The sequence below is a fragment of the Lycium barbarum genome, chromosome 12 (assembly GCF_019175385.1).
Source record: "Lycium barbarum isolate Lr01 chromosome 12, ASM1917538v2, whole genome shotgun sequence".
Lineage (NCBI taxonomy): Eukaryota > Viridiplantae > Streptophyta > Magnoliopsida > Solanales > Solanaceae > Lycium > Lycium barbarum.
In genome coordinates, this window is record NC_083348.1 from 76,023,216 (window position 1) to 76,142,016 (window position 118,801).

General features: G+C 36.7%; 8 protein-coding genes and 1 pseudogene across 10 annotated transcripts; 4 read left to right on the forward strand and 5 right to left on the reverse strand.

Annotated features, from left to right (window-relative positions):
- The first annotated feature begins 15,607 nt into the window (after window positions 1-15,607).
- On the forward strand, window positions 15,608-17,246 carry LOC132624061 (probable aspartyl protease At4g16563). The gene has a single exon (XM_060338897.1). The coding sequence runs from the start codon at window positions 15,608-15,610 to the stop codon at window positions 17,063-17,065; it is 1,458 nt and encodes a 485-aa protein (XP_060194880.1). The 3' UTR covers window positions 17,066-17,246.
- Window positions 17,247-18,363: 1,117 nt separating this feature from the next.
- Window positions 18,364-25,705, reverse strand: LOC132621348 (ras-related protein RABF2a). Its single transcript, XM_060335577.1, has 7 exons — window positions 25,478-25,705; window positions 24,526-24,603; window positions 24,247-24,414; window positions 24,092-24,140; window positions 23,621-23,694; window positions 19,378-19,471; window positions 18,364-18,674 (listed from the first exon to the last, which is right to left on the reverse strand). The coding sequence occupies exons 1-7, from the start codon at window positions 25,514-25,516 to the stop codon at window positions 18,574-18,576; spliced, it is 603 nt and encodes a 200-aa protein (XP_060191560.1). The 5' UTR covers window positions 25,517-25,705; the 3' UTR covers window positions 18,364-18,573.
- Window positions 25,706-26,851: 1,146 nt separating this feature from the next.
- On the reverse strand, window positions 26,852-39,684 carry LOC132621567 (uncharacterized). 2 transcript variants are annotated; one of them, XM_060335891.1, is made up of 8 exons: window positions 39,355-39,684; window positions 33,626-33,729; window positions 30,817-30,884; window positions 29,962-30,034; window positions 29,439-29,548; window positions 29,240-29,344; window positions 27,671-27,770; window positions 26,852-27,284 (listed from the first exon to the last, which is right to left on the reverse strand). In XM_060335891.1, exons 2-8 carry the CDS (start codon window positions 33,707-33,709, stop codon window positions 27,108-27,110), a joined length of 717 nt encoding a protein of 238 aa, XP_060191874.1. In that variant the 5' UTR covers window positions 33,710-33,729; window positions 39,355-39,684; the 3' UTR covers window positions 26,852-27,107. The 2 variants fall into 2 exon arrangements, with proteins under 2 accessions (XP_060191874.1, XP_060191873.1); XM_060335890.1 differs by having other exon boundaries at window positions 39,475-39,683.
- A 1,314-nt stretch (window positions 39,685-40,998) lies between these two features.
- LOC132624462 (uncharacterized) lies at window positions 40,999-49,205 on the reverse strand (annotated as a pseudogene).
- Window positions 49,206-49,722: 517 nt separating this feature from the next.
- LOC132622566 (uncharacterized) lies at window positions 49,723-52,121 on the reverse strand. The gene is made up of 2 exons (XM_060337187.1): window positions 51,143-52,121; window positions 49,723-50,400 (listed from the first exon to the last, which is right to left on the reverse strand). The coding sequence occupies exons 1-2, from the start codon at window positions 51,710-51,712 to the stop codon at window positions 50,020-50,022; spliced, it is 951 nt and encodes a 316-aa protein (XP_060193170.1). The 5' UTR covers window positions 51,713-52,121; the 3' UTR covers window positions 49,723-50,019.
- Window positions 52,122-54,670: 2,549 nt separating this feature from the next.
- On the forward strand, window positions 54,671-57,563 carry LOC132623493 (senescence-associated carboxylesterase 101-like). Its single transcript, XM_060338257.1, has 4 exons — window positions 54,671-54,827; window positions 54,910-55,267; window positions 55,842-56,405; window positions 56,712-57,563. Exons 1-4 carry the CDS (start codon window positions 54,817-54,819, stop codon window positions 57,504-57,506), a joined length of 1,728 nt encoding a protein of 575 aa, XP_060194240.1. The 5' UTR covers window positions 54,671-54,816; the 3' UTR covers window positions 57,507-57,563.
- Window positions 57,564-58,256: 693 nt separating this feature from the next.
- LOC132623494 (CBBY-like protein) lies at window positions 58,257-68,041 on the reverse strand. 2 transcript variants are annotated; one of them, XM_060338258.1, is made up of 11 exons: window positions 67,681-68,041; window positions 66,765-66,814; window positions 66,289-66,352; window positions 66,026-66,074; window positions 65,857-65,925; window positions 65,187-65,248; window positions 63,314-63,394; window positions 62,405-62,559; window positions 62,184-62,268; window positions 60,661-60,804; window positions 58,257-58,528 (listed from the first exon to the last, which is right to left on the reverse strand). In XM_060338258.1, the coding sequence occupies exons 1-11, from the start codon at window positions 67,917-67,919 to the stop codon at window positions 58,417-58,419; spliced, it is 1,110 nt and encodes a 369-aa protein (XP_060194241.1). In that variant the 5' UTR covers window positions 67,920-68,041; the 3' UTR covers window positions 58,257-58,416. The 2 variants fall into 2 exon arrangements, with proteins under 2 accessions (XP_060194241.1, XP_060194242.1); XM_060338259.1 differs by having other exon boundaries at window positions 58,257-58,519; window positions 67,681-68,035.
- Window positions 68,042-68,798: 757 nt separating this feature from the next.
- Window positions 68,799-71,999, forward strand: LOC132624463 (uncharacterized). The gene is made up of 2 exons (XM_060339240.1): window positions 68,799-69,100; window positions 69,726-71,999. Exon 2 carries the CDS (start codon window positions 70,383-70,385, stop codon window positions 71,997-71,999), a length of 1,617 nt encoding a protein of 538 aa, XP_060195223.1. The 5' UTR covers window positions 68,799-69,100; window positions 69,726-70,382.
- A 6,929-nt stretch (window positions 72,000-78,928) lies between these two features.
- LOC132624226 (probable phospholipid-transporting ATPase 4) lies at window positions 78,929-84,377 on the forward strand. The gene is made up of 11 exons (XM_060339036.1): window positions 78,929-79,430; window positions 79,525-80,984; window positions 81,079-81,189; window positions 81,272-81,548; window positions 81,665-81,753; window positions 81,888-81,972; window positions 82,082-82,291; window positions 82,523-82,648; window positions 82,772-82,870; window positions 82,999-83,190; window positions 83,391-84,377. Exons 1-11 carry the CDS (start codon window positions 78,999-79,001, stop codon window positions 84,036-84,038), a joined length of 3,729 nt encoding a protein of 1,242 aa, XP_060195019.1. The 5' UTR covers window positions 78,929-78,998; the 3' UTR covers window positions 84,039-84,377.
- The last annotated feature ends 34,424 nt before the right edge of the window (window positions 84,378-118,801 follow it).

A 118,801-nucleotide genomic window follows, 5' to 3' on the forward strand; every position in this document is an offset into this window, starting at 1 on the left:
TAATTTTTTATTTCTATTATTTTAATTTATTTTTAATTTTTACTTTTTAATTATTTTTATTTTTTAAAATATATTTTTCTTTTTATTATTTATTTTTCATTTCCTTTCTTTTCATTCCTAACCTTTACTTCTTGTTCCATGTAATTGCTCGTATTTTTTTATTTTTTATTTTATTCATTTAGCATAACCGTGTTATTATTCTATTTTTTAAAACTACACCTCTTAATATTGGAAAGAATGAGTCATTAACAAACTTATCATATAACAAGTGACGTTATAAAGTAGAATTTCGTTGCGAATGAGGTTAAGGACTTATATTTTCCCTTTCTTTTGAATTATTTACTTAAATTAACTTGGAACTTACTTCTGTAATGTTGGAATTTGACATAAGATTATTATGTTAAACTTTTTCTTTTGGATTTTGAATTTAGGTTATATTTTCAATTTTAAGTTATTTGCTTTCACGTTGCATGTTGTTTATTTTCCACTTACATTTGATGATTTTTTTGCGTCAAACATTTGAATAATATTATGGCATTATATTTATAAATTTTATTTTTTGTCAAACATTCAATCCATTATGTTCTCACAAAAAAAGTCTTCTTTTAAGTTTTATAATTAATTAAAATTAAATACTATTAATTTGAAATATATATATATATCAATTATTTTTTACAATATTAGTTACAAATATATGATTATTAATTAATATATTTTCAAGAAATAATGTGTTATTAAATAACTAATTTAATATCATTTATAAAGGTAAATATTTTTTAAATATTAATTTTTTATAATTAAATTTTATTTTTAAATTAAACTAATTGTGTAATTACACTTGTGCAACCAAATAGCAAGCTTGTAATTACATTGTAATTACCTTATGACAAACAAACAAGTCGTTGTAATTACACTACTGTGTAATTAGTTAATTACTAGGCTGTGTAATTACTACCCTGGTAATTACACCAATTCCAATTACCAAGGTGGCTTTCCAAACAGGCCCTAAATGTTGGAAAAATTCACATGTCATTATTTGCTTTTTCATTGATGATTTGTTAATGGTTTGCTCTAAGAGCCTCTAATGAAGTGCACGTTATTAAAGAAGATCTAGACTGAGATTACGCTTAGCAGGCTTTTAATTGACATGAAGTTAGACATCTTGTTGAGGAGAATTTCATGATTTTAGAATGATGATTACCTAAACATTGAAGGAATTTGAGAAAAAATGTTATGAGAAAATTTCTTGTGTTTTTCTTTCATCATCTATCCTCGGGTATATATACAAAATCAGAATAAAAAAGATGCTTCTATTCTAACTAACTATCCAGCTGTCTTATACATCACTATCACTAATTATTCCTCTACAATGTATAAAAGGGCATAATAGGAAAATTAGGTACCATATTTACTAGGTATATAGTCTGAATAGAATAAAGGACTGCTTTGTGAAATTGGGTTGTTGTGAGCTGAGTAGTTGGGCCTTCTGAACACTGTGTTGTCTGTTGTGGGAAAAGGCCCAATACCTGCCAAAGACCCAATGCCTTTTCAAAGCCCAATCGGTGAAAGAGGGTCAAAGCCTAAAGGCTTCATTTGTGTTGGTGTTAAACCACAAACAGCCAAACACGACTTCTTCTTCTTTTCCAGAACTTTCTTCTCTTCTAAAACGTTAATGGAGTCATTATCTTCAACACCCCCCCCCCCCTCAAGTTGGAGGGGTGTAATAGAACCCCCAACTTGTTAATCAAGGTACGATGCGGAAGACCAGGCAACGATTTGGTGAAAACATCGGCCAATTGAGAAGAGGAAGGAACAAAATGGAGAGAAATCAACCCAACTAAGAATTACTGACGAACAAAGTGGCAATCGAGTTCCACGTGCTTCGTCTTTTCATGGAAGACGGGATTCTTGGTGATATGCAAGACAGCTTGACTGTCGGAGTGCAGTGGTATTGGAAACGATGAGGTAATAGTGAGATCTGACAAAAGGCGAACCAACCAAGTTAACTCCGCAACTACACGACACATAGAACGATATTCAGCCTCTGCACTGGAGAGGTAAATCAAAGATTGCTTCTTTGATTTCCAAGAAACCAGAGAACCACCGAGACTGATGAAAAACCCACTAACAGACCGTCTTGAGTAGAGGCAAGATCCCCAATCGGAGTCGCAGAAGGCGACAATGTCGAAACAAGTTCCTGATTGAAAGAAAAGCCCCAAACTAGGAGTGCCAACAAGGTAACGTAAACAATGTATCGCAGCTTGATAATGTGGTGCTCTTAGTGTCTGCATATACTAACTTAAGTGTTGCACATCAAAACTTAAGTCAGGACGAGTGTGAGTAAGAAAATTTAGTTTTCCTATTAATCTGCGATAAATTGTAGGATCTGGTAGGAGCTTTCCAATATCTGAACGAAGCTTGGTTGAAGGCTCAAGAGGTGAAGGTGCTGACTTTTTATCAAGGTAGTCAAATTCATAAAGTAATTCCAAGGTAAACTTTCTTTGTGTGACGATTAGGCCTTGTTTTTCTCTGATTAATTCCATACCCAAGAAAAAACTGGCCAGACCTAGATCTTTGATTTGAAACTCAGAGTTAAGAAAAACTTTGACAGAATCAATCTCATCTTGATCATCACCTGTTATGAGAATATCATCAACATAAACTGCAATGAGGCATACGCCATTAGGAGTCCTTTTGTAGAAAAGGGAATAATCATTAAAAGAATGAGAGAATCCCTTGAAAGTTAAGGCACCAGTGAGCCTTTCATACCATTGTCTCGAGGCTTGTTTAAGCCCATATAAAGATCTTTTTAGTCGACAAACCTTGTTAGGATCAGAAACAGGCAAACCTGCTGGTAATTGCATATACACCTCCTCTTGTAAATCCCCGTGAAGAAAAGCGTTGTTAACGTCTAATTGGAAGATAGACCAATTTCTCTTCACAACAACAGCCAGGAGACATCTCACAGTAGTCATTTTTACGACAGGTGAGAATGTCTCGTTATAATCAATTCCCTCTCTTTGCACATCACCCCTGATTACCAAACGAGCCTTATACCTCTCAATTGTGCCATCTGCTTTGTATTTTATTTTATAAACCCATATAGAGGGCAAAGCCTTTTTTCCTTGTGGGAGATCAACAATGTCCCAGGTTTGATTAGCTGCCAAAGCCTCAAACTCCTTTGCCATAGCTTCTTGCCAACAGGGGTATAAGGATCCTTTAGAGAAACTAGTGGGTTCAGGTGGTATAAGGCAAACAGAATTGATGAGGGATTTGTTTGATTGAGATAGAGCAGAGAAAGGCAAACCAGTAGGGGTAATGGGGGTTGTAAAAGAAGAAGTCAGATCAGTTAAAAAAACAGCATTACATGTATAGTCAGCCAAATACTTAGGTTGTTTAGTCACTTTAGAAGATGTTCTGGTCTCAGAAATAGGGTGCAAAGGAGGATCAGGATGAGTAATGGGAATAGCATCATTAGGGGACTGAGTAGACGAAAGGAGAGGAGAGGAAGATGGACTAGGATCAGACTGTGGTGCAGGTGAAGTAGGTGTTGACAAGTGAATAGGAATAATCAAAAAGAGTAGAAGTAGAAAAAATAGAAGGTGAATCAGGTGGGGAATCTGCAAAAGGGAAAATACCTTCATAAAATTTCACATCCCTTGAAACAAAAACCTTATTTGTAGAGAGATTTAAAAGCTTGTATCCTTTTTGGTTAAAAGGATAGCCAAGAAAAATGCATTTCACTGCCCTAGGGTCAAGCTTGGTTCGGAATTGAGATGGTGTGCTAGCAAAACATAGACATCCAAAAGCCCTTAGAGAGTTATAATTTGGTTTTCTGGAAAATAAAATCTCATGAGGTGTTTTGAAGGCAAGAATTCTAGAAGGCAGCATGTTGATTAGATATGTAGCAGTCAAAAGACACTCCCCCCAATACACTATAGGCAAATTTGACTGAAAGAGAAGGGCCCTACAAGTTTCTAATAAGTGCTTGTGCTTTCTCTCAACAATTCCATTTTGTTGAGGGGTTGCTACACAACTAGTTTGGTGAATAATACCTTGAGAGGATAGGAATTCTGAATTAACCAAACTGGATCCTAGTTTTTTGGCATTGTCTGTTCTAAGGATCTTAACCTTTTTATTAAACTGTCTTTCAACAAAAACTAAGAATTTCTGTAAAGTAGGAAAGGCATTACACTTAGTTTTTAGAAGGAAAGTCCATGCTTCCCTACTAAAGTCATCAACAATTGTCAAAAAAATACCTATTCCCATCATAAGTATCCACTTTATAGGGTCCCCAAGTGTCCACATGGATTAGGTCAAATATAGCTTTGGTGGAAATAGTGTTGTCTGGGAAAGGAAGTCTTGCTTGTCTTGGTTTTGCACACACATCACAAGGAATCAAAGTATGTAGAGAAGATAAATAAAATTTAGACATATTTTTCATACTAGAAATGGGCAAATGTCCCAACCTCTGATGCCATAGGCTTACATTGGGAATGGAAAAACTAGAAACAGGATCAAACTGAGTATCACTATTGCAAGAAAAAGAAACAGAACTAGACTTAATACTATCACTGGAAAACTGTTCACAAATTGACTTAGAAACTAATGTGCTAACAGGCACTTGATTATGTTGGCTTGACTTGACTGGATGGACTGATTTAGGCTTGACTGGATTGGACTTGAGTAGATAAAGCCCATCTCTAACCTCCCCAAGAACCACTGGCCTCTTCATTGAAGAGGCCTGGAAAATTGCACCACAAGAAAAGAAAAATAAGAAACAGTCAAATTGTGTGGTAAACTTGTGAACAGAAATAAGTTAAATCTGAAATCTGGTATAAAGAGTACTGATTTGTATGCTGAGAGTACTGATTGTTACCAGAGTACTGATTGTTATGCTGAGTAGGATATTGATTTTTCTTTGATTTTGTGAATTTGAAATCTGCTGGATACCCTATTAGCTTATAACAATTTCCCTCAACATGATTTGTCATTTTACAATTAGTACAAAACAATCCTCCCTTCTGTTGATCATAGTTCCTGTCAAAATTTTGTTTGAATTTTCCAGCTGTTCCAAACCTCTGCGTCATTGAAGATTTCTGATTGTTGTTGTTGAACTTCTGGTGATTTGTGACCAAGAAGGCAGCCTCAGAAGTATGAGCTGCAACATGTACCTCTCTCTGCTTCTCATCTTGCATGAGTAGAGAATAGACATATCCAATTGAGGGAAGTGGATCTAGCATGAGAATGCTACTCTTAATCCCTGAATATGCATCATTAAGACCCATCAGAAACTGTATTAACCTCCCATGTTGATGAGATTTAACAGTTTTTATCTTTCCACCACAAGTACAGTTACAGGATCAGTGATAAAAAGTATTTAGTGCATATAACTCATCCCATATTTTCTTTACTTTAGTGAAATAACCAGCTATGTCATTAGAACCTTGGATAGCATCATTAAGTTCTTTTTGTAACTGGTATAATTTAGCACCATTACACTGTCCAAACCTAGTTGATAAATCTTTCCATATTTCTCTTGCAGTTTTGGAATAAAGGACAGAATGTGCAATGTCTTTTGAAAGTGAGTTAAGGATCCATGATATGACCATATCATTGCACCTACACCAAGATTGATGTTGTGCAGATGATGAATCGGGTTCAATGAGATTACCATCTATCATTCCAAGTTTATTCTTGGCTGATAAAGCTATGATGATAGCCCTACTCCAACATGCATACCCCTTACCATCAAAAATTGAATTCACCAATTGCATTCCTGGTGAATCAGATGGATGTAGGTAATAGGGGTTTGAAATATCAGCAGCTGTATTAGTCACAAACTTCTCTGAAGTGTTACCTTCATTTGTTTGATTTGCATTCCCAGTCATGGTAAAGGCTGAGAATTACAAGTGATAAAATAGTGAAGCAAAAAACAAAAAAAACAAAGGAAAATGTTCCTTAATGCTCTGATACCATGAAGGAATTTGAGATAAAATGTTGTGAGAAAATTTCTTGTGTCTTTCTTTCATCATCTATCCTCGGGTATATATACAAAATCAGAATGAAAAAGAATAAAAAAGATGCCTCTGTTCTAACTAACTATCCAGTTGTCCTATACATCACTATCACTAATTATTCCTCTACAATGTATAAAAGGGCATAATAGGAAAATTAGGTACCGTATTTACTACGTATATAATCTGAATAGAATAAAGGACTGCTTTGTGAAATTGGGCTATTGTGAGCTGAGTAGTTGGGCCTTCTGAACACTGTGCTGTCTGTTGTGGGAAAAGGCCCAATACCTGCCAAAGACCCAATGCCTTTTAAAAGCCCAATCGGTGAAAGAGGGTCAAAGCCTAAAGGCTTCATTTGTGTTGGTGTTGAACCACAAAAAGCCAAACACGACTTCTTCTTCTTTTCCAGAACTTTCTTCTCTTCTAAAACGTTAATGGAGTCATTATCTTCAACAAACATATGATGTAGTAAAGCAATTTTATGGATGATAACCATGTCGTTAATCATTTTGATTCGATCGTTCACTCATTTCCTATTAAAAATGATGATAATCATCATATCATAGTATATTAAAAGTGGGAAGCTTCAAAGTGCAAAGTTGGATTACCAAAATGCCCATAAAATATTGAATGGCATTTTTACCCTCCAAAACTAAATTGCTCCTTCAATATTAATTACATATTTAACATGTAAAAGTATTTCATAATAAATTGAGTCTCTTTCACTACTTTCATTAAATTGTGAATACATCATTAAATTAATATGATGTATCTGATATACGTTGAAATTTTTGATATCTTTTTATAGTACTCTCAACCTATTAATTCTTCCCGAGGGTCTTTCGGAAACAGCCGCCCTACCTTTCAAGGTGAGGGTTAGGTCTGCGTACACTCTACCCTCCCCAGATCCCACATGGTGGGATTATACTGGGCCTGTTGGTGTTGGTGTTGGTGTTGGTGTTGGTGTAACCTATTAATTCTTCCAGCAGTCATTGAAGGCTGCAGTTATGAAAATTTGGTAAAGAATTGTTTCATCTGCCAATGGTAGTCGATTTACATTTAATCTTTATTTGTTTTGTCCTTTGAGCTTCCTCTGATAATAATAATTACGTATAGTTTTATCACACGTTTGTTGCACCGTATAAAGTGGAGCTGCAGTATGAAAAGCAGACTTATTTTTTCCCATTTTTCATCCTAAAAGATGTTAGGATTGGAAAAGTCTTCTATTCATAACCGGAACAGAATTACAATAGGAGGAGAAACTCTCACACTCAACTATTACAAAAAACCAATCCTAAACTGAATACATATATCTCACTCAAGTGTTTTCCTTACTGTTTTTCTCTCTTGCTCTTGGTGATTCTAAAAATGATAGAAGGCTTCCCTATTTATAGGGATGAAATGAACCTATTGATGTCATTTGTGACTCAAGCAAGCACTTGACAATTTGTCAAATACAAGGAAGATGTTTTCTTCCTTAAAACAAGGAAGATGTTTTCTTCCTCAAAACAAGGGAAATGTTTTCTTCCTTGTTTTCTTTCTTAAAATGAGGGAGATGTTTCCTTCCTCAAATTATGGGATGGACCCAACAAATCTCCCCCTCCAGTCCCATACACCTGAGGGAGGGTACACTGGCTTTTAGTTTGAGTGTATGCCGACAAGTTCTTTGCACAATTCGAACTTGTCTCTCGGTACCACCTTGGTCAGCATGTCTGCAGGATTGTCGTTTGTGTTGATCTTGGAGAGCTTCAGTTCATGTTGGTCGACTGCTTCTCTGAGCCAGTGATATCGAACGTCAATATGTTTTGTGCGTGAGTGGTACCTCGAGTTTTTGCTGAGATCCATAGCGCTTTGACTATCACAATGAACTGTGTATTCTTCTTGTTGGAAACCCAGTTCTTGAAGGAAACGTTTCAGCCACATAAGCTCCTTCCCAGCTTCAACTGCGGCAATGTATTCGGCTTCTGTGGTTGATAGTGATACACACTTTTGTAACTTGGATTGCCATGACACAACTCCCCCTGCAAATTTGAATATATAACTCGAAGTTGATTTCCTGCTATCATAATCTCCTGCTATGTCAGCATCAGTGTAACCTTCCAAAATCGGCTTAGCTCCCCCATAGCACAAACAAAGTCTGGATGTACCCTTCAGGTACCGTAGTATCCACTTGACAGCTTCCCAATGTTTTCTTCCTGGATTTGATAAGTATCTTCTCACAACACCGACAGCATGAGCAATGTCTGGCCTTGTGCACACCATTGCATACATTAAACTTCCAACTGTTGAAGAGTAGGGCACTGCTTTCATCTTCTTCTTTTCTTCTTCGGAAGAAGGACAACTTTCCTTGCTCAACTTGAAGTGATTTGCTAATGGAGTACCAACAGGCTTGGTATTTTTCATGTTGAACCTTTTGATCACGCGTTCAACGTATTCCTCTTGTGACAAGAACAACTTCTTTGCCTTTCGATCACGAATGATTTTCATGCCCAAGATATGTTGTGCAGGGCCTAAGTCTTTCATATCAAAGAACTTAGACAAATCTTTCTTCAAGTTGTTGATCATAGTTGCATCCTGGCCTACTATCAGCATATCATCCACATAGAGCAGAAGGATGATAAATTTTCCATCATGGAACTTCTTCAAATACACACAATGATCTGTAGTTGTTCTTTTGTATTGATGTTTCAGCATGAATGAGTCGAACTTTTTGTACCATTGCCTTGGGGCTTGTTTGAGACCGTAGAGACTCTTCCTTAACTTGCAAACGAGATGCTCTTTCTTTGGGATTCGGAAACCATCGGGCTGCTCCATGTATATTTCTTCCTCCAAATCACCATGCAGAAAACCTGTTTTCACGTCCATCTGCTCAAGTTCAAGATCCATACTTGCCACCAATCCGAGAACCACTCGGATAGACATCATCTTCACAACCGGCGAAAAAATCTCATCAAAGTCGATTCCTTCCTTCTGTTGGAAACCTTTGACTATGAGCCTTGCCTTGTACTTCACGATATTTCCGCTAGCATCTTTCTTGAGCTTGAATACCCATTTGTTCTTCAAGGCCTTCTTTCCCGGAGGAAGTTTCACCAACTCATATGTTTGATTCTTTTGTAAAAAATTCATTTCTTCCTCCATGGCCTGTCGCCAATTGGATTTTTCACGATGAGATTGAGCTTCTTGAAAGCTCTCTGGCTCCCCCTCGCTGGTAAGAAGGATCCATTCTGTTGGCGAGTATGACCTTTGTGGGATTAACCCTCGTGCAGAACGTCGAACTTGATTATTTCCAGCTGCGTCTTGGGGTGAAGGCTCCCCCTGCTCAAGAATTTCTTCGTTTTGATCATCATCAACATCTGCCGGATCAATGTTTTCTTGTTCATCATGGACATTATCATGAAGTTCCTCGTTGTTGAGAGGAATGTGTGGTGATTCAGGGACATCATCTGGAGCATGATAACTTCGTTGCTTGTTGACTGTTAGAGCACACTCATGAAATTGGTTTTCATGGAACACGACGTCTCTACTTAGAATCACTTTCTTCATTTTGGGATCCCACAGCCTGTATCCTAACTCTTGATCTCCATAGCCGATAAAGATACACGGAGTTGATCTGAGATCAAGCTTCTGCCTCAACTCCTTCGATACATGCACAAATGCCTTGCACCCGAACACTTTCAAGTGAGAATATGAAATATCTTTCCCAGACCATATCTTTTCTGGAACTTCAAAGTTCAATGGGACTGAAGGTGACCTGTTTATAAGATAACAAGTTGTCAGAACAGCTTCGCCCCAGAATGGCTTTGGCAGTTTAGCCATACTGAGCATGCATCGTACTTTCTCAACAATAGTGAGGTTCATTCTTTCAGCTACACCGTTATGTTGTGGTGTTCAAGGCACCGTTTTCTCATGTCTGATCCCATGTTCAGCACAATATGCAAAAAACTCCCGGGAAGTGTACTCGCCTCCATTGTCGGATCGGAGGCATTTCAGCTTCTTTCCAGTCTCCCTTTCTACCATAGCATGGAATGTCTTAAAACGATCGAATACTTCATCCTTAGATTTGAGACAATAAGCCCAAACCTTCCGTGATGCGTCGTCGATGAATGTCACGAAGTATTTGCTACCACCAAGAGATTCTTCTTTAATGGGTCCACACATGTCAGAGTGGACAAGGCTCAGCAACTCGGAACGATTCTTTCTGGTGGAACTGAAAGAAACTCTATGTTGTTTCCCGAATAAACAGTGATCACAGGGATCCAAAATTACGTCTTTATCTATTGAGATGGCTTCTTTCTTTGCAAGAGTTGTCAATCCCTTCAGACTCATGTGGCCCAATCGTCTATGCCAGAAGTTTGGCGATGTCTCTTCTTCAACTGCATTGAGACTCGGTCGATACAACTTTACATTGGTTTTGTAAAGAGTACCACAAATATGTCCTCTAGCAATAACCATAGAGCTTTGGACAACTTCCACGTACCATCCTTGAACAAATTTCCATACCCTTGTCGATCCAGAGCTACTCCTGAGATCAGATTCAATCTCATATCCGGAACATGACGAACCTCTTTTAACACAAGTGAGCTTCCATTGCTGGTTTTTATGTGCACATCACCAATGCCAACAATGCTCGATAAACTGGTGTTGCCCATCTTCACAACGCCGTGGTCTCCAGATTTATAAGTACTGAACAAATCCCGGTGTGGAGTGGCATGGAATGATGCAGCAGTATCAATCACCCACTCAATATCATTTGTGCCCACGTGTAAGCATGCTTCCTCTCCGCATGTAACAAGTTCAATGTCTGGTGACACGGTGACCATGGTCTCACCATCTTCCTTGCTCGAACTCTGGTTAGTTTGAGGCTGCTCTCGTTTAAGCTTTCGACACTCCACCTTCTTGTGGCCATAGTTGCCACAATAGTTACAATAGCCCTCGAACCAAGTGTTGGTATCGATGGACTTTCCCCGCTCTCGTGATCTCCCTCGAACTTGAGATCTTCCTCTACTTTGACCTCGACCTCTACCTTTGCCTCGGTCTCTTCCTCTACCTCCGCTTCTACCTCCGTTGCGTCCACTATTTTCATAAACAAGGGCATATGATTGATCTACCCCGGCTTCTTTTCTTCGCGATTCCTCGTTTATTAAGGCATCTGTGACCATCTGCATGGTCACCTTACCATTGGGGGCGGAATTACTGAGAGTGACGACAAGAGTCTCCCAGCTATCAGGTAGAGAACTTATGAGCAAGATTGCTTGCTCCTCATCTTTGAGAACCCATTCGGCTGCACTTTGCTGGTTCACGAGATCTTGGAACTGACTTGTGTGTTCTGTGACAGAGGTACCGCTACGTAGCTTGTGATTTACCAATCGCCTCATTAACAATGTTTTATTTCGAGCCGTTTTTGCTTGGTACATGCTCCCAAGCTTTTCCCAAAGTTTGTAAGCACTCGTTTCCTGCGCGACATGATGGAATACACTATGGTCAATCCACTGTCGAATTTGTGCGACCATTTTCCTATTCATTCTTGCCCATTCTTCGTCTGTCTTCTTGTCGGGTTTGGCACCTTTATTTTCGAGCGGCTCGGCTAAATCCTTCAAATTTAACAAGTCCTCCATACGAGGTTTCCACATGTTATAATTTGAGGATATTAGCGGAATCATGGTATCCGATGATGATTTCTCCATGATAAAGTGCACCTAATCTGCTTGTATTGGACTGTGGAAGCAGAATCAGGCAAAACGGGACTCACGGTTGAATCCGGAATGGTCGAAAACTTAGGGAAGCAGTCTGACCAATCTGAAAATCGGACAAAAACAGAGTGAACCGGGCTGCACTAATTCAAACTGAATCGGGCCGGTTTAACCACTGGCTGGTTGAAAGAGTCAGCAAAAGGATGATGTGGCAATTGGACTTTGACCAGATCTGGTTCTGGTCAAACGGGTTGGTCTGGACAAAACGGGTTGGTCGGATCGGGTTTCTCCGGTCGTCTTCTCTGGCGAGCTGGTGGCCGGAAGGTGGCGGAGCGGCGGCAGCGATGGTGGACAGAGAAGAGAAACTTTGACTGGACTTTTGGAGGCCTTCCGGTGGTCGAAAAATTCCGAAAAATATATATTCGGAATCCTCGGAACGAGATCTTTCTAATGGTATACTCAGAGCACAATTTGGGACAAAAAAATTTTGACTGAAAATTTTACGAAACTTTAAAAGATTGGCCTGGAAGATTAACCAAGCTCTTGATACCACTTATTAGGATTGGAAAAGTCTTCTATTCATAACCGGAACAGAATTATAATAGGAGGAGCAACTCTCACACTCAACTATTACAAAAAACCAATCCTAAACTGAATACATATATCTCACTCAAGTGTTTTCCTTACTGTTTTTCTCTCTTGCTCTTGGTGATTCTAAAAATGATAGAAGGCTTCCCTATTTATAGGGATGAAATGAACCTATTGATGTCATTTGTGACTCAAGCAAGCACTTGACAATTTGTCAAATACAAGGAAGATGTTTTCTTCCTTAAAACAAGGAATATGTTTTCTTCCTCAAAACAAGGGAAATGTTTTCTTCCTTGTTTTCTTCCTTAAAATGAGGAAGATGTTTCCTTCCTCAAATTATGGGATGGACCCAACAAAAGATGAGCAAGGAAGCAATGGCTTTTTGAGGTAACTACTTTCTTTTTCCTTTTACAGATATTCATAGAGATGTCGTTCTGGTCTTTGGGTTATAATTATAGTTGCTTCATTTTTTATCCTGAAAGTTCAATTTTGGTTGAAACATCTGGGTAACTTCATATTAGTAGAATTATTTTGATTTAATTGCTACTTTATATTTATCCTTTTGTTACTCTTTTACGAAGGCATTGAAGTTGCATCAATAGCTATATATATGCTTTAATATTATTGTCCATCAATGTTTCAGGAAATGTCAACGACAGAGATGCATTGCTGAATTGCAAATAGATCGACAGATTGAACGCTGGTAATTGTGGAAAGTCGTCAATGTCAGATTGGACTATTTTCTTGAAGATCAGAAAGGGTGTCTATGAATGTACAAAATACATATGTAATACGTGTATTTAGATGCATTTATGTGATATGTATATTTAAGTTATATACTAGATGTTGTAACGATTTCTATACAATCGGTGATGCTTAACTAATGATAGCTTATTAGTTACTTGTAAATTCATTATAAAGATTTATTTACAATTACTTTATAATTAACCTGATTGTATAAACAACTTAAACTCGATCTCGTGCTAACGTATGAAGAAAGAATGACAAATTGGTTAAAGAGACTTGGTAAAATATAGGCTTAATACCCAGATGGACCCTTAAACTTGACATGTTTTGTAAGATAAGCATATAAACTTATAAGGTGACCAGATAGACACTTAAACTTACTCAAAGTGTATTTTCAAGTTTTTCAGTTGTTTTGAAAACAAAAACTATATTTTTCAAACACTCACAATTTTCATGGCCAAACAAGCCCTAAATATATCACAAAATATTTTTTTTAAAATGCAAAAATAAGGCAAACGCATATACATGAGACTATAAATGTGCACTTAAACCAATAAATACTCGCTAATCGCAATTTTGCAGCTTTCAATTAACTCGGTTTTTTTTACACTTGAATAATTAAAAAACAATAACTTTAACCAATAAAAATCCTTAAAAAAAGAAATTTCAAATTAAGAAATTTCTTTTTTTTAAGGATTTTCTTCTCGGCTTTACAGTTTTCTTAATTTGAAATTTCTTTTACACTTGAAATGCTGAACTTAGAAATTTCTTAATTTGAAATTTCTTTTTTTAAGGATTTTTATTGGTTAAAGTTATTGTTTTTTAATTATTCAAGTGTAAAAAAAAAATCGAGTTAATTGAAAGCTGCAAAATTGCGATTAGCGAGTATTTATTGGTTTAAGTGCACATTTATAGTCTCATGTATATGCGTTTGCCTTATTTTTGCATTTTAAAAAAAATATTTTGTGATATATTTAGGGCTTGTTTGGCCATGAAAATTGTGAATGTTTGAAAAATATAGTTTTTGTTTTCAAAACAACTGAAAAACTTGAAAAATACACTTTGAGTAAGTTTAAGTGTCTATCTGGTCACCTTATAAGTTTATATGCCTATCTTACAAAACATGTCAAGTTTAAGGGTCCATCTAGGTATTAAGCCTAAAATATATTCTTAAAGCCCTTCACAGTCGTGACCAACATTAGCTATCTTACGAACGATTCAAGTAGTATAAGATAGAGAGATGTGCAATAGAAAAATATACTAAGTTTTAGTTTCCTTTTTTTATTGAAGATGCGTAAACGTTCTTGAAGTTGAAAGCCTTTTTTTTTTTTACGACACATTTTCAAATCATTTCTCGATAGAACAAGTTTGTTGAAAAGGCTACTTGAAATTTGTTTCTAAACACACTTGCAACAAACGTGCATGTTTCCTAAAAATGCTTTTTCAAAACTGAAAAACCTTCTCAGAAACAAATGTCACCCAAGTTACAGAATAGACTAACTTCTATAATATAAAAAGTCAAAAACGATGAAGACAATAATTGATTAACTGTGTAAATATGATTCCTCGATAACAGATTAAAAAGATGATTGATGGAATTATTGTTCAAAAAAGGGACAAAAATGGTTTATAATTTTTTAATATTTTTTCAATTACTTAAGAATATGATTTTTTTTTAAAATTGGTATCTTCATATATGGGTACACGCGAAACGCGCGACGACGACTACTACTAAATAATAATAATAATAATAATAATAATATGATAGGTTAAAAGAAATTAATATGCCGAGCGAACCCATAATCCTCTCTCATAGTGACAAACATATATAAACAGTGGTCCAACTCTCATGATGTTAATCTGTGTCAGGTTCACTGCTTCTCATGTCATCATCTAATTAATATGGATTAGCAAAACGATTAGTTCATAAGTAGCATATTTTGTGTGCATTTCCACGTGCACTGTTCGTGCCAACCACTCATCCATCTCATTTTCTTCCACAAGGCAGCCTCTCTGCTTTATTAATAATAACATAATGACAGTTAACATCCCTTAATTATAATGATAATAACTAATATATATTAATATAAACATAATTGATAGAAATAACAGCACGCCTAGCAATTTTTCATTTGATTGGTACGTTCGGAATCTATCTATTCAGGTAATGCCACCTATTGTGCCTTTCTAGAATGAGTATAAGCCATGCAAACTCATTTTTTTACTGCCGCAAACATCTGAAGAAAAAACAATATAAAACAAAGTTGTCATCATATTGCACTTAAAATAACTGTGCAGTAAGATTCCTCTGTGGTCTGTACAGTTTTCTTATTTTATTTCCTATACCAAAAAAAAAATATTGAAATACCAATTAACCAAGAAACAACAAATAAAAGGAAAACTTAATTAATCATTCTTCACCATAATGCATGCAACATCTGTAAGCACAGAAAAGTCTAAGTAAAAATTCAAGAAACCCTAATTTCCACCATTGATACTAGAAATTGCTATAAATACCAGCTTCCCCTCACCTTATTTCATGTGAAAAATTGAACATTGAGAAAAATGACAGCATTTTTCAGCTTCTCAACTTACCTCTTTATCTCCTTCTTTCTTTCTAGTGTATTGTTTCAGTTCAGCCAATGCTATGCTAAGGAAAAAAAACCTTCTTCCTCCGTGGTGTTAGGTTTAACTCGTACGAAAACCAGCCTTTCAATACCTAAATCTTCGTATAATTTAGTGAAAAAAACCTCGGAAACATTGGACATAAGGGAGCCATTGAGAGAAGTGACAGACGGTTATTTGATATCTTTGAATGTAGGGACACCCCCACAAATTATACAAGTGTATATGGACACAGGGAGTGACCTTACTTGGGTACCTTGTGGTAACCTATCATTTGATTGTATAGATTGTGATGACTATAAGAATCATAAGCTAATGTCAAACTTTTCTCCTTCATCTTCATCTTCTGCCTATAGAGATTTTTGTGCCAGTCCCTCTTGTATTAATATCCACAGCTCCGATAACCCTTTCGATCAATGCACCATTGCTGGATGCTCATTGAATAGCCAACTTAAGGGCACTTGCTCAAGGCCATGTCCTTCTTTTGCTTACACATATGGTGAAGGTATCGTATCGGGAACCCTAACTAGGGATACCCTGAGAGTCCATGGGATCAGTACAAGCCCTAATTCTATTAGGGAAGTCCCAAAGTTTGTATTTGGATGTGTTGGAACAACTTATAGAGAGCCTATTGGGATTGTAGGGTTCGGGAAAGGTCCACTTTCTTTACCTGCTCAATTAGGGTTCCTTCAAAAGGGTTTTTCACATTGCTTCTTGCCTTTCAAGTTTGCAAATGACCCTAATATATCTAGCCCTCTAGTTGTAGGTGACCAAGCCATTTCTTCCAAAGAAAATTTCCAATTTACTCCTATGTTGAAAAGCCTTATGTACCCTAATTTCTATTACATTGGCCTAGAGGGTATAACTGTGGGGAATGGTGCTATTACAAAAGTGCCCTTAACCTTGAGAGAATTTGATTCTTTAGGCAATGGAGGAATGTTGATTGATTCCGGAACCACATACACTCACCTACCTGAACCATTCTACTCGAATCTTCTCACCACCCTTCGATCATCCATAAATTACCCACGTGCTGAGGAAATCGAGGCACGGACAGTGTTTGACCTATGTTATAGGCTCCCATGCCCTAATAACAACATTAATAGTCTAGGTACCGATGATTTCCCCTCAATTACATTCCATTTCTTGAACAATGTGAGCCTTGTTTTGCCCAATGGGAATAACTTCTATGCCATGGGTGCTCCAAGAAACTCAACAGTAGTGAAATGCTTGTTGTTCCAAAGCATGGAAGATTCTGAAAAGGGGCCAGCTGGGATTTTCGGAAACTTCCAACAACAAAATGTGGAAGTTGTGTATGACTTGGAGAAGGAAAGAATTGGATTTCAAACTACTGATTGTGCCTCAGCTGCAGCTTCTCAGGGGCTTCACAAGACATAGCTAAATAAATATTAACGGAAGTTGGTGGATTCTGCTGCTTTTGTGTCCAATGAAAATGACTAGATATGGACCTCAGCTTGAAGTTGTGATTTTGAATTTAGTGTTTCTTTTGTTTTATGATGCGTTTGTGTATTGATGAAGTTTCTAATTTTGAAAAAAGTACAAGCAAAGATGAATTTCGTTCAGCCCGAAGGATTGAGCTGAAATGTATTCTAGTTGCTGGGAAATAAAGAATCATTTTGAATATGACATCTATCCTCTCTTCTTTTTTTCCCTTTTGTTGCTCTTTTTTCAAAAGGAAAACATCGAGAAACTGCATGCATGTGCATTACATAATAAGGTTTATTGATAAACAAAAACATGATCTAATTTTTCTGCTATTGAGGAACAGATTGTTAAGATTTTACTTTGAATTGATGTAACTACTCAGGATAATCTTCTATCGCTAATGCCAGAAAGAAGGGATGGAATTCTTACAATCTTATCACTGTAGTATTTGCTTTAGTTTTTTTAGCATAGAAATGATAGTGAATAAGAATATTTATGATGCTCGCATATTGGAAAAAAGATTATATATAGTCCTCTTAGACTAATGAAATAAGTTTTCGCTACATATATATTAATATATAGCTCTTGTAACTTCAAAAAAAATTGTTTTAGCTTTGAACGGGTATTGAAAATAAAATCATAAAATATGGATATCAGTCGATCTCTCAGTGGAGAGTGGAGAACAAATATGTTTTTGCTAAGGGATACAATAGATAGAGAGATGCAATGAAGAGTAATAAAAAGCGAGCTCAGTGTAATATTTTTGTATCATCACATGTTATTATTGAAACTTTCTCTGGGTCGGTTTTGAGGTCTTGCTCTGATATCATCCTCCTAGAATTTCGAGTGTTTCTCCTCATACTATACGGTGTTGTATTAATCTTTGATTAGTTCCGTTTCTCTATGATAGTTGGCATCTTATCATTTTAACTTAAATAAATTTCCAAACAGATGAAGATATATCCCAATATAATGAAAGGGATTGTTCTTTAGTTAACCGTGAACTAAGATCATACATGTATACAATTAGAAAGCATAGACATAATCTAAAACAAGTATATTGCTCGTCTATTCTATAATTCAGATTGATTAGGTCAACTACATGCTTAGCTGATTGCTGACTGATGCTCACTCCGATACAACAACTATTACACCTCAATCTCATACTGATGGCCCCAATAGCTGATTGCTGACTGATGCTCACTCCGATACAACTATTACACCTCAACCTCATACTGATGGCCCCAATGAATACTAAATAGTGATAGCATATATTGTTTAATAGCGTGTCATATAATCTCATTACATTAGGAGGACCCATAAAAAAGAGTAAATCACATTGAAGAATTTGTCATGAAATATCTGTACAATGATGGCAAAATGGCACAACAAACTTGAACAATCAGCACAAACACATTAAAGAAAAACAGCATTGAGACGACAAGCACCAGTAAAGACATTTAAGAGCAACAAGAAGCAGTAGCCGGTGTTTGGGCAGGCCTATCCATAAGAACCATCCCGGAAGGATTTTGTGCTGGCTGAAGCCGAGGCAGTCTCTTAGCTGCAAGTGAATAAACAGTTTTAAGAATATTCAGATATAAAAATGCCAGGTGGCCAGTTACATACATGTAGTAATTAGTTGAACAAATCCAACTTGGAGACTTTATTGCAGAAAAAATTTAATAGGTAAGTTCAACTACCACAACAATTGGAAGTTCCAAAGAAAACAGTTATTTCCACTATACGATGAGAAGCTTACTCTTGAGAATGATAGTAGAATTTAAGAGCGTTTGCACAATCAAACATGTTTAAATATGAACCCAAAGGCATGGCCAGTTGACTTCTAACTCTTATCATTTCTTGTCATACTACATATAAATCACTTAATTCACTCTAGAATTTTTTTATTATCATATCTGAAATATAATTAGCTAATAAAAGTTAAATAAAATTTGTGCAAAGACCTGATAGAATAGTCGAGTGCTGCGCTGACTGGTGACTTTCTCATCAAAAACAATCTCCCATAACTAGTTTAATAATTTCTTGTTCCTCTACTTTAATAGTAATACGTATCAAAGTAATTCTTTGTTCCCAGTAATTGATTTTGTTATACAAAATACATATAAGCAGTGGTTTAAAACTGCTAACGCAATGATAGTAATGTGTAGCCAATAAGAGCAGAAATGAGACTTCATATGCAAAAGACATACAACAAAAGCAGTTGGCAGCTAATAAAACAACACAAAATGAATGCAAGTGTTTACCTATTTCAGAGAAAACGTCATTAACATTAGATGCAGTTTTTGCAGATGTTTCCATGAAGAAAAGACCATTCTCCTGCGCATATGTTTCTGCTTCCTGAAAAATCAGTAATAACATATCAGTAATGATGTATCTCAGTGGAAAAAGTTGTTATTCAGAAGATCAATTCTGACATAATGCTAATTGAGTAAGAAATTTTTGAGATCTTATGGATGCATATTGCTTTCAGATCTGTGGATGCATACCTAAGTAATTGAATAGATAACACCAAATCACCAAATCTCGTAGACACAAATCTATATTTGTAAAATGGGTCACAGGCATCAAGAATTGACATTCACTAGGCAACTGAATCTCAGACCATGATGTTAACTCTAACTACCCAACCCAGTTATAAGAAAAAATACAATGATTGTTTAATGTTTTCTTCTACAGATATGTCTAAAACGCAGGTTTAACAAACTAGTTTTCTGTCCTGTACGACGACTCTTTACATAGCTAGGTTAGAGGAACTGCATATGAGTTTAGGGGATGGCCTAATCCCAGTAGAAAGAACACTATGTGAGTTCTTCCCATCTACCTAAACTTTAGTTTCTGTAGTTCCCCGGTACCTATACTGGTGGTACCAATTAATTAGTTGAGGTGCGCAGTTCGTCCGTCCCAGACTACCGTTATCAACAACAGCTACTCCTCAATCCCAATTTAGTTGAGGTTGACTATTTGAATCCTCATTATGTATATTGTTCCATTTGAACCCATTTCATTCCAATAATCAAAATGAAGGTTCTCTAACAGTAAAAATTCTCTATTCCGACATACAAATCTCACCATTTTTATCAGAATTCAATAGAAAAAGAAACTTATATGAGTGTATGTTATGTCCTAACACAACAATAGGGAATGAAGTGAGCTAACTAGTTTGACATTATAGGAAAACCAGAGCAGGGACAGTCGAAACCCAACCACCCCAAGGTCCTCTTTCCACCACAAAGATGAAATGGTACAAAACTAAAACTTACATTTCTACGCAATTAAGTATATCCAGAACCATCATTTTCCATGATACAAATTAAAGATATCACAAATACAGATCGTCAATGTTAAACATGGAAAACCTTCAACTAAAGCAAAACCAAGCTAGAATAATGAGCAGGCAGAAATATTTCAGTCACGAATCTGGAACAACGCCAAACTACAGTAAAAGAAATGAAACAACAGGAAAATTCTAATGGAACTACAGTATTAAACATATAATGCAGAATCGGATGCTTTAAGCTCAACTCTAACAAACATATGCGCCTAGATTTACCCACTTTATAGTTGTTTTTCTTTTTTGATAATTGAGAAACCTCCGAGAGTTAGCGATCACACGGTTCGAAACTCGGTGAATAATGGGTCTTGTGATTATTGGCCTTGTATACTTCCGGCCAATATGAGCCTTGTTTTTTTCTTGTGAATTGGAGAGAGAAGTCAGAAAAGTACCCACAGAGAAGTTGGAAAAGTATCTGCATAAATGAATAACCTATTCCTCAACAACAACAGCCCCCTCCACTGTTACTAAACGCCCTATCTCCCAACAAAAGGCAGCCCAATATGCCCTTCCCTTCCCCTTTGCTGTCCACATATGACTACAATTGCAACTCTCCTCTTTTTATTTACTGCTTATGGATCTTTCCACTTTTTATTCCCTTTATATTCAACCAACACCACTTTCTCCCTGCCCTCAATATTTTCCACTTTTTCCTCTTCGCTTCTTACTGGTCGTTGAAGATTATTGCAAAGGGTGCCCCTAATCCCTTTTACCTATATATTACATGGATCCTTCATTTACTTAAACATATCTCTATCAAAGAGGTATGATATGATTATGGTACTTACAGAGGATTCTTTAAAAGACACTAAAAACTTGCCCTGTTCCCTTCCTGTAGACTTACAGAGTTCCATACCTGATTACCAGTAGCTGAATCCGCGTAACGTCGGTCTACCCTCCTTCCCTGAGTTTTTTCTTCTTTATTTTATCTTTCCTTTGGTTTGCGTGGTTGTTATTTCTTATCGTTTCTTTTCCTTTCTATACTTCAATTTCAGCTTGCGTTTCCAAAAACATTTTCCCACTCATTCATATGGAATATAGTATTTTTTTGGTGAGACTTCTGACATTAGGTGGTTGAATCTACGAAAAACGCACAGTTCAATACAAGATGGAAATAAATTAGCACAAGGAAACTTGCAAGGATATTTTGTGTTTACTTAATAATTAGAAATTAAGAATCAACAATCAAAAAATACTGACATTTTAATTTGAGACTAACAAAAGAATTATCTTCATCAACCTGAGAGGCATTAGATGGGTGATGCCACTAGGTTAAACTGATGTTCTAGGTAGGTGGAATAGAGAAGGAAGGTTATCCAGTCAGAAAGAGAGATAAAGGATTGCCCCAGCATGTATTTGGAGGACATTATAGAAGGAAAGAAAACAAAGATGCTTTGAAGACAAAGGAAGCCCTCTCAGAAGTTAAAGATGAATTCTTTAGTCCTTTACTATTTTTGGTGTAAACAAGAATGTCTAGAAAACATAAAATCTATTTTTTGATGTCCTAGATTACATATAGAAAGCTTTTTTGATCTTCCTATTGTAATCCCTTTTAATTTGGGTGACTACAGTACTACACAGCTTGTGCAAGTATCCTTCATATATGACATGGTTTACCATCTTCGAAAAGAAAAAATTACCTTCATTTCAGACTAGGATCTGAGGATAGGAATTAATTTGCTCCCCTTGAATCCAGATCAAGAGAATTTTCATTGAGGCACATATGCATAATTAAAATTCTTATTCAACCACTTAGGCATAATTTTTTTTGGTTTCACACCCGGTGTTCCGTACCCGCATTGGAGCCCGACTATATCCGGATTCGCGCCGCGTAGGGCCCCATTCGGGGGGAAGCGCTCCTACCAAGAATTGTTCCATACCCAGGGCTCGAACCCGAGACCTCTGGTTAAGGGAGGAGCAGCCCCATCCGCTGCACCACATCCTTTGGTAGCATAATTAGCATGCTTAAACTGCATTTGTATCTAGTATCCAAGCCGATTGGACAGACGAGACTATGTAGCACTCTATTTTCATGCTCAGTGAAGGAGCTTCAGATCATTGCTACACGACATCTCTGCCACTACAATGAAAAACCACAAAAAAGCTAAGCTATTATAGCCTTAAAAATCAAGTACTCCCTCCGTCCCATAGTAAGTGTCACCTTAGCCAAAAATCAATAATGCAATGTAAAGTTTACTAAATTACCCCTATATAATAAAAACAAATTACTTTTACCTCTTGATTAGAGCATGCACAAGAAGTAAACCTTTTGACATTGGGAATCCAACAATACCAAGTTACTTTTTCCAATCATCATTTAGATGTTACTTTATTGTCTAAGGGTAGAACTGGAAAAAATTAACCAATTTATGTCTTGGTTTCCTAAGGTGACACTTATTATGGGACGGAGGGAGTATGAATTATGACATTCATCCTCGAAAATGAAGTTACTCTATACAGCTTTAAAACAAACAATCAATTAATCCAGGAAAATGAAAAGGCACTATTTTGGGATATAGTACACTTCTACCTTCAAAAGTTATCAAATCAATTAGAATATTCGGAACTGCAATTAAAGATTGCACATCAAGTTTTATTCAACAACTCCAACTGACAGAGAGAGTGAATCGGGGCCCAGGACCCAATTTTTTTCCGAAAAGCAACCCAAACAATTAAAAGGGAAATAAAAAGGGCAGCGCGGTGCACAAAGCATCCCGCATTAGACAGCCTATCCTAATGCAAGCATTAGTGGCTGCTTCCACGGCTCGAACTTACCATTGCTCCAAGGCTCCACTTCAAAAAGAAAAAGGGGAAGTGGGAAAGGAAAAAAAAGGAACACAAAAGAGCAGACCAACAATGAAGCTTTAAGCACATGCGTCTTGTTAATTTCAATGACTGGTTTACTTTCAGTAACATGAGAAGGAGACAATAGCACGGCCAGAAACCTCAACCCCTTAGGGTACACCTTCTAAACCCTGAATATTATTAGATTCAACTGGTCATCTCGGGCTTGTAGTTGAAACTACCACTCACCCAACTCTTAGATACTTGTCTAAATTGACAGCGCCTCCGACTAAGCTTTTAGTGGTGCTTCCGCACATCACTATCTATAGTATGGAAAGCTGTGATTAGTTAGAGGAATAAAATACACTAACCTCAGCAGCCACTTTTCTTGCATCTAACAAATCTGCCTTATTTCCGGCAAGTGCCATCACCATATTTGGATTACCTGAGGCCAGCATGAAATACAAAAAAGTAAGACATGTGAACAGACAATACTTTTCATTGAAAGAGCACTGTTGTATGCACCACATGCGAAAAGGAAACAGTGCTTAGTTCTTTTGATCTGGCCAAGCATCATTCTATGCCAACATTCAAGTTCGGACTCACCCATGGGTAAAGCACTATTGCCAACCCATCCCTCAAATAAGCCACCAATGAGAGCCAAAATTTAAGAGTTTTTCAGCATTTTTTGGCTACCAAAATTTATCGTAATTCTAGACACCTGAACCTCCCTAATCATACATCGCCAAATATTTCTGACATTAGTTGAAGTTAGGAACATTTAGATACAGCCTTACAGGACAGAAGACAGAAAAGGATGGAACTTAAGATCCCAAAGGTACCTTGTGCTTGAAGCTCCTGAACCCACTTTTTTGCTCTATCAAATGATGCCTATCAATAACGAATTGAGAAACTCAATTAGCAAGCTAACATGCTAGCAGATATTCAGTATAGAGTGAATTATAAGGATTTGATTAGAAACCGGTACGAAAATTACTTGATTTGTTATATCATAAACAATTATAGCAGCTGCAGCTCCTCTGTAATACATCGGAGCTAGACTGTGGTATCTCTCTTGGCCTGCTGTATCCCATATTTCAAATTTTACAGTTGCATCATTTACTGCTACTGTTTGGGAGAAAAATGCAGCACCTATTGTTGATTCCTACATAATATAACATAAGCGAGTTAAGCCAAATCCCAAGGCCCCAATGGAAAATGTAAGTGCAGAAACCATTCGGCTTCACATTTCAAATTGTAAACTAAGCAAGCCTACCTGAAATTCAATAAATTGTCCTTTAACAAAACGAAGAACTAGACTAGATTTTCCGGCTCCAACATCTCCAAGTAGCACCTAAAACCAAAATACACCTCATTAGCTTATCAATGTCAGGATAAACAGCATCAAGTTCAGAAAAACCTACATCATTAGAATAATTTTTTTATCAGGAACTACATCATAGAATAATTGAAATAATGGTCTACTAGTGTAAAGTGTACTTATTGAAACAGAATACCAAACACTAAAAGAATGGAAGCAGTAAAGGCGGAAAGAAGAAGAAAAAAAAATAGAAACTCAAGATTGGAAATACTAATCATGTACGCATATTATTATTAACATGAACAATAAGTACTTGAAGGAATAAAAAAGGATGGCAAAATTAAGTGTACTATACTCCAACAAGCAACACATTTATACACCACAAAAAGCATCAAAATAAAATATATATATATATATATATATATATATATATATATATATATATGTACAGTATAGCAAGTTAGCAACCAGAGGAAAAAAACAATAACCAATTTTACTTTGATAACATAGCATTAGCAAATAATAACCAAGTGAAAGATCAAGTTTGGCATATTAGGGTACAAACTAATCCAAACCATAACCAATTTTACTTTGACAACATAGCACCAGCAAATTAATAACCAAGTTAAAGATCAAATTTAGCATATATAAGAGTAAAAAAGAACAAAATCACTGAAAAAAGCCATATCTAATTTTTTTAAACATAAAAAAAAAAAAAACAAAGAGCAATAAATCAATCAAATTGAGGAACTTTTGGTGATCAAACCCAAAAGCAAAAAATAATACAGGTGATGATTGTGAAGAATTAAAGAGGACCCAGATGAGAGATAGCAAAAAGAAAGAATCTTGATTGAAATTAAGCTCAAAAACATAAGCAAAATTGTTAAATCAAAGATGAGAAGCATACCAATTTAGCGTTCATATTCTTGTTTCCACTGGTTGCCATAGCTGTAATTGATCTAAATTGGGAAAGGGGAAGTGATTATTTGGCTGTGATTAGAATTTGAGAGTTGAGAAAGAAGAGGGGTTGACGTCAAGCAATTGCAAAACAAAGGACACTCAACCAAACTTTGTTCAAGATGAAAATATTCCTTTTTTATTGTATCTCGAAATTTCCTCTTTTTTTCTTTTTTCTATTGGTTTGAATCTTCTATAATTAAATAAGAAAATAATGCAAATTGTGTAGAGTTATTTTTCCACCGTCCGTCCCACCTTCCTCTTTTCTCATCTTCTATATTCTATGTAATAATGTCGGTAAAAATAATAATACTAGTAATATAATATTATTCCCTCCGTCTATTTTTACTTATCTTGTATATTAAAAATAATTATCTAGTTTGGAAAATTAAGCCATAATTTATCATTTCATATTTATTTAATTATTAATTAGTGGATTAAAGTTCAGAGAATTCTTAGTGGCTAAACAACTTTTAATCAATTATTAGATAACCTAGTAATAATAATTAGAGGTGATTTAGTAAAAGAGTCATTTTATTTATGGCATTTTAAGAGTGTGTCAAGTTAATTAAAACCAAACGGAGGGATTAATTAAAAAAAAAAAAAAAAAATTGTTCCAGCCTATCATTTAACCTGAACTTTATAATTTGGTCCCTAACGTTTGATTATGTTCCATTCTTCAACGTTTCGGTTTCACATTGAACTGACATTCCAATATCAGTATGTTCACATAGTTTTGTTGAGAAAATTTCTGTTTTTTTATTTTTTTTTATTTTTAAACTCTATTTCGTATGTACAAATTTATTTTAAAACCTTGAGTTGGATAAATAATAAAACAATGAAGACGTAAATCTCTCGCTTTCACATATTCAACCGTCAAGTACAAATGAATATATAATTTATAAACGATAACTACTAAAAAAAATATTAGTTACACCAATCTGATATTCAAACGAGAGTTTGCTTTATATAATCCTTGGTCATACATAAAACTCGACACATGGGATGGAGTTAAAATTACAAACTTGAGGTTGAGAGAGCTTCATATAATTTACCCAATTTCCTTCTGTGGGCTCCTTTTTTTTTTTTTTGGGAGTTAATAAGACGCAACGCGTTATCTACCAGTTTTGACTTCTGTTAGAACCTTCCCGGCTTAGTGTTGACTCTTGACCAATAATTACTCAAGGCTTCAAGCAGCAAATATAAGAAAAGAAACTAAAACATGTACAAAAACAATCAATAACATATCCAACATAAAGCATATCGAATTAAACTTATATAAAGGTAATTAAAACTTATATAAAGGTAATTAAAAAAAAAAGTATAGTAATGCAAGTGTTTTGCACATCAGCATCGAAAGAAATGTTTAACTTCTGAACATGTGTCCCCTCCACCCAACCCCCTAATAACTTTGTTACACTTTTTTTTTTTTTTTTTTTTTTATCAAGGCTTTAACTTTGTTACCCTAAAATTAAAGAAAATATTTTAGTGATGAGGTATCATCTGATACTATACAAAGATAGCAAAAAGGCAAGAGTTTAGTCATATCTCCACTCCACTAACAAAGGGGACGTCGACTGCTAAGTCACTCGAATAAGTAATACAACCATGACAAAGACTAAAGTCATAACAAAGATCAAAAGCCATTGGAAGCATGTTGTCTTGAAACTCCGCGAATACACGTCCATGGCTCTGGAAGTTGCATGCCCCGTACTTGCCAGGCTATGCTCAACTGCTTTCTCAGTTGAATCAAGTATCTGCATCCACATTATATGTCACAACTACGAGGCCAATATACAAAAAGTGACCTCGTAAAACGAGACACTAAAGTAAAAATGCGTAACTGGACAAGATAAATCAGAAATCAAGTGAACCCGAACAAATTGAATGATACAGTGTTTAATTACAAGTAAAGAATCCTCAAACATGTAGTAATGCCAGAGTTGAGAGTAATAAAATCTTGTTCTGTGTCAGAAATGATGGTATGAACTAGAATGGTCTCAACTTCCTTCTACAGGGAATAGTTTAAATGATTTGGACACAGCAAATTCATTCTCCAAGAGAAAATTGTTAGAGCTCCTGACAATTTAAACAAACAGTAGGAGTAGGAAAGCCTCAAAGTGAAAAGAGACAGGGAACTTACTTTCTCTGTATTTTGGATAGATTGATTCATCATGAGACTACTCTCTTTGAGCTGCCGCGCCAAAACAACCATTTCATCAGTCAAGTCCTCCTGAAGTCTCCTGCAAAAGATGAAACTATCTGAGAATTGATCGAGGAGACTCCACCCAACTACCCTCACCTCTCCAAGAAAAAAAAAAAAAAAGTGCACAAGTGATTAATTTCTCTTTTTTACTTTTCTCCTACAAAAGAGAAAGACTAGACAAACATAAACATAGTAGCAAAATGCAGGTATAAGTATCACAATTGCAGATGAAAAACACCATCTTAAACTACAATTAAGACGACAAACCTAGTCTGAGTATAAAACTAACCAGTTTTTTTATTTTATTTGATAAAGGTAGGTTATAAAACTGACCAGTTCATGGTCATCTGCTTTCTCTACATCTAATTTACAGCGCATACCTTCTTTTCCTTGTCTCGTTCTTAGCAACTAAGTTGCATCAATTATTGGCATCCGTTCACAAAAGCATTTCAAGAATTGGACTAGTTTAGTAAATGCTAACTTCAACCTTCAGCTAGCTTTGTTAGTATGCTATCCATACAGCATAAAAAAGTTGTGGATTTATAATCTTTCAACTGCATGGGCCCTTTCTTTTTCGCATTAATTCTATGAAAGAAACATTAAAGCTCCTTCCTATGATGTTGATCAAACCAATTTTCGCAGTGGCTCCCACCTTTAACAAAAGGCAATTGTCGATCAGTATGAAGACTCCACTTCTAGTTTAAGCAAAAGGTATTGGAGACTGATGGGCTCTATTACATTGACCATTCATTAATTTTGATGTACACGTGTCAAACAGAGTGTGCCATGTGCATGGGTATTTCTTGTGGATTCTTCAAACTACACCAAAAATTAGCCCAAACAAAAGCATGTAATCGTAGTCAAGTTCATCAAACATAGAATGGGCAGTGGGGTACAAAAAACATCGGAGCTAAGAGTCAGTGTAGTATGTATAATTTATGCAATTTCAGAGCACTCAAAACACAAAAAATTCTAAAGATACTACACAAACAAAGATGAACAGTGAAGTAAAAGATGCTTCTCTTCAGCTCAATCAATTTCAAAATGCCAACTTAACTATAATACACCACCTACCATTAAGAGACTTCATAAAGGCAAATATTTGTAATAATATCCCCTTATTTTCATTTAAGATGTTAGCTGTACAGCATATAACTGATAACCCAACAAAAAGACAGAAGTGGACAGAGCTCATAAAGGATTCCTCGCTCTTCTCCTCCTCTTATGCTTAGTAAAGAACACAAAAAAGAAAGATATGGGGTATCTCAAAAGAAAAAGATTATCATGCTTCCTTTCTACAGGCCCTGTTCTGCTTAAATTTAATAGATTTACTACATTTTAAGAGTGCAAATCCACTGTCTCTTTTAATTACACATGGAAAGCTGTTTCTTTTTTCTTTTTCTTTTTTGGAAAAGATATACATTGTGAAAAACCCTAGGTGAAATAAAAGTCAACAGGCAAAAACTGTCGAAATATTAGTATGGAAAGTATTTATAGATAGAACACCTGTGCTTATCAATATGTGTTCGTGCTGCATCATCCAGTTTGACTGCAGTTGATTGATCAGAATCGACGGTATCTCGAGATCTCTCCTCATTGTTAGAATGGACCCTGTTTCACTCAAAGAACATCATGTTCAAACGAGCTAATGATAAAATGGCATATTATAATGGCTATAAATGACAGAAAAAAAACATGCAGTTACCCAAATCTTCTTCTCAATCCTTCAGAAGCAGAATTCGCACTTTCTGCTTCTTTAGGAGTTCCACAGCTGGAAGTCTCAGCCAAAGGTTCCTCAGGTGTAAGCACATCAGGCTGGATTTGGTTAAGCAAAGATAACAGATCATTGACATGTTAATCATATCAATAGAAGCCAAAAAAAAAAAAAACAACTGAATACTTGCATATATCTATAGTAAGTTGATGTAATATAAGATCAAATGAGGACACCAGGAGAGAAGATCGAACCATGTTCAAAAACATCGAAAGAATGAAGCATTATCACAAAAAAATTAGCAGCAAGGCCTAGTGAAGTCTGAAAAGCTGAGCGCTACTAACACCACAAAATAAGGCACTAAACTTCAAGGACAGTCAATTGATAGAAAAATGTGAGCTCTTTCATATTCCATCAAAATCAGTAAATTACCTCAATATGATATGTTTTCTTATATGAAAGCAAGGTGTATCTGAATGGTAAATCACAAGAAATGAACCTATCTCGGGCATACCATGGGCACAGCTAACTTGGCAGCAACGGCTTCAATGTTCTCTGCATATTCGTTCACCTTGGCTTTTGAAACTCTATTTTGGGGAGGAAATGAAAATTGAACACACATCAGGAAAAAAGCATCTCGTAAATAAAGAAAAGACCCATTAAGAACATACACCCTCAAGCAAAGTGTTTCAAGAACTTTAAGTCATTCTAAATTAGCCTTTAATTTACAGGAAACACTCTCATGAATAGTTAAGAAAAGTTTAAAACGTTCTCCTCGTACAGTAGATAAAGGAAAAAAAAAAGATAAGAGTTATTAAAAGCATATAGCTGAAGTTCTAGTTTAAAAATAGAAAGACAATAATCCTTTCATGTCATCCCTGGTCATTACATAGATAACAAAAGCATCAAAAGTGCAGAAATGTACTGTTTCCACACACCAGCAAACGGTTTGAACAGAGATTACTAATACCAGCTTCATGATTTCCTCCACAAAAGGAGAGAAAGTAGTGTCAACATACTAGCCATACTGTCAGGATGCAGATTTTTATAGAAAGGATATTTTCCCACTAAGTAAAAAACATAACTAAAATATGTCCAAATTTGGAGGGTATGGGGAGTAGAGATTGAAAGAGAGTGATTTTCCTTTTAATTGACCATGGGGGGTTTTCCAGCTTATTACTTAGGAAGAGTAAAATTGCTAGGACGCGTGCATTTAAATTTATACGATAATTCCAACTAAAGAAACAGAAGGCAGGGACTTTATTTAAAAAGTCACAGAAGGTAAGGAAGAGAACAGTTTCTGAAATTTTTGTAGCAGCATGTAATTTTCTTCAAATTATCTAATTGGAAAAGAATAAAGCATATATACCTTGGTAATCCATCTGGATTCCTCTCTTCAGCCAACTGCTCCAGTAGTTCACGCAAAGTGGCAACATACTGTGGGAGATGTAACAAAAGGAAATAATAAATGTGTATGCCCATTGAAAGAAAAATTCAGATGACAAAAATTGTACGATTCCCTACATAAGCAATTGCATATGCCATGAATTTCTGAAAAGCTTTTCACAGAAATAACCTATGCCACAATTTGCAGCTGTGTGCACGCACAATTATCAACTTTCACAAATAACAACTACGTCACAAAGCATACAGCGGAAAGGGAAAAGATCAGTTTCCCAAAGTAAATAGAGCTCTACCAGAGACTCCAAAAACCAGTTGATGCCTGTCTGTTCAAAAGATTAGGGAAGACAAGGAGGTATTGCTATGACTCTCTGTCTCCCATCTTACATCTGATTAAAAAAATTCAGTGGGTGGATGAGCCATCCTGAGCCCTGTTATCCTAGATATGGTGATATTGCAATACTTCTTTTTTTTTTTTGATTAAGTAATAGATTTTATAGAAAGGGCATCAAGAAGATGCAATTAGTACAAAAGAGGGCATAGAGTCAGCTATAATACAAAAAGAGGCCTAAGCTAGAGCAAATGAGCTGACAAAATCCAGGAATGTAATAGGACAGTCTACAGGGGTTAATTTAAGCCAACATATAACCAAAAAAAAACATCTAGCTTTAAGAGTGAAGGTGGGAGTTGATAACCCATCAAAACATCTACGATTCCTTTCCGTCCAAACACACCAAAATATACAGGCAGGTATCATTTGCCAGACTTTCTTGATGGCTTTATCAACTTTCCATCCAGACCAGCATTCATAAGCTTCTTTAGTACTTTGAGGCATAAACCAACTTAGACCAAAAATACTGAGGAACATGGACCATATGTCTGCTGCAACTGGGCAATGTAGCAAAAAGTGTATGTTGGACTCTAGTTGTTGTTGACACATGGGGCATCTATTGACAATATGTATTCTTCTTCTGTTGAGGTTGTCCTGGGTCAAACAAACTTCATTGAGGGCTAACCAACTGAAACAAATGATCTTTAGGGGGAGCCTTGTTTCCAGATGTACTTCCAGGGCTATTTGTCTATGATTTCATTAGTGGAGCACAATTGAGAGTACCCTGCTTCGACTGAATAGAGGCCATCCTTCCCAATCTTGAAAATTTCTTCTAAACTGAATATCCCAGATATTGTTTTGCCAGTTTTGAGAGATTGTGGAGTATTTAGCAGTGGCTAGTTGATACAGAACTGGAAACTCATTCACTAGGACCGTCCCCTCTAACCATTTATCCTTCAGAATTTGATGCTGTTTCCATTTCCCAACTTAAAGGATGTATTCATGTTGTGGTCAGAAAAAGTAGTTTTTCTCCGAACAATAATTGGACAGGTAAATGTGTTGAAGGCATGCTAGTGGGTGCAACGTTGTATACAAATTTGCATGTGAAGTCCAAAAAGATGTATCCTTAGAGAACGGAAATACTATATACCAGTGAACTAAAGTCCCAATACTAAACCGGTAGAACACTATCATTCCATTACAGTTTTACCCAACAATAAACTAAACTAGGAGAGTATATTTAGAGTTGGCCATGAGCCTCTTTCTACGTCAAAGATACACTGGTTCACCTATTTGCAAACAGTCCATATAAAATTACATTAGGAAAGACCCACTTAATCTCAGAGGCTTTGCCTGATATTAACCCCCAAAAGTAGGACGGAGATACACGGCCTTCTTTAAGGATGAAACCATACGGAGATCAGACAATGGAAATCCTCGTTACCCTTCAGTCTGTTGGTGAATCAACAGAGCTACTAGTTCACTTGAAGCTGCACAAATAGTCAGAGCTTCCAAAACACAAAGAACGTGTTCTTTTAAATGCTCACCTCCACACAGATTATATGAGCTCCATTAAATAGCACAATTTAGAAGTTATTCAAAACCTCTAGCAAAATAACCAGCAAGAGGAAGAGAGAGAAAATCCAAACACATATAGCCATCGAACCACTGTTAGTCAAAGAAACTTGTTAGGTACATCTATACAGGCCTCGAGCTTCAAAGTTAGTTTCTCAAAGCATATCATCAAAGTCACAGAAATAAGCCTCTTAATAGTTCAAAACGTCTTGTTTTGTGTAACTATAACATGTGATATAGGTCGAACACAACCTTTCCAAATTAGATAACCAGATTTACCACTCGAAGACTGAAAAATGAAATTAAATTACAAAAACCAATCACGTTACAGTGAACAGAAAGTGTAAGCCTTCTTTATTTGAACAGTTACCATACAGACAGTTTAAGCCTTTAAGGACTAGAATCATCTGTTCAAGAATATAATATCTTAATTTATTTTTTTTGATGACATGGGAATCCGCAGCCGCTACCATTCAGGTGAGCACAGGGTAAATCCAGCTCCCGTGCAATAGCTCGCAAACTACACAAGAGATATAACCCGCACTAGGCAAGCCCCGTGCAACGAGCTCGACCCAGAAGGCAAATCCCCTGCTGTCATAGGCAGGAGATTTCGAACCTGAGACCCCCATTATGAAAGCCCCACGCTCAACCAACTGAGCCACCCTTGCGGGTATATAATATCTTAATTTATATCTATAAAAGAAACAGCACAATCGAATCAGTGAGCTGATAAACTCACCATGTTCACAACAAGTCTCACACAAATGCAACAAAAAACAGCCAAGCCATAGGGAAGAATGAAAAGAAAAATAAGCAAACGCAACCATCAATTCTCTGTAAAGAGTTGAACTTGAATGACCTATGCACTTACATGTATAAGCTTTGCTTGATTTTGCTGTTGTGGTGCAGTTACAAGTAACCTCTTCAAGTTCACTTCAGTTTTGCTCAACCCCATCACACCCTCTAGCTAGCTTTCTGCCAAAAGCAGATCGACAAAATCAAATCTTTATCTAGCAAAAAAAAAAAAGTACAATAATATGCAAATTTTCTACTCAGTGTAGCAGATCATGTTTATCGTGCATTTCTAGCATATTCCTCACATTATAAAATTGCGAACTAACAAGTGTACACGGTCCTTTTTCCAAAATGGCTCAATAATCACATATTCATAATTAAAACAAACTAGTAATTAAAGCAGATTAATAGACTAATCAACTTCACTACATAGTAAATGCACCATGCTCCAATCACATATAGAGAAACAGAAACCTAACGTTAAAAAAAATACATAAAACCCAGTACGAATCTAAAAGATGTTGTTCGCCAACAATGTTTCGGATTTCCTAAAACAAATTTTTCCTTGTTTTTGCCAAATCCAAGGTTTTGAAGGAGAAAGAAATAGAAAACTTACGAATCAAAACATTCGAAGCTTCAAAATATTTGTAATTCGGTTGTGTCGCCAAGGGAATTCGCTGGAAATAACTATTTTACTCTATGTTTCTTGTAAGATTTAACTAAAAGTCAACTATGAAATTAGTATAGGTGACTTGTGGGATCACATCAAATCAAAGCCCAATTAAATTTGGGATTAAAAAGATTGGGCTTAAATTGTATTTTTTTAAACTTCTTAATCTTTTATAAAATACAAAAAGATTCCAATTTAATCCAAAAAAAACCCCACCAGATCTCGAAAAAATACACAAGTTCAAAAAAAAAAACGTGTAAAACGGACATCCGAGCGCAAAGTTATGACCATCTAAAGTTTGACCACTTTACAACTAGTTTTTCTCCCTATATTTGGGGTGGGTGGGGGAAGTAAGAAACCAAAAAAAAAAATTCAAAACTTCTTTTCATACATATAATATATATATATTATCCCTCATTTTGCATCAAACTGTGGGAGCTTTGATTACGAAGGGCTCAGATTCACGGTTCCGAATATGGTAAAGGAGCTCGAAGCATGTGTGGCTGCGAACTAGTGGTCATTCTAGTCGCCTCACCAGGCGCATGTCGATTCCTACCTCGCGACACCAATGAGCAATCATCCTGCCCCCCGAAGGATAATTACCTTTCCCAACTAAATATTATCGAGTTAAGTATCTATTCAAATCAGTAGAATATCTAATAGCAGTATCTATTCTTTTCAATGAAATATCTGAAGTGTATCATTTGTTCTTTTCAGTAAAATATTTGTTCCTTTCTATAAAATCAAGTATAGGAATCTGTTCTTTTAAAAGCGAGGCCTCAAGTTAAACAACTCTTCATCGGCCCAAGTGTAGTATCATGTTCGAATCAATGATCTTTGACCAAGTACAGGATCTGTTCATTTTTTCTAAGTACAGTGATCTGTTCATTTTTCAGCAAGAAATAGCACCAGCAAGTAGCAGCCTTAGGTAGCAGCAGCAACTATGGTACTAAAACTTTGGAAAGGCAGCCACTATTTCCATCAATAGGAGGCCATGGAGTAAGCCAAAATGCCACAGAGATGGGTGTAGGTAACAGCAAGGTAGCAGCAATGAACAACAGCAAAGTAGCACAAGGTGCAACAGGGAAGTGCCACAAAGTGAGTTTCAACAGCCACAAGAGTAACTGAGCAGCAGCCCATAACAATTGAGCAACAGTCAAACAATGTCTAGCCAAAGTAATGGCCCCAGATGCAGGTTTGGTTTCAAACAATAAGTCTCTTTTGCCTTCAAAGTGATATATGGCAATGGTAATTCAGCCAGATAAACAGCAAACCATCGGTGGTATGTTGCAGTAAACAACGATAGTAACAGGCAGCCACATATAGGAACAGCCATATTCCTTTATCAAGTGTGATATATGTTCATTTTTTCAAGCAACTTAAGCCACAAACATGGCTGCAGCTCAATCTCATAATGTGAGAGTCAGCTCAAGGTGACAATCTGTTTGTTCTTTTTAAGGGTAAAGCAATGATGACTAATGATCAAACACAACAAATAATTCTAATAACAGCCCGGGGGGGGGGGGGGGGGGGGGGGGGGAGCAGCAGTAGACAATATACAGCAACCACTAGTATAACTCCAAGTGCAGCCAATGTTTTCTTTAAAGGACAACAACATGTACCAAACATGGTGGCCATTTAAACCAGTGTTATCAAAGGCGCGCTTAAGCCCTAAAGCGAGGCTCAAAACATGTTGAGCGCTTCGCCTCGCTTTATGTGCGCTTCAATGTCGTCATCAAGGCTCTAAGACATACTTTTCCTTGCCAAAGAGCCTCTCTTGATGAGGTGACACTAGATGATTGATATTTCACTTTATCGTAATATTTTTACAATTTCTTTGTCCATATATTTGCATGCTTATTATTATTAATCTTGGACTAAACATATATATATTTGTATTATTGTACCATTGCGCCTTTTTTCATTAAAGCGCACGCTTTATTTGCGCTTAAAGCCCCAGCTGACCTTAGAGCTTTTTTGCGCTTTTCGCTTTTGATAACACTGATTTAAACCACAGGTATGGCAAGCCTATCGAATGTAGTATCTATTCTTTTTACAGAACAAAATCAGCAGGCAGCTAATTCCCCCTCAAAGTGTAGCATAAGTTTTATCAAAGTAGCAATAGTTCATAGCAAACAACAAAGAGCCACAGTTCATAGTAGACTAGCTGCACCTTTCAAAAATGCACAAGTTATTATGCTCAAATGGTAATTAAAATGCAGCAAGAATCTCCAGGTTCAGCAGTTCACAACAGTAGCAGCAAGGCAAAAGCTATGCAAGTGACAATCTTATCCCAAATGAGTGTCAACAATAGAGGACTTGCCCAGCCTGCTTCTAACAAAAAACATGGCAGCAGCTAGAATCTCAGAGGGCAGCACCTGTTTAATAACAGTTTCAAGATCCTAGGTGCAACCATCTAGTTGCAGCAGTTCAGAGCAACATGACAGCAAGCAGGGTGATGGAAAAAGTTTTTGAGTAAGAAAGACAATGCAGAACTACTTTGATCAGGACTTGGATATCATCACAAGTAAACACACAAAGAGGCAGTTTCTTAGAGAAAAAACAAACTTTCAAACGAGATACATGTTTTATCTTTTCAAGCCTCATGCCAACAGTATCTACCAGTATTCAAAGTGAAATTATGCAAACACAGTTGGTCTTCTACAACTAGGAGGGCTTTTAAATTTGTTCACTAAATGCAAAAGAAAAATGCTTATACCAAATCTTATTACCTCCAAGGAAATGACCAAATCAGATTCTTAACTCTATAAGCCTATAACCTTGAAGGAATTCTCAGAGGACCCCCAAACAATCAAACTCACAACACTTGCACCTATTGTCCCAACCATGTAGACTCAAATCACCCTTTATTTTTTCACTATTTTTTATAAGACAGTTCAGAGACAAGGAAAATGATAATCTTTCTACATGTTTTCAGAAACCAAGGTTAGACCGTGAAGGACTACATATTCCCCATTTCAAGGATCCCTATCTTGATCAAACACTTAGGGAATAGGCAGACTTTAATACACCAGCAGTTTTGCCATTTATTTAGCACAATCAGTTCTTAAAAATGTAGCAGTAAATCAGCAAACTCAACAGCAAGGTAGCAACCCCTTTTTCTTATTTCAGAAGTTTGCACACTTAAAAGGAATAACACTAATCACTGAAGCAAATTCCACACTTAGGTAAGGATCGTGGACCTCAATGGTCCAGTACAATTCAGTTAAAAACATCAGTTCAACATGTCAAACAAAATAAAACTCCATACACGATCTAGGAATTCTTAACAGAGGCATGAAGGTGACAGAAAAGAGAAGAGGAAAGTAGTAGTATCTTTATTATTTAAAGCTTATGAAAGGCTGACTGGGTTCTAAACTTTGATCATCATGAGAAAACTGTTTAGTCTTTCCCTTTATGACATATTGAGTAAACAAAAATAGAGGAGAAGAATACAAGAGAAAAGAAAAACTTGTCACTTGGTTCAATTCAGAAAATGGTGAAAGGCAGGGGAAGATAGCTTATACAGATTTAAGGAGTTGAAAAGATGTGATCATGCAAAGTTCAAAGTTAAAATCCTTTCTCTCATTCTCTCTTAAACGGGGTTGGTTCACATTTATAGTTTTATACCTTTTATTATTATTTATTTATTTTTAAGAAAAGTTCTCTTTTGCAGACAGAAACTGCAAACAGATGGGACTTTAACATCTAGATTTCAGACACACATAGAGCAAACTTATCAAATGCACAGCAGGGTTTTAGTTCAGAGCAACAGCTCTCCCTATGCAGTGCACCAAAATTTAAACAAAAGAGTTCTACTTTATCAATTTGCGTCATACATAAGCATAGTTGTAACTGCAAAAATATCCAAGATGCATCTTACAGGATGTTTAAGAACTACTGAAGCCTAAAACAACACATAATCCCCTTGACACAGCTTGATCCAAACATAACTTATGTGTTCATTCCAATCCAGAGGTTACATAAAGGAGAAACTGTCTGGAGGTTTCAGAAAATATTTCAACTTCCTATTAGAAAAATACTTTAAAGAACTTCAAGACCACTGAAGAGAAACTGAGAATGAGACTTGATCATTTAAAACTTTTGAAGCTCTTTTCTGGGAACTGGTTTTAAGGGAAAAGGTCACTGCTAGTCTCTTGTCAACTATCCAAACCAAGTTAAAGAGAACCTATTCAAATCATATATTTTTTTTTACTACCAAAACAGTGGCCATACATGATTCTCTGAATTTTTCCTTTTCTTTAAACAAGAACCTTACTCATTTGAAACCAAACTGTTGCTAAAAAGGTTTAGGTAAGGAAATTGAGTCTTGACACACATACCTGATCTATTGATTGCTTTCAGTTGGGCAAAAAATTCCAAATTCAGGTATAGGCTGCTTTTTACTAAAATAGAGTCTCAATATTTACCAGTTACTGACTTAGTATTAGAATAGATGCATTACAGAGGTAATAAAATTTGAATGAAATGGATAAGTCTTTGTCCCCCAAATGGATGCAGCTCTAGGAAACAAGTGAAAGAGTATTCAATTCATGCTTCAACTCGACATTGCAAAAAGAACAGACACAATTACATACACAAGAATAAACAGAAAAGGTTGAATAGTTGATCCTCTATTCCAAACCCAAAGCATCAGGCCCTTCTTACTAATTTATGACTAAGTTAATTCTCCCGAACACACAGCTACTCATACAAAATACATACAGTTTTGAGAGGTTCGCAAAAGATTTTCATCATCAGAGGAAAGGTAAAGCTCAACTCACAGATTTACTACACTCCTAAGCATGACAACAACTATAGGAGAAAGCACTTACATATTCAGACAAGGAACTGAGAGCAGACTATTACACCTAAAACTTAAAATTATCTATAATAACATGAGAGATTGAATCTTGCTAAGAAAGGAAGTGCTGAAAGTGATCTCTTAACAACAACACAGAAACTAAATAGCAATCCTACTACCAACCTCAAGCACACAGGACATCAATTAAAAATAGCCGAATAATGGAGGACAAATTACTTTGCCTAATTCTAACAACACTAAGAACTAATCTACGTAAAATCGAAAACACAGAGAACTAAAAACATACCAAGACGATAAACAAAAAAATTACCTTTTCTCGACGATAATCAACGAACAATATTTCCACCTGAATCTATTCCGACAAGCGGAAACGAAAAATGAAGAAAAAAAAAAATACCATTTGAAGAACAGAAATGGGTCAGCATATTACCGTTCTGTGAGATGATGACACGAAACAATCCAAAAAAAAAGGGCAAATGCAGCTGGGGTCCCGTGAATTTGGAGCGTGGGATTATGCTTAGGGCTCGTTTGTTGTACGAAGAAGATGATGAACAGTCGTTTTTGTGCTGTTTGTTCTTCAAGACGGTCGTTTGGTGTTAAGGGCCTGTTTGCCTATATTTTTATTGTTAAGATGAAAGGTTTCGGTGAAAACTTGGACTCCCCTTTTTAAAAATAACTAATTTAGTGTACGCGCTTTCCGCGTGACCAAAGCGCGTAACAAATAAATTTTCACTTTTACTTGTCACTTTTAGCATATCAAGATAAGGCAATTTTTTTTTTCTGTTTTACCCATAGGCTCACTTCAAATCCAACAAAAATATGCATCAATTAATTTGGGTACATTGATAAATTATATACTCCATTTATTATTTCTTAAACAGCGTGAAAAGTCCAAAGTGAACAAATAAAAGTGAATCGATGGAGTATTAATTATTGGATTGAAAAGCTCAAAGAATTCTTAGTGGTTGCACAACTTTTAAAGTATGTTTTATTGATTTCAATCATTAGATAACTTAGTAATAATAAGGGGCGATTTAATAAAATTGTCATTCTATTTACGGCGTTTAAGAGTGTGTCACGTTAATACACGACAAGTAAACTAAATGGAGGGATTAATTAAAAAAAAAAAGATTTTTTGTTCCGGCCTATCATTTAACCTCAACTTTAATTTGGTCCCTAACGTTTGATTATGTTTCATTCTTCAACGTTTCGGTTTCACATTGAACTGACATTCCAATATCAGTATGTTCACATAGTTTTATTGAGAAAATTTCTGTTTTTTTATTTTATTTTATTTTTATTTTTAAACTCTATTTCGTATTTACAAATTTATTTTAAGACCTTGCGTTGGATAAATAATAAAACAATGAAGACGTAAATCTCTCGCTTTCACATATTCAACCGTCAAGTAAAAGTGAATATATAATTTATAAACGACAACTGCTAAAAAAAACTATTAGTTACAACAATCTGATATTCAAATGAGATTTTGTTTTATATAATCCTTGGTCATACATAAAACTCGACACATGGGGTGGAATTAAAATTACAAACTTGAGGTTGAGGGAGCTTCATATAATTTACCCAATTTCATTCCCTGGGCTCCGTTTTTTTTTTTTTTTTGGAGTTAATAAGACGCAACGCGTTACCTACCAGTTTTGAGTTCTATTAGAACCTTCCCGGCTTAGTGTCAACTCTTAACCAATAATTACTCAAGGCTTCAAGCAGAAAATATGAGAAAAGAAACTAAAACATGTACAAAAACAATCAATAATATATCCAACATAAAGCATATCGAATTAAACTTATATAAGGGTAATTAAAAAAAAAGTATAGTAATGTAGGTGTTTTGCACATCAGCATCAAAAGAAATGTTTAACTTCTGAACATGTGTCCCCTCCACCCAGCCCCCTAATAACTATGCTACATTTTTTTTTTTTATCAAGGCTGATGAGGTATCTTCTAATACTATACAAAGATAGCAAAAAGGCAAGAGTTTAGTCATATCTCCACTCCACTAACAAAGGGGACGTCGGCTGCTAAGTCACTCGAATAAGTAATACAACCATGACAAAGAGACTAAAGTCATAACAAAGATCAAAAGCCATTGGAAGCATGTTGTCTTGAAACTCCGCGAATACACGTCCATGGCGCTGGAAGTTGCATGCCCCGTACTTGCCAGGCTATGCTCAACTGCTTTCTCAGTTGAATCAAGTATCTGCATCCACATTATATGTCACAACTACGAGGCCAATATACAAAAAGTGACCTCGTAAAACGAGACACTAAAGTAAAAATTCGTAACTGGACAAGATAAATCAGAAATCAAGTGAACCCGAACAAATTGAATGATACAGTGTTTAATTACAAGTAAAGAATCCTCAAACATGTAGTAATGCCAGAGTTGAGAGTAATAAAATCTTGTTCTGTGTCAGAAATGATGGTATGAACTAGAATGGTCTCAACTTCCTTCTACAGGGAATAGTTTAAATGATTTGGACACAGCAAATTCATTCTCCAAGAGAAAATTGTTAGAGCTCCTGACAATTTAAACAAACAGTAGGAGTAGGAAAGCCTCAAAGTGAAAAGAGACAGGGAACTTACTTTCTCTGTGTTTTGGATAGATTGATTCATCATGAGACTACTCTCTTTGAGCTGCCGCGCCAAAACAACCATTTCATCAGTCAAGTCCTCCTGAAGTCTCCTGCAAAAGATGAAACTATCTGAGAATTGATCGAGGAGACTCCACCCAACTACCCTCACCTCTCCTAGAAAAAAAAAAAGTGCACAAGTGATTAATTTCTCTTTTTTACTTTTCTCCTACAAAAGAGAAAGACTAGACAAACATAAACATAGTAGCAAAATGCAGGTATAAGTATCACAATTGCAGATGAAAAACACCATCTTAAACTACAATTAAGACGACAAACCTAGTCTGAACATAAAACTAACCAGTTTTTTTATTTTATTGGATAAAGGTAGGTTATAAAGCTGACCAGTTCACATGGTCATCTGCTTTCTCTACATCTAATTTACAGCGCATACCTTCTTTTCCTTGTCTCGTTCTTAGCAACTAAGTTGCGTCAATTATTGGCATCCGTTCACAAAAGCATTTCAAGAATTGGACTAGTTTAGTAAATGCTAACTTCAACCTTCAGCTAGCTTTGTTAGTATGTTATCCATACGGCATAAAAAAGTTGTGGATTTATAATCTTTCAACTGCATGGGCCCTTTCTTTTTCGCATTAATTCTATGAAAGAAACATTAAAGCTCCTTCCTATGATGTTGATCAAACCAATTTTCACAGTGGCTCCCACCTTTAACAAAAGGCAATTGTCGATCAGTATGAAGACTCCACTTCTAGTTTAAGCAAAAGGTATTGGAGACTGATGGGCTCTATTACATTGACCATTCATTAATTTTGATGTACACGTGTCAAACGGAGTGTGCCATGTGCGTGGGTATTTCTTGTGGATTCTTCAAACTACACCAAAAATTAGCCCAAAAAAATGCATGTAATCGTAGTCAAGTTCATCAAACATAGAATGGGCAGTGGGGTACAAAAAACATCGGAGCTAAGAGTCAGTGTAGTATGTATAATTTATGCAATTTCAGAGCACTCAAAACACAAAAAATTCTAAAGATACTACACAAACAAAGATGAACAGTGAAGTAAAAGATGCTTCTCTTCAGCTCAATCAATTTCAAAATGCCAACTTAACTATAATACACCACCTACCATTAAGAGACTTCATAAAGGCAAATATTTGTAATAATAGCCCCTTATTTTCATTTAAGATGTTAGCTGTACAGCATATAACTGATAACCCAACAAAAAGACAGAAGTGGACAGAGCTCATAAAGGATTCCTCGCTCTTCTCCTCCTCTTATGCTTAGTAAAGAACACAAAAAAGAAAGATATGGGGTATCTCAAAAGAAAAAGATTATCATGCTTCCTTTCTACAGGCCCTGTTCTGCTTAAATTTAATAGATTTACTACATTTTAAGAGTGCAAATCCACTGTCTCTTTTAATTACACATGGAAAGCTGTTTCTTTTTCTTTTTTCTTTTTTTTTTTTTGGTGAAAACCCCTTGGTGAAATAAAAGTCAACAGGCAAAAACTGTCTATATATTAGTATGGAAAGTATTTATAGATAGAACACATGTGCTTATCAATATGTGTTCGTGCAGCATCATCCAGTTTGACTGCAGTTGATTGATCAGAATCGACGGTATCTCGAGATCTCTCCTCATTGTTAGAATGGACCCCGCTTCACTCAAAGAACATCATGTTCAAACGAGCTACTGATAAAATGGCATATTATAATGGCTATAAATGACAGAAAAAAAACATGCAGGTACCCAAGTCTTCTTCTCAATCCTTCAGAAGCAGAATTCGCACTTTCTGCTTCTTTAGGAGTTCCACAGCTGGAAGTCTCAGCCAAAGGTTCCTCAGGTGTAAGCACATTAGGCTAGATTTGGTTAAGCAAAGATAACAGATCATTGACATGTTAATCATATCAATAGAAGCCAAAAAAAAAAAAAAACAACTGAATACTTGCATATATCTATAGTAAGTTGATGTAATATAAGATCAAATGAGGACACCAGGAGAGAAGATCGAACCATGTTCAAAAACATCGAAAGAATGAAGCATTATGACAAAAAAATTAGCAGCAACGCCTAGTGAAGTCTGAAAAGTTGAGCGCTACTAACACCACAAAATAAGGCACTAAACTTCAAGGACAGTCAATTGATAAAAAAAATGTGAGTGTGTGTATAAGAATTGAAAATAACTAATGAAAGAAGAAGGAAAAAATAACTCACATGTAAAACGTTTCCTCCCTTTTTAATTAACGGAAAGTAAAAGGAAAAGTGATTAGCGAAAGTAATTTTTTATCCAAATCAACTGCAGTTAAATGAAGTTTTGTATTGCCGAATAAAAGCTAATATAGTGGTAATATTAATTAGATGTGGTGCATCTAATTAAACTTGAAGAGGAAGTACATTGGCACCAAGAAGAGTAACATGCCAAAAACACTTCATGTTCAGAGAAAAGCAGATAAAGGCATTAAAAAGATCTATAATAACCAACAAAGAAAATTAATTAAAATAAACACATGATAGTTGGAAAATGAAATTAAAGTCCTACAAAAATACCGAAGGTCGTTGTATGTAGTATTTTCTCATATTCACGAGAGTCTAGACTACTTACACTGTTACACAATTTACTTATGAAATGCTTTTAGCAGAATATACATATCCTTTTTCTAGGTCCTCAACTCTGTTTTGTATTTGCTTTATGATAACCTAATGACTTCTTATAAAATTCAGTTCTTGGACTTGAAAATTTTATATCTTCTGTTTTATCTAACACGATATGGTCAAGCTATTCGAAAATAATTGAAACCAGAGCATTCACAATTATGTCACGAATTGAAGATGTCCCACAAGCAGCTATTCATGCCCAAAATTCTTCCAATGGAGAAGTAAAGAGGTTCAACGCGAAAATTAGTGAGGATCATATCACCATCTGGAACGTTTCCGAATTTGCATTAAAAAATAAACATGCTACAATCGTTTGTAATAACTCTGAATGGAGTTAACTTTTAAAGTATGGTTAGGTTTGAACTTAAACTGAAAAATAAAAAATTTAAGTTGAGTGTGATTAAATTTTGAATTTGAATTGAAAAATAAACATATCCTTCCACAAATAAAATATTAATGAGTTATAATTAGCATAAAGGATAAGGAAAAATAACTAACTGAAGCAATCTTTGGTCCCAATCCATTATAGTTCAAATGAACTTTTACATCGTCAAATAGCAGATTAAAGAGCTAAAAATATCAAAAAGAATCATGTAGGTAACTTTCATAGTTGTAATTAAAACTCAAAAATTTTAAATTGAAAATACATGAGAAAGAAACGTGATCATGTAATCCAAATATTACAGTTATTAAAAATATTGGTAGTGTTTATAACATATAATCAAAGAAACTATTTTAGACAACATAAAATTACAATTTAGAAGAAAATGTGACATTATTTGAATTACAAGTATAACGTGCATGAAATATCATATTTAATAGTCTTTGACTATTTAAGCACTTGAATATATTAACTGTACTACAAAAGAGAACAAAACTTACGTGAATTTCAGAGGGCTGGGGGGGGGGGGGGGGGGTGACGTGACTTTTGAAAATTCTACAGGAATAATTTGTTTCAATATTCCACTTAATATTTGACCTATTTGCTCTTCAAATTAGTTGCAAGGTGGCTTCTATTTTTGAACTTTTATGTTAAACGGTAGTTTTTATAATCTACTATTTATTTAAATTTTATTTTTCATTTATATGCACAAGCATAGATTTAAAGGGAAATTTCAGAAATGTACAATTCACTAACTTACATTGCAAAAATATAGCTCAAAACCTATATTGTAAAAATATAACCCAAAAACACTTTTATACAATGCATACACTTATATACTTTTCAGGTACATTATGTATATAGGTGTATGAAAGTGTATAATGTGTAGATATATTTCCTAAAGATATAATTATACTTTATACACGAAAATACACACTTATACACATTTATACACAATCATGCAATATTGTATAAGTGCATACATCTGGACTGGTTTTAATAAGAATTGCACTTTTTACACAAGACAGATACATTATGTATATAGGTGTATAAAAATATATAATAGTGTATAAGAGGTGTGTATACGAGTGTATACATACCTCTTATACACTATTATACACTGTTATATAGAAAAGCGGAGGCGTTGAAATCTCGACGGCCAATGAGTAACATCTCGGAGACACCGAAAGCGGTGGCGCTAAGAGCTAGGATTCCGACGTTGTGTCTCTTTGCTTATGTACAAGCACGAAGCTCTCTAATTTCTTCTCATTTTCCATCTTTGTCGCCGGAAAACACTAACAAGTGAGGTGGTTGCTGCCCGTCGCCACCGTTGTGCGGTTGAATTGGGAAGTTTTTTTACGGCGGCAGGGGTTTTCTCGAGAAGTGAATTGGGCCGATGGAGGATCCTGGAGCAAATTTGATAATTTAATGGACAGGGAGAGAGAGAGAGAGAGAGAGAGAGAGAGAGAGAGAGAGAGTCATTTTTTGTAAGATTTAAAAGGGCGGGTCAATTTTAATAGCATTGTTACCCTAATTAACATATAGTGTAGATTATTCTTAGATTTAATGTATCTTTTCAAACCAATATATCAACTACAGTAATAAATGAGTGATGTTCTTAAAAACATTAATTAATGCAAAAACGTGGCGCTTCTTATAGATTCTAGGTAAAAATGTTAAATGGAGAAAATTAATAAAAATACTTAAGGAAAAAAATGTACAACGAGAGTTTGGAGTGTTGGGGCGTTGGGGGGGGGGGGGGTGTTGTAGATATAGATGAGGTTATTTATCTTTTTAAATTGATTTTAAGAATATAATAAAATAATTAAGCAATACACAAAATATTATTTATAAATTTGAAAAATTGAATAGTTGTAAACAATAGAATAAAAATTCAAAAATTAAAAATGACGAGTAAGAAAAATTATATTAATAAAGAGAACACTGGGTAAGTATATTAAGCCAATTGATAAGCTAATACAAACTCATATTAATAATTTTAAATAGTGAACAATGTAATAATGAAATATATAAAGCATAAAAATGATTTGATAATTATATAATTCATTGTCTTTAGTTTCATGTAGGTTTGGTTATTGGTAGTGTGTGTGGGGTGTGGGGTATTGCATACGTTTTATTGAGAACTAATATAATCATTGAACTTTTTTAAGACATTATGATTCAATATTCTCAAACAAGACATATCAAATCATGATATGATTAGGAATAAAAAATTTAATATTGTCCGTGCATCGCGCGGGTACGAATACTAGTACAACAAAACTGGTGATGAATTTTTCAGTTGCTACTTATCTTATATGACAGATGGGATTTAGCCTCTTTCTATCTAATAAATGGTAAAAGACAATTGAATCCAGTACTAAAAAGAATAAAGAGGAAACAGACTTATATTAAGGAGAGAAAGTTAACTTTATTCACTCCGCTTTACTTTTCTTTTCATTCTTAACAGGATATTGAATTTTTTTTCCATGATTTTACAGCATATCCTCATAAAATAGGAAATGCCGGGAGAAGAAAAAGCTAAGCCATAAATTCAGATGCTAGGAAATCAATAAAAAAGCAGTAAAATTGAATTGAATTCCTGAGTGTAAAATAAAAAAAAAACACTTACGGGGAAGCTGAGTCTGAAGCCCTATGGAGCAGCGTAAAAAGGAAAAAAAGGTGGGGGAATAAACTTTGAAGTCAATCGAAAGTTAGGGAAGAAGGTGAAGAAGTAGGGAAACAGAGAGATGGATGAGAGTGCGAGGCGAATACACACGGCAAAACTATAAAATCTTAAGGCCAGCCACCTAAGCGTTCATTGAAGAAGTATATTATGTATATAATCCTACTCCGTTCGATAGGAAGGCCTGAGCATTTTGCTCAAGACTATCTACTGGGATTACAAATGGTGGAGGATCCAACTTATCGCCATTTGTGGAATGTCATAAATCAAACAAAATTCTCTCTACCTTCAGTCCACAAAGCTTCTGAAACAGTGCCACTGGGCAGTCAATCTATCAACCACTGAAGGTATCTTTTACATCCACCATATATGTCCAAAATGAAGGAAGAAAGGGGAGTAGATATTAAACCTGATTATTTCACATTAGCATATCATATACGGAGAAACAGGAAAATCTAATGAATATTCATTAAACCGTTATTCTGTCAACATGATGTAACAACGCATCTGAGTTAATAAGGGCAATGACTATAATGAATGGAAAACATATGCGTAAAAGTTACCTTTCATTGGCTGAGGACCTTCAGTAGGAAAATCTGTTTCTGGCCGCCAAAAGGAAAAGAACAAAGCAAGTAAAGTAAGATATTCGATCTAACAATACCTTGCCACACTTTAAGTCAAGACGTTTACATAAAACTTCACTCTGCCATTGATTAGAAATGAATATTCATACGAAACTACAAGAAGCTCCTTTTCAAAGTTAACAAACATCGACAGTTCGTAGATCTAAGAAAGCTTACAAGTTCCCATTGCAATTTTCAATTCGCTTCTTTTCGGTCATAAGTGTGCACTTTAGAAGGTAGAACTGTAAAATTGTGTACTCTAGTGCCGCTAGTGTAACTAGTCCAGTTAGTTAGCAACATATTGGTAGTTAAGTTAGTTAAAATAGTGTCATTAACATACTAGATATATACTTATTAACTCTATTGTATCAAGTAACGAAATCAGATTTTACTCGTCTCTATGTTATAATATGTCTCTCTCTAAGAATCATCTTCTACACTCTAGGTTCCAAAAGCCTTCAAAGGCTTCCTAAGAGTTCTGCAATTTTGCCACAATATCTGCGTGTGAGTTTCACGCACTATATTTTTTGGGCTTGCGGTTATTTCATGTTTAATAGGAACATGTTTGTTAAGGTGGAAGTGTCTAATAGGAAACACGATGTATATTAAAATGGAACTAGTGGGTAACTTTAGGGGATTATCTATGAATTAAACCTAATTAAATGGTGATACTATAGAGGAATATACTTTTCCTATTTCATTTGATGTGATATTATTTTCCTTTTCAACTGCTTTATAAAAAATAACACCTTTTTATTTTTAAAAATAATTTAATTTTAAACTTTAAATTTTGTAACTACATAAATATTACGATATAATTAAGATAGCAAATTTTAAAACTTCTTTTTTCTTTCTGAAACCTCAGGATCGATCAAACAAGTTCCCATAGAACACGGGAAAGAAAGCTGAATACCCATTGCAGCTCATTCCATATCTCCCTAAGGGAAAGAAAAAAAGAAGAAAAGAAAAAATGAAGTGTACCCAATTTGTGTCAGAAAAGTTCAAGAAAGCTTACACATCCAGCCAATAACAACTGTTTCAATCCTGTGATTGGGAAAGGGCAAGCCCAACCTTTCCATCACTACAGCCTTCCACAAAACTGACACCAATAATAGCACATAAATGGGCATTTTGCAATGCTAGTCAAGGCCATCACAGAGATCATTGACTGGGAAGGTACCTTTGAACAGTCCTTTTGCCATGCCCTACACATGTTGCTCACAACTTTTTATAGTCAGTTGCCAGTGCTCTATTTTTTCCGTGCTCTTCTCACATTTATGAAGTCCCAAAGCAACTACTCAATTAAATTGAAAATTATCTATGCAGATGTAGAAAATAACACAACATGTTTACAAAACCAGTGAACACAATAGCTCTTGGGCCAATTCATCTTGACTGCTGCTTTGTCATGTCTTGCCTTCAATGAGCCAATTTCTTTTGGATTCAGTCCGAATATCCAATAGGTATTTGCTACCTCCTGTCCAAATAAATATTGGATAACTATGTCTAATAGTAAGACTTAAGCAGATGTGAAGATATCGTGTAGTAACAATTTTTGCCTCTATTGATTTGCTACTTGAAGTATTACTCCATCTCTTATGATTTTCATACCACTTTATTGATAGCTAAGCCACATTCTTGCGTGCTTAGATAGCCAAATTTCAACTATACTTCAAACGAAAAAAAAATACTCCTACTCTGTGTTGCCAAAAGTTTGAGAATGTGAGAATTTCAATTTAACCAAAGGAATAAGTACAAAGACAATGAGTTAAATTGCATTCAATGAATCAATAAAGTTACAATCAGCTCATCAACTAGGTATTATATGAGCGGATAGTATGAAAACACAACATAACTATACTATCCAAGATTGACAGAGACACATGATGATGATGATATTCAAATATTCATCTACACTGTACAAGCAATTGGAAATTAATAATGACTGTCTCCAATTATACCTTTAAACTATTTTCTACTCCTTTACCAAATGAGTAATAAGAAATTAAAGACTAGCTATTTAGGATCAGTTGATTGATTCTTGTTACCAGCCAAAGCAAGGATAGAACTAGCAAGATTATTGATAGAATCAACAAGTCCATTGATGCCTTCTCTATTAATCTCAGCCTTTGATTCCTCAATTTGTAGCCTTCTTTGATGCAAGTTTAGGAGTTCTCTGTGCCTTTTTTCTTCTCTCTCTTCACAAGACTGAATTGTTTCTGCTATAATGGCAGCACTCTTTGAGATGGCAGAGCCAAATTCTTGTGATGAGTTGTTAATGTTATCATCTTTTGCTGTGCCAGTACTGGTTCCTTCACCTCCTCCACTCATTCTTCTTTTCTTTGCTGGTGAATCTGAACGCTCACTGCTATGATCAGGATCTGAGCTATCACTCATCTCCAAATCATAAATAAATATATCAAAAAAGAAATTCCATTAATGCTAAATGGTCATAAAAATGTCACTAGCTATTATGACAAAGTTGAGTGAATGAAACAGTTCAAAACTGTCAATGTCTTCCTAGATTATTGATGTGTTAGATATTCAAATAAATTCAAATAAGATCCATTTCCATTAGGCATTAAAACCCTATTCTCCCCCATTCCTAGCTACCAAAACATGGGTAACATACAACGAATAAAATAGAGAGAGAAGAAGAAATAAAAAAAGTGACATTCAAGAATGCTTTACAGGCAGTGAAAGAAAGCATAAAGAGATGATTGAATATTGAAAGTTGATCACTTGATTATTAAGTAAGTATATTATTTCAAGAAACAAAATAAAAAAACTTGTTTTTTTAAAAGCATTAAGAATGCAGTAGCTGCCAATGTAGGAAGAAAGGAGAAAAAAAAAAAAAGGTCCAACTAATTATGGAAAACCTAAAAAGATTTCAAGCAAATTAAATCAAGAATTTTCAAAATACAACACAGGCAGGGCAAAAGAACTTTCTCTCAACCAATTGTGTCAAGTATTATACTTTTTCCAAAATAGACTTTTTATCCAAGTGGGGTTCTCTAAAAGCAAATACTATATGAGAGTAGACTTCAAAATAGTACTAGCTACTAGTTAAATAGTACTTAGTGACCATTCACAGTGTTTTTAATGATTAAAAAAATGGTTGGAGATAAAGAGTACCTACTGTGGGAAAAGGAACGTTAGTAGTGTAATAATCTGTTTGTGCTACTGTTGTTGGTGGTGGCAATGGTGGAGGTGGCAAAGGTATAATTTGAGGTTGAGTAGCTTGTTGTTGCAATGTGGGAGGCAAAGAAGGCAACACCATTCTTTGACTTTTTCTGTCCACAACATCAACCAATGCCTCATAAATCTCAGGCAACATATTTGTAGGCAAGTTCTTTTCTTTCCTTTCATTCTTTTCAATACTCCAATATGATCTTTTTTCCTCCCCAGTCTCTGCTTTATCAGTCTCTCTTCTTTCATATTCCCTAACTTTCTTGAAATCTCTCATGAGATTATCCCATTTGTCATTACACTGATTTTGGCTCCTTAAACAACCATTTCTCCAACAATAGTCCTCCACCCATTTCCATCTTAGCTCTGTTGGTTTTCCCTCTTGCCTTCTCATTCTCCTTTCATCATCCATTTTCTTTGCTTCTAAGAGTACCATTGTTTCTTGAACCGTCCAATTTCCTTTTCTATAGTCCCTAAACATGTTACTCGTCCCACCTTGATCACCCACCATTCTATCCATGCAAAAATAGCAACAAAGAAATTAACTTTATGCCAAAAGAAGAAAAAAAAAAAAAAGAAGGTGTTCTTTTCTTGGCTTGTTTTGCAAAGTTGAGGCAAAAATGGCAAGAAAAAAAATGGTTTTTGAGGTTTATGTGTGGTTTTGAAATTTGGAAATGGAAAATATGAGAAGTAGTGAAGAGGAAACAACAGAAATAATCACCATATGGTCTTTTAGCTATGTAGCTCCCCTCAAAATCTTCAAAAAGAAATCTTGCAAAGTTTAAAGTTCAAATGAAAGACTAATGAGTCAATATTCAGCTATATACCCAAAAAGTTGCACAATTTAGAGAAAAAAGGTGATAGGGAGAAAGAGAGAGAGCAGAAGAGAAGTATAAGCAATAAAGAAAGAGTTCCATTATAAGAAAAGGCCAAATAGAAATCCATTCAAACTGACATATCCACTACACCCAAAAAAATTCACGCAGAGAGTGAGGGGTGTACTGTGGAGTGGGGTAAAGGGAAGAGGGGGGGTGGGGGGACAGGGTTTCAGGGGCTAAATAGTCATTTGCTGCATGTAATTTGATGAGCATTAACATACGTGGTGAGCCAGCAGCCATAGTTATAATACCAAAAATTCTTTGCACCTTCTTGATCATTTGTACTACTGTACTCCTTTTATTCATTTTATAAAACATTGCACTAGTTTGGTTAAGGTCAGAGAAATGTTTTCTTGACCATCATTTTCTTAGGTATATCTTACATATTTTGAATTACAAGTAAGCTATATTTTATTTTAAAATACCTGAAAACTGTGTTCAAATTCACACCAAAACTTAAGTAATTTGATGCTTGTGCTCCAAATCCGCGGTATAAAATGAAATAAATGGAGTGTCCTCATGGAAGAGGTTGAATGTATGAATAATTTTAGTAAACCTATATGTTGAAAAGATAAAATATAGAGAAGTTTCAAATCATTTTTAGTTATATCAGTTTGTGTGGTTGGAAATATACTCTAGAGCCAATTACACGAGATATGAATAATTAAGTGTATTTTTTAAACGTTCATATTTGTAGTTTATAAAATCAACTAAGGCATTCTACATCCAGTTGTTTCCATTAGAAATTCCTGCTTTCTGTCTCTTTTTTTCGTCTCTTGAGCAAAAAAGTGCAATAAGAACAGGAAAGAGTTCTCTCCAAGTAGGGATCTAGTAGTTCAGTTAGCTGACTACTTGAATTTTCACCTTGTTGATGAGGGTCCGAATCAGACCTATCGCCAATACTAAGTAGCAGTCAAAAATTTGTATCCATTTTTCCTCATAGTATGCATGGATCGGGTATATCATGGCGAATTCTTCAAAAAAAAAAAAAATTGTGTCTTCCACAATTGATTGTCCATCTTTTTGATATATATCAAGCATTGTATTTCAAATCGAAGCAGTTGGATGTCCAACTCAGCCCTATATGACATGACAGATCAATAGATCCATGTGGCTGAGAGCCCTCACAGTTTCTTTCCTTTATTGTCTTTCTAGACTTCTTTTGGATCAACCAACTGGATCATGGCAGAGTCGGCCTAAAAGTTCCTGGAGGCCCATACATGCTCGTTGGGCCCCTAAAACAGTCTTGCAATAGCCAGCAACAACAGAAGAAATGTGGCAATTTTCAGGATTACCCTTCGCTGGGGGTGGTCTTTAATTTTTACCCCTCAAAATAGTAGTCTTTAAATTTTGTCCTTCAGGCAGAATTTCTGCCTGTGCGGCCCAAATTCTGCCTTGTGAAATTCTGCCTAGCGATTTTTATTTTTTTTTACCTGAACTGGGGTTCGAACCCACAACCTCGGGGTGTTACGCGAGGGGTGTAAATTAAAGATTACCAATTTGAAGGGAAAAAATTAAAGACCCCCACAAATGAAGGGCAATCCGCGCAAAAAAAAAAAAAAAAGAAGAAGCTCAGGCTGAACAAATTTAAACATGGTATTAAGGTAAGTTCAATAACAGTAACAATAAGCTTAAGCAGCAACACTGCATGGTCAATACTATCACAATTTGAATTAATTATATTGAAAATGACTTACCAAGAGCATAAAACATCACATAAACTAACTACCAAAAAATCCGCCAGGTCCAGGCATCGAAGGTCCTCCGGGACCTAGAGGAGGACCCCGTCCAGGTCCTGGTCCTGATCCAGGCCACGGTCCTCCTGATACCATGGTTCATTTAGCCTAGATTAACCAACCAAGTTTATACTGGCAACCAGAATTTTGGAGTAGCTAGCTTTTGTTTACTTTCAATCTTGAGTTGGAACTATATAGGAACTAAGTTGCTAAATATATACTGCTATTATACTGCTCTAATCTAACATTCTCCATTCTACTAGCCAAAAGGTAAAGCCTGACCTGATCTTCCTTTCTTTTGACAATGCAACACTTATTTAGTGCAAGCAAATATCTGAACCTCAACGAGATTTCGTTTATTTTTTTCAAAAGAATTATAGATTATGTCAATAAAATGAAACAAGCAAGTAAGCACTTGAAGTAAAGAGAGGGTAAAAACTTACCTAAAGAGAGAGCTATGAAGTTGATCCGATTAAGCACGCACGATAATTTGGGGAACCTATAAAGGGGGTGTAATGAAATGTTTTCGTAACACAATCAATACTGAGATGAGAACTTCATTAGAAAAATAAATTAACCAAAAAAAAAAAAAAGTTTCATACTCTTTTCACCTCATTTTATGCGATGGTTTTGAATGATCACATAGTTTACGATTTGAATTTGACTTACATATTACTTATATTTTCTACATTTGAAGTAAATTTTAAAGTAATTTGTAAAAGATCCAAACTGAAAATTCTGTGAAAAAATAAACATAATTATTAGGATTCATATAATCAATCTAAACTTATTTGGAACTAAGGCATAATTGTTATTGTTATAACATAAAAATACAACAGTATTAAATATTTGAGATGTCCCAAAAGAAAAGTATGGTATAAATTGGCACGTACCCCCATACACTTGCACGTAGGAATTGGAAAATGGAACTTATATCCCACGCGTAGTTGACAAAGGTTGAAACTAGAAACCAAGTTTACCTCTTCTTAACTTCGGTCTGAAGCTCTCCAATGGTGTCCTTGTAAGCAATCAACACTATCACGTCTTAATTTATAGTCTTAAATCAATGATTCTAATGGTTAAATTTTCATCTACTATTCCAGGTACAGCACTGGACTTGAATTGGGCAATTTATTGCTAGGATCAGACTTATTGGATCATTCATGGGATGCAATTTCAAAGCTTCAAAAAGAGACCTTTTTAGAGGACCCATCACTTCCTTTTTCTGTTAAATACCAAGTTTATGAATACCCAACAAAGTTTTCTATTATTGCTTTTGTATGCTCACCTAATTATGCTGTGAATCATTTGCAAGAAGAGTTTAAAGAACTGGTTTCTTTAGATGAAATTACATCCTTTGACTTTCTTTGCACGAAAAGTAGTAGTTCCATTTCACTTCATAAGGCTGCTTTTACCCTTTTTGCTTCTCTTGAGAATGATCTCCCTCTTCTCAAACAACAGGTACAGTGCCTTAAATTGTTAAATTTTTTGCATTCTTGGAATTTTGAAATTATATTATGTGTTTCAAGAAATGAACTTTTTTAGTCAATTGGATTCAAAGATCCTTAACTTTGAGATGTAATCTTGAGTTGATCATTTTAATTTGTGTTGATGTAGAGAATATACAGGTTTTAAATTATTAAGGAATCATTTAAAAGGTATGATTTTTATAATGTTTGATTTTGTATGAGAAGGTTATGAGGAGGCAGTTTAATAAGACTATAGTTGGGATTACATTTTTGAGCTTAAGAATCCTACCTGTATCCTTTAATTAGTAGGAATACTAGATTAGTAATAAAAACACAACAGTGAAGAAATGATAGTTGGGGCCGGATTATTAACTAAAGTTTAATTATGCCTTCTTTAGCTGGGAGGACAACAATAGTAGTAACTAAACACCAGATTAAGGGAGGAAAGATACTAATGATTGCTCTCCAGCTTATAATTTGCAAATGAAGTGTCAAACTGTCAGCTTGGATTACCTCTTATATGTGTAACTGATTCTGGCGTTGTTGCTTTATCTGCTTTGATGTAGTTCACCAGCAGCCAACCTCTAATTGTAACTGGACATTCTCTGGGAGGATCTGTTGCATCTCTGTTCACCTTATGGCTGCTTAATAGCCTTCCCAGATATGGTGTGCAGCGTCTCCTCTGCATCACTTTTGGGTCTCCACTTCTTGGTAACAATGGCTTCCAAAAAGCCATTTCAGAGTCTCAGACATGGAGCTCGTGCTTCTTGCACGTGGTCTCAAACACAGATCCAATTCCAGGATTTCTGATCTCGGACCTTAATGCTAACTTGACTAACCCGAGCTGTTACATGCCATTCGGTACCTATCTCTTCTGCTCAGGATCAGGTTTCTCTTGCTTTGAGGAACCACAATCTATTCTGGAGTTGTTGATGATAATGAGCTCAACATGTGCTGAAAGTGAAAATCTAAATAACTGCTCTCAGGTTATTGATTATGGACATAGCTTGGAACAGCTAAAGAGCAAAGCTGTTTGCAGGGGTATCTCAGAGCTGCCCGACTCAATAAGTAATCCACTTCAAGCAGGAACCTATCTACTGCTAGAAGCAACCAGATTTGGAAAGTTACAGGTAAATACACTTCATTGCTACTTGATCAAATTGTGTTGTTCCCACTTTGACAGTTCATCTATTGAAGCACAACGTGAATGATGAAAGATAAAGAACTTGAGTCGTTCAGGTGCATATACAAGTTGTAAAGTAAGAATTATGTTGAAGTATTGAAGATCGTACAAGGCTTGAAATTAACCTGAGGCAAAAGTTCTTGGTTAAATGGGCTATAACACGCCAGAATACTTTTTTCTTTTTCTCTATTAGTGTTCTTTTTTTCCCTTTTCTGTCAACAAATTTTAGATGTTTGCCTCTTAACTGCAACAGGAAAATGTTAACTTGAGCGATCTCGCAATGAATATTGCAATAAGGGCAAAGATTCAGGCCAAACACAAGCAAAAGGTTTTTGATCCCGTCAAAAGACTAAGTATAACAAAAACGTCCATGAGTTACCTAGAATGGTACATGAAAAACTCTTTGGAAGAGGCAGGGTATTATGACAAATATAAGACCAGACGTTCCAGAAGCAGAGACGAGATTGAAAGCACAGAAAGCCTAATCAAGCATCACAGAACTCTGAAGCTGTTCTGGAAAAGAATAGTAACTGAAGTAGAAAATTTGCCCTGGAAAGAGGGGAGAAAGCTTCGAATGCGTTACCTATATGCAGCAACAAGCTATCGAAGGATGGTTGAACCACTCGACATAGCTGAGTATTACGGTAGGGGAAAGAAAGATTATGTAAGTCACGGAAGATCTGAACACTATAAACTATTGGAGAAATGGTCAACTGATGAAGATATTCATACATACCAGAGAAGCCAAGCCTCTAGTCTTACGGTTGATTCTTGCTTCTGGGCTTATGTTGAGGAAGCTCTGATCTCTTGTGAAGTGTTGAAGGATGGAAAAAGTAGCCTAGAAGACCAAGAATCGGCTAGAGGAAACCTGATCAAATTCGAGGATTATGTAATGGACATGATTAATAACTTCTTGGTGTCTCCTGAGATTTTCTTGCCTCAAAGCAGCTTCATGCTATGGTGGAAAGAATATTGCATAGTTGTAGGAAATTCATCTGCTTCACCTTTGAGTAATTTTATGAAGGATGAGTTTCATAGATATGTTTAACAAAATTATACCTGTAAAGGAGATTTGATCATAAAACATATCCTAGTTGTAAGATCATCCTTTTGTTTTCCTCATAAGTTGCCCAATAGTTGAGTAACAAGCAATAACTCACATGCCCAACTTAAAACTACTTTCCATTGGTTTTCTTTAATGTAACCTGTAACTTTATAATTTGAGTTGCCAAACATGATTAGTTTCAGAATACAGTAAAATTATGGGGGGTTTTGGTTTTCCTTCCTTTTGATTATTGACCAAGCATTCTTATAGTTGTAGATTGATATGAGCTAAGAATTCACCCAAACCTTTTATGCAACGTTTTGAACGTGATTTACCTAGTCGAATGCCTTTTTAGTGAGTACTTCACAAGCATTTTGGAGTTCCACCTTATAAACGAGCTCATCTATGAAATTCAATTTCTATATAAAGGGACAAAGAGATAAGTATGGTACTTAATATTAACATGTCTTAGACTCATCAGATACACAGTTGACAGCATAGCCAATTGGAGTAGTGGTTCTTCATCCTTATTAGAGGTTTCAGGTTTGAGCTCAGAACATGACTGCATTTGGTAGGGAGTTACCCACAAAGTGGAATTTTCTGGCGCAAATCCAGATTACTCGAGCCATCCCCTTTCTGGCGCGAATCCGGATTACTTGAGTCCCACAGCAGGTACTGGATACCAGGTGAGAGACCTCCAAAAAAAGAGAGAATGAGGCAGCAGAATGTTCGAAAATTTTACAAGAGGTGAAATGAAGTCCCAAATTGAGAACTAATTCCACAAATGGTCAATGGCCGCTAGATGATACTGCAACTTATGCTGCATATTTCATAGGAAATAATTTTACAGCATCGTAATTACACTCGCTTTAAAGTTTGAAAATTATACAGGAATTGGGTTTTGTATCAAATATCAGGACTCCTGTATGTGTCGTAGCCTAGAAATTGATAGATCTCCACCACCAAATCCATCCATTATTGCTTTAGCTCCAGGAAACTCAGCTCTGGCTGTCGAACTTTTACACCTCAACAAAAAGATATTATTATTCAGAAAAGATATCCATCAATATTTATGCTAACAACATATTTAGTAACGAAATTATCTGAAAGTGAATTAGCAAACACCAGTTTACCAGGATGGATGTGGTACTAGTGTTATCATGGAATCCAGCGACATTTATTCTCACCCACATATACCATGGGGGACAGAGGCGGATGCTGGATTTGAAGTTTATTGGTTCGTACAGCGGTTTTAAGTTAATACACAATAATAACTAGGTGTATTCAAATATTTATAGATATTTAGTAGATTTCTTATGATACATATATAGGGTTTGGATAAAAGTAATTGTATTCAAGGGAACTATAACTTATATGCTTCTAGGTCTGCCCCTGATACAGGGTGAGTCGTTGTAGCACCTAATCAAAATCTAGCCAATGATATTACATTTCACGGCTTCAAGAGCAAATTGCAGATAAGGAGAAAGAAGAAGCCAATGCCACCAACTATTCTAACTCCCCCCCCCCCAAAAAAAAAAAGAAGAAGGAGAAGAAAAAGAAACCCTGTACAAGTTTAAGGCAAATAAACTTCATATTTCTAAAAGATGTTGGAAAAATCAACCAACATCAAGTGAATGATAGGTGACAAAATCTAATTTAGAATGATCTAAGCATAATTCAAAAATTACAAAATGTATATAAAAATAGAAGTGCATCTAAAAATTTAAACCTCTATTTACCCTGATTTATCTTATTCTACTAGTAAATTTCTACTGAGCCTATCTCCTCGATCTCCCCTGCTGTTGACTTGAAGGAACAAGAGAAGCTAAACTAGTATCTCTCTTTAAGAGCAAAGCATGCCAAATTAGCAGCCATAGCAATGGTTGGTGTGTGTGGAATTGCACATTACCTCTAAGCTAAATGATGGGCGCTGATGCTTATAATGTCCTAACAAGTTGATTAAAGCTGTGAGGTGGCCTACTAAGCTTAGACTCAGAGTGAACTTATTCTAAAACTTATATGTTAATTCAGCAAACTTGGCTTATAAGAGCAGAAGGTTCACGGCCATTTGCTGTCCATGTGAATATAGGTACATAATTCTGAGGTTTGGGTGGTTATCCAACCAAGTGTCAGATAACCTGGCAAAAGCACACCTGCTTCCCTGGTCGAAAGTAGGGGTACAAAAGCAGCCTATAAATGTACTCAAGTTGATTAAAGCTGTGAGGTGGCCTACTAAGCTTAGACTCAGAGTGAACTTATTCTAAAACTTATATGTTAATTCAGCAAACTTGGCTTATAAGAGCAGAAGGTTCACGGCCATTTGCTGTCCATGTGAATATAGGTACATAATTCTGAGGTTTGGGTGGTTATCCAACCAAGTGTCAGATAACCTGGCAAAAGCACACCTGCTTCCCTGGTCGAAAGTAGGGGTACAAAAGCAGCCTATAAATGTACTCAAGTTGCTATAGAAGTTCAAGAAGGGGCTGTGTTCTAGCTTATGGGCCATCGTGCCATGTATGTGACCAAGCTCCTAGCATAGCTGTATAATAAAGAAAAACATTCTTTTTCCCTTTCCTTAGCACCTATACAGTACTTTCTACCAAATGTCAACTGTGTGCATACGATTAAGTACCCTTCATATGATTTCTTATATACATTTGTCGTTTGATCTGATAGTGATAGTCTGAGAATGCACTCAACCCGAAAACTTGCTTGAGTGTGATGAATAAGTTCAGAAATTATTCTTTATCTGAGGTGTACAGGAGGTTCAGAATATTACACAAGAAGAAGTCGAACTCCCCAAAAAGAGTAAGTTAACAAATCGAGTAAAAGGCCCACATCTTTACAACCAATATATTGCACCAAGGAAGCAGAAAAACTACAAACATCCATATTTCAATCTATGCATCCGTTCTTCTTTACTAGGAACCCCTAAATTTCCTTAAATGACAAATTATTTAGTATTGGTATGAAATGAACCTGCACCGAGCATAATGGTTACATAGGATTTATATATGCCCACTGTTAAAGATAGAAAAGTACTTCTGTGCGCACCCGAACGGTAGCGGCTGCGGGTCCCCTTGTCATAAAAAAGATAGAAAAGTACTCTTATTGCATTCAAGATTTTGGTATTTAGAACTTTGATTGAAAAATCTACCTGCTCCGGACCACAACACAAGGCATGCCAATTCGCTCTGCTCCAGCGACCCCAGATTGACCTCCGGAAACAAGCACACAATTGTGCACAGGTACATTGGCATATTCTGCCCCCGCCCTCAAAGCAGCCACAACAATCTTCAATCTATATTAGAAGAAAATAAAGTATTAGACTTGACCACATTTACAGCCACTAGTAGTCGAACTGTTGCAGACCTACTATGTGCCAAATTGCACTGCACTCAATACAAATAGGGTTATAGTTTAGCTAGAGCCCGTAGTTAGTTTCAGCCGAAGGGCCAACAATGAAAAAAGCCCATACAAATATGCATGAATTTGCAGATAGCCCCCATATGCTTCTGAAGATTGTCTTCAAATACAAATCAAAGCTCCAAAAGTGAGAGCTATATGATCCAGTATGTTGCGTGGATTCTTCCTGCTGCTTTGACATACCGCTGTCCAGCATGTACGACATTGGTATATGGCTATTTCACAACAGATTCTTCAAAATACACTGAACATTCAAGGTCACTGTATGAATCCATAATAATATCTAGTATTTGCACACATTCCGTATAGCACCAATGATACTGATTCGGTAGTTGTTCCTAAGAGATTCAAAGATGCACAGTAACAAATAGAAAGGTCACCTACTAGTTTGATCTATGTGATTTCGAGAACCAAGGAATTCATTCAAACATGGTCATGCCAAATAAGTGTAATGAGTGCATGGATTTTCAATGGATCCTTGCATAAGTTGATCTTACTTCTACCAGATAAAAACCTTCAGCCAATATTTATACCTTTGTTCATGTAACATGGTCTGAAATAGCACAAATGAGATTGATAAGAAAGCTAATGTGTTTATGTGTTTTTTCTGATCCACCCGAAATGGAGAAGTATTCTCTTTGGACCAGAGTTCCTCTTTTTTTTTTTTTTTTTTTGTGGGGGACAAGTCTCATTGGACCAGAATTAATTCACAGCAACTAATTTCCTTTTTCCCTTGGGCACATCTCAAAGTACCACTGAATACATGAAATCTCCAGCTTCAAAACATGCCTTTCCATCCTCTCTCTCCTTTTCGTAGTAGTATTATTTTAGTATTGCATAGATCACTATCCTTATGTGTGTATTACTATGTGTTGCTCCATTTGTTCTGTATCTTGATATTTTGCTGTCTTATTTCTCTTACAATCCTGCATTGACTATGTTTCTTTTGAGCTGAGGGTCTATCAGAAACAGCCTCTCTACCCCATAAAGGTAGAGGTAGGATCTGCGTACATCTTACCCTCCCCAGACCCCACTTGTGGGATTACACTGGGTTGTTGTTGTTGTTCTATAAGCTCCCCAACCATGTCGGGATTGAAGTGTAGTTGATTATTGATTTTGGAAAGTTTAATGACTTAATCAAGCATCTTCATCCTGGTAACATAATTTCATGTGGTGTAAAACTGAAGATAAACCATCAAAACAACAAAAATAAAAATAAAGAAAAACAATAACGAATAGAACGATAGAACTAACCCTTCACTTGAAGTAGTATCAATGTCGACAGTCAACTTTAGTATGGAAGCAACCTCCTTAGCAATTTTTTGCTCCTCGGCGGAAACTGGGTCAAAACAATATAGATGAGGTCTGCAGTTTCTGATGTTGAGATATGGTACAAAGAGAGGCAACCAGCTTGTGCCATGAAATTTTAGCAGATTGTGCAACGAAACTGAACCAGATTGTCTGAGGCAATTCACCTGCTTTTCTTGCTTCTTTAGCCAGTTGCTCGCCTAGATCAGATGCCACCGCTTCGCCAAATACAAGTTGGCCATAGGAACTTCGCCTTACCTCCTCAATTCCAATTATTTTTATCTTTGCCAGTTTATCATTTCCAAGCTTCTCAATGATAGATCTATAGTGAATAAAAGAACAGGTTACCTTTCCATTGATTGGCAGAAAGTATTATTTCAACATCAAAACCCAATTTCATATGGGTGGAAACCAAAACGAGTTTTTTGACAGACAAGTATAGAAGTATCATTAATGTTGGATAAAACGGGAATTACTACACACGCCAACTAACAGTCCTTTCAATAACTAATGTTGCTACTTACTTTAGAGATTTTAATTATTTCCTGATATGAATTAACATGCAGAATCATTTAGTTTATATGACGATGTTCAAGCAACGAAAACCATAAAAAAAAGCGCAAAGAATATAATCTAGATCCAAGAAACAGAATTTTTTTTATAACAATGGTGTTCGGGCCAGTTTGGGCAATACCCTGACTATTCTACTGGCTACCCACTACCCCCAACAGAATAGGTACGGGTAACTCGTTCCACCAAGGCATAGGCAGATGGAAAGATCACCTAGTGTTTTTTGTCTAAGCTGAGTTTCACATTGTTTTCTACCACTTCATTAACCACTATGTCACACCCTTGGGTGCTTGAAGAAACAGCAATTTAACACTGGCAGATTCCCAAATGCAACAGTTTTAAGTGTTCGGCATCAGCAATAACAGTCTTTAATATTAGACTAACTTATTCATCAGTTTCATGCAAACTGTACGTCACCCTAAAGCAATATAAAAGAACTTAATGTTCGGGGAAAAAAAAATCTTATATATTCATATTTGAAATGCAAAGAATAATTAGCAGTAAACCTGACTTGCTTTTCTCCACTTTTACAGTAGGCTGTCAGCATCACCACTTGGACACCTTCTTCACATGCTTCATCAATAAATCTGCAAATAGCAGAGTAAAATTTATTAAGAGAAATATAACAAAATTAAGAAAGATCAACCAACTAAATTAATATATACAAAGACCACAGAATCAAACCAACTTTACACCGGTAATCGAGACGCTAAAAAGTTAGTCTAACAAATGTAAAATACTCTAACCTAACCTGTAACTCCTTCTAATGAAAATTATGAGAATTATCGTTGAAAAGTAAACTTTATGGCATTTGAAAATGTTAAAACTAAATCTATGATTCAGTGATGTGATAAGTTGCTCAACACGTCAAAATCTAGATGCTTAAACCATTGAGCTTAACAATGGGAGTGAATATTGGGCCTGCTAAAATCCAATACATCCACAAGATGAGTGTTACAGAGAAGCGGATGCTAGAGGGATATGTGGTCATACAAGACTAAATAAGATTAGAAATGACTGCATCCGCAAGAATGTTCATATAGCAAATATCGAGGATAAAATAAGAGGTCGCTTGAGATGGTATGATCATGCCCTGTGTCGACTGCAAGATGCACCAGTCCGTAGATGTGAGATCACGGTGGGTGAAGGTGTTAAGGGAGCGAAGTAGACCTAAAATCACTTATAAGAAAGTTGCTCGAAGGATCTATAATTTCTTGGAATCCATGCAAAACTTGGCAAAAGATTGGGCAAAATGAAAGAAAAATATCTATATATCTGATACTTATTAGTTGAGAATATGTTTCATCATGTTAGCACTTTTACTTTAAGTCCTATGATTTTTTTGCAAACAACAACAACATACCCAGTGAAATCCCACAAAGTGGGGTCTGGGGAGGGTAGAGTGTATGCAAACCTTACCCCTACCTTGGATTTATATGTCAGCAGAAAATACAAAGAGCTTCATATAATTTTTATTTTCACTTTGCTTATATTAGCATGATACGAATTTAAACAGAGTAACATGGAGGATTCATATAGCCGATCCCAACTTATTTGGGATTAAGGTAGTTGTTGTTGTAAGCAATTGAGCTTAGTACACAAACTAAACACCCAAAAGTGTCAATGATCCGAAGACTGTTACATGGCAAAAGTCACAATATCTGAACTACAAAGGGGTCTCAGAAGTGGTGGGTATGGAAAAATATAGCTCGATGAAACTGACAAGGAACCATTACTTCTAGACATAAAGCACAAAGTTGTAGATTTCCTCTATCGAGTTTGTCCCCGAATTACTATAGAAAGGGAAAAGAGTGGTCATATGGTAAAGCAAACAAGGATTAATCCCAGAGGAACCTATGGCTCAACTATTTCATGAACCTATTGCATAATTAACTCCACTCTGATATGGACCATCACCAAACAATGAGGATTGTAACTTGGATCTCAAGATGAGTAAGACACCACCTCAAATTGGAAAACATCAAATAGCCTAGGGTTTTGAAGGGGTTCCCTCTAAAATTTGCCGAAAATAATAGGAGAAAAACCCGAGGAGCCTCAATTTTTAATGAAAATAAACTTAGAACCTGACAGCAGCCTATAACATTAAAAAGTAAAATCAACACATAAATCTTTAAACAAATAATGGAAACATTATGCAGGGCTTCGACCATGTGAAAGGAAATCTTTCTCCTCTTTTTTACACTTAGCGCGCAGCATTCCCCAAATAAAAGAATGGAGTAACCATAAGAAACCTAGCTCTGACTCAGGGTAAAAGGAGAAATCATCTGCATGGCTCATATATCACTGAAGTTCAGAAAGGAGAAAACTAAATACATATAGAACATGAACAAATGACTTTAAGCAAGAAAGACTACTTACTCTTCAACACCAGGTCTTAAAGGTAAAGTTTTTGACATGACAAGTTCATCCAATGCAATTTTCTGCAAGCAATGAACCCATTATTCAGATTATTAATTCAACCAAGATCATTTAAGCTCTATTATCTTTAGTTAGAAAACGAATATGAAACCATTCTAAAACAAGTGTAGAAAAGGAACAGGAAAACAACAATTATCACACTGGATATAACAGTGAGTAAAAGTACGAGAAAACACATTAGCAAATTGATTTTAGTAAAAGCTCAAATATTAAACCAGTGCAAACGAAAACAAAAGAAAGGCGCAGGAAACAAGAACTATCAGATTGGATAAAACAGTCCATACGTGTACTTGAAGACAAAATTGGAATTTGATTTTAGTCAATGAAGCACAGCTAAGCAAGTCAACAACTCTACGAGATTACCTTATCAGAAATGTTATTTTGAGTTCTTATTTCGATAAAAGCCCTACTGTCTTTGTGTTTGACTTACATCAATTTGAGAGACTGTTAGCCGTTAACAACTAGAGACGTGGGGGCATGACTATATTCTGGAGATACAATATTGACAGCTATAGAAGGTGTTACTACTGATATTTAGAAAATACTGAACAAAGTGCAAGAATCTATCACCATATGTTCGACCTATTAAGCTTTAGTTTTGAATACATACCTTCTCTCGCAAAACACTTTTCATAAATGTCTCTTTCTCACTCGTGGGCAGTGATGTGGGCCAACCAATCTGAATAAAGAACAAGCTTATTCAAATTGGAAGGGTACTTCAAAGACTTTTAGAATGAATACAAGGACACACATCTATGAACTTTTCCATGTGAGCTTACTCTGTTGAAAAACAAGACCAACATCCTTTCTTCATCACCCATGCTCTTCCTGGGGAAAGCAAGTACTATATGCTTATGTAATAAGTCAGAAAGACATTTTAAGATGCCGTATACTGAGGTCAAATATGAAACTAAGAAAGTTACGAAATCAGGAAAAGATAGAATTTATTTAAGAGAAATAAAATCAACAATGCAATTCTCTCTGATTCAAAAAGAATATATGCATGCCACAACAGAATCACAAAACCTCCTGAACATCATACTTTACAAGATCCTGATAAACTGGTTGGCTCCAATTTGCACAGTCCAATCCAAGCTTCCGGAACGCTGACATTAGTAGAAGACAAAAAGACATGTACATTATCCCAGGTAGGCAGGAGCGGATCTAGGAATTCTAGAACTTGGGTGTACTACTAAAGAAATAAGGAAAAAAATGCATTGCCAGCAGGTTATATTAGATTATAGAAAATATGTACATCAAATATCTAGTTTAGTGGAAAGACCATGGGTTCACGTGCCCAAAAAATTATACATAATTCGCCCCTGCAGGTAGGCTTGAATCACAAAACCTCCTGAACGTCATACTTTTTTGTTTTTGTTATAAATTAGTTTGTGCACCATATTGGTGCATTCAGTCATTAAGAATGACTTCGGTAATCATCACGAAAAGGAGGTCATTTCAGAAAAACTTCCCTTAAAGCATAGAATTTACTTGATAAAAGTAAGAAAGAAATCTCACCTGCATTGAAGGCTTGACGATTTCCCTGTCGGTCCACATCCATTAAAACCCTAACAAATAAAAGTTGTCAAGGAAAACAAGGGTAAAAAAAAGAAGTACTAACTACCAGTGGAAAATGTAAAGCAGAAAATGTTGCTGAAAATATAATACGGAGAAAATAAGCAGACAAAAACCCTGAACATAAAAATAGATTATATTAACCCTCCAGGTTAGCATAAGTTCAATATAATATATTTCATTCAGCTAATTTATTTAATTCAAATACTGAATTATGCTAGGACATAAAAAATCATGCCTACTTGATTGAAAACTTAACTATCCAGTGCCACCATTTCCATACATTAACTCTGTCCCAAACTTTCCTTCTGGCATTTGACTGACAAATGTCAAAGTATCAGTTTTTCCACAGTTAAACCTCACAACTTCACATGACAGTAATTACCTCAAATTACGAGAAAATGTGCTCAAGTCGAAGTTCAATTTGATTTTTGAGAAGTTACTCCCTCCGTCCCAGAATAAGTGTCGCTTTAGCTCATAACAAGCCCATTAAGAAAACCAATAAATACAAGGCATAGCTTACTAAGTTATCCCTATTTATCAGATGCTTCTTGAAAATTGAGTAACATTAAGAAGAAGCCGCTCTTTAATATAAGGGTATAGTTAGAAATAACTACTTTTTTTTTTTGTCTTGAATTGCTAAAGCACACTTATTTTAGGACAAATTTCTTTTGCTAAAGTGACACTTATTTTGGGACGGAGGAAATAATACGAACAAAAATATCAGGGGAGGTAACACCAATACGGATACATTGCAGTCCGCAAAAAAGTGAAAAACCAAAATTGAACAGTAAAAGCTCAAGACTATAAGCACGTGCATAAAAGTAAGACAAAACAAGAAAGGGGTTAAAATTTGTACCCTTCAACTTCGAGAAGAAGAGCAAGTTGGTGAGATGGGGTTTCTTGGGTGTTGCTGCTATTAGATGAATTGACAAACCACCCATGAGTGTACAATTTGGGAATGTTAGAATTGAAGTTTCTTGGAGGAAAAAGGGGGAAATGAAGGTGGTGTTTTCTGTAGAGTTTGGAAGAGAAGCTGTTGTTGGTGCTGAAACGGAAAGTGTTGAGGGTGGAACATGAAGCTCTTTCCATAGCCATTCACTGGAATCGCATGTGCATTCTTTCCGCCCAACACTCCAACTAGATTTTTTTTTCTCTTCCTATAACTTTTTTTTCTCTTCCTATAACTTTATAACTTTTTTTTCTCTTCCTATAACTTTTTTTTCTCTTCCTATACTTTTATTTTCCCCTTTCGAACTAAAAAATTGTTTTTGAGTGCGTTAATCCAAAGTACACAACACTTGAAAGTTCTAAGTAAATGTGTTAATGATATCATATTCATTTTTTGATTATTTTATTTTGTATAATCAAAATTAAATTTTTCGATACTGTTTAATTATATTGGTTCATTTCGGTATCGGTTTCGATTAATTTTCAAGTGTTTTTTTTTTTTTAGAAAACGTTATGTAAGAGTCATGAGTGAAAGTTAGAAAACGATATTACGCAAACTTCTTTAGGGCTTTGACGAAAACTCTCTAGACAATTTTACTGTTTAAAAAGTGATGAATTAAAGGACACGTGAAATATGATCAAAATAGAGATCCATTAACTACTTTACTGTAGTCAGGGGCGGAGCTACAGGGGTGCGAGGGGTGGCAACCGAACCCCCTTCGTCGAAAAATTGCACTATATATATACTGCCAATTTTTTTATTCATGTACAAATATTATTTTTGCATCCCCTTAACAAATGGAGATTGTGGATCAGTGGATAAGGCGCCTGAGATTGAGCCCGCGGTCGCGGGTTCGAATCTCGACAATGACACATTTTTTTACTTTTTTCATCCAGTCGGCAGTCCCTAAAAAAAAATGACATCACTTTATTTATTATTATTAAAAAAAACGTGGGCCATTTGGCTTCTTTTTTTTTTTAAGTAACTTTCCACTAAGAAGACTTAGTGGGGTTTTTATTTATTAAATAAAGAAAACAAATTAGTGTCAGACAACAAAACGGGAAAAGGGGACATGAAAAGCAAAACAACTTCTCTCTCCAATAATCCCAAATCTTGTTTCTTCATTGATTATCTGTCTCCATAGTCCATATGAGTCGTCTCCTTTGTAAAACTTGGTCCTCTTTGCAGTTGATTTGGTGTTGATTTGGCTGGGATATAGAATCCCTAATTTCAGAAGTGTTAACATTGCTCATTTGTTACTACTGCGCTGCGCCTCCTACTCTGTGTCTCTGTCATTTCTTCTTGGCCCATGGCTTCCAATTCTAAGGTATTTCTTTTTTTTCCCTCTTTTTATTTTAACCATACTCAAAATCACAATAAATCCATTATTGTTTCTTGTTAGTTGTTAATCAACCCATTTTGTGAAATGGGTAGCTGATCCATTTTCCATCCATGAACCCCAAGTCTTGATTGTTTTAATTTTTAAATGTTGTTTGTTTGCAAAATTGATCTTCTAGATATTTGTTTTTAGCTAATAAAAGAATCAAAGTGTATATTTTTATTTAGTAATCAATTCCCTTTTATGTGTGTTGGATTGTGGTTAAATTGTTTTCTTGCTTATTGAGACATTTGCTAGAGTTTTTGAAATGGGATATGCTTAACAGCTTAAGGAGTTAAGGTTACTAATTGTTTTTTGCTGTATTGCTATTTGCTATATACAAGATTGAGTTTTTATTCTCACATTTAGATGTTCTTAAATAGGCTTTATTTTATTGGCTTTTAAGATTGACATTGTGTCTTTAATTCTAACTAATTTTTTTATTATAATTCAGTCTCAAAAGTCAGTGAAGAATTATTTTACCAAAGTTCCAAAATCAAGTTTGGACTCTCATGATCAACCTAATCTAGAAAAAAATGTCAACCACTCAGAAGTACCATTGCTTTCTTCTCAGGAATTTGATTTGAATTCTTTAAAGCATGATCCGGGTGAAAGAACTCAAATCTTGGACTTTCATCCAAATCATCGTGATGTCATTCGAAGAGAATACCTTAGGAGAGGTCCTTGTCAACCTCGGCTTAAAGAGTATCCTAAAACAAAATTTTCTAGAGACATGCGTCATTTTAATCCTCAGTGGTTTAGTGAGTATTCTAATTGGTTAGAGTATAGTGAAAGTAAAGATGCAGTCTTTTGTTTGAATTGCTATCTATTTGCAAACGATAATATTCATCAAGGAGGGGGTGATGTATTTTCGGCCATAGGGTTTAGGAGTTGGCAAAAAAAGAAGAGTCTTAAAAAACATGTTGGTGGCGGAAATAGCATTCATAATCATGCAAGAAAGAATTGTGAAGATCTAGTGCGATAAGAACAATCTATTCAATCTGCACTTGTGAGGCAAGATTCTCAATTTAAGCATGAGTATTGGCTCCGCTTAACTGCTTCAGTTGATGTTGTAAGACTTCTTTTGAATCAAGGATTGGCATTTCGGGGTCATGATGAATCTAAATCATCACTTAGCAGAGGTAATTTTCTTGAAATTCTTTCATGGTATTCTGAAAGGTGTGATAACATTAAAGATTTTGTATTGAAACATGCTCCACAAAATGATCTGATGACTTCTCCAATGATTCAAAAAGAAATTGTGACTGCATGCAAAATTGAAACAATTAAGGCTATCATAGAAGAATTAAATGGTGATTACTTTGCCTTGTTGGTTGATGAATCTTTTGATGTATCGCGCAAGGAGCAAATGGCCATTGTTTTACGATATGTTGATAGAATGGGATTTGTGATGGAGCGACTTATCGACATTATTCATGTTCAAGATACTTGCGCATCATCTCTAAAAGAAGCAATTGTTAATTTACTTGCTCAACATTCCTTGAGTCTTTCTTATGTACGTGGACAATGTTATGATGGGGCAAGTAATATGCAAGGTAGAATCAATGGCCTTAAAATGTTGATTAAGCAAGAAAGTAGATCGGCTCATTCTGTTCATTGCTTTGCTCATCAACTTCAACTAAGTCTTGTTGCGGTTTCTAAAAGGTGTGTTGAAGTGGGGGAGCTTGTACTATTGGTTTCAAGTATTTTGAATATGTTGGGAGCTTCTTTTAAACGCATGGATGAATATCGAGAATCTCAAAAGAAAAGAGTTCAAGAGGCATTAGATATGGGTGAACTTGAAACTGGTAGAGGCTTGCATCAAGAATTTGGTCTTACTAGAGCTTGTGATACTCGTTGGGGATCCCACTACAAATCTTTTAGTAACTTTATTCTTATGTTTGGTTCAATTGTTGATGTACTTAATGATATTGTTGTTGATTCACATTGTCCAGATGAAAGTGCCAAGGCAATGGGATTTCTCAGAGCATGTCAAACATTTGATGTTGCATTCACATTGCATTTGATGAGAGATATTTTAGCAATCACAGATGAGCTTAACAAATGCTTACAGAAAAAAGAGCAAGATATCGTAAATGCCATGCTACTTGTTCAAGTAGCAAAGAAAAGGTTGCAAAAGTTAAGGGAGGAAGAATGGGGTTCACTTATTGATAAAGTATCTAAATTTTGTATCAAGTATCAAATTTTGATACCTAAGTTAGATGAGCCGTACTTTACCTCTTTGAGATCACGACGTAAACTTGCTGGTTGTACTATCTCACACCATTATTACGTTGAAGTGTTTTGCAAAGTTATTGATTGGCAAATTCAAGAGCTTTCTTATCGTTTTGATGAAGTAACTACTGATTTGCTTCATGGAATTGCTTGTTTAAATCCAATTGACTCATTTTCTAGTTTTGATCTCAGGAAAATAATGAGAATGGCTGAACATTATCCTGATGACTTTGATGAATTTAGTATGGGGGTTCTTGAGAATCAACTTGCAAGTTACATTATTGATGTTCGTGATCTTGATGAAAGGTTCTCCGATCTAAAAGGACTTTGTGATCTTTCAAAAAGATTAGTTCAGACAAAGAAGCATTCAAACTACCCTCTTGTATTCCTCTTAGTGAAACTTGCCTTGCTCTTGCCAGTTGCCACTGCATCCGTTGAAAGAACTTTTTCAGCAATGAAGTTTATCAAGAATGACTTGCGGAGTCGAATGAATGAGAGTTATTTTAGTGGTTGCTTGGTGCCTTATGTAGAAAAAGATGTGTTTAATAGGATATCTAATGATGTTATTATAAAAACATTTCAAGGAATGAAACGTCGTCGTGTACAGTTGTAGTAATATACTTGCACTTTCAATAGAGAATTATGTTTGTTTTGATTTCTTCGCGTGTTTATTTTTTAATTTTCTTGAACCCCCTTATCAAATATTCTGGTTCCGCCCCTGACTGTAGTGTCAAACAAAGTTAAACAAAAACATGCGAGTAGAGAGAAGTTAATCAAGGTGAGACTCAAGAACTACTACTATTAAGTATCCAATAAGAAAAACTTAAATCATACGAGAGGAAAGATATCTAATACCTTGTAACTTTCTGCTTAAGTCGTTGGAACACCTTGTAGCTTACTATTCAAGATGTTAGAACTAATTAGCTTCAATAGAAGTAGCATAATAGGTTTCAAAGTCGGGACTTCGGTTGCTAATTACTTGTTGGCTTGTAGTCGTTTTCATCGTGATAGGGCCAAGGCATTTTTTTTAAAACTTAAATTTATTTGGTATGGCTCTATATTTTTTCTGTTTATTTTCATAAAATGAAAAAACCTACCTAATTATTCGGTACAGTTATAAATTTAATTAAAAATCTACAATTTTATTAAAAGAAATATAATAATCAATTCGAACGGTTCTGTTCGATCTATTACGAACCTGTTTGGATGGGCTTATTTTAAGCAGCTTATAAGTTGCAAACAACTTATGAGCTAAAAAAAAATAAAAAAAAAATTGGAGTAGCTCAACTTATTTTTTTGCCTTATAAGCTGAAACTTTAGATAAGCTAAGTCAAACGGCCTCAATTATATTTTTAAGCTTATTTTAAGCACAAAATGATTTTAAGATGGACAGCCAAACACTAAAAAAAACTGAAAACAACTTATAAGCCAATCCAAACGGGCTCTAAGTCGTTTTTTAAATACCATTGATACTTGTAAGAAAGAGATATAATACTAGTATCAGCATCTTTCCTTTTTAGTGCATCTTGAACTAATCTTTTCTTATTTTTGAGCATTAAGCAATAATCACTCCTCTAGCTTGTTACGCTCGATCTACATCTTATCTAATTTAATCTTGCTTTTTCTTTTTAGATAGAGAAAAATTTTGCTCTCATATTACAGATTCCGCTTCGTTCAGTTACATTAGAATTTTATACAACTTAGTAATTAAGTTTCGCTTTAATTGGTATAAAATAAACCAATTCTAGAATATGATGTTTTGTCTATATGAAACCTACCCTTCTGTTCATATTTCTCCCCCCCCCAAAAAAAAAAGGGCAATTTGTCTTTTCGTAGTTATTCCCAATCAAAAAAAAATATTTATGGTACGCTTGGAATGACGAACATGAGAAAATAACTTTGATAATCAATTAGGATCGACCGGTAAAGCTTGTGTTCCAGCTTTTCAGGTCAATAAAAGAAGCAATTGCAAAATTTGTCCTTCAAATGGACTGGTCTTTAATTTTTTACCGTCAAATGGGTTGATCTTTATTTTTTATCCTTCAAAATCGAATTTATACCTAGCGGGCATAAGTTCTTTAATGACGTTGACATAACTTTTAGATATTATAATGCGTAACTTATGCCCCTCTAGGCTTATATAAGTGCGATTTTGAAGGACAAAATTTAAAGACCAGCCCATTTGAAGGACCAAAATTAAAGACCAGAACAAAATAGGAACAAAACAGCAAATGACCTAGCCCAGCCCCTTCATTGAAAGGGTCTCTGCATTTGCACGATTGTCCTTCAAAGGCATTGGTCTTTAATTTTTGTCCCTCAAATTGGTGGTCTTTAATTTTTGACCTTCGTTAAAAATTTCTTAGTTTCAGGTTTGAACTCCCACTCAGTTATAAACTTTTTTAAAAAAAAATCGCAAGTTAGAGTTTGGATTCACAAGGCAGAGTTTTGGATGATGCAGAGTTTCAAATCTTTACCCGGGCAGAGTTCAAAACACTGCCTTAAAGTAGAGTTTTGCATGCAAAACTCTACCTTACGAATTCAAACCTCTGTCTTGCCAATTTTTTTCTTTTTCACTGAGCTAGGGTTCGAACCCAGAACCTTGAGGTATTAGGCGAAGGACAAAACTTAAAGACCACCAATTTGCGGGACAAAAATTAAAGGCCGTTATCCTTTGAGACCAAATATACCCCTCATCCGTTAAAGTTGTCCAAGTTGGACCTCCGATCCTACGTGGCATCCACCTCAACACCCCTAATCCATTTTACCCTTCTCTCTATTTGTTCTTGCATACAGCCACCGAAAACTCGATCAGAGTGATCCTCAAAATAAAGGACAATACAACAAAGTGAACTACAGTGAAATTTACTAAAATCAAGAAAATGTAACCATACTAGCACACTGAATATAAGTTGCAGACTCCGGAGCAACAGTGAACCGAAAACTAAGAGGAACAACGACCAATTCATGAAGTGTGACCTAGAACTCCAACAGTATCGCAAATTGAAAGCTAAGGATCCAAATTATAAAGAAAGAAAAAAAGAAAAAAATATAAATAATATTAAATAACACCAAGAAACTTGCTTTGATCAGCAAAATCTTGATATTCTTGAGAGTGAGGAATTGTTGGAGTAACAATCATGAGCACTATGAAGCAGACGACTGCAACTCAAATTATCGAAGTCAGTGCATAGCAATAACAATTACTACTGAGTACTTCATTTGAAATAAATAAATCTTCATTTCTGAACATAAACTAGATTGGATTGACATAATTTTGTGGAATCCTTATAAGTTTGTTTCCAATTTTCTCGTGGGTAGTGACGATGAGGGGAAAATCAAGCATGGGAAGTAGTAAATTGGAGGAAGGAGTAATAATCCCAGTGGGCGTGGTCGCGGTGGCAGTAATGGTGTGACGGAGGAGAAGGAAATTTTTGTGGTGGAAGAACAAATACAGGGAAGGAGTAAAATGGGTTAGGAGTGTTGGAGGTGGCATGCCACATGACATCCACCTTGTCAAATGTGTGGCAGCCACATAGGATCGGATGTTCAACTTCGACAACTTTGACGGATGAGGGGTATATTTGATCCCAAAGTATAACGAGGGGTATATTTAGCCCCTTTCTCATAGTACAGGGGTATATTTGACCCTTTTCCGTTAATTTTTGTCCTTCGCCCAATACCACGAGGTTTGGGGTTCGAACCCCGGCTCAGTAAAAAAAAAAATCGCAAGGCAGAGTTTTGTAGCAAAATTAGGCCTATTCGGGCCAAAGTTAGGTCTCAGGCAGAATTTTAAATGCAAAACTCTACCTGCGGGGAGAGTTTTGCATTCAAAACTCTGCCTTGCGAATCCAAACCTCTGCCTTGCAATTTTTTTTTTTACTGAGTTGGGGTTCGAACCTATAACCGTGATGTATTTGGCGAAAGACAAAAATTAAAGACCACCAATTTGAGGGACAAAAATTAAAGACCAGTGCCTTTGAAGGACAATCCGCACACCCAGCTCTACGTGGGCAGCCCCGTAAACCAGCCCAACGGATTTTATTTTTTAAATAATTATGAAATAGTTTTTTATATTAAGGAAAAAAAACTTTTAAATGTGAATAAGATATGTTATTTTTAATTGTTAAAGAATAAAAATAAAATTTATAAAACTGATATTCTTACTTGTTCATTTCATTTGAAGAGCTAAAACTGTCACATTTTCCTGTAAAAAATTCTAATTATATTATACTGCAACATTAAAAATATTGATGTTGTTCATCAACTTTAGTATTTTTAGTGTATATACACTTACAACATTTACCACAAGAGTTTGAGGTTAGTACAAGATCTTTGTACAAGGAAAAAACGTAACTATACGTAACTATCTTAAATCGTCATAATATTGATTAATGCATGTGATTTTCATGTCGATATATATTGCATGCATAACCTATTTTAAGACTGAGCCCGTTTGGATTGGCTTATAAGTTAGTGAAAATAACTTATAAGTCGTTTTCAGCTTTTTTGAGTGTTTGACTGGCCAGCTTAAAGTCATTTTGTGCTTAAAATAAGTCTAAAAAAAATAATTGAGCCCGTTTGACTTAGCTTATCTAAAACAGCTTATAAGCTAAAAAAATAAGTTGGGCTACTCTAACTTATTTTTTTTTTACTTATATAAGCTGCTTTTTTTAAGCCCATACAAACAGGGCAAAGGTAGAAATTTCCAAATTTTATCCATGTGAAATTCTGCCTGAGGGCCAAAGGTTAAAGACCACCAATTTGAGGGGCAAAAATTAAAGACCACCCCCAGCGAAGGGCAATCCTGCAAATTGCCCAAAATCAGATTCTATTCCTAAATAAAAGCTCAAAATCGTGGGTATTCCATTAAGCCCAAATCTGATATATTTTGTAATTTTGTTGGTATGTTTTATAAATAAGGAAAAAGATTCTTATGTTTTGTAATATACAATCTTAAGTAGTATTATTATGTCATTTTCCCAATTTTTTTTTTTTTTTTTTTTTTTTTTTTTTTTTTTTTTTTGCAAAAACTAACCTGTTTAGCCTCAAGAATTATGTGCTTTTTTTTTTTTAGAATAATTTTCACTTTATTTCAAAATTAATGTTTGGTTATAAATTTTTCAAATTCAATTTAGAGTTGGATTTCAAATATGGAAGAGCGCTCCAAACCTGCTTTTCAACTCTATCTTCATAAATTTCAAATAACGTGCTCTTTTTTCTTCTTTGCAAAAAGTATAACCAAACACAACTCCAACTTCATAAATTCCAAATTGAGTGAAAAATATTTAGAATTTATGGCCAAACGCCTGCTAATTATTACATGATCATGTACAATGATATTTGTTATGGTGATATTTTCTTAAAATGTTTTCTCTTATTTCCTTCTCTCATTTCTTTGTTCTTCTTTTTTTGTTTAGATCATTGAATCTAAAACTACAACCTAAACGAAATAAATTACAACCAGGTTTGTTACTTATCAGACCGAAAAAATGGATTCCAAAAATGTGTGAGTTAAAAGAGAAATAAATTATATACTTAAAATAATATCACCCATGATTAAAATTTAAAACTGTGGTTACATTGGAAGAAATGGAATTCTGGCCAAGCTTCTTACATATCTGGTGGGATAAGTAGGAACCTTACAGAGTATTAGTAATCGCTTAGTATTAAGTTGCCAACAGATAATTGAGGACAAGGAAATTATCAAGCGTGGGGGAAGTAGTTCACTAGATTAAATGTTTGTTTGTCTAATTGTCTTCTAGACCTTGTACTAATAATAATCTCATGACTTAAAAGCATCAATATTCACTTTTTAATTCTAGTTGCATTGACAATCGAGTTAAAAGGTTAAACATTTCTTTAATTTGCAGATCCGTGAATTATGGCTTCTGCAATGCATAACGACTCCAAGTGGCTGTTTCAATTTTGAAATCCGAATAATGTATTGCAGATTCAGTTTTTCTCCTTTAAGAAATAAATGTCGTCCAACTCCTCTAATATAATTTAATTCTTTTCAGTTCTTGAATATAATTAATCACTAGAGTTTGAAGTGAAATATCTCTTTAAAAGAAAATTGACTCTGATCAAACTAAACTTTCATTAGAAGAAGTTTCAAAAGTCATAGGTGTGACTATTTCATCTAAACATTTTAAACTGTTATGGAGATAACACATTTTTTAATCTATAAAATCCGTAACAAAATGTCTTGTTCTAGTTAGAAAGACAACTTTTTACATTTCTAACCAAAACATAGAGCCCGTTTGAATTGGCTTATAAGTTGCTTATAAGTTGTTTTCAGTTTTTTTGAGTGTTTAGCTAGCCAACTTAAAGTCATTTTGTGCTTAAAATAAGCTCAAAAAAATAATTGGGCCCATTTGACTTAGCTTATCTAAAGCAGCTTATAAGCTGAAAACAGCTTATAAGCCAAAAAAAAAAAATAAGTTAGACTACCCCAATTTATTTATTTTTAGCTTATAAGCTGTTTGCAGCTTATAGGCATAAGCCCATCCAAACAGGCTCATAGAGTGAAGAACACATAAAACCAATGCTCATGCTAACAATGGGAATCTGTCTACTTCTAAGATAAGCTTTAAAACCAAACAGTAAAGAAAAATAAGAAGATTTGCTTAGGAAATATCAACCAGAGTCCAAAGCTGCAAATGCAGTGGAAATTGTTGTTTATTAAAGGCCTGCTTCTGCTTGATCCCAAGTATAAAGACTTTACTATAATTTTTAGTCAATTGGCAGTTGCAAATTGTCTTTTCCTAAGTGAGAAGCCGGTGAATGCTCAAGCAACAACGTGGTCTTTGCAAAATACCTTAAGTAACAGACAAGTTAAAGAAACTTCCTTTCTTGAGATTGTCGTCTATAATATATCAAAACCTTTTACCAAGTCTTAAGAAAAAACAACCTAAAAGAAGATAGAAAAAAGTTAAAAAGATAAGATAAGACCTTTTTGTTTGTTGCCCTGCACTTTGAAGTAATCGCTAAACATAGTCCTTGGAGCATTGTGCCAAAATGGATTATACTTTGATTTTAGAATAAGCTTTTGTCAATTAGTATGAGTTTAGCTGACGTACATTGACAGTATTTTTACACTATCATATATTCATATTACATCAAGATAAATACAAAGTGTCTGTAATAATTGAGATTAATGACTTGAAAAATAAGACATTACTCTTCTAAAACATGTTGAAAATAGGGGCGGTCTAGAGCTTCCCTTACAGGCTCGATAGCTTTGATCAAACCCCTATATTTATTTTTTAAAAATTCACTTAATATGTATAAATAAATTATTAAGAACCTAATGAGTTGCGGTTTTTAAATTTCAGAATCCATAAACTCAAAATCCTAGCTCTCTCTCCGGTTGAAAAGACCGAAGAAAATTAGCTACATAGTATAGCATGGAAAGGGAATATATAGGAAAAATAGAGGACTAAAGTTGTAATTAAGTTATATTTCGAGGATCAAGGAGGAAAATTTCCAAAATATTTCAAGGATCAACAAGGCAATTTTCCTATAAGGATTTTAGTTAAAGTTCATGTGTTTTAGTTGAATATCAAACATTGGAGTAACAAATTTCTTAGCACATTTTTCTTCATTTCCTAAAATGGCAGGAGGAAGAAAGAAACAGAAAGTAAAATGGAGCAAACTCTACACATTCTCATGGTTGCATCCTCAAACTAATGAAGGTGATCCCACTTCTTTTGCTGTTACTGCACCATCAGCTCAAAGTTTCATTGGTCAGCCAGGTTATTCCAGGGTAGTTTTCTGCAATGAGCCTCATATCCACAAGCTTAAACCATACAAGTATCCTAACAACTATGTATCCACAACAAAATACAACATAGTCACCTTCTTTCCTATAGCACTTTTCGAGCAGTTTCGTCGTGTTGCCAATCTGTATTTCTTGTTGGCTGCAATACTTTCTGTCACTCCCTTGGCTCCCTTTACCCCTGTGACTGTCATTTCACCCCTTGTTTTCGTCGTTGGGATTAGTATGCTCAAGGAGGCCATGGAGGATTGGAATAGATTCTTGCAGGTACCTTAAATTTTTGGTTTCTTGACAGTATCATAGTGTCAAACAGAGTGTTCTGTTTTTACTAAACATTTTCATTTTGTTTTTTTCATTGCAGGACTTGAAGGTGAATGCAAGGAAAATTGAGGTTCACATAGGAAATGGGGAATTTGTAGAGAGATCCTGGAAAGGAATATATGTGGGAGATGTAATTAAAGTTAACAAGAATGAGTATTTTCCAAGTGATCTTCTGTTGCTTTCTTCAAGCTATGAAGATGGTCTTTGTTATGTTGAGACTATGAATCTAGATGGTGAGACTAATCTGAAAGTTAAAAGAAGCTTGGAAGCCACACTTAGCCTAGATGGGGATGAACAATTCAGCAAGTTTTTAGCGACAGTTCGTTGTGAGGATCCAAATCCAAACCTTTATACATTTGTAGGAAATTTGGAGTTAGAAAATGATTATCATCCTTTATCTCCATCTCAAATTCTTCTAAGGGATTCAAAGCTCCGAAACACTGATTATATCTATGGGGTTGTGGTGTTTAGTGGACCGGATACAAAGGCTGTGAGGAACTCTACAAGGTCACCATCTAAACGTAGTAGAGTAGAAAGAAAGATGGATCATGTAATTTATGTCCTTTTTGCCATGCTCATTTTGATATCGATGGTATCCTCTATCGGTTCAACTATATTCACGAAAACTGAAGCTGTAAAATGGTATTACCTTGAGTTGGAAAGGAGTGCTGATTCATCTTTTGATCCATCAAAGCTGATTGTATCATGCTTGTCGCAATTCATAAGGGCTTTAGTGTTGTATGGATACTTGATACCAATTTCTCTATATGTTTCAATTGAAGTTGTTAAAGTTATACAAGCTATGCTCATCAACAAGGACCAGAACATGTATGACGAAGTAACAGATAAATCAGTTGTGGCAAGAACTTCGAATTTGAACGAGGAGCTTGGACAGGTGGAAATGATTCTGACTGATAAAACAGGCACATTGACTTGCAACCAGATGGAATTTAGGAAATGTTCAATTGAAGGGATTTCATATGGTGGTGAAATCACAGAAATTGATCTTGCAGCATCGAGGAGAATGAACATCGAGGTGGAGAGATATCGGTTCAGTGTAGGCGGATATGATCCCACTGGTAGAAGCCTAGAGATGTTTGAGTTCTCAATGGCTGAACCAGCTACAGAGAAAATGGTCCTTGGTTTGGAACAAGGTGTGGAAACACCAAATGCAACAACTCCAAGAAATTCCATTACAAGAAGAGACTCGTCGGTTATTAAGGGATTCAATTTCAGGGATGATCGACTAATGGACAAAATGTGGATTAATCGATCTAACGTATCAGATATGATGATGTTCTTTCGCGTAATGGCTCTATGTCACACCGGTATTCCCATTGAAGATGGAAAAAATGATAAACTAAAATATGAGGCAGAATCACCGGAGGAAGTATCCTTTCTGTTAGCTGCACAAGAGTTTGGATTCAAGTTCTGTCATAGAACTCAATCTATGATGGTTGTTGAAGAACTTGACCCCTCTTCTGGAATGGATATTAAAAGGTGACTTCCGCCTATTTTAATTCAATTTCACCCTCTCTTCTTTCAATTCTCCATTTTTTTCTCATTATTTAGCTCGTTATACTATTGCTTATAGGGAGTACAAGCTTCTGAATCTGTTAGAATTCAACAGCACTAGGAAGAGGATGTCTGTGATAGTGAGAAATGAAAATGGAGACCTCTTTCTCCTTTGTAAAGGGGCTGATAAGTAAGATATAATTGCTTACATTAGTGATCAAACTATTATCAGATTTTCTAGTGTAGTTCTAAGTCTCTTCGTTGTTCTGCAGTGTTATTCTTGATAGACTTGCAGATAATGGTAGGACATACCAGCAAGCGACAACTGCACATCTCTCAAACTATGCAGAAGATGGATTGAGAACCATGCTTTTTGCATATAAGAAAATTAAGACAGATGAGTATGAGAAGTGGAACTCACAATTTACAAAAGCGAAGGCCACTATAGGTCCAGAAAGAGAAGACCTACTAGAAAATGCCTCTGAAATGATTGAGAAAGATTTGCTCCTGCTAGGTGCAGTAGCAATAGAAGATAAGTTACAAGGAGGAGTGAGTTTTCTGTTCCTTCATTTATCTTCCAGAATAACTTTCTGAGCTATAATTCATTGTTACATCCCTTGCAAAGTAAACTTAAGCTTGAAAAAGATTTTGTTCGACTTTTTCAGGTTCCCGAGTGCATAGATAAACTAGCACAGGCTGGATTCAAGATCTGGCTGCTAACTGGAGATAAGAAAGAAACTGCAGTTAACATTGGGTGAGAACTTACTTTCTTCTTCAGATAGCATAAGTATGCAGCTTTTGAAATATTATCTATTGTTCAAAGATTCTGAAGACAGCACAAAGAAAGGTCACTCAGTAGCTAACTCTACTTCCTCTCAATTCTTGCAGATATTCTTGCAGTTTACTCAGGCATGACATGAAGCAAGTTCATTTGACTCTAAGCAAAGAAGCCGAGTCGAAAAATCTCATGAAGGTGAAAACAAATATCTTTTGCTTCAAACAGAAAAAGAGAATGATGCATTAAATAAGGAGTAAAATAGAATTGGAATTAAGGTAGTCAACTTTTTTTTCTAGTTTTTCAGGTCATGAGAGAGGATATATTGGGTCAGATTGAAAGATACTATCAAATGGTCATTCAAGAAGATGCAAAGAATCGACCTTTCGCGTTGATAGTGGATGGAAGAGCTCTTGAAATCGCCTTGAGCAATGACATAAAGGACCAGCTTCTAAGACTGGCCGTTAGATGTGATTCTGTCATATGCTGCAGAGTTTCTCCCAAACAAAAAGCTCTTGTATGTCATCATTTTTAATGCTTGAGGCTGCCTAATGTTCTTTTACATTTTAAGAACAAATTCCTTTTTCATCCGCTTGAGATTAGATAAACAAAATGAATCTTCTCAAATTCCTACAAAACTTAAATCTTTATAAAGAAGCAATCCTACAAACTTAATACCTTTTTTTTTCTCGTATTCATGCTTTAGTAAACAAATTTGTATGAGTAAGTTTCTGACTAGAATTTCTAGATTACGAGGTTGGTTAAGCAACACACTGGCAAGACAACATTGGCTATAGGCGATGGTGCAAATGATGTAGGCATGATTCAAGAAGCAGATATCGGTGTTGGAATCAGTGGCATGGAAGGAATGCAGGTAATTGCTTTCTATCCTTAAATTTGTGATTGGCTTCTCATTTTTGGTTAATTTTTTTTGTACAGCTATTGAAGCCTAATATTCAAACTAACTTCTAATTCTGTTGATTACTGAGATTTACAGGCTGTTATGGCAAGTGACTTCTCAATGCCTCAATTCCGTTTCCTAGAACGCCTACTTATAGTCCATGGTCACTGGTGCTACAAGAGGATCTCCAAGCTGGTGAGAAAATATTCTTTCTTTCACATCAAAAAATAAAAAATAAAAATAAAAATAAAAATAAAAATAAAAAATCCATCCTTTGATATATGTGCACTAATAAGAATTTGTTCTTCATTTTGATGCTGCAGATTCTATATTTTGTCTACAAGAACGCCACTTTTGGCCTCACACTGTTCTTCTATGACATCCTCACCACTTCCTCAGGACAGGTTTTATTTGATGATTGGTACATTGTCATCTTCAATGTCCTTTTGACATCCTTGCCTGTGATCTCCCTTGGTGTGCTAGAACAGGATGTTTCATCTGCAGTCTGTCTTAAGGTAAAGATTCAATAACTTACCATTAATGCATTGTGAAAGTCTTGTATTAGAATAATTCTCACCGCCAAGAAAAATAAAGACCAAAAACAAAGACTTCATATGCAACAAAGGGCTGCTGATAATCTAGGAACTACAATTCCTTACAATGGCTTTTCATCAAAATTCTAATCATTCTCTTTTGATATTTGTCATTGGAGAAGTTTCCAACCCTTTATCAGCAAGGACCCAAGAATATCTGTTTCAGCTGGAAACGAATCATTGGATGGATACTAAATGCGTCATTTACATCATTAGCAATCTTTGCAATCAACATTAGTGCACTTTCCCCAGCTGCATTCACACAAGGGGGAGAAGTGGCAGATATTGGACACATTGGTGCAATTACTTATACTTGCATAATCTGGACTGTAAACTGCCAAATCGCGCTTATAATAAACCACTTCACTTGGATAAGCCATTTACTCATCTGGGGTAGCATCATTTGCTGGTATATTTTCTTGTTCTTGTATGGTGTGATCCCACCAGACCACTCTAAAACAGGATTTCACCTCTTAACAGAAGCCATAGGGCCAACAGCAATGTTCTGGATTGTTACATTGCTAGCTGTTGTAACTTCATTAGTTCCATACTTCATTCATATTGCTATTCAGAGATCATTCTTCCCTATGGATGATCATTTGATCCAAGAAATGGAGCATTTTAGAATGGATATTGTCGATGGACCGATGTGGTTGAAGGAGCAGCAGAAATCCAAGGAGAAGATTAAAATTGGATTTTCTGCTAGGGTTGATGCCAAGATTAGGCAGTTGAAGGAACAGTTGCACAGGAAGAAAAAAACCAATCTTTAAGTCTGTTGCATATAATAATTATAAATCAGGGGAAAATAGAAATCAAATTTGAGTACTCATAAATATAGGCTTTTAGGTACTTCATATTATTTAGCTAGCTCTAAACTGATAGATAGGGATTTAGTGTTTACCAATAATTTAGAGATTTGATTTGCTATATATAACATGTAATGTTTGTATTCAAAATATTTTGTTTATGTGAATGGAATTTGAATGAAATGGTGGGATTAGCAGCATTCTTAGTGGGCCTCATAACCGTATCTCTTAGACAAATTGGGCAATTTGGAGGATTGCCCTTCGCTGGAGGTGGTCTTTAAATTCTGCCTGTGCCCATGCAAATTCTACCTTAAGGCCCAAATAGGCAGAATTTGACAGATTTACAAAATTCTGCCTTGCGATTTTTTTTTTCACTGAGCTGGGGTTCGAACCCACGACCTCAGGGTGTTAGGTAAGGGGCAATGCTTAAAGACCACCAATTTGAAGGGCAAAAATTAAAGACCACCCAAAATGAAGGGCAATCCGCGCAAAAAAAAAAAAGAACCTTTGCAAGATGGGCGAACAAATATGGCTGAATCTGAGCCGGGCTAAATAAGATGAAACCTCAAGTACCAAGATATTAGCCCAAGATCATCCTTCATATTAGTCCACTATTAAAATTAAGTAACATAACTTTCCGAAGAAAAATCAGTTTTTTGCGCGGATTGCCTTCAAAGGCACCGGTCTTTAATTTTTGCCCCTCAAATTGTTAGTCTTTAATTTTTTTTCCTTCGGCTAAAAACCCATGAGTTCCGGGTTTGAACCCCCGCTCAATCAAAAATTAAAAAGAAATTCGCAAGACAGAGTTTTGGATTCGAACTCCACCTTAGAGTTTGCAGGTAGAGTTTGCTACTTTAAGGCAAACTCTGCCTTACGGTAGAGTTTTGCTTACTTTAAGGTAAAGTTTTGCAAGCAAATTCTGCCTTGACATTTTTTTTAAAAAATTTTTGACCGAGGGGGGTCCGAACTCGGAACCCATGGGTTTTTAGGTGAAGGACAAAAATTAAAGACTAGCAATTTGAGGGACAAAAAAATAAATATCACCCCCGAATAAGGGCAATCGTGCAAATTTCCCAGAAAAATTGGTCATTATAATTAAATGTTATTATAAGGATAATTGTTATAAAGAGGTCTAATTGAACTAATTTGAAGAGAGAAGCGAATAAAATGCATGCAAGTTATGTTGGGATTAAGAATGTTCAGCTTTAATATTTGAGAAGGAAAAATGAAGTATTGAACTCGACAAAGAAGATACAGAGTAGTTTTGGCAAAAACGTTTCCTAAGGGTGCAGAGTAAACACAAGAACCGAGTTAGTGTCTCAAAATAGACCCTAATAAGTTCAGATGAAACATGGGACACGTACACAGATAATACAACTCACAAATATAGTTGTTACCATGCAAATACACATAAAGGAAACTAGTTTGTTACAAGATTAGACACTAGGACAATTTCTATTGGTAGAATTGTAGATTTTTCTTTTCTTTTACAGTTTCTTTTAGTCAGCAAATACTTGTATAAATACATAGGACCTTGTACACCTTGATCATAAAAAAAATATAGAAAATTCTCTCAAATTTGTCTAAGTTTTCTAACATGGTATCAGAGCAATAATGTCTTCTTCTCAATAATCTTTATTTTCTTGCTTGATAATCTTTATTTCTTGCTTCAAATATCTTCTTTCACAACTTTAAGACGAGTGACAACTCTTCTTCTTCACAAGAAACTCCCACTGATGGACAAACAGTCACTTATGATGTTTCTCACCCATACTTTCTCCATGCTTCTGATTCACCTGGTGTGGTTCTTGTGAACACTCAATTTAATGGAAGAAGCTATCCAGGTTGGAGAAGGTCTTTTCTCATCTCACTTACAGCAAAGAACAAGTTGGGATTATTGATGAAGCCTGTCCAGCAGCAGCAGAAACAGATCCATCCTTTAAGGTTTGGAACAGATGTAACAACATGGTAACTTCTTGGCTTTTGAATTCCCTTTCTAAGGACATTGCAAATAGTGTCCTTTACTAAAAAACATCCAAAGATTTGTGGTTTGATCTTGAATATAGATTTGGTTAACCACATGGGGAAAAACTTTATTACCTACAAAAGGAATTGGCTGATTTAGTTCAAGGAACTAATCATATTACAGGATATTTCACTAAAATGAAGAGGTTATAGGATGAACAAGACATTCTGAATACTAATGTGTTATGCTCTTGTGTGTGCACATGTGAAGGGAAAAAGAAAATGATTCAGTTTAAGGAAGATGAGAGGGCCATTCAATTCCTTATGGGATTGAATGATACTTATGCACCATCAAGAAGTAACATACTAATGATTAACCCTCTCCAAACTGTGAACCATGCTTATTCACTCTTAATGCAAGATGAAAATCAGAGAGAGATGCATATTTCAGGAAATAGATCCTCTTTTATGGTGGGAGGATAATCTTTTCCCAAGAATCACCTTCAAACCAATGTGCAGCAGAAATCTGGAGTATCTAGGGCCAGTACTAGCTATAGAGGAAAGAAGAGTAGCAACCAGTTCCGTACCTACTGCAAAATGACTAACCATACTATTGAGAATTATTACAGGCTCATAGGTTCCCATCAGACTTCAAATTCACCAAGTCTAAGAAGTTTCAGGTTACAGCTAGAAGTAACTCTGCTGGTATTACTGAAGAACAAGAAGGAATTTAAAGTATTGTGCAAAAAGTTCCTCAAATTGCTCAATAACTTTCACCTACTCAATTCAACCAACTTGTGGAATTGCTGAAACATATGTCAACAAGTCAAAGCAATAGTTCTGAAGTTACTGCTAAGTCAGCTGATGGTATATATTCCTATAATCAATCTTCCTATTATTCAACACAAAATTCTAACTCTAGTTCTTGGATAATTGATTCAGGATCTTCTCATAATATGTGTTTCACCCCTAAGTTATTTTTGATACTGTTTTCTTTTCCTAAACCTATTCTTGTCAAACTTCTTAACTCTATCATAGTAAGAGTCACTCATGCAGGAAATGTGTGTATTTTTTTAGGTGTTACATTTAGGGGTGATTTTCATATTCCAAGTTTTAAATACAGTTTATTCTCTGTTCACAAACTCTGTGTCATATTCATATGTATTGCTTTATTTATATCTACTGGATGTATTTTGTAGGGCCCTCTCATGAAGAGCCCTCAAGTTTTTAGTGAAGCTAAAGATGGAGTATATCTATTGGAATCTGTTGAACCGGAGTCTAGAAGTCAAAATACAACTTCATTCCCTAAGAGATCTCAATCTCATTCAACTTTAGATGTATTTTCTTCACCTAAGAGATCTCAATCATTCAATTTATATGTAGTTTCTTTACGTAAGAAGTCTGTTTCTCATCCTACTTTTGTTTCAGTTTCTTTAACTATTCCAACAAAATCACAATCTGATGTAATGTTATAGCATGTAAGATTGGGGCATTTACCCTTTAATGTAATGAAATATATCAGTTCCATTTCTGTTAAATTCAATTTAATCTACCTTATTCTGTTTGTCCTTTAGCTAGACAATCTAGATTATCCTTTCCAATAAGTCATGTCAAAATCAAAGCAATATTTGAAATAATACCTATTGATACTTGGGGACCTTATAAAGTTCCCACATACAATGGTTATAAATACTTCCTAACTGCTATGGATGATTCCAATAGGGGAACCTGGACTTACTTATTAAGCACTAAGTCTAATGCTTTTCCAGTTTTAAAGTAATTTTTTAGCATGACAGAAAGACAATTCAATACTAAATTGAAAATGATTAGATCAGATAATGCATTAAAATTGGGTAAGAGTGCAGAAGCTACACTTTTTCTACAATCACAAGAAATTCTGCACCAATCTTCTTGCATAGCTATACCACAACAAAATGGAATTGTGGAAAGAAAACACAGACACTTATTAGAAATTGCAAGAGCTTGAATGTTCCATTCTAAGGTCCTAGTTTGTTATTAAGGAGAATGCATTTGAACTGCAATATTTTTTTTTATCAACAAGCTCCCTTCTAAGGTATTGAAAGGTAGAACTCCTTATGAACTACTCTATAACACAGTTCTTGATTATCATATATTAAGAAGTTTTGGAAGCTTGTGTTATGCTTCTACACTTGCTCAAAACAGGGGAAAATTTGAGCCAAGAGTACAAGCTTGTATATTTCTAGGTTATCCTATAGGGCAAAAGGGATAGAAGCTGCTGAATTTTATTTCCAAGAAAGTATTTACCTCAAGAGATGTTCATTTCTGTGAACATATCTTTCCATTTGTAACATTTTCCAAAACCAACTTGTTTAATGCATTTCCTCCCATTTCTAATATCTTTTGTGATCAATCTACACAAGATGCATCCACCTTTCTAGACCAATCTGAGTCATCACATATTCATCATTCACCTATCAATATACCTCCTGAACCAAAACGTATTCCTACTGATACACCTCCTACTGACACACCTCTGGAAACCTCATAAATATCTGATATACCTCCTAATGTTGATGCAGTTCCTAGTACTAATGATACTTTGATAAGTTGGTATTTTACCAACTTATTTCTTCTTTAATCTTAGATTGTTGCTATGTTTTGATTGAGAAAATAATGCATTTAATGTCGTTTACTTCCATTTTATAGGTTTATATGATTTAGAAGTGATCGGAAGAAATCAAGCGAAAATAAAGTCAAAAGGAGGCCAAATTGGACAAAAACTGCACAGTTTTGCAAAACTGTCAAAAGTGGACAGTTTTGCAAAAACGGGACAGATTTGCAAATCTGAAAACTTGGGGCTTCTTTTGTTATTTTTGGACTTGGAAAAAGTGGGGAACTACAAAAGGAAGACAAGGGAGCAATTATATTCATCTTTGGCCATTTTCATTCAAGCTTGGAGGCTAGGGTTTCATCTACACCATTGGAGGAGAAGATTGGAGCACCTTAATGAGATATTTCTTAAACCTTTCTTCAATTCCTTGTTTTGTATTGAATATTTAAGTGTTTAGTATTTTCTTCTTTCACTTGAATCTTGTTTATGATATTATTCATTATCAAGTGTTGGATGAAACTCTTGTTATGCTTATGTATTGAATGATTTTTATTTCCAATGAAGTGGGTTTATTGTTTCTCTATTAACTCTTCAAGCTTTAATGTCCTTTAATGGTGTACAACATTATTTGTGCCTAAATACCCATACTTTGCTTGGAAAAGAAAGTAAAGGTTAGTAAAAGAGTTAATAGCAAGAATTTGGGTCATTAAACCCATCTAATAACTTGAGCTCGGAAGAGGATAGTTACTTGAGGTTAAATTGATTGTGCCTAATATCACACTCTAAGGCTTGGAAAAGCTTAGAGTGAAATTCATTGATTTGGTTGGAAGACTTTCAATGAGATTTTAGAAATCATTATCTATTAACATAAACCCGTTCTTAGTTGTAAAATCGTGAAATACATTGGATCGTTACTTGAGTGTAATTTCCTTTGTATCCAAACTTGTGGCCATTGATCATTTTACTCGCTTTCTAGGTTAGTTTATATTTTTGTATTAGTTATAATTTTAATCAAAAACTAAATATTATTATCAAGTGTTTGGCTCAGCGTAGAAAGTGATAATTCCTTACTTGTTTAAATCGCCTAGCATATTGTTCCCTGTGGGATCGACCCCGACTCATAGTTGGGTAAATTATATTGCATACGACCATGTACACTTTCTTTTTGAGGAGTGGATTTGGACGTTATCAACTTTGGATTACTATCATACTTCATCATTGGGCAACATGCAAAGACTCTAGGCAAACTTTTATACATTGGGCAACATGCAAAGACTCACGAAGGTCGATGAGTGGGTTTTACATCAGTTTAGGTGGATCTCCAATAAGTTGGAAATTAAAGATATAAGCTTTGATTTCTTTGTCTTCAACAGACACCGAATGCAGATCTATGCGAAAATTGATTGCTGAGCTCACATGGTTGCTTCGTCTTCTCTTAGATTTATCAGTTCAGCCTTCAATTCTAGTTCCGATCTACTCAGATAGTCAAGCAGCTATTCATATAGCCCGAAATTTTGTATTTCACGAATGGACAAAGCATATTGAACTAGATTGCCACTTCGTCCGTCAAAATTTCTATCTGGGTTGATTTCCCTCTCATTTGTGCGTTCAAAATCTCAACTTGCGGATTTATTTACCAAGGATTTATCTGGAGATCAACTTCACTTCATTCTCATCAAGTTGGGTCTCTTTGCTCTCCCCTCCAATTTGAGGGGGGATGTTGGGATTAAGGATGTTTAGCTTCAACGTTTGAGAAGGAAAAATGAAGCATTGAACTCAACAAAGAAGATGCAGAGGAGTTTTGGCAAAACATTTCGTAAGGGTGCAAAGTAAACACAAGAATTCAGTTAGTGTCTCAAAATAGACCCTAATTGTCACGCCCCGAACCATGGCCTGGGCAAAACACGACACTCAGTGCCTTACTGCATGTGACCGAGCGAACCACATGGCTTGCTGAATCATCATGAGGCATAACATGAGCGGAGTATAACGTGAATGCATAACAAGCCTTTATAAAACGTAGTAAGTCATAATACTTAATAAAAATACTTGTTTAAACATGAGTGCGGAAATAACATGAATGAGACAAAATGTCTATACAACTCCGAATGTCTGACATAACATAACTGACTTGTCTAGTCTATGAAACCTCTATCATGAGTCTGACTGGAAAACATACTTACTGGCACAAGGCCCCCAGCATACCTTAGATGCATAACTAATTGTAAAACAAAAGTTGACTAGACCCCGAATGAGATAGGGCTCACCAATAAGTTGATACGAATGCTGTCCTACTGAGCAAATGTGTCATCCTGTATATCAGTACCTGCATCGTGAAATGCAGTTCCCCTGGGCAATAGAAAGGGGACGTCAACACTTAGAATGTACTGGTATGTAAAGCAACTGAATGAAATAACATGCGACATGAAATAATAATGATAGGAACTGAAACCTGGTCATGAACATGAATACATACATATATATAAAACATGGTAAAAATATCATAAGTAGGGAGAGCAATAACTTATAACCGATCCATGGTCTGGTGCTTGCGTCCCGCCAGCAGAACACTCAGTCCTTGCCAGGGAACATGAGATTTAATAAAATATGAAAGGATCCAGTCATTCTAGAGATCGTCCGGGACATGGGTGGAGCGATCCTCATCCTACGGTGGCTACGTAGTTTCAGGCTATCTGAAGCATTCATCGGTAATTAAAGCAACTTCCAAAAACTTGAACATGTAAAATAAGTGACACTTGCTGCCCATGGTTTTCATGAATATAACTTGCTTGTACATGAATATCATAAATTATAACTTGCTTGCATGAACTAGTAAAACATGTATAGTATTTTCTTGAAAATAGCATAATATATCATAAACTAACATGCATGAACCCATGGAATGAAATATATGGATTTTTCATAGATTACGGACAGATTCTTAATAATCATAAAGAAATATTAAGAACTCATTGATGGAATTATAACAATTCATACATAATATAATCATGGACGTGGACCTAGGGTTATCATGAGCATGGTATAGAAACCCTAGTTTTCGTAAAGAGTCATAATTTATGGATTATGAGGTGTGGGAAAGAACAATGATGTTCCCACACGTAGATAGTAACTCTATATACCTTAGTCGCTCCAAAACTTGAATTAAAGACTTGAGATTTGAAGAATATTTCCAAAATCTTGAATTCTTGAACCTTGAGATGAGTTTTCAAGAAAACCCTAGTTTAGGAATGATGATTTCTTGTCAAAATTATTAGAGCATATGTTAGAATTGAGTTGAAATAATTAGAGTAGGCTTACCTTGGTGTTCTTGATGACGGAGGAGGGTAGGAGGTCGTTCTAGGGCTTGAAGGAATGAAAAATAATTATTTCAATTGATATGGACGAATATATACTGTTTTGGAAAATTGAATTTTACGTCCAGCAAAATACTGGCCGTATTTTGAAATACAGGCCGTATTTTGAAATACGGTCCGTATTCCGTATGGACTGTACTGCGTCTCTTCAAGTAAAATGGCCATAAATCTTTGCACAGATGTCCGTTTGACCCTATAATATACCGTTGGAAAGGTATTTCAAAGGTCTACAACTTTCATCAAGGAAGTTTTTCCAAATTCCAAATACGTATTGAAATACGGGCCATATTTTGAAATACGATCCGTTTTTAACAATGTAGCCTCCAAATGTCAAATTCCAGAATGCTCAGAAATCTTTGGTACCAGTTTACAACTTGAAATACGGGCCATATACTGAAATACGATCACTGTTCATGGGCGTAAACCGCCATCTTACAACTGAAGAGGAAATTCCAATTGCCACATTCTTTATCTGGTTTTCTAAGTCTAGGATCATGGTCAAAGCTTAGGTTAAAGGTACGAGGTGTTACAATATCTCCCCCTTGGGACCATTCGTCCTCGAATGATGGGTCATGGTTAAGAATATGGCTGGACATGGCTTGAATACGTGAACATGAAAGAAACATGACATAAAACATAAGAGCCTAACATGGTTACGTGGGAACATGGTCATCGATCATGATAACTGAATACGTGATTACATGGAAACATGTACATGGGGAACATGAAACTGAGTAGCACCTACATGAATGAGAATCATGAAACATTTGTCCTCAATTTATGACTAGTGGTTAAGAATCGCTGCTAACTCTGGAATCTACAAAATTTATGGTAGGACTTCCTTCATAATTCGGACCCTCACGATATTTCTCAAACGCCTGCCAGCTAACTAAAGTACCAACACAGAACCCACAGGGTATCTTAATAGGCATGATGTGACATAACATGATTACTGAATCTTGAATGTAGCTAACATAAATACTGAGCTGGCTTGAACACATGAATATTGGCTGAATGATTACATGATTACTACACATGGGGTTTGGAAGAAAATCCGTAGGCACGAATGACATGAGTATTGGAATAGGCACGAACATGACATGATTACCTGGGCGTGATACACATGACGTGGGACATAAATGCATGAAGACTGGATGACATGGATACATGAGTGCTAAACTGTCATGAGATGCGAATACGTGTAAACATGGATATCGTAACATGGGATCTGAATGTCGAAAACATGATTGTTACAACAGGAGGGTTGAATACTAAGCGCGGGTAGGATTTGGATACTTAGAGACTTGATCATAGACGTTCGTATTTCGCCATGGTAATATGAAATAGGAGTATGACTTAGGCTTTGAATGTAAACGCAACGGACTTGAGTCGTATAACAAAAATATGGTCCTAACATAGGTATTAAAAAATCTCTAGCATAGGCATGATATGAACACATCGAATCTGAGTAGAATACTCCTGGGATAAGTATCACAGGGTACATGAAAAGATGTCTATTTGAATATAGGAATGCACCTTACTTCTGATTATCTTGTTAGCTGTTAATCATGATTATGAATACCTTAGCTCATCTTGCTCATTCTCGTGAGCGAATTATAGAGGACTGAGAGAAAATGAATTATTAGTACTATTCACATGAGATACTTTGCTTTAGAGAACAGACATGACATGGTGTATTGTCCATGGAGGACGTAACGTGGAACATGCGTACATGGGAACGTGATTCATATGGAATGAAACGTGAATAACATGACATGGGGCATGGGACCATGAAAAATATGGCGTTTATATGAGTACCTACATACCATGGCATATGGACTTGAGTTCATGAGTATTGAAGTAAGACTAAGGCATTAGTCTGACTTGTATAGAGGATAAGTTGCAGGCTAACTCTTAGGTACTCAGAGACGTAAGGCATGGATAAAACATTACCTTTAGAATTTAGATATACCGAAAGAATAGGACATGGTTCAACATAGCTTACTCTTATCACCGTGAGTAAACACCCTTGTTATAAATAAGGCACATAAAAGAATATAGGCATGTATAACTCATTCCTCGAGCATCTAAGACATGGGTAGAAAGTCACCTTGAACATAACGAGACCTAGATACTTAGCGAAAGGAAAAATGAATCATGTCATCATGATCGTAAAACATTAGCTAAAGGAACATAAGCACAAATTACATAGAATCATGGGTAGGACATCCATCTTGGTTCACCTTCATTATTATCTCACAAAATCATTGTTACGATACCGCTATAAGTGGAATGCATAGCGAAATGAATTGGGGCACGAGTATGTGGTAACATGGATAACATAATCATAGGGGTCAAGATCGTCATCAGATTTGAAAAGCACTTAGATGCTAGAACATGGACATGAGTATAAAAGCATGATAGATACGTGAGACCTAAATGCGATTTTTAACTTTAGACATGAGCTCACCAGAAGTGCCAGACATGAAAGGACATTCCTTTTCATAACTTACTATCGTATGAATTCTTAATTCTTGTATCTTAAACGCGGAGTATCAATCTCTAACATGGGCATGAAATGGGTACGAAAGGCATGAGTAAAGTGCGTCTGGGTATTAGTACCACATAGTACATGAATTACTCTGGAATTGGAACCGTTATACCCTTAAAACCCGCTATTTGCTCTAGAACTTTATCTTATAACATAATTACCTAGTACTTGATCTCAACAGCATGACAAAGATCATATTCTACGCATCTTATCTTGGCTACATGAATCTGTGACCCTCTGACATAATCTCCTTAACACCTATCAACTTACAAAACACATAGTTTATATCGGCACCTTATCGCACGATCTCCCCCTTAGTTCAAAATCTGACGTTTAAAGCCTGTGGATCCCTTGAGTTAGCGATAAGTGGTCATCTAGTGGTTCTGCTAATTTCCTTTAAAATACTGAAGACTCATTTCTTCTGCTTACTTAAAGAAAGTCTTACTTACTGGGAAAACTGGATTACTTAAATGAACGGGTTTTTAATGTACATAACTGGCATATTAGCCTTGTCAGTCTTGGGGAAAACTCTTTTCTGATAACTCTTAAAGGCTCTTCTTCTGTAGCTTGCTCTCTTACTGCTTATATGGTTTTCTTCTTTCACCAATTTCTATACCTCAAATTTAACTTAAACCCTTTGGGTTCTAACACGCCTTCGGTGTATTCAGACAGTTATCCACTTAGTAGTGCTAACTTGACTAAGTAACTCAAATCGTACTTCTATTAACTCTGCTGAAAATTTCTAATTCATTGTATCTATTCAAACTTACTCACTATGATTTTGTTAACCACTTGCTAGCATCATATTCTCTAATTCTTCTCTGAGTACTAATGTGAAGCATAAGGTTATTTCTAACTTTTTCTCCTTATCTGACTCTATTTTGGGGTTGTATACTATCTTTCTGAACCATAGACATGGATCACACTTAGGAAAATTTCATCTGTCTCAAACAAGGAATTGGAATAACTAACCCCAAACTCCCTATACACTTTCAAAATTATATCATCCTATACACATCAGGGATAAATACTTAATCACATAACCTAAGAGGGAATTGTCATATCTTTTATCTCATAGTAATATCTGCTCCTTGTAGTAACTTACTAACGTCATACTCTCAAGGTCTGATCTGAATAAGCTTAAATAATTTAAAACTAACCCTACAAAAAAAATTCAATGTCGTCTGCTCGTGATTTTCTTATCGCATCAGTCCCTTCCTAGTCATGTACATAGATCATATGGAATATATATATATATATATATATATATATATATATATATATATATATATATATCCTTGAAAAAGTCGAGACTTTCTAGTATTACAGGTGGTTGGCTCTTAGGCTATTTCCTGCTCAAAACTACCATGGACAATTTATGATTGCTGCAGCTAATTTCATAACATGTTACTCTGTAGGGTCCTAAATATGAACTATCATCCTTATACTGTAGCTCCATGGTCAGATAATCCAAATAAACTTATTTTGTAAGGTATATAACCTACGTGTACTACCATGCCGAAACTTGTTTTTAAAAGGGTATTATCACCTGATAAACACACCATGCACTATTTAGTAAGTCTTGGGTCTCGAATTTTCCTTCTTGCCGCTTACTCATTCGATACGTTTAGAATTCGATGGAAAGAGAAATGTTACTTACTGCTCTAAGCTTCATGGCACGAATTAGAATAATTCTTGATGTCTCCATCGGAAAGCAACACATCAATAACAACTAGCATTACATCTTCCTCATCCATTGAGAGTAGGCGTATTCGGTAGAATGGGAAACAACACATGGGTTCGAGTGATTTCTGAGAACACAACTCTATTGCACGATCTAGAGTTGAAAGAAGTGAGACAATCTTAAATGTCTTGGTGATCAACTGTTTATATGTGTGGCGCGCGCACACATATAAAAGTGACCCCACTCGACATGGTTTCATAGACTCCCTAAGACACTTGAACCTAAGCTCTAATACCAAGATTTGTCACGCCCCGAACCATGGCCTGGGAGAAACACGACACTCGATACCTTACTGCATGTGACCGAGCGAACCACATGGCTTGCTGAATCATCATAAGGCATAACATGAGCAGAATATTAACGTGAATGCATGATGAGCCTTTATAAAACGAAGTAAGTCATAATACTTAATAAAAATACTTGTTTAAACATGAGTGCGAAAATAACATGAATGAGACAAAATGACTATACTACTCTGAATGTCTGACATAACATAACTGACTTGTCTAGTCTATGAAACCTCTATCATGAGTCTGACTGGAAAACATACTTACTGGGACAAGGCCCCCAGCATACCTTAAATGCATAACTAATTATAAAACAAAAGTTGACTAAACCCCGAATGAGATGGGGCTCACCAATAAGCTGATACGAATGCTGTCCTACTGAGCAGATGTGTCGCCCTGTATATCAGTACCTGCATCGTGAAATGCAGGCCCCCCGGGCAATAGAAAGGGGACGTCAACACTTAGAATGTACTGGTATGTAAAGCAACTGAATGAAATAACATGCGACATGAAATAATAATGATAGGAACTGAAACCTGGTCATGAACATGAATACATACATATATATAAAACATGGTAAAAATATCATAAGTAGGGAGAGCAATAACTTATAACCGATCCATGGTCTGGTGCTTGCGTCCCGCTAGCTGAACACTCAGTCCTTGCCAGGGAACATGAGATTTAATAAAATATGAAAGGATCCAGTCATTCTAGAGATCGTTCGGGACATGGGTGGAGCGATCCTCATCCTACAGTGGCTACGTAGTTTCAGGCTATCTGAAGCCTTCCTCGGTAATTAAAGCAACTCCCAAAAACTTGAACATGTAAAATAAGTGGCACTTGCTGCCCATGGTTTTCATGAATATAACTTGCTTGTACATGAATATCATAAATTATAACTTGCTTGCATGAACTAGTAAAACATGTATAGTATTTTCTTGAAAATAGCATAATATATCATAAACTAACATGCATGAACCCATGGAATGAAATATATGGATTTTTCATAGATTACGGACAGATTCTTAATAATCATAAAGAAATATTAAGAACTCATTGATGGAATTATAACAATTCATACATAATATAATCATGGACTTGGACCTAGGGTTATCATGAGCATGGTATAGAAACCCTAGTTTTCGTAAAGAGTCATAATTTATGGATTATGAGGTGTGGGAAAGAACAATGATGTTCCCACACGTAGATAGTAACTCTATATACCTTAGTCGCTCCAAAACTTGAATTAAAGACTTGAGATTTGAAGAATATTTCCAAAATCTTGAATTCTTGAACCTTGAGATGAGTTTTCAAGAAAACCCTAGTTTAGGAATGATGATTTCTTGTCAAAATTATTAGAGCATATGTTAGAATTGAGTTGAAATAATTAGAGTAGGCTTACCTTGGTGTTCTTGATGACGGAGGAGGGTAGGAGGTCGTTCTAGGGCTTGAAGGAATGAAAAATAATGATTTGAACTGATATGGACGAATATATACTGTTCTGGAAAATTGAATTTTACGTCCAGCAAAATACTGGCCATATTTTGAAATACGGTCCGTATTCCGTATGGACTGCACTGCGTCTCTTCAGTAAAATGGCCATAACTCTTTGCATAGATGTCCATTTGACCCCCATAATATACCGTTGGAAAGGTATTTCAAAGATCTACAACTTTCATCAAGAACGTTTTCCCAAATTCCAAATACATTTTGAAATACGGGCCGTATTTTGAAATACAGTCCGTTTTTAATAATGTAGCCTCCAAATGTCAAATTCCAGAATGCTCAGAAATATTTGGTACCAGTTTACGACTTGAAATACGGGCTGTATATTGAAATACGGTCACTGTTCATGGGCGTAAACCGCCATCTTACAAACTAAGAGGAAATTCCAATTGCCACATTTTTTATCTGGTTTTCTAAGTCTAGGATCATGGTCAAAGCTTAGGCTAAAGGTACGAGGTGTTACACTAATACAGTTCATAAATATAGCTGTTACCGTGTAAATACATAGAAAGGAATCTAGTTTGTGACCAGATTTGACACTAGGACAATTTCTATTGGTAGAATTGTATACATTTCTTTTTCTTTTAATGTTTCTTTTATTCAGCAAATACTTGTATAAGTACATAGGACCTTGTACACCTTGATCATCAAGAAATACAGAAAGCACTAAAGACAGTTATGATGTGACAGAAATATAAGTGAAGTTACAGAACAATGAGAACATAGCTTTACCATATCACTACATCTGTAAACATGGTTTAATCAAAGTACTAAATTTTCGTAAACATACTAAGTCATTTTGATAAAGTGTAGAGTATCATCACTTCTTCCTGTAAACAAAATGAGTACACAAGGCTTACCGTAATAATTTTGTTACAAAAATGTACACAACTTAAGAGACAAAAAAGAAATTGAATGTCCCCCTCCTAATGTTTTCAAATTTATTAAAGATCAAACATTATGAGCCCCAATAGGCAGTAGTCTACTTTGTTAGAGTGCTGACAATAAAATCATCTTTTTGTGTGCTTTTGTTACAAAAATACTTCAAGAAAGAGTACTACGGACCCCTCATGGACTCAAAAGATTTGGTTCGACATACTCCCACTTTTCTGGTTCGACAAATCCACTTTTTTGAAAAATAGATGGATAGACAAAAGCGTACGTACACCTAGAAACTCAGAGATAGTTCACTTGTTAACTTGGGTTAGGCCAAGAGAATTGCTTGCTCTCAACATCCAAGAGTATTAAGTTTTGTAAAAGAAATCATGTAGTGGTGAGTCCCGAAATCTTGAAAAGCTCAAATAGCATACTGATAAGAAAATGGATATTAGGTCTAATTTATTGAGATGAAAATTATTCAAGACTATACAAGAAGTTCAATTGTCCGTCCCACAAATGATTTGGGACAACTAACACACCTGTACTCCCAAGCCTTCTAGCTGAAGCGTGAACAATATCAATATGGGTGCCCAAAATTAGGTAAATCAAGATTCGGATGAACTTGACTCTGATATCATGAGAAGAAATGAAGCTGGATTTGACACAACCCAAAAATCTAGCTCATGAAATGAGATTATTGCTAATGACGTGAGATTGTTAAAGAAAACACATTTTAGTTTGTTTAATTATATTTTTTGTATCAATACGACTCCTCCCGTGCGACTTGCTTCTTTTTCATGGGTCAAACACATAGAAATTCTTTTTTATAATGAGTAGCGGTGAGACTCAAATCTAAGACCTCTGTTTGGTATCATTTTGAAATGTGTGACCATCTCATCGAAAAGATTAAACTGATAGAGAGACATACTTTTACTTCCTTAATTATCTCCTCAATAGATACATATATTAATTTTTTTTCCGTATAATTCTAAAATTTTGAAGCTTGCTCTGGGTGACCGCCGGTTAGTTAAGCTATTCGTGTTAAACGTAACATCGACGCCCTTTGATTAAAGAAACACGAAAAAAACTGTACTAATAAAGTGTAAGTTTGAAGATCTGCTGTCGTGACGGCAAATTTAATTGGATTAACAAATTAAACGGGCGAGATGCATATTTAAAGGGGGAGAGGTTATTTTATACTCTCCCTCCATTCACTTTTACTTATCCACTATTTTAAAAATAAATTTTTACTTTTACTTGTCTATTTTATCATATCAAGAAAAGACAAACCATTTTTTCTTGTTTTTTTACCCTTAACATTAATTACTCATTTCCAAATCTTTCTCCAAGTCCAATGAGATTATACACTAATTAATATGAGTATTATAGTAAAATATATACTTCATTTATTAATTTTTAAGGGCATGCAAAGTTAAAAGTGGACAAATAAAAGTGAACGAAGGGAGTATAAACAATTTAGTCAAACGACATGCGTGCATCAGGAATATTTGTTATAGCTCTCGGAAATAATTTGGTATGCATGTTTAAAGGGGACATTTTGCACCATCATTAGTTATTTCATAACTTCAAAGTCTTCTACAATTTTGTTCTTAGAAAATCACTTGAGCATAATTCTTTTTGATTTTTCTTTTTAATCTTTAGGGAATAATTGTTAATAAGTTAAATATAGTTTTTGAATAAATTCATGGGCTCCTTAAAAAGCAAATGTTTCTCACATTATTATACTTTGCTTAAGGACAAATCAACACGAGAAACAAGATGGGGAAGAGTGGAAACCCTTTTCTGGAGAAAATGAGGAGAGCACTAACTAAAAGAATGTTTTTCCCCAAAAGTCAAAGTCATTATGCCATTGTCAAAGATAATTCCTCCACCTTTTTGACTTCCAAATATGGGGTACAAAAAAAGAAAAATTTGGAGTTCACGAGATGTATTTCTGTCCCCATTATAAGTTAAAATAATGTTTTATTTAAGATAATTTGCATCTCCTTTTTTTTCAACCATTAGTTACGAGACGTGCAAAGGAGACACAAAATAAAGTAATGGTACAAACAAAAAGAGGAAAAAGAGGAAGTTACAGGAGTCCTGATGATGCAAATACTATAAATCTATCGATAGCCAACAAAAATAGTTAGATATGATACTTTTCTCCTTCTCTTAATATAAAATGATATTTACACAATTAATGCATAAAATAGTTAGATATGATAATTTTCTCCTTCTCTTAACCTATGATATTTGTATACGGTAAAAACCGGGTATATGTTAAACCGGTGAGACCGAAGGTCGAGGGAAGAAAGGAGCAAGGACATGCATGAAGGCTCCCATTCTGAACCGGGGAAACGCTTGAACCGGAGCAAAAGAAGGGCGTCATTTGGTCCGGTTCTTCCATGACCGGTTGTTCGAGGCCGTATGTCCGTTTGATCGTGACCAGTGGTCCGGGAGATCCGTTGCGCGATTGCCACACGTCGATGACGTCCTGCTGTGTTCAACTGCTAATCGTACGGGTGTCAAACCGTACGGTCTACCTAATCCAACTCAGAACTTTTTCTTTATTATATTATTTTTTATGTTGAATGAAGCCCATGGGGCAACACTATAAATAAGGGGCATTGTCCCCCTTTTAGAGGGTTGACTTTTTCATATCAAGAACACTTTGTAATAGTAATATATATACAAAATTTCCCTCTCAATACCTGATTTTCGGTCAACATTTGTGGTGTTTATCTCTTACATTGCTTCAATTAAGTAACACTCATATATTAGAAAACATACAAGTATATAGTAAACCATCGATTGTTGGCCGCTTCTTTATACTATATTCATATATTTCTTTTCTCCATAATAAATTCAAGATATAACCACATAACCTATACCTCACCAACAAATTTAATTGATTATCCAAATTCGAGGTAAACAGTTTGGCGTCCACCGTGGGGCTAGGGTAATAGTGGTCTTTTATCTTGATCTCCGCCTTACCCATCTAAATAAAAAACACCTTCTGTTTGTGTCTGAAGAAACAGACTAAATGGCTGACACCGGGCAATCTGGTCATATCAACAACAACGAAATCGCGGCCGAAAACGAAGGAAGCGGTCCACGAGGACCACCAAACCCCGCTGATCCTAACCCCGTTAATTCAAGGGAGGGCCTCAACCGTCAAAACACCGTGGACCAGGAGAATGCCACCTTACCGGCCACTGATCCTCTAAATACCCACAATTCTGTTACTTTGTCCCGGGCACAGGACCGGAAAGAACCGGGTACACCTAATAATAATATTGACTTACGTTTAATTTTTGAAATGTTGCAGGAGCAGAGAGCGACGATTGCCGAACAGGGAATCGCTATAGCCCGGTTGCAAAACGGAGGGGATACCACGACCCCGGAAAAAACGAGCGGTGTTGCTGAACCCAAAAGGGAGGGGGCACGCGTTATTGAGAGCAACGGATTCGGAGCTGGATCCTCCACCGAGGTTCTAAAAATGCTCGAAACTTTGGCAAAACGGGTAGACTCGACCGAGAAGAGGGTCGAAACATACAACTCTCGGGTGGATCAAATCCCTGGGGCTCCGTCTTTACTGAAAGGGCCGAATTCTAAGAGGTACATCCAAAGGCCTTTTCCTCCGAGTGCAGCCCCGAAATTAATCCCGAAGAGGTTTAAAATGCCGGATATCCAGAAATATGACGGCACAACGGACCCGCACGAGCACGTGACCTCATACACATGCGCCATAAAGGGCAATGATATGGAGGAGGACGAAATTGAATCGGTTTTGCTGAAAAAGTTCGGGGAAACTTTGTCAAAAGGAGCGTTGACATGGTACGACCATCTACCCGAGCATTCGATCACCTCCTTCGAAATGCTCGCCGATGCCTTCATCAAAGTACACGTCGGTGCCAAACAGGTGCAGGCCCGTAAGGCCGACATTTTCCGTATAACCCAAAGAGACGACGAGTTACTACGCGAATTCGTCAACCGATTCCAAGGGAACGAATGGAACTCCCCCCGGTTCCGGAAGAATGGGCTGCACAAGCTTTCACAAAGGGACTCAATGTTCAGAGTTGAGAAAATACTCAAAATACCCCCCAACGTTTGACCAAAATCCCAACTACACACCTAACCTTTTCGGGGGTCCTATTACCCTCCTGGACAAATTTTTTCAGTATCAAAATGACCCTTTTTTGCTGATGTGGCAGTCCAATATGACAACCCCCAATTTAGGACAGGCGCTTGTCTACACGCGCCTGGCCCACCTGCCACGTCATCATCGTCTTCAGTAGGAGTTGAAAAAAAAATCACACCAAATCAACTCAAAAAAAAAATCTCTCAATTTTCCATACTCCATTTTTAGTAAGGATCCGAAAACCCATACCCAATTCTCCTTCATCTTCATCAACATTATCATCATCATCATCATCATCATCATCTTCATTAGGAGTTGAAAAAACAAAATCACACCAACTTCCTCAAAACTAATCCAATCAAACCCAAATGTGAAAGGAAGCTTCCTAACACCAAATAGAACAAAGTTCATCAATTAATTTGATCAAACAATCAAGAATTTAAAGAAACCCATTTGGTGTTCTTCATAGCTTTCTCCAAATTCCTAGCAATGGAGTTTAATTTTCTCCCCAAATCAACTCAAAGAATTAGTGCTTAAACAACTCCAACCAAGCAACAAGTAGCAACTCCAAACAAGTAACTTCCAAACATATTTTCTTTAACAAGATTAGATTTTTCAACCATATTTTTTTCCAGATTTTTCTTTTTTTTTTTCTTCAGATTTTTTGTTTTTTTTTTCTTTTTTTTTTTTTTTCTTTTTTTTTTTTTTTCAGATTTTTCTTTTTTTGTTTAACAAGATTAGATTTTCGTGGGGGGGTATTATTTTTTATGTTTTATGAATTTATAATGGATATTATTTTGACAAAAAAATAAAAATGGAGGTGGGTATTAAATAGGGTGAAGAAGAAGATGAAGGTGAAGAAGAAGATGAAGTAGCCTAAAAATGGAGGGAGTTAAATTAATCCATGTGGCAGCTGAGTTGGCGCTCAAAAACACCTCAGATGCTGTTTTTTAAAGGCTATCACGCGCCACTGGGCGGTGCAGTCACGCTCTCTGCCACATCAGCAAAAAAGGGCCATTTTGATACTGAAAATTTTTGTCCAGGGGGATAATAGGACCCTCGCAAAGGTTAGGTGTGCAGTTGGGATTTTGGTCAAACGTTGGGGGGTATTTTGAGTATTTACTCTTCAAAGTTCAACAACCTCGTTCAAATTAAAGGAAAGCTTGCTGGAGTACGAGGCTGTGACATGGGCTGATGTCCATAACCGATACGAGTCGAAGATTCGGGTGGAGGATGATCAATTCGAGCTTCCCTCGGGGCCGATAAATGTGAATAAAAGTTTTGAGAGATCAAGGAAGGGTTACGAAACGAAGGCCGAATCGTCGAGGGAAAGGTACCGGCCATACCCCCACTCGGAGAAGCGAAGCTTTAGGTCGGAGAAATCAAGGGTGAACCGAAGCCGCTTCTCCGGTCGGGGTCTCTCATTCAGGAGCGATGCCGGAAGCTCTGCCGGCAACAAGGACTTACCAAAGATATCGGAGTACAACTTCAACGTCAGTACCTCGGGCCTAATTTCGGCTATCGGTCGTGTTCCGGATGTAAGATGGCCAAGACCCCTAAGGTCGGATCCGGGCCAACGGGACCCGAGCATGGTGTGTGAATACCATGGAACCCATAGTCACAGAACCAAGGATTGTCGCCAGCTGAGAGAGGAGGTAGCCCAGTTACTGAAGAATGGTCATCTCCGAGAGCTGCTGAGTGAACGAGCCAAAATTCACTACAAGGAAAGGGAGGCTCATCGAAGGATCGAGCCAGAAGAACCCCAGCATACAATCAACATGATAGTTGGGGGCACCGATGCCCCTCAAGGGCCGGTAATGAAACGGGCCAAGGTCTCTGTTGTTAGCGAGAAGCGCAGCCGGGACTATTTACCCGAGGGCTCTATGTCTTTCAGCAACGAGGATGCGGAGGGCATCATTCAACCGCACAATGATGCATTGGTAATTTATGTACTTATCTTTAAAACTAAGGTTAAACGTGTTTTGATTGACCCAGGTAGCTCGGCCAATATCATTCGGTGGAGAGTGGTCGAACAACTAGGGCTGCTCGATCAGATTGTACCGGTAGCCCGGGTACTCAGCGGGTTCAACATGGCGAGCAAAACCACAAAGGGGGAGATCTCATTGCCTGTGAACATCGATGGCACTATCCAGCAAACGGTGTTCTATGTAATTGAGGGGGACATGAAGTATAATGCATTGCTGGACAGACCTTGGATACATAGCATGAGGGCCGTGCCCTCAACATTGCATCAGCTGCTGAAATTCCCAACCCTGGAAGGAATAAAAACCATCCGAGGTGAACAACCCGCTGCAAGGGAGATGTTCGCAGTTGAGGAAGCAACACCTCGGCCCAAAGAATCAGTTCAGAAGGAAGAAGATCTAACCGGAGAGGAGGACACCAAATAGAAATTAAAGCGCACCCGGTCGGATCCGGGGTATGAAGAGGATGATTTTGACGTACCTAGGTCATTTGTCATGTCGGATGACTCGGATGCAACCAAGTCGACTGTAGAGGAGCTGGAGCAGATCATCTTGTTCGATTACCTACTAGACAGAAAGGTATACCTGGGCACGGGGTTAACCTCGGAGCTCAGGAACAAATTAATTGAATTTCTTCGAGCTAACGCAGATTGCTTCGCATGGTTCCATATAGATATGACAGGTGTATCACCGGAGATAGCAACTCACAAGCTCAGTTTAGACGGGAAGTTTCCCCCGGTGAAGCAGAAGAGAAGGCCCATGGCAGAAGCAAAACACGCCTTCGTAAAAGATGAGGTAACAAAGCTTTTAAAAATAGGCTCTATCCGGGAGGTAAAATACCCGGACTGGTTAGCTAACGTGGTAGTGGTGCCCAAAAAAGGTAATAAATTTTGAATGTGTGTTGATTACAAGGATTTAAATAAAGCATGCCCGAAGGATTCATTTCTGTTGCCTCACATTGATAGAATGATCGATGCGACGGCGGGGCATGAGATGTTAAGTTTTCTCGATGCCTACTCCGGGTATAACCAAATTTGGATGCACCCGGAGGATCAAGATAAAACATCCTTCATTACCCGATATGGGACTTACTGTTATAATGTCATGCCTTTTGGATTAAAAAACGCCGGTGCGACGTACCAACGCCTAGTTAATGGGATGTTCGAGGAACAAATAGGAAAAACAATAGAAGCTTATATTGATGACATGGTTGTTAAGTCCCTGGAAACGGAGGACCATTTAAAGCATTTGCAGGAAACCTTCAATGTGCTCCGCAAGTATAACATGAAGCTCAACCCGGAAAAATGTGCCTTCGGAGTAAGGTCCAGCAAATTTTTGGGCTTCATGGTGTCAAACCGGAGGATTGAAATCAACCCGGACAAGATCAAGGCCATCGAGGATATCGAGGTGGTGAATAACATCAAAAGAGTACAGAGGCTCACCGGAAGGATAGAGACATTGAGTCGCTTCATATCGAGGTCCTCAGACAAGAGTCATCGCTTCTTCTCCTTATTAAGGAAGAAGAACGACTTCGTCTGGACACCGGAGTGCCAAAGAGCTTTACAGGAACTGAAGAGATACTTGTCTAGCCCCCCGCTGTTGCACACACTAAAGGCAGACGAGCCGCTTTTTCTCTACCTTGTTGTCTCCGAGGTAGCGGTAAGTGGCGTTTTCGTCCGAGAAGAATCAGGTATGCAATTCCCTATCTATTATGTTAGTAGAACTTTGGGGGATGCGGAGACCCGTTATCCCCACTTGAAAAAATTGGCATTGGCACTACTAAGCGCTTCTAGAAAGCTCAAGCCCTATTTTCAATGCCATCCAATATGCGTAGTAACTACTTACCCCCTGAAAAACATCATGCATAAACCGGAATTATCGGGTAGGCTAACTAAGTGGGCCGTCGAAATTAGCGGGTATGATATTGAGTACAAACCTCAAACGGCCATCAAGTCCCAGATTTTCGCCGACTTCGTGGCAGATTTCACCCCGGCTATGGTCCCCGAGGTCGAGAAAGAACTTCTGCTGACCTCGGGAAAAGACTCGGGTATTTGGTCGCTACATACGGACGGAGCCTCGAACCTCAAAGGTTCCGGGCTAGGAATCGTCCTTCGGACTCCGTCCGGGGATGCCGTTCGACAGTCTATTAGAACCGTTAAATTGACTAACAATGAAGCTGAGTATGAGGCTATGATTGCAGGTTTGGAGTTGGCCTGAAATATGGGGGCCGAAATAATCGAGGCAAAATGCGATTCACTCTTGGTCTTGAACCAGGTGAACGGCGTCTTGGAGGTCAAAGACGAACGGATGCAGAAGTGTCTTGAAAAAATCCAAGTGATATTACATCGGTTTAAAGAATGGACCATGCAGCATATACCGAGAGAACAGAACAGCGAAGCCGACGTATTAGCAAATTTGGGATCCTCAGTCGAAGGGGAGGAAATCAACCCCGGGACAACGTTGCACTTGTTAAACACGGCGATAGAAAACGGGCACGCCGAAATAAACACAATGGGTTTAACTTGGGATTGGCGCAACAAGTACATCAACTACTTGCGTGATGGGAAGCTCCCGAATGACCCAAAGGAATCACGGTCGTTAAGGACCAAAGCTGCGCGTTTTTGCTTGGTAGACGGCCAATTGTATCGGCGGTCTTTCTTCGGACCCCTGGCCAAGTGTTTGGGTCCCGGAGAGACGGAGTATGTGATGAGAGAGGTGCACGAAGGAACCTGCAGCAATCACTCCAGTGCTGATGCTCTGGTCCGAAAGATTATCAGGGTCGGTTATTATTGGAACCGGATGGAGGAAGACTAAAAGAATTTTGTCCGTAAATGCGACGGGTGCCAGAGGCATGCTCCGATGATTCATCAGCCCGGAGAGTTGCTGCATTCGGTGGTGTCACCCTGGCCTTTCATGAAGTGGGGTATGGACATCGTCGGTCCATTACCATGGGCACCAGGTAAAGCCCGTTTTATTTTGTTTATGACTGATCACTTCTCCAAATGGGTTGAAGCGCAGGCCTTTGAAAAAATCAGAGAAAAGGAGGTCATTGACTTCATATGGGATCACATCATCTATCGCTTCGGCATCCCCGCCGAGATAACTTGTGATAACAGGCCCCAGTTCGTGGGTGGCAAAGTCAACAAATTCCTCGAAGGGCTGAAGATCAAGAAAAGTGTATCAACTCCGTATCACCCGTGTGCGAACGGACAAGCGGAATCCACGAACAAGACGATAATCCAAAATCTGAGAAAAAGACTTGAAGCGTCAAAGAATCACTGGAGGGAAATATTACCGGAGGTATTATGGGCATACAGAACCACATCAAAATCAAGCACGGGAGAAACTCCCTTCTCGTTGGTCTACAGGGCTGAAACCCTTATTCCCGTGGAAGTTGGTGAACCGACCCTCCGATTCCGATATACAACCGAGGAGTCAAACGAGGAGGCCATGGCTATAAGACTGGACCTCACGGATGAACTTCGCGAAAACGCGTTGGTCCGTATTGCGGCCCAGAAACAGAGGGTGGAAAGGTACTACAATCGGAGAACCAATTTTCGGCATTTCCAAGTTGGGGATTTGGTGCTTCGAAAAGTTACCTTGCACACCAAAAATCCCAACGAAGGAAAACTGGGTCCGAATTGGGAAAGACCGTATAAGATAATCGGGATAACGGGCAAAGGATCGTACTAGTTGGAGTACATGGACGGGCAACGGTTGCGTAATAACTGGAATGTGGCTCATCTAAAAAGATACTACTGCTAAGGTACGGACTCCCCATGTTCTCCTATTAACCTTTCTCTTTTGCAGGAAATCGAGAACTGGATAAAGTTAGAATTTTAGGCCTGAGTTGCACTCTTTTCCTTAGTACGGTTTTGTCCCAAAATGGGTTTTCCGACAAGGTTTTTAATAAGGCAACAAGTACAACGTGTTACTTGACAGAGATAAGGGACCAGTGCCCGGAGACTCGAGGTCGCACCCTCTGAGTGGGGACTTAATAGCACTCACCCGACCTCACAGCTCGGATAAGTGCTAGGGGAATATTATGCCCACATCGAAGTTTACACCGATCAAGGAAGACGGAGAAACACAATATTTGCTACGGCAAAACAAAGAACCGGACCTCCTGCACTAGGTTCCGATGTAAGGACCAAACGATCAGAATGAATCGTGTCCATTTAATACTTGCTACGGCAAAGGCAGGAGGAAAAAGTTCGTTCTCATGTATATAAATACTTGCAATGCAAAAACTATCGAAAGGTTGAATAATATTCTCGAAATGTCTTTCTGGTAAAACATCTTACCCCGAGGGTTACTGCCACATTTCGGCACTACTTCATTCGTATATACCCGATACCGGGCGCTACAGTCGAAATTCGGCAAAGGCAACAAGGTCATAGTGAACCGAGCCAAAATTGGTAGCCCCACAGACGGGGACTTCTACGTCAAATCCAGCTAAGGCTGAGATTCAAATAGACGAACAATATCGGCCCTAAAAGGCAAAATGGCCGAAAAATACCGGCCCTAAAAGGCAAAATAGCCGAAAAATTTCGGCCCTAAAAAGGCCCGTTGTGAATCGGAGACGTCCTTATTCACAAAGCACAAGATAAGTCCCACGGGCAAAAACTCAATAAAATTCTCGAACAAAATGTACCGGATGAGGCAAAATGCCGATATATAGGCACAGTCAGAAATAATGATTCCTTAAATACGAAACCGACAATTCAGGCGGAAACCATAACAAAACATTCAAGCGAAGTGAAGAGTCAAGGAAAATACATGTTCCATTTATAACGAAGGATTTTTACATTGAGAATTTCTACAAAGGCAAAAAATAACAAAAGGCTAAGTACAGGCCCTAATCTATCCGGAATGGCTGGAGCCGGAGTGATCGGACACTGTCCGCTAGGAGTCATCAGAGTCGGTCCCGAGGGCACCCTTTTCCTCTTCCTCGATCCTTTTAGCCTCGAGAATAAGGGCCGGCAGATCCGTAAAACCATGCTCGGCTTGCTCAAGGGTGATCCTCCGAGACTTCCATTTTTCGTATTCAGCGGCAATGGTAGCATGAGCCTCGGCGGCCTCGACGCTTTTAAAAGATTCGTCCAAATCAGCCTCGGCGGCCTCGACGCTCTTCAAAGATTCGTCCAAATCAGCCTCGGCCTGGGCTAACTTCACCGCTAGAGCATCCCGAGCCTCTCCAAGAACATTCTGCACTTGATGGCCGATTGAAGCTCGTCCTGGAGAGTGTCATTTGCATCAGCCGTTCCCTTAAGCTCGTTTTTCAGATCTTCACACATCTGGGCCCTCATCTCCGCTTTCTCTTCGAACACCCTTGCACGCTCTTGATATCGGGCGCTCTCAGATTAGAGCAGCCGATTCCTCTCGGCCAAGCTCGCAGCATCCGACTTCACCAAATCCAGCTCCTCCCGGAGTTGGGAGAAGGTGGTTTCAAGCTCGCCAAGCCTCGAGGAAATTTGAGCGTTGTCTCGGCTAAGGCCGATCTTGTCAGCTTCGAGGCTCCGATTGTATTCGGCCATCGCGGCCAGCTCACTCCTCAGCTGACGGTTTTCGGCCTTCGCTGTGTCAAGCTTGGGTCGGAGATTGGAAAGAGCGACTGCTCGGTGCAACTCCTCCTCCTTCTCCTGAAGAAGGTGCAGATATTTCTCCGTTTCCCGGCCCTGGGCATCCAGTTGGCCCTTAAGATCGTCCATCTCTTGCTGGGCTCGGATGAAGGCTTCGTTGATGAGCACCACACTCTGCAAATGAAACAAGTTGAGAACTTGAACAAAACAAGGCTAAAATTCTCAGCAAAGTTATGCAAGGACGACTAAAAATCTTACCCGGTTGCCCGCATGCATACCCTCGTTAATGAGGCATTGCCAAGAGACCCCAGTCGTCTTCCGCTTGTCCGAATCTGAGACAAGAGGCCTCAGATAGCTCGCCACACCCACCGGGCGAGTAAGGAAGCTGCAGTCTTCGGGGACGGTGACCATAACCGATTTTGTTCTCCTCGGCTCCACGCTTGGGGCTGGAAAAATATGCACCAAGCTGTCCCTGGCCCTAGATTCGGAGGTCCGGCTGGCCGACCTCGTGGCCCGAGGGATAGGAAGATGCCCGAATCCCGCTGCTTCGCCAGTAGCGGTGGGAGTGCCCGAGAACATGTCCTCAAACTCAACAGGCCTCGGAGCCGGAGTAGAGGAACTTGGAGCAGCCTCAGTATCTTCAGCAAAGCTCGGGGGCTCCGTAGTTGCAGCAGGCTCATGTTCGGGCGTCGGGTGAACGTTAATGGGGACTTCGATCTCCGGGACCGGCTCAGTCCTTTGACCGACTTCAGCAGCGGCCGCCTCCCCGGGCCTTCTTGTCCTTTGCAGGGGAGTTTCCTCGGAAGAAGTTTCACCTGAAATGTTGACGAAATCAATCGACCTTAGAGGAGCCGGGGAAAGACTTTCCTCCGCACCTGTGTGTGAAACCTGCACCAAAAGTCCTTCGCCAGCAGAAGGAAGGGGTGGAACGGCGACAACCTCCTCCGGGATCGGAGCCACGGGAGCATCGGTATCGACTCTCCGAACAATAATGTCGGGCTCTGTTTCATCCCGTAAGGTCCGAGTGACGCTCCTCGCCCTCTTCTTCGACTTTTGCCCTTTATCCGAGGGCCTCTTTCTTTTGGCAGCAGTAGCAGCAGCAAGGATACGAGATGCACCCACTGAATCGAACTCGGGTGCCGAAGCTGTGGGTTCGGCTGCCGACTCCGGCCTGGGATCCACCTAGCGCTTGGGCAAACCTGAAACTCGAAGGCGCAATTAGTGCGGGTAGTGGAAGATGCAATAAACACGGATAAAAGAAAAGTATTACCATGGTTCTGGGCGACCCATCGGCCACGTGACAGGTGGCCCCATATCCGATTATCGTGGGGTGCTGGCTAAGGAGTGCAGTAACCCATTCGTTCAGGTTACGGACGATCGGAGGAATGTATCTATTGGCTGATAAAAATAAGAAAAGCAGTGAGAAAGTAGAACCGAAGAGTGACAGAACATACGAAGGCAATTGAAATTCAGGCTTACGCTTGTCGTTCCACTTTTCCGGAAAGGGCATGTGATTATCCGGAATGATATCCGAAATCCGCACCCGGACGAATCGCTTTAACCAGTCCCGATCTCTATCTTCGTCCATTTTCGAGAAAAAGGGATTCCAGCTACATTTTGCTAGTTTTATTACGCCATCCCGGAACAACCTCGGGGAATATAGGCGTATCAAGTGAGCCAGCGTGAGCTCCTTCCCGGCGTTATTGGCTAAAAGCCGGAGGCATGCCACGACCCTCCAAACGATCGGACCAATCTGTGCCACGGTTACGTCATAAGTCTGGCACATGTCTAAGATGACCGGGTCGATTGGAGGGTCGAGCTTGAGGATGAAGGGGTAAGTGTAGACATACAGAAAGCCCTCCCGATGATCGGTGACTGACTCATCGGGCCTGGGGGCGAAAACTCAGACCGGGCGATTGTCCCATCCACAGTCAGACCGGACAAGGTCAAGTCTATCCTCGGTAATGGATGAGGGGTATCGTCTCACATCATACCCTCTGTCGGATACGGAGGAAGGTTTTTCGACCTCTAAGTCTTTGTTGAAATTGGTTTTGGCCGGTATAATGTCCAAGGCTTTAGGCTCGAAGGAGCTCTTTGCTTTAGTCGGAGATGCAGGCTCGATTCCTTGGGATAAAACCGAGGGAATGTCATGGGAAGTGGTCTCAGACATTTTTAAAGTATGGAAAGAAGAGGCTGAGTGGATTCAGAAAGGGAGTTAAAAAAGGAATAGGGGAACAGACGATATAGGAAGTATCAGAAGATGAGAAGCAGCAATAAACAATAACAGATTAGTGTAAGAGAGGGACAAAGTTGCTTCCTTTCGCGTAGAGTAAATGATGAATCAACAACGAATTTGGAATAGAGGATGAACAGCTGTGATGAAGATGAAGAATTGCAGCAAAGAGTGAAAATGAAGAAGGAATGGGTCGCGAAAGTGTTAGAATGAAGAGGTAAAAGGGCCTTATATAGGTAAGGGTTGTGACGGTTACGATTCCCCAGCCAACTGGGGAGCGCCAAGTGCCCCATAATTAATGAGGAATGACTTGAAACGATGTGCGTGCAGCAGTTGTCAGAGCAGACCATCCGGGATGAGACACATGGCCGATGGCAGAAGAACGTAGCGCAACCGTTCCCGCCAAAAACGAAATGATAACGACGGACAAAGGGAGTCACCGGTTTAGTGATTCATCCACTCCTTGTCACTCTGACAAGTCTACGATCCAGGAAGTGTGGGGACTATCTGTATACGGTAAAAACCGGGTATATGTTAAACATGTAAGACCGAAGGCTGAGGGAAGAAAGGAGCAAGGACATGCATGAAGGTTCTCATTCTGAACCGGGGAAACGCTTGAACCGGAGCAAAGGAAGGGCGTCATTTGGTCCGGTTCTTCCATGACCGGTTGTTCGAGGCCTTATGTCCGTTTGATCGTGGCCGATGGTCCGGGAGATCCGTTGCGCGGTTGCCACGCGTCGATGACGTCCTGCTATGTTCAACTGCCAATCGTACGGGTGTCAGACCGTACGGTCTACCTAATCTAACCTAACTCAACTCAGAACTTTTTCTTTATTATATTATTTTTTATGTTGAATGAAGCCCATGAGGCAACACTATAAATAAGGGGCATTGTCCCCCTTTTAGAACACTTTGTAATAGCAATATATATACAAAATTTCCCTCTCAATACCTGATTTTCGGTCAACATTTGTGGTGTTCATCTCTTACATTGCTTCAATTAAGTAACACTCATATATTAGAAAACATACAAGTATATAGTAAACCATCGATTGTTGGCCGCTTCTTTATACTATATTCATATATTTCTTTTCTCCATCGAATAAATTCAAGATATAACCACATACCCTATACCTTACCAACAAATTTAATTGATTATCCAAATTCGGGGTAAACAATATTAGATAATGTTTATTATAAATATTTATTTTAAAGACCTTATAAATTACATGATTATACAAAAATTTTACATCGTCGTCAATTATATTCATAGATCTTAAACTTAAGAATTTCTCTTAACATAATATTAAATCCATGACCACTACGTAGTAATTATACCGTAATTTTCAAAGAGTCCCTTAAAGTTGCATAGTGTGTCATAAATCATACTCACAATTCAAGCCAGAGCAGCATATAGTAGTCAGTACACAATGTTAGGTAGTGGACGGATAAATATTGAAAGACTCAGAATACTAATATCCCATCATGAAATTGTGCATAGGATACTGAAATTTTTTACAAAATTAAGTTCTTTCAGCTGCTTTGAATTTTTTTTTACAAATTTTGCTGCGACGACTTGAAATTTGTTACACTTCTCGATTTGTTCCTAATTTGCTGAAGAGATGCCTTCTTATCACGTTCAATGGTCAATAAAGTATTTCAGCCACATTGACTATCCAATGGTTATTCTTAAACAGCAGAATTTTTTTTTTGGCTCAAATTACAGTAGGTATAATATGCTTCTACAAACTTTACCTACTCTTGTTCATTTCTTTGTGGATTTTACTATAGTTCTTGTCAAAAATGAAAAATGAAATGCAGACTTGTATTGGTTTTCTAAAAAAATATAGATAGCTTAAGGTATTTTTCTTCGTCATTTATCATTTAATGCGAGATGCTTTGTGCACTGGGCTGCCTTTTTTTTAGTCCTTTTTATAATAATGAAAAAAAAAATCAAAAGAATAAAGGCGAAAGGTCAATTTGCCCCTGCGCAATTTGATATTGCTCAATTTTACCCTCCATTAGATTTTTAGTTCATTCATACCCCTGTTGTTAACAAATCGTCTCATACTTTCCCTTACTAATGATGAAGCTCCGGAGTGAAATGGATGGACTCCACATATTCAAATTCTTCGAGAACAATTTAAACTAATCAACTTTTGACTGTGATGTAAAATCACCCCTAGGTTAGAACTCCATCAAGGGTAATGGATAAAAATGACACCTTTTTCCTAATGACGGGGTAAGATTATATCAAATATTAATGGAAGACAAATCAATGTGTGTTGGCACCAGAACATGTACGTTTTGATGATTGACAAAGTAAATGAACAAGGAGACTGAACCGGGTCTTGAACATGTTCCATCTCAGTAACAAATGCAAGATAACGTGCATGAATCAGGTGCTTGAACCTGGTCAATGAACATGTTCCAGCTCAGAGTCCTGCTGCGAGTAGAACTCTTGAAGTAAAAAGATTCTATGAGATAAGAAATTGGGGGAAAAGTTACAGGATTTCTTGCCATTATTATCCAGATACACTTCAAACTCCTAAAGGAATACTGAAGCCGCGTGAATGTAAGAAACCTAAGTCAACTCAAACCCTAATTATAATAATGGGCCTCATAGTGTAGGGTTTGTGTTCAACCAACTCGGTGCATACCAAAAGCTATATATATATATATATATATATATATATATAAGTGAGAGTTCTGATTCGTGAGGTGCAGCCTAATACAACGAAGAAGATTGAAGAACCTGTTTCATAGAGTTATTGTCAAGCCCCAAACCATGGCCTGGGCGTAACACGACACTCGGTGCCTGACTGCATGTGACCGAGCGAATTACATGGCTTGCTAAATCATCATGGGGCATACATGAGCGGAAATATAACGTGAAGTGCATGATGAGCTTTTATAAAACATAGTAAGTTATAATATTAAACATAAGTACTTGGTGAAGTCATAAATGCGGACAATATCATAAATGAGCCAGACCGGCTAACCAACTCTGGAAGTCTAACATGACACTTGTCTTGTCTATGATACCTCTAACATGAGTCTGAAACACGTAACATACTTGCTGGGACAAGGCCCCCAGCATACCTTTAGATGCAAAACTAAATAAAGAAAGACAATGTCTAAACTCCGAATGAGATGGGGCTCACCAATAAGCTGGTACGTGCAGATCCTAGTAAGCAGAGGCGTCGTCTTGTAAATCCGTACCTGCATCGTGAAATGCAGGCCCCCGAGCAATAAAAGGGGACGTTAGCACATTGAATGTACTGGTATGTAAAGCAACTAAAAGAAATAACATGGGACATGAAATAATAATGATAGGAATTGAAACTTGGTCATGAACATGAATACATATATATATATATATATATATATATATATATATATATATATATAACATGGTAAAAATATCATAAGTAGGGAGAGCAAAAACTTATAACCGATCTATGGTCTGGTACTTGCGTCCCGCCAGCAGAACACTCAGTCCTTGCCAGGAAACATGAGATTCAATAAAATATGAAAGGATCCAATCATTATGAGAGATCATCCGGGACATGGGTGGAGCGATCCTCATCCTACGGTGGCTACGTAGTTTCAGGCTATCTGAAGCCCTCCTCGGTAATTAAAGCAACTCCCAAAAACATGAACATGTAAAATAAGTGGCACTTGCTGCCCATGGTTTTCATGAATATAACTTGCTTGTACATGGATATCATGAATTATAGCTTGCTTGCATGAACTTGTAAAACATGTATAGTATTTTCTTGAAATAGCATAATATATCATAAAATAACATGCATGAACCCATGGAATGAGATATATGGGTTTTTCATAGATTACGGATAGATTCTTAATAATCATAAAGAAATATTAAGAACTCAATGAAGGAATTATAACAATTCATACATAATATAATCATGAACATGATATAGAAACCCTAGTTTTTCATAAGGATTCATACTTTATGGATTAAGAGGCGTGGGAAAGAACAATGATGTTCCCACACGTAGGTAGCAACTCTACATACCTGGTAATGCTCCAAACTTGAATTAAAGACTTCAACTTTGAAGAAGATTTCCAAAATCTTGAATCTTGAACCTTGAGATGGGTTTTCTTGAAAACCCTAGGTTAGGAATGATGATTCTTGTTTAGATTACAAGGATATATATTAGAATTGACTTGGAATGATTAGAAAAGGCTTACCTTAGTGTTCTTGATGATGAGAGAGAATAGAAGGTCGTTCTAGGGCTTGGGGATGTGAAGAATGAAGTGAAAAAGCCTTAAAACGAAGTTTTTAAATTGCTGTCGGACCCATTTTGTGCCCTATTTTACGGCCCATAAAAGTTTTACGGACCGTATATCCCACCGTAAATCAATTACAGTGATTTGGGCTTTCTAGACCAATTTTACGGTCTAAATATACGGCCTGTATAATTTTCACGGTCCGTATATTGCACCGTAAATCGGCAGAACACTGTTTTAGTAAAACAGGCATAACCTTTTGTACAGATGTCTGTTTGACCTTCATAATATACCGTTGGACAGGTATTTCGAAGATCTACAACTTTCAAGAAGGAAATGTTCCCAAATTCCTTACATATTTTTACGTATACTCATTTTAATTGAGACATGGTGCAAACTCACTTGAAAACACGCTCCGTAGGGTAGCTTCCGACTTTCCTTTGCTCAAGGACTCTTCTCATGTCTTGATTGGGTTTCAAATACCATTTATACACTACTCAAATTGGGTTCATTATACCCCCGTCTTATGAGTCAAATCTTAGCCCGAATGCACGAGGTGTTACAATATCTCTCCCTTGGGATCATTCGTCCTCGAATGATGGGTCATGGTTAAGAATGTGGTTGGACATAACTTGAATATATGAACGTGAGGAAACATGAAATGGAACAATGGAAAACTTGACATGACATAGTTTCATGAAAACATGAGTGCTAAAACATGAGACATGAATAGAGAATACATGAACTTGAAGGTGAAACGTGAGGCACGAATACATAAGGGACATGACATGAATACTAAAGGTATTTACCTTGAAGTCTATCTGCTTTCTCTTCAAACAAGTGAGGATGTCTGGATTTCATGTCTTCTTCAGCTTCCCATGTAGCCTCTTCAACTTTCTGGCTCCTCCATAAGACCTTTACTGAGGCTACTTCCTTAGTTCTAAACTTGCGAACTTGGCGATCAAGAATGGCTACGGGGATCTCCTCATAGGTGAGGCCATCCTTAACTGTTATAGTATCAGCAAGAATAGGCAACGATGGGTCTCCTACACACTTTCTCAACATGGACACATGAAACACGGGATGTACAGCGGCCAAATCTTAAGGCAACTTAAGTTCATAAGCTACTAGGCCGACCTTCCGCAGAATTCTGTAAGGTCCAATATATCTAGGATTGAGCTTCCCTTTCTTGCCAAATCTCATAACACCCTTCATGGGTGAGACTTTAAGTAACACCCAATCATCAACTGAAAATTCTAAGTCCCTTCGCCTCACATCTGTGTAAGACTTCTGGCGACTCTGAGCCATTTTCAAATGCTCCTGTATTAACTTGACTTTCTCCATAGCCTGATAAACTAAATCTGGTCTGAACAACTCTGCTTCACCAACTTCGAACCAACCAATTGGTGATCTACACCTTCGCCCATACAGAGCTTCAAACGGTGCCATCCCAATGCTAGTATGATAACTGTTATTATAAGAAAACTCAATGAGAGGTAAGTGATCATCCCAATTAACTTTGAAATCCAAGATGCATGCTCTTAGCATGTCTTCCAGGGTCTGAATAGTACACTCTGCCTGGCCATCTGTCTGTGGATGAAAAACTGTGCTGAGGTTCACCTTGGTGCCC

Excerpts from the sequence above, each read along its gene's own strand:
- LOC132624061 (XM_060338897.1), top strand. The coding sequence starts at position 15,608 with ATGACAGCATTTTTCAGCTTCTCAACTTACCTCTTTATCTCCTTCTTT.
- LOC132621348 (XM_060335577.1), bottom strand. The coding sequence starts at position 25,516 with ATGGCAACCAGTGGAAACAAGAATATGAACGCTAAATTG. Across the intron at positions 24,141-24,246 it reads TTTATGATATAACAAATCAA|GCATCATTTGATAGAGCAAA; the intron begins GTAATTTTCGTA and ends CGTTATTGATAG. Across the intron at positions 23,695-24,091 it reads TCAGGAGCTTCAAGCACAAG|GTAATCCAAATATGGTGATG; the intron begins GTACCTTTGGGA and ends TGCTGGCCTCAG.
- LOC132621567 (XM_060335891.1), bottom strand. The coding sequence starts at position 33,709 with ATGGGGTTGAGCAAAACTGAAGTGAACTTGAAGAGGTTACTTGTAACT. Across the intron at positions 30,035-30,816 it reads AATCCAGATGGATTACCAAG|AGTTTCAAAAGCCAAGGTGA; the intron begins GTATATATGCTT and ends TCCCCAAAATAG. Across the intron at positions 27,771-29,239 it reads ACACATATTGATAAGCACAG|GAGACTTCAGGAGGACTTGA; the intron begins GTGTTCTATCTA and ends CATCTTTTGCAG.
- LOC132622566 (XM_060337187.1), bottom strand. The coding sequence starts at position 51,712 with ATGGATAGAATGGTGGGTGATCAAGGTGGGACGAGTAACATGTTTAGG. Across the intron at positions 50,401-51,142 it reads CTAACGTTCCTTTTCCCACA|ATGAGTGATAGCTCAGATCC; the intron begins GTAGGTACTCTT and ends TATGATTTGGAG.
- LOC132623493 (XM_060338257.1), top strand. Across the intron at positions 55,268-55,841 it reads TCCCTCTTCTCAAACAACAG|TTCACCAGCAGCCAACCTCT; the intron begins GTACAGTGCCTT and ends GCTTTGATGTAG. Across the intron at positions 56,406-56,711 it reads CCAGATTTGGAAAGTTACAG|GAAAATGTTAACTTGAGCGA; the intron begins GTAAATACACTT and ends TAACTGCAACAG.
- LOC132623494 (XM_060338258.1), bottom strand. The coding sequence starts at position 67,919 with ATGGCTATGGAAAGAGCTTCATGTTCCACCCTCAACACTTTCCGTTTC. Across the intron at positions 62,560-63,313 it reads AGTGGAGAAAAGCAAGTCAG|ATCTATCATTGAGAAGCTTG; the intron begins GTTTACTGCTAA and ends TATTCACTATAG. Across the intron at positions 60,805-62,183 it reads GATACTACTTCAAGTGAAGG|ATTGAAGATTGTTGTGGCTG; the intron begins GTTAGTTCTATC and ends CTTCTAATATAG.
- LOC132624463 (XM_060339240.1), top strand. The coding sequence starts at position 70,383 with ATGACTTCTCCAATGATTCAAAAAGAAATTGTGACTGCATGCAAAATT.
- LOC132624226 (XM_060339036.1), top strand. The coding sequence starts at position 78,999 with ATGGCAGGAGGAAGAAAGAAACAGAAAGTAAAATGGAGCAAACTCTAC. Across the intron at positions 80,985-81,078 it reads TCTGGAATGGATATTAAAAG|GGAGTACAAGCTTCTGAATC; the intron begins GTGACTTCCGCC and ends TATTGCTTATAG. Across the intron at positions 82,292-82,522 it reads CTCCCAAACAAAAAGCTCTT|ATTACGAGGTTGGTTAAGCA; the intron begins GTATGTCATCAT and ends TAGAATTTCTAG.